The sequence below is a fragment of the Ursus arctos genome, unplaced genomic scaffold (genome assembly GCF_023065955.2).
Source record: "Ursus arctos isolate Adak ecotype North America unplaced genomic scaffold, UrsArc2.0 scaffold_16, whole genome shotgun sequence".
NCBI classification, from domain to species: Eukaryota; Metazoa; Chordata; class Mammalia; order Carnivora; family Ursidae; genus Ursus; species Ursus arctos.
Window position 1 is genome coordinate 1,098,101 of NW_026622830.1, and position 110,221 is coordinate 1,208,321.

Consider the following 110,221-nt stretch of genomic DNA (forward strand, 5'->3'; position numbering starts at 1 on the left):
GCTCTTGGCCATTCACTCCACAACAGCACACAGCACTACTCACCGTCCGTGAGCACGCAACAAAGCACGGACCATCTCTGTTCTCTCCTTGAAGGAACCTGGAGGGCAGAGACATGAAGCCACCTTGCCAGGGTCTCGTGCTGGAGGCAGGGTGACCCTTGTCTTTCGACTGAGTGGCAACCAAGCATCCTCCCCAGCTCCTGGGCCTCCAGGCATCTTCCCACCTAGGAGAAAGTCTGGGGTCCTGGCCTTCACCCCAGCAGCACCCCTGGATACACCAGGAGAAGGCTTGCAAGCCGCTGTGGGCACACAGCTTTTGTAGTTTTCGGTCCAAGAACATGGAGGAAAGTTAGCTAGCGGGGCCCTGGTAGCGCGTGGAGGCAGGCGTTAAGCCATTCCCTCTGTATTCTCCAAGCCTACCCAGGGTTGGAGGACAGAACCATGCCCTCAGCTCCTCGCCTGCCCCCGTTTGCACTGTTCCTGGGGTCTTTGAACCTGTGTTAGGAACTCCAGGGCTGCTCCACCCACTCAAACCTTCAGAGAGGTCTGGCGTTAGTCACCAACCCCTCTCCTCAGCCACTGGAACTCTCCCTGGCCGCCAGCTCCTCCCACTGAGGAAGCTGTGCCCGGTGACCACACAGCCCCCACCCCTTGTAGGCTGATGGAAGAACTGCAGAATCCCACACCACACATTCCACCTGGTGCCTCCACAGATGCTCGGCAGCACGTGGTCTGGGGATGCCACTGTGGGGGGGGGGCACAGGACAGACTTAGGACCCACCCCCGCCCCCAGTCTCTCACTGGCCATCCTCCCCAACTCCGCCCCGGAGCAACAGCCTAACAGCCTAGCAAGTAGAAAACCGGAGACTCCCCCTCTGCCCTTGGACAAGTGTGAGAAACCCTGGTGCCTGAAGCACCACAAAATTGAAACAAGAAGTTTATCCGAAACAAGAAGTTTTGTCCTCAAACTCCAATCCCTGCCTTAAATCACTACGACCTGGGGGAGCGTGGAAACCACTGCAGGACGCAGGTACCCTGGGAAAGTGGATGGCGGGGACGGGAGGCCCAGGGGGGTCCCCAATGGCGCCTCTGAGCCTGGCGGCCACAAGGCTGGCAGCCACAAGGCTGGCGGCCAGAGTGAGCGCTTTGTGGATTGGGTTGCCAACTGTGCTTCGGCTCCGCGAGGGCCCCCACTCGGGGCTGCACACCCAAGACCTCCGCAGAGCACCCCAGGCGTGCGCCGCACACATCCCCAGTCTGGCTGCGCACTCCCTGCTCCGACCCCTGCGCGTCGCCGGCTCCAGCTCCTGCCAGAGGAACGAAAGACAAGACGCACGAGGCAGGTGCCCACGTAAGGCGCGAGCATTCGGTGGTGGCAACCCCCGGGTGGCAGAGGGAGACAGCCGGTAACACCGCCGCCACCCCATCTCCACCCAGACCTCCAGCTCCCTCCATCCCAGCGGTCCCGCCACCCCGGCCGTCGGTCTGCGCCCCCTGTGGAGACAGGCTCCGAGAAGAGGCGGTCACCAAGTCCCTTCTGATTGGATGGCTGCAAAGTCCCAGCGGGCGCCCCCGCACCTTAAAACTGGAGCGGAGCGAGTGGGAGCTCGAGCCCGCCCCGGGGCCCAGCCCTGCACGCGGCAGCCAGGGGTGGGGGAGGAGAGGAGGAGGGAGAGAAGGGGGACGAGAAGGACGAGAAGGACGAGGACCCAGAGAAGAGGAGGAGGAAGTGCAGTCGGAGGAGGAGGAGGAGGCGACCCGGAGGCGTGGCCGAGGAGGCCGGAGAGGCCCGGCGCGCAGAGGCTCGGGACCGACCGACAGCCGGACCGACGCGCGAGCCCGGAGCTGCACGGCGGCGGCCGCGCGGCCATGGCCGAGCTCAAGTCGCTGTCGGGGGACGCGTACCTGGCGCTGAGCCACGGCTACGCGGCGGCGACGGCGGGCCTGGCCTACGGGGCGGCGCGGGGGCCCGAGGCGGCTCGCGGCTACGGCGCGCCGGGTCCGGGCGGCGACCTCCCCGCGGCGCCCGCGCCCCACGCCGCGGCCGTGGCGGAGAGCAGCGGCGAGCAGAGCGGCGACGAGGACGACGCCTTCGAGCAGCGGCGGCGGCGGCGGCGGGGGCCCGGGGGCGCGGCGGACGCGCGGCGGCGGCCCCGGGAGCAGCGCTCGCTGCGGCTGAGCATAAACGCGCGCGAGCGGCGGCGGATGCACGACCTGAACGACGCGCTGGACGGGCTGCGCGCCGTCATCCCTTACGCGCACAGCCCGTCGGTGCGCAAGCTCTCCAAGATCGCCACGCTGCTGCTCGCCAAGAACTACATCCTCATGCAGGCGCAGGCCCTGGACGAGATGCGGCGCCTCGTGGCCTACCTCAACCAGGGCCAGGGCCTGGCGGCGCCTGTGGCCGCTGCGCCCCTGACGCCCTTTGGCCAGGCCGCTGTATACCCCTTCTCCGCGGGCGCCCCGCTGCCCTGCCCTGACAAGTGCACCGCCTTCTCCGGGACGCCCTCGGCGCTTTGCAAACACTGTAACGAGAAGCCATGAAGGCCCCGGGCCGCCCCTCCTCCCGCACGCGTCCCGCATTTCACCTTGCCCCCAGGACTGTGTCACCCGTCCCGACTGAACCCCGCCCACCGGGAGAAGGCGGCGGGACGTCGCTTCCAGATCCTGCGAGCTGAACCGCGCGGGTAGGGCCGCGAGAAGCTCAGCGTGTCTGTGCACAGGATTGAGCCGGAGAGCGGGGGCACTGGCATCGGCGCCCCGGAGCCCGCGGAGCGCCCGATGGGCAAACTTCCGACGGATGACAAACCCTGGCTCGTCCGGACACCGCCACTCACCCTGAAAAAAAAAAAAAAAAAAAAACCAGGACTACAGCCCGAGCGGGGACCGGCGTGACTCCAGGGGAGTGGTCCTGCTGGGTGCCAGCCGGGTTCTCTCCGATTGCAGGGAGAGCACTTAGCTCGGTTTGGCCGCTCGGGACCCTCGCATTGGGCTCTCCCCAACCGCAGGGCCGGCTCCTGTGGGGACGTTCCCGACCACGCCGGTGCCCGCGCCGGGTACCTCCAGTCTCTGAGGCTCCACGACCTCGACGCCCCTGCAGCCCAGTGGCTCCCTGCGCCCTGAACTAGCCCGCAGCTGTCGTTTGCAAAGGAGCTGGACAGCCCATGACGCCGGAAAACCCCGGGCAGTAGCTTTTCGGCTCTCTCAAGTCAGAGTGTTATGTTTATTTTCTTGCCTGCCTAGAGGCACGAACCTCTAGAGGTGAGTGGACGCCAACACTGGCTGCCTCCAAGTCTGCGGAATTTGTCCCCTAAACAGTCCCTGGACTCCCCAGCCACCACCGCTCACGCCAGAAGGTCCTGCCAGGGTGTGGCCCCTGTGGAGTTGGATGGAAACCTGCCGGCTGCCCTCTGCTTACAGGCGGTTGTCCGAGGAGGGTCCCGCTTGGCCTGGGGTGTCAGGGAAGGGCCCGGTGTAGCCCCGCTGACCTCCACACCAACCCCCCACGCGTTTCCAGGGGAGGAGGCAGGGCCATGGGTGAGTAGGCTGGTGGGAGGGGCTGCTTCCTGACCTGTGGAAAGGCGATGGGTTTGTCTCTTGGTGTTGGGGTCTGTCTCCTGGATGTGGGTGCCTGGCGCAGAATTCTGCCACCATAGGGGTCCACACACTCTGCACAGCCGGCCAGCCACCCTGGGGACCAGGCTGTGCACGCCCGTTTGCACCCCAGCGGGTCTGCTGCAATATCCAGCTTTATTAACCCAATTTCCTCGGCTGTCGTTAACACTATGCTAATGAGGAGAGGACCTCCGCCCTACAAAGCGGCCTGTCTAAAGCATTTAACTTTAATTAATACATTTCAAAAGGCCCTTTTGTATTTGCAAAATGAAGTGTGTGATTAAGTCTTATTCATAAAGACATATGCTTAATACTGGGTTTTGCCAATTTCCATATTTATTTCTTCCCTGTCTTTTTCTCCCTAACACACTACTTTTATCAGTTTCGCATATTCAGAAAGCTGAGTGCGAGCGGCTCTGTTTCGAATCCCCTTCAGGTAAGGGAAGGCAGGACAGCCGGGAATTCCAACGTCCTTTGCTTCCAGGGTCATTGCAAAGTGATCCTGGATCAACTTTATAAATTCCTGGTCATCGTCTGAGGCAGAGCTGCTCTTTCTGGTTGAAACCAGACGTATCCAGTACATCATTGCTATTCAGAATGAAGTTATGATTCTGACTTATTTTTTAAAATAATATGATTAAATTTTAATATCAAATTAAACATGTTCATTTGTGACTGAACTCAGTTTCAATTTTCAGAGAGTTGTGTCAGCTTGGACCACATGCTTCTAAATCACGGAGTCTAAAAAGTCTGTGAGGCGCAGACCGCCGGTGTGTAAGAACCACTCAGCAAATGTATGAAATACTAAGAAAAAGGTGAAGGAAAAAAATCTCTCTGCCCCTTCTTAGATGAAAAACAACATTTTTTTTAAAGGACCATTTAACTAATCTTATGTTCTTCCAATTACTTGGTTTCAAAAAAATTAAATGTGTGGTTTTTTGGTTTTTGGTTTTGGTTTTTTTTATATTTTAGTTGTTCAGCTGTATGTCCCCACATGATCGACTGTTCAGGACCTCAGCCCACCTCTCGCTGGGGTGTGGTGGAGTCATTTCTTAACGTGAAATTAGGCTGGCTTTTCCACAAGGCTGACGCAGCAATCTGCTCTATCGGTACAAGTCATTTGGCCTCCCCGTTCTGAGAACTCCCAGCACAAAAGGTCTGATCCTCCACGGCCCCTGTGCCCAAAATACAGTGAAGCAGGCTCCCCGTTAGCAAGCCCTCCACTCTCTGGAAACATCCGACGGGGGCTCTGGTCATGGACTCCCAGAACTCCTGGTGCTTCTAGCCCCCGGAGCCGGCACTTCTCCAGCGCTGGGGACGAGTGAGATAGGAAAGGGCTTTGCTTACAACTGGTGTTGAAACAGCCTTTTTCCCAGATGCTCGTTTTCATTTAGAACCTGTCTCCGGGCAGGGAAACCTGTACCTGCTGGTACATCTAGACGACGTGTGAGGGAGGGTCCCTTTAAACCCGGCTGGCCACACAAAGAGACCGGGCCACACGTGAAATGGTAGCTTCCCTAGTAGCCACGTAAAAGAATAAACAGATGAAATTAATTGTAATGACTTTTGTTTATCCCAATGTATGCAAAATAGTATCATTTCAACATGCAGTCAGTATTTTTTAATTATCAGGGGGATATTTCACGTGTCTTTTTTTTGTACTGGGTCTTTGCACTTACAGCCCCTCTCCATTTGGACCAGCCCTGTTGCGAGTATCAGTGGCCACACGTGGCTCGTGACAGCCACAGCGGACCCTGCGGCTCGAGGCTGTGCCGAGGCAAAGGTGTGGGTGCCTTTGTTTCTTTCACCTTTGTCATAAGCAGGAAATGTACACCGATTCAAGGAATAAATTCTAGAGCTAGACACAGAGGACATGCCCCGTCCTTGTTCCTCTTTCCAGCCTGGCTCTCCAGGTCTAGCTGAGGCCAGGGCAGGGGGCAAGAAACGCCGTGGTCCGTTTTCTACCACGAAATGGTGGCACTTTGTCTGTAGAGTCACCAGTTCCAACTGCAGCCCAGCACTGGCCAGCCACGCCCAAGCCTGGGGAGCCAGCAGCACACGGACGCCCCAGCCGAGGGGATGTCTTGAAGCCAACACTGCCTTTCTCCTCTACTAACCACACAGCTGGGGGTCTCTGCCACGCTGGCCGCTGCTTGAGCCGCTCGCAGACCGAGGCTCATTAAACTCAGGTTATGAGCCGGTGGAGCCCGGCTCGTGGGCGCCTGGGGCAGGCTTCCCTGGGCTCAGTGGCTCCCCAGGGGTCCCTTGCTGGGGTCAGGAGAGGCAGGTTGCTGGGCTGGGGTCCTGTATCCTTGTCTGCATTCACAGACCTGTGCATCTGTGGCCGGTGTGGGTGTGAACACCCCCAGCTTGCCGAGTGGAGACAGAAAGCACACGGGTTAGAAAACAAAAGTGGGGGCGTCCTCACGGTTAAGCTAACGATTGAGCATTCCTGGACATACACCGCCTCCTTTTCCTTCCTTTCTTTCAAATGACCAACTGCATCCGTAGTTCTCCTTCTTTGGGTATTTTGATGGGAGCATTTTTACCTACTCAGTGAGACAGTGTGGCCCCAGCACTTTCTGTTCTCATGGTGCCCAGGATATTGGACACCCAAAGATCTTTGTTTTCCTCCAGGTAGGAAATTCACTTACCTAAAACAGCACCCCTGGTTTTCAGTCATAGGTACCAGCATCGGCACTCGGAGAGCAGCACTGCACCCTAACCTAGCTCTGCCCTCAGGGACCCACAGCGTGGACCAGCCCGGGCCGACCCGCCCACACGAGCTCATCCACAAGCCCTCGTGACCCAGGCACACTGGCTTCTGACTGTTTCATTTGCTCAATTTCATCCCAAACATGGGATTTTCTCTTCATTTGGGCAGATGTCCTTGAATCCTCAGGGAACTTTGTTTTACCGCACAAGTAAGCTAACGAGCGTCCCGGTGCAGACACCTGCTTTGCCAAAGATGCCTGTCTATTTCCCTTGCAGGTTGGGACGTGAAAGGAAGAGGCACGTCCTCCCAAAGGACTGTTTTCCTGAAAGGATGCGTGAAACGCACAAACCGCCATTCCGAGACCAGCACAGCCTGCCTCGCCTCGCCCTGGGCCATCTGAGTGGAGTCCGATTAGAACCACCGAGCAGAGGCCCCGGAGCCCGGGTTAATCCAGCGGACGGTGATTACAGCAATTTTATCCTGTGAATTTGCCTGCGATATGTCCTGAGTCTTTAATCGCTCTTCGCATCCCATTCTAAGGGATGGAAATAGAGGGATTTACAATGTATTAAATCATTTCTCCAACAATTAATTACCTCTTTGGATCATAACCCTGGATGTTATGTTCCATACCCCAACGAAAGTCAGTTCCATAAAATTAGAAAATTAATACACATTTGCAGATTTAACTCCAAAGGAGCAAAACCCACGTTACCGTAAATGCAAAAATCCTCCAGTAGTTACCAAAACCTTCTTTGACGCCAGTGTTTTCCCTGTGTTACAAAATGAGTTATGCTGGGTTTTCCCAGTCTGAAGCGCCGGAAGCATATGTATTGATACAAATGTATACAAGCTGTTTTTAAGCGAGGCTTTCTGAGCAGGAAGGCAGCCAGGTTATTCTGAAAGTCAGCGTGGAGGGGTAACTTGTAAACTGACGTTTCTGTCCCTCTGTGGCTGGCTCTGTGGGCTCTATGGGCTGTTGCCTGGTCAGGATGCAGAGGGACGTCGCTCCGTGGCTCCTGTGGCCGCTGTGGTCTGCGTTCCTGGGGGCACGGCCATCTGGAAGCAGAGCGGAGCTGTACGTGGGCCTGGCCGGTGGCCTCTGCCCCCATGGTGCTCAGGCCCTCAGGCCCTGACAGGGGCCGGGGTGCCACCTGGGACAGGATCCTAGCTCAAGGGTTTCTTAGGAGCGGCTCTAGCGCCTGCGTGCTGACGGGGAGAGCCTTCCCAACCAGCCTGGTTTCGCCTCCAAGCCCGTTTTGTCTAAAGTGATGAGGCCACTGTCAGTTGCCCTCCCGGGGGCCCTGATCCAGCCTGACAGGAGCCCAGCCTCCAGCTCCCAGTGGACAGCACTTGCTATGCTAATGAGGCCGCAGCCACGCTGGGAACTGGCCACAAACCCCAGACGCACATGGGACCTGCAGCGCTCTCTGATGGCCACAGGCATCTGACAGGACGCATTTCACTCTGCAACAGGCTGGCTTTGGCCTGGAGCCTGTGTCCGAGGCCCTCCCAGCCTGTCCCTGCTTTTTGGCCACAGAGGCACCGAAGTTACAAAATCCCTGGGAACAGTATCTAAGTCTCACTCACGGGCAAACACCCGGGGCAGAGTCCAGGCTCCGTCCCAGCCCACAGCTGCCCAGGGGGTTCCGGAGCCGGCCGGACAGAGCCGGGGCTCGTGGGACCCGGCCCGGCAGCTCATCGCAGTGCTGGCGGAAGCCAGGTGTGCCGAGGCCCCCGGAGGGCTCTGTGTGGCGCAGCCTGGATGCTGTCCACTGAATGCAATCTGGGGAGGGAGCCACTCATCACTCAGGGGCGCGTACACCCACGATTCTTGGTAACTGAGATTCAGAACCCCCACATCTGTGAGTCTGTTGATGCCAACGGGCCCCTGGCAGCCAGACGACTGTTGGAAAAAAGCGTCTGAACAAGATGATTCAGGTATAAAGATCCCTGTCCTTCTGAGCGTAGCACTAAGCAGCCTGACTGCCGGCAGCCTTCTGCGCGCAGGGGATCGCGAGATCCGTGCGGGCGGCACCTGCATTGCAGACATCACAGACAACTGGGAGGATGATCGTTTGATACTCGGGAATCTGGGATTCTAGAATAAACCAAAGCTTTCTCACTACAGAACACTGCTCTCTATCTACCCTCGAGTCTCCCCTCCGGGCTGTGGGGTCGACAGTGACGTTCAGGAGAGCACGCTCCTCCAGACTTCCTGTCCACTCCCTGCCCACCTTAGTGACATCGGGGCACCAGATGGCGTGAGAACTTCGCCCCAGAACGCCCAGGGGCTGCTTCCCGAAATGCCTGTGTTCAGGGAACAGAGCATGTCCCCAGGCCCCTGTCCTGGCACGCGCATCCTCACTCATTCTGTCTGTCTCTGGCCTGTTCTCTCCTGCAGCCGCTTCTCTGGGCAGCCCTGTTCTCCTAATGAGACACATGTTCCTTAAAATATTCCAAATGTAGTTTGGTGTCTCAAGACCCTGGTCACTACCTCGGGCGGCACCGACTGCGTCTGGCTTAGGGAAAGCCCGGCCGGTCTGGAAGGTAAAGGCCGACACAGAAGAGCCGCTGGCCGCCCTCAGCCTGGTGGACACTGGGTAAGAACAGGCTGGGGCCACCCCGTTATCCTCTGCCCGGGAGTGTGTCCTGAACTCACTTGTGCGGGTGTCATACTACGTACAGTTTCACCTCCCGTGTGGGTCCCCAGGTCCTCGGCTGTTGTCAGGATACGAACAGCGGCAGCACCGCGAGCCCCCACTCACAGCCTGTTTCTCCCGACGCCCCACCGCGCCCTGAGAGGTCTTTGCAACTCCCTGACTTTCCGCAGACGGTCTGGCCTTGAGTGTGCTTGACTGAGGTTAGCAGGGTGACCCTCTTGCCTGCTTGTCGGGACTGGGGTTTCCCTACACACGGTGAGCCGTTTTAAGCCCTGCAAAGTCCTGGGCCAAAGGCTGAGTTCGGCACCCAGGGCTTAGGTCCTCAGACCCTTTCTGAAAACAGAAGAGAGGGTCAGCCGCATAACTAAAAACACGGGCACGAGCCCCTGCTCTCCGCTCTCACACCTCCTGCTGCATCCTCAGTCTCCCCAGGGACACCCTTCCCTGCAGCCAACGCCAAACCATGCCCATGACCATGGCCTGGAGCAGACAGGGGTCAGCTCAGGTGGGGGGCCCACTGCTGCCCACGGGGCTGTTCAGGAAGTGGGGCGAGGCTGCTCGACGCAGACCATGGACAGCGCCCAAGGGAGAAGTGGTTTCCGTTTGGTGAGGGGACATCCTCACAGCAAGAGCTAGAGGGAGCAAGGTGAATGTGGTCACGGTCAGGCGCAACCCTGCAGAGAGGGCCGAGAACAGGACTGGGGAGGGGGCCCATTCCCCGGGCTGTGGCCATGTCCCGGAGCCTTGTTTCTCCCCCCAGGATGCCTGCACCCAGCCTGGCCGGCCCATCGGGCTTTAGGAGAAGGGGCGGGGCGGGGGTGCGGGCGCAGGAGCTGGCCAGGGAGGGGGGACAGCCAGTGGCCGCTGAGTGAAGCTGTCGGAACAGGGGAGCGGCCAGGCATCAGCGTCTCCTAATGAGCACGTCGTTGGGATGATTTTGCACTAATTTTTTGCTTAATAAGGCTGGTTTAAAACGCAATTTTGAGGAGCCGTGCCTCCCCCTCCCCTAAACCGGGTCGTTGCGGTGCGGGCCTCTCTCCGGCACTGCAGGGGACGTGGTGGTCCATTAATAGCACGTCGGAAGGTGTCTTTGCTGACAGATGAGGGACACGGACGGACTTTCAAGGATACGGACTTCATTAAGCAGCCTCATTACACTGCAGAGTGCTAAATATGTCATTTTAAAGGGAATGCTCGGCTTTCAGCAGCTCCCCCTCCTCGCCAACCACCGCCTAAGTGAACGACAAAATTTTCCAAAATAATTACAAATGAACAATCAAGGTCAGAGGCCCCTCCAGGCAGATTCCGGCAGGTGTTCACCCAGCGCCCGGGGCCAGAATGGCGGAGGGCTGCACCGAGCACCGCGGGCCGCCAGCCGGGGTGGGGGGTGGGGGCACTGGCTCGGCCCCCGTCTCCTCCTCTGTCGAGGGACAGTGCTGATGGAGCCACGGGCTCTGAGGACCAGGTAGGGGACCTGCACCAGGGGCTTCACTCTCCCCAGGCCCGCGTCGGGCCTCATCGCCAGCCACCTGGCCCCACGAGGTCCGCAGGCTGCGCTCCCACCAGCAGCCTCGGGGGTACTCAACACCAAACGTAGGGTTAACCGTGCTGACGTGTCCGGTTCGACGACAGGAAGGACGTTCCCAACGCTGTGTCACGGTCACCCCCGACTACTTCCATAACTCCGTCACCACCTGTACTTTGATTTGTTTTAAGTCAGGCTTACTAAGGTAGAATGAACACCCAGCAAAACGCACCTGCTTAGACGCACCCTCCGGAATGTGGGAAACACACGCGGCTGTGTAAACACTACCACGGTCAAGATGGAGAATCCCACCATCACCCCAAAAAGCCTTCCTGTGCTTGCTCACCCCTGACCACTGACGGGCTTTCTGGGCCTATAGTCTTGCCTTTCCCAAAACATCTCTTAGGGTGGAGTGAGGGATTGCTCACATGCGGCCTCTTTCACTCGGAATAGTGCACGTGAGGTTCACTGGGGTCCCTCTCTGTGCCTCAGTCTTACCATCTGTAAAGTGGGGTGATAATCTCAGTAGCACATGGGGTTTTGAGAGAGCTGTATGAGGTGTTTCCATAAATCTTAGCACCACACCTGCCCCACCTTGATTTTTGCAGAAGAAGCCCCGTGTAAGCCTCTGTGATATAAGAGACTTTTGGGGGGTGAAAGGAGCAGGCCAACCTTACTCTTCATGGGAAGGCCTGACTGGTGTGCATTGAGATTTCCAAAGATGGTTGCTGTCTGCGATTCCAGCAAGCAACACAGCGAGACCGGGTCCACGGCACCGTCAATGCTGACCGCTCTCGAAGGCATCCCGCCTGTCCCCCCTGTTTCTTCCCCTTCCCAAAGACACGTCTTCTGGGTTAAAACTCACATGGCACGCCTGGCTGCCAGTGGTGGTCTCTGTGACAGGGAAGAGTGGCCGAGAGCTCGGGCAAGGAGCTGCCGAGGTGGCCTGTGCTCAGGACGGGGAGACACAGCACGGCCGCCCCTGCCATATGCTCCTGCTTGTGAAGGGCCTGGGACAGGGGCCTGCAGTACCCACCCTTTAAGCACTGATGAAATAGGAAATGACCGTCGTGACCGGGAGGGAACCCTGGGGGGCACCGGGCAGGGAGTGCCCCCATGATATCACTTCCCACAAGCCCGCACCTCAAACCTGTCAGCTGGCGTTAGCCGGGGACACCCTGACCCTCCGGGAGCTCAGGAAGCAGTCGTGCAAAACCTCGTCATGAGGCAGGACACGCTTGCAGCGAATGAGCAGTTACAGAAACAGCCCGGACAGCGGATGCAATGGGGCAGCGCTGGGGAGATGCCCTGCCAAGCCCATGTGAGGGCCTTCCTCCTCCCCAGACCTCATGCCAACCTCCTCTGTTGGACTTTTTTGACAGAGAAAAACATGGAAAGGTCTTTAATGAGCAAAGTACGGGTCGTCAGGGTGAGTCACCGATGTCACGTGGGGACTGGCCACGCATGACCCGAGCGTGGGTGGCTGCCCCCAGCAGGACTGCGTGCCACGCTTCCGGCTGGACCGCCGCATGAGCGGCCACAGACGTCAGCGGGGAGCTATCCTCACGGACAGGAGGCTTTCATAATCCCCCACGCGGCAGCTCAGTTATCTGTCCAGTGGCGAGCGAATGTCAGGCGTGAGGCTGTCATTACATTTCAGCATGTGGCGACCCTAAATAAATCTTTGCAATTTTCATTTCACGGAGATTTAATATAGATCGGTGCCCTGTTGTTGCCTCCCACTTTAATCCAAAGTCACTCATTAGATGGAGACTGGCAGACGTCGGTGGGCCAGGCCTGTGGGCTGAGCTGCGGGCTGGACACACCAGTGCCCGCTCCAGATGGACGGCTGCTGCCCTCGTTCCGTGATGGGCACTAATCTGAAACCTTGACCTGCTTCTCTGCACATTACACATATTAAATGCAACCTGGACACCCAGGGACGGAAGGCTGTGTGGCCACCGCCAGGAACCAGGGACAGGCACATTCACGGACACGGATGGATAGTTTCCAAGATTTACCAAGTAAAACAGTGACCAGAAGCACTGTTTGCAACAGGCTATGATTCCTGTTTTCAAGGAAGGAAAACTTACACAGCTATGAATGTCTCTGGAAGGAGACGCGACGCGACCCACTGGGGGCTTCTGGGGAAAAGGCTCGGGGTCCGGCAGGCAAGACGAGAGGGAGCAAGGCCCCCAGCAGCAGCTCTGCACTGAGTCGTCTCCCCACACCATGAATATCTTCTATTAAGACCAGAAAGTAGGGCACCTGGGTGGCTCTGGATTTCGGCTCAGGTCACGATCCCATGGGTCATGGGCTCGAGTCTTGCGATGTCCTGCTCAGCAAAGTCTGCTAGAGAGTCTCCCTCTCCCTCTGCTCCTCCCCCCACTCGAGCTCTCTCTCTCTTTCTAAAATAAATAAATAAATCTTAAAAGAAAAAAAACAAACAGAAAAACAAAACCAAAAGCAGGAAGCAGCAGCTGTGGGCTGAGCGGTGGCTCCAGTCCTGACCCCTGGACCTTGTGGTAAAACTGCGTGATTAAGTAAAGGATCTTGAGAAGAGGTGGTTCTCCTGGATTCGCCGGCTGGGCCCCAGTGCCCTTCCCTGCGTCCATGTGCGCAGGGGCAGAGGGAGTCCAGGGAAGCGGACCGGGGAGGCCGTAAGCCTGGATGGCCGGCCAGCCCCGGGGAGGAGGAGGCCCGAGGGTCCTGCCGCAGCCTCAGGAGGGAGCACGGCTCTGCCGACGCGCGCTCTCAGCTTCGGCCCCACAGCGGCGAGAGAACACGTTTGTGCTGTTCAAGCTCCCAGTCTGTGGGGCTCAGTGGGGTGGAGAGGTCTACACTCGGTGGATACTAAGTGTCCAAGTGCGCCCACCTGAGCCTCCATGGCAGATTCCTGTTCCTCCCGTGACTTTCTCTGGGATGCCGCCTGGCTGCTCCAGGCCCCTTGCCACGTGCACGCACCCAACCCCCTGCACACACGCAGCACAAATGCCCCGTTTTACAGACAAGCCAGCGGGATCCCCGGACACTGAGCAGCGGAGGCACTTAGACTCGTCCTGCCCAGGAGCCCTCATCGGGGGGCCGTTGGAGGGTGAGGCGGACTCAGGTACTGACAACTGAGCGCAGTGGGGGCTCTCACGCGACACACTTGGCGGACATCACGGTGTGACCTCGCGTGGTGTTGTCAGTCCCGACTGGCAGGTGGTGTGAGCGATGGAGAGGACGGAGGGGCCGGTCTCAGTCACTCAAGGAGGGGGGTGGGGGGGTGGAGGAGCCAGAACGGGGGTGGGGTCTCGGGCTCATTTCTGCCCTGCCTTCAGCAAGCACCGCCGGTCCTGGGACGCAGGTGACATCCCTCTGCGGGGACTCGGCAGGGGTCCCGAGCCCTCCAAAGGGCAGGTGGGACCAGCCTGAGCCCCTGACCAGTGGGGCACAGGAGACCACTCCAGCTGGTGGTGAAGATACTTCACAATAAAGGAGCCGGCTGGCGACATGGGGCGAGGAGCTCACCCACCTACCGTGTTCCTCCCACCTGGATACCTGACTCCGTCCTTCCCGGGGGCATTAAGGGTCTATTGCCGTGTCACAAACTAGTCCCAAACACTGCAGCCTAAAACAGCAAATACTTCGCAGTTCTGAGGGTCAGAACTCAGGAGTGGCTCAGCTGGGTTGTTCCGGTCAGGGACTCTGCTGAGGCTGCAGGAGGGCCATGGGCCGAGGCTCTGGTCACCTGAAGGGGCTGGAGGGTCCGCTTCCAGGGAGGCACCCTCACGTGGCCCGTGGCACCAGGCCTCAGGTCCTCGCCGTGTGGACACTCCCCGGGGCTGTGTGGGCGTCCTCAGCACGTGTCGGCTGGTCCCGCAGGGCGAGCTGTGACTCAGACCCTCGTCTGGGGACTCACGGCTCCGTCCCCCCACACTGTTCAGAGGAGCACACCCCTGAGTCCGGCTCGCACTCAAGAAGACGGAATTAAAGCCTCCTTCTGAGGGGATGGTCTTCCCAGAACGCGGCCGCACGTTAGACCACACACGCGGATAGTTCACTCAGAGGGACCTGAAGAAAAGACCCCTTCCTACATATAAAAATGTCCCCCCGAATGAGCACAGGGCCTGAATTCCACCTTCGGACGTCCACTTCTCTGAGTTAGGCTTGATAAGCTCCGGGGTGGGGGTGTGTCCCCAGGGGCCACAGGTGAGGAAGCTCTTTTCTGGACCCTTTCCCAGAGCACGTCGCTATCCGCTGTCGAGGGGTCCTTGCTGACCGTCCTGGCAGACAGTGACCTGTGTCCCCTGGGCCCCAACTTCAGCGCCTGAGTCATGCTCGGGTGTAGGGCACCGGATAAGCGGATGGGCCGCTCTTCTGGCGTTCCGCAGGAAGCCTCCCCTCTGACCCCACTGGGTCCCCCAGTCTCCCCGAGTCCCTCTGTCCCCCAACGTGGCACCTCAGTGATGGCCGGCCGGGGGGAGACACGCACATACACAGGCTCTATCAATCCCCTGATATTATCTTTTATTGGCAGTAATAAATGCCCGTGCTAATTAACAGAACGGGTTTAACAGCAGTAACGACTGTCTCACAGGAGTGGTCCTTCTGGGCCTTACATAAAACCCTCAATGATAAAATTTCCTCTGCGGCATTTTCATCAAGTTTCCATTGTTCTGAAATGAAGCAGAGTTATGCTAGAACATTCTCAAGGGGCTCCTGGAGCCCCACACCTGTGCTCCGCTGGGGAAATAGGGGGTGGGGGCGGGTGTTGCACACAGATCCTGGGAGCTGGAATGTGCCCTCAGCACCATCCCTCCCTCCCCGCCGCGGTGGCTGGCTGGAAGTGGGGGAGGGCTACGAATGGACGTTGGCACCCCTGACAACCCGCTGGTTCAACCAGGACAACCTGCGCCTCAGTGTCCTGGTCTGTGGGGGGACGTGAAGACTCTCCAGGCTTGGGGGGAGGTGCGTGCCTGTCCCCCTTGGGCCCAGCAGACAGACCGGCAGACGCCCAGGCATGGTGCCCTCTTACAAACGACCGGCTTGGGGTCCTTGCGCAGCACGTGGGGAATGGGGTCCCCGGAAACCAACTTGTGCAGCTGACACATTTTCTTTCCCGTGTGGATCATCTGGGACCTTCGCTTGGTCACCAGCGCCCAGGCTAACTGCCCGCTGACCCCTCGCAGCCAGCAGGGAGGAGCCATGGGCAGCCACGTTTCCCAGATGTAGGGACAGGGATCCTTCCACCCAAGGAGAGTGTGAGGAAGCCCTAAACTAGAGCCCATCCCGAGCGCAGGCTGGGCCCTCTCTCTGCAGGGGGAGGTGCTCCTGACCTGGAGGTCGACAGGGTTGAAAGCTGACCGGGGCACGGACAGGGACACAGGGGATACTGGTTTCCACCATCGCTGCAACCACAGACCAGAAGAGGACAGACAGGTACCTTGTCAGCAAATCCAAGTGTCCCAAGGACCGTCACCACCTCCGTCCCCCAGACCCACACACACGGCACCACTGGGAGACCGGGGTTGGCAATCAAGCCCCTGGATTGACAGAAAATGAGTTCAGGCTTCCTGCTAATTCTGACAGTTCTGCCTGGTTGTTCTCAGTTGATATACCTCTCCCTGGGCCTCCCGCCCCCACCCCAGCCTTCTGTCCCCCATTCAGCCTCTCATCCCCACCCATCCCCCACCCAGCCTCCCATCCCTCACCCATCCCCCACCCCAGTCTCCCATCCCCCACTCCCAGAGTCCCATCCCCCCCGGCCTGTCCTCTCCCTTCTTCTCAGTATGGGGAGAAATCTGTCCTCACGTGAGGTCTGGCCCAATCTGTCCCTCCACCCCGGAGCAGACTGTGACCTCTGTGGGTCCCCGTCTGTCCCTTGGATGCTTGCACAGACTTGGGAGGCAGAGTTCGCCAGAAAGCAGTTACTCTGTGTCACCCAGAGCCAAGAGCCGGGCCACAGAGCAACGTCCGCCCCATGCCACCGCTGTCCTTTCTGTAAACCGCCAGGCCCAGCCCCAGCTCTGGTGCTCCCAGGGCCACCAGCAGGCCCAGCCATGAATATTGATGGCACTGCCTTTGTGACGAGGGTCCCGCTCGGACCACTGCAGAGCGGCTGCAGCCGCGATCTACCCGGCTTTGTTGTGTGTCAGGACACGCGGCGGAGACAGATGGACACTCTCCTCCAAACCTCAGTGCGCCCAGGCACTGCACAAAGGAGCCCAGGATGTTTTCAATATCACACACTTGCCTCGGGGCCTGTTTTCAATCCCATTTACCAAGGGCTGGGGCTTTTTTTTTATCAGTCAAATGCCTTAAGCACTTTGTCAACTTGGACATCTGGCCGCACGTCTAAATTTTTTTATTTGCTAAAATATTTAATAGTGTGATAGTGTGGCAGGGGTTTTGCTGGAGACCTGGGCTGCCGTGGCACCAGCCGGCACCCGACGTCTCTGGCCAAGAACCACAGGTCCCATCGCGGCGGGCGTGGCTCTTCCCGCTGGAGGAATGAGAATTCACTTTCCTCGCAGCCTGGGGGACGCTCTGTGGTTTAGCCTCCTTCTGTGCTGTGAGGATCTGCGAAGTTCAAAGACAGTTGAAATGGGCTCCAATCAATCCTGGACACGCATGTCTGTGGCGGCACCATCACCACGCGGTCTGGTGCTGTTCGGGACCAAAACGTACCCAATGGTGGAATCAGCCCAGGCCCCCCTCCGCCGATGAAGCATAAACGGAATGAGGTCTGTCTAGACAATGGTACATTCCTCACCATAATAAGGATGGAGTTCTGACACGCGCCTGTGTGGAAGGGCCCTGAGAACATGGCACTGAGCCAAGAGGCCAGTCACAAAAGGCCACAGAGCGTGTGACTCCAGTTACACCAAGTGTCCACAAGAGGCAAACCCGCAAGACAGAAGACAGTTGCGTGGCTGCCAGGAGCTGGGGGTGGCGGGGCGGGGAGGGGACAGGCGTGCGCTGGCTTTCAGGGGAGGTGAGAAGGTTCTGGAACCAGATAGCAAGGACTGCGCAACATTAAAAATGCTTAAGGGGCTCTGGGGTGGCTCAGTCAGTGAAGCGTCTGCCTTCAGCTCAGGTCATGATCCCGGGGTCCTGGGATCGAGTCCCGTGTCGGGCTCCCTACTCAGCGGGGAGTCTGCTTCTCCCTCTCCCTGCTGCTCCCCGTGCTTGTGCTCTCTCTGTCAAATAAATAAATAAAATCTTTAAAGAGAAATAAATAAAAAATAAAAATGCTTAAAATGGTGAATTTGTCAAAGACAGTCACAGAGATGAGATGATGCTGGGATTGATTGTAATGGCCTTACATCATCAGAGGTCATTCAGGATCAAGGTCATCCCCTGAGTGTCCAGCACTGCTGTCTGCTGAGGCCACATTAATGAGGAAGACCAGATGGTTTTGGTGCTGGAAGAACCCACAGTCAAGAGCAGGCATGGACAGCAACCAGAGAAGTCAGCCTGATATGAAGGAAGGCTTCCTGGAGGAGGTGGTGTTGGGCTGAGCTCAGGACAATGGGGAGGGGGTCCAGGCAAGGGACCAGCAAGTATGGGGAGGCCCTGAGGCGAGGAGATGAGAGGATGATGGGGTGGGGAACAAAGAGGTTGGGAGGGTGGTGCCAGGTACCCTTTCCTGTCCCAGAACAGGGGGTCACCCATGTAGAAAGAAGGTGGAGACCAGGGCAGTCTGCATGCCCCCATGGGCCCTTGCCTGAGCCCCTCCCACATGCTGGGCCTGGTGAAGCTCTTCTCTCATGGCCCCCACACTTCCCAGTGAAGGTCCTGGGCACAGAGAGGGTGGTCACTGTGAACCCCATGCACCTTCCAGGCAAGGCCTCAAGCCTGAGCCTGGGTCTGCAATGAGCCCCCTCCAAGTGCCAGCTCCAATGAGCACCCCAAGGGATAAAGACTCCTGAGAAGTCCCAAGAAACCAGCCTGAAGTCTACAGCCTGACCCCCGGGGAAGCCGAGGTCTCCAGTGTCATGCGGAGCTCTCAGCACTGGTGAGGACCCTTCTCCACCCCACACCCTCCCCTGGGCCATGTGAAGGGGCCACCACCAGTACACAAGTGCACCACGGCCTCGCAGGAGCGACCAAACGACCTGTGTGTGCTTCTGCCTCAGACTGGCCTCCTCTTGCTCGCCAGCAGAGAAGGGCCCCCGCCCCCCAGGGCCACACACAGTCTGAGGACGCTGTCCCCGAATGCCTGAGCATGGGGGCTGGCTCAGAGCAGAGAGTGGTGTCATCTGCACATGCCCATAGCTTTGAAAGTCCACACCCAGGGCCAGGCTAACAGAGACTCCACAAAGAGCGTGGTGTGGAGGGCCAGATCCTGGACGCCCAGGGGAAACAGCCCTCTCCAGCCTGGAGTGTCTGCCTGGCCTCAGAGGTGGGGGGAGGGGGCACAGTAGGGCACCTTCTGGGAAGATGGTCTGGGCCACTGAGGGTCACCAGCCCGTCCCCAGAGAGCCTGGCAGTCAGCGAGCAACGTTCCTGTACCAAGGGCCGCCCCCAGCTGGCCACGGATGGGCCTATCCCACCGTCTTCAGTCCCATTGCCCCTTCTCTAGGCCTGTCCCTCCCACTGTGCTCACTGCCCACTCCCCCATCTCCTGCCTGCCGGCACTGTCTGCAGGCACTTGGTGAGAGGACAGATAGACCCAATTGACCCCACAGCTGTTTGGCCAAGGCAGACTTTCTGGGAAGCTGGAGGAATGAGGAAGATTCCAGAGGCTTCCACACAGCCAAAATGCCCAACAACCACTCCCAGACCAGTTCCCTGAAATCACCCAGAGGGGTGTTGGCCTGCAGCCCTCTGCACCCTCCTGGCCTCTGCACCTTGTTCTCAGAGCCCTTAGTATCCTCCCTTCTCTTCCCCATCACCGTCCGGGGAACCCGCTCAGACTTCCCAGCCCAGGCCAGTGTGTGTCCCCATCCCTCCCTTCCCACAGGACGCTGGGCAGGACCCCACCGTGGATGCCTGGCGTCAGCACCTCGGACAGGGCCAGGCCTGGGGAGCCCAGCCCGGACCCTGGAAAGCGTTCCACCCCAACTCCAGAGGGCACAGCACCCAGGCAAGACTTCTCCGCGGAGAAGGGTAGCAGCAGGGGCTGCACCCACTCGACTGGCCCCGCGGGGAGGGGCCATCGCAGCCTGCACGCCCACGCCGCAGCCCACTCTAGATGCTGTGTCTTCCGCCAACTTCTTCAAACGGAGACATCGTTCTCCTCTCAAGGAGACCGGCTCCTTGGGACGAGCTTTCATGTCCCCAGAAAGGCACCAGTAGACATGAAATGTGCCCGCCGAGCCCACCCTCATGTGGCTGAGTGTCTCAGGCTGATGCTGGGTCACCTGCACTCCCCCCGCCCCGTCTGTCCCCCCCAGCTCTGTGGCTGCGTCCTCACGGGTCTGGGCCCCACAGCCCCCTCCGCCAGCAACACCAGGACCCCAGCCGGCTGGTTTGGGTTCTGCTGCTCCTCTTACCTTTAGATGTTCAGCGGCATGAATATTCTGATTTTTTATTTAAAACTAATTTGGAGTTCTCGCTCTCTAAGGGGCTTCTAATCACCCAAAATCGCCTACGGCAAGAGCTGACTGACAGGCCGACGCGGCTACTTCTGAAGAACAAAGTGGCCATTGGCAGAGCCACAGACAAAGGGAAGCGCCACGGGCCCCTTATTTATGAGCTATTAGGGAGAATGCGATTAGCATCTGCTTCCCACATGGGCAAAAACACCTGTCAGACATCAGGAGACCATAAAACAGCACACGTTTAATAGTTACTTTGTTTAAAAAGTCATTAAAATTGAATGTCAGCTAAAACTTAGGAAAACATTTATTCTTCAAACCCCTTTGAATCTTGCCAGTGAGCACAAGACGGGGCTCTTTCTGCCCAGGACAGAGACACGAGTTTGTCCACAGGCAGGCGAGTCCCCCAACGCGGCATCGGTGGCGGAGCAAGCAGGGCCCCTGATGAAGTCCCAGGGCCCGGCAGGCGGGGTGCCCACCCCCACTGCCTCGGGGCACAGCTGGCTGGACAGGACTGCCCTTCGTCAGGGCCCTCCGCTACTTCTGGAGAGCAGCCCACCCTGCAGGCCTGCCGCCCTGGCTGGTCCCACTCGCCCTCCTCCCCAGGCAGAGTCCTCGCTCCAGGCAGACCACAGATGAGGCAGGCTCTCGGGCCACAAGAAGGCAGGTGCAGGGTCCTCGCTGTCACCTCCACAAGAGCTGCCGAGAAGCCCCCAATTAGGGCCGATTCTGGAGATGGCTCCGGATGGGAGCTCATGGGCCCAAGGCCAGGATCGGGTCAGAGTGGCGCATGGGCTGGAGCGGTGCTCCTCAGGCGGCCAGAGCAGGCCCAGGCCAGCGCCGAGGGCGTCCCCGCATCGGAAGCCTGAGACAACTGCCCACTTCCCGAGTCTCACCGCTCGCAAACGATGGATGGTTCCTGGGACAGAAATTGGCCTGAGGCCCTTGCTGTCCACATTCACTACTCAATGTGGGTCAAATATTGAAGGTGAGCAAGAGGTTTGCATTGGGGGCGGCAGGGGCAGGAAACCCTATTCCAGGCGAAGCCCACCATCATCTCGACCCCAGGGGACAGAGGGGAAGGGAGACCAGGCTGGCTGGGGTCACGTCCCTGACTGTCACCGGACGGAGGGGAAGAATGAGGCCAGGGTATCAAACTCAGGTCAGGCACAAGCGGCTGAAGCAAGTGACCAGCTGGACTGCGGACTTTGGTCCAACTGTTTGGGCCCCAAGAAAGTTGTTCTTGCTCAGATTGTTGGCCCATCTTTCCCTGGAGCCTGCATGGTGCTCTTGGGCTTGGCTCAGGCCTTCAGCCTGCCCTGGACAATTGGACAAGGTGAACATAGAGACCGCAAGAGAGACCAGACGTTCTAGTTGGCCAGCTTTGTCCACATGGCCAATGCGGCAATGGACCAAGTAGCGAAGGCTTGTACGTTCTTCACCTACGTGAATTACCCTGGCGAAAGTCCTGTCAGCGGAAGAGACGTGGAAGTGCGCATGGTCACGGGGAACGATGACCAAGGACTTTGGCTGGCTCCCTGAGGAAACTCCAGGGAAGCCCGTCACATGATGGACACCATCCTGGGGTCAAGGGGGTTGGGGTCCTCTCGCGTGGCACCTTTGGATCCGTCTACACTCAGGCCACCCACTGGGGGCAAAAGTCCTGGGGGTAGGACAGGAATCTGAAGGGCGGAACGGCTCTCCTTCCCTGCAAAGCCATCATCCTGGGAGAAAAGAGCAGGATGATGATGTGGTGGGTCCATGGAGAACACACAGGAACCCCAAGGGCCCCGCCTGCCAAGCAGACCAGGGTTGCCCAGGGCTTGTCCCCAACCCCCTCACCCCAGCTCAGCCGCGGGGACTCGGGGACACAATGAGTGGTGAGCAGCATGGAGGGCCGGGTCTTCCTGTCTCTGTCCCTGTGCTAGGGGGGCCCAGCGAGGGGCTCCCCAGCCTCAAATTCCCAAATGACTTTCAGAAAAGCTTTTGGACCTTATACTGTTGAACAACACTCTAATCCCTGTAGGACAGGGCTGCTGTCCCACGGGGACAGAGGAAGGAGCACCGAGGGTTGGACGCCAGGGTGTGGCCAGCTGCAGCTGCCTGTTGGTGACCGTCCAGGGGCCAGGGACGGAGGTGTCGGTGAGGGACGCCAGCAACACAGTCACTGCCCTAGACAGGGGACCACATGGCCCCGCTGGGGGCAAAGTGTCCTCACAGAGGGCACAGAGGGTCCCACGCTGGACAGAGACTCGCACAGACTGTGGCTTGAAGCATTGTCAGCACGTGTTAGCGGCTTCTCTCGGGGTCCTTATCCCCATACGCTTGTATGGCCACTTTCCCAGCAAAGAGTATATCACTGCGTGAAGTCCGTCAGGGAAATATCCTCGAACTATGGAAGGGGAAGCAAGTGCGGCGTGGGGGGGCAATGGTGTTGCGCACACGGCTGTGCTGCCCGGGAGCTGAGTGACGGCAGGGCCTGCCTCCCTCGAAGGGGCTGGGCCCTCTCTCCCCACTTTCCAAGGAGGTTTGGCTGTTCTCAGATGCCAGGCAGGCCCTGTGACCGTCCACAGCCTCTGTCCGTCCAGACCCGAGGAGGGAGGCTTGCGTGGGACACCTGCCCGGCCACGTGCCCAGGTGTGGGGGGCAGGAGGGACAGAGCACACCTGTGCCCCCGACATTTGTAGCTGAGGGAAAATTCTGGGACATTGAATCAGCCAGTGAACAGCCCAGGGGCAGCGAGCACATTCACACTGCTGAGTAGCCACCACCTCTCTCGCTCCAGAACATTCCATTACCCCAAAGGATTACCCCGTAATGCGTAGCAGTCACTCCCTGCCCACCCCGACCCCTGGCAACCACTGATCCGTTTTCTGTCTCTGTGGATTTCCCCATAAATGGGCTCGTACGATACATGTCCTCTCATGTCCGGTGTCTCTCACTCCGCGTCGTGTTTCCAAGGCTCATCCACGCGGTAGCAAGCACCCCTCCTTCACCCCTTGCTGAGACAGAGTGATACCGCGTAGCAGGGGAGTTGCTGGGTCATTATGGTAACTCCACGTGTAACCTTCGGAGGAGCAGCCAGGCGGCTGTTCCCAGGCACTGCACCATTTAATGCCCCCGTGGCGTGTATGGTCTCCCACTCCCCCATGTGCTCGCCAACACTTCCCACGCGGCCTGGCGGGCGTGCGCGGGGCCCCACCCAGGTGGATTTGTGTGTCGGCGTTCAATGATGATGTGCGTCTTTCCACGGGCTGTTGTGTGCGCCAGGATTCATGGTCCACGGCGGCTTTTTGGTGAGCAGCACGGAGCTGTTCGTTTTCACTGGACGCGGGTCGCTGGGTCCTTGTCTCTGCCGGGTCTCCCAAGCCTGCTCCGGCCTCTCTCTTTCAGACAGTCTCCGACGTGGAGGACGTGGGTCTCTCCTGAGCCAGGAGAGGCTGCCTCAGAGACCCCTTGGGCTGGGCCCCCACAGACAAGGCCGGGATGGAGATGTGCTGCAGGAGGTCATGGGGGTCTAGGCACCACCCTGTGGGGAGGGACGGAGCAGGGGAGAATTTGGGGAGCATTGCACCCATGGCAGAGGTCTCCCTGACACCATGGGAAGCTCTGGGACCACAATGAGCCTCAAAGGGTCCAGCCGAGGCCGGGAGTGGGGCCTGTGCCCCTCATGCTGACAAGTCTTGGGAAGCAGGCTGACCCTGCGAAAGGGGCTCAGCCGTCAGCTGCCATCAGCTGCCCCCATCCTGAGTGGGGTCCGGATGACTCACGGCATTTACTACGGCCTTCAGGGCAGCCTCAGCTGGCCTCTACGGCCCCGGGTTCCAGGCAGGTGCAAGCAGAGAAGCCACGGTGTTGTGGGCTCATTTGTGTCCCCCCAATCCTATGGGGCCACTCTAACCCCCAGGATCTGGGAAATAGGGTCTTCACAGAGGTGATAAAGTCAAAACGAGGCCATCAGGCTGTGCCCTACTCCAGTCTGACATCAGGACACAGAGGCAGAGGGAGGAGGAGAGAGGCCTCAGGAGGAGCCAATGGTGGACACCTTGTCCTCGCGCCTGCAGCCTCCAGAGCCGCGGGAGAGGCCCGTCTGCAGCACTCTGTCCCCGAGCGAGCGCTGGGACTCGTATACACCAGCATCAGACCCTCCTGAGGGCACGGGGCTGGGGGTGTCTGATCCTGGGGACAAGAATCTTGCGAACAGGCAGGAGGAGGGACCAACAAAATACAAGTGTCCCGGCTGGAGCAGCAGGGGTTGGGGGGACGGTGCCGCACAGGCAGCGCGAAGTTTCCACCTGCTTGTATGTGGGGGGCCTGTCCCCCAGGCCTCCTCTTCAAGGGGGACAGGAGGACATAGGAAAACCCACTCCCAGCAAGAGCGCTGGCTGAAGGCTCTCCGAGTCGGAGGGAGAGGGAGGCGCAAACCGCTTGCAGGGCTCCAGGACGCAGTTAGCGCTAATGTGTTAAATAATTCAATCGGACAGGCTGTATTTCATGTCGCACGTCGCTGGCATTTTTAGTGGCGTCTCCGTTGGTCTGTCCTTGGCACGGACGCTTTCCTGGTTCTTTCCTAAAGCGGCTCCGGGGTCCTCTGCCCACCTGAGCAAAGGCAGGCGTTGCTTCTGTGAGGGGAGGGAAGTGGGCATGGGTCAAATTCTCTCTGAACAACCATCATGAGTGAAGAGCCGCTGGGGACCCTCCAAACGCGGCTGCTGACCAGAGCTGGGCGTCCCGCCGAGGGGCCCTCCTGCGGTCTCCCCAAGAGGACAAGCCCTCCTTCTCACACAAGCCCGTCCCAGGCCCAGCTCAAACGCATGTGGACACTCCAGCGCCCACCTGGACGGGCTCGCCCCCTCCTCCCTCCCAAGGGAATCCTAACCAATCACCCCAAACCCAGGCTACTTTCTGTCCACTGTTGTATTCTCCCCGGTGGCCTCTGTGCTTGGGCATTTGCGGGGGTCAGCTGGGCCATTCTGTCGGGTTTCCTCAGGCACTTAGCCAGAAGGCCTCCCCCATGCCGCCCTCGAGGCCTGACTGGACTTCTCCCAGCACGGCGGGGCTCCGAAGACCCAGTGTCCCAGGGGAGCCTTTCCTGACCTAATCCAGAAATCACCTTCTGGTCTTAGAGCCCATCTAGATTCAAGGTGCTCAAGGGGCCTGCATTTGAGATAGCAGACGGGGTTCTCGGGGCAGAGGGGTCTCCCTGCCCGGTGCTCACTTCCCCGAGGTGGGCACAAAGCTGCCGGATAGATGGGAAGGCAGCAGCCCCCAGGATTTCTGCCGCAGGGGTCCCAGCTCCTCCTGATGCCGGGTATTTCTGCCCGGCCGGACAGAGGGGAGGGCAGAGCACTCTGCACCTGGACCAGGCCCCCTGTGCCCCGCTTACACGGTGCCCTCCACCAAGGACGCCCCGGGCCAGGCCCCAGGCGGGGGCACGAAGGGGCATTGTTCATGAGCCCTGCTCCCCGAGCCCCTGTCTAGTGGAGACTCCCTGCCACACCGTGCTGTGTGTGTGCTTGCGTGTACACGTGTGTGTGTGTGTGTGTGTGTGTGTGTGTGTGCACGTCTGCTGGATGATGGCATGGGGGTGATCTAGGCAGGACAGAGGCCAGGCCAAGATCTCGAGGTGGGCAATACCGGCAGGCAAAGAATAGGTACATCTGAGCAACCCCAGGTGCCAGGTATGAAGGCTGGGGGGACACGCGGGGCCTGGAGCCTCGGGGACTGAAGCAGGAGCCTCCCCACCCCACCCCCGGCCACCTGGCCCAGACCCAGCATATGAGCTGTCTCTGTGACCTCGGCAAGAGTCATTCAGGAGGTGGTCAGGGTGACGGGCACAGAACAGTCTGAGGGACAGAGGCAGAAACAGAGAGAGCAGGACAGGGGTGTGGGTCCCAAGGTGGCCGTTTCCATCTTTGTTGGCAGGAGGGGACCCTGAGGTCTCTGCAGGTGACAGCTGCTGGTGGGCTTGGGATCTGCCTGCTGGGCTCCGTCAGGTGAGAGGAAATGCCCTCCTGGTGCACAGGGTGTTAGGAGCAGGCCAAGCGCCCCCCCCCCCCCCCCGCCCAGTGCCAGGCACAGTTGTGGGTGGGCGTCGGCCTGAGCCTTCCCGCCGCCCGCTCAGGACAGGCAGACTGCAGAGCCCGGCGACAGCGGACGGCGCAGGGTTAGCACCGGCCTGAGGCGTCTCCACCCAGCTTCCAGCCACCTCGGGCTCAGGAAGGGTGCCAGCTGGACTCCGAGGAAGATCAGCCGGGGCCACTGCCCCAGGAGGGGCTGGATGGCAAAGGGATCCAACACAGGAGGAGGCGGCACCCCTGCCCCCTGCACCTGCTTCCCCAACGGCTTCTTCCAAAGTTGGGAGTGTCTTTTGTATTCCAAAGGCCGGAAGGGCCACGCTTGCTTTTAATTAAAATGCACGTCCTCTAATTAAAGGCCCCATAACACATGAAGGGCATCCACTGAAATAGGACGTGTGACACAGTCATTTCCCTGCTGTTAATTACTAATTAATGAAGCTATTTCAATTAATAGCTTCCCCACCTCTCTCCCCCTTTGACAGGCCCCGTGCTGGGGCGCGTCCCGGAGTCAGACACCAGCTCCTGCTCCCGCAGCCACGGTGCTGAATATTCATGCCACGACCTCAAAGCTTTTCAATTAAACATAATAAAATAAATCCCAGTCAAAGTGCACCCCAACATGTAGCTCATGTCTCCTTCCTCGGGCGCGGGAAGAGGGTGACAGGATGGCCCACCGCAGATGGTCGGGACAGAACGCCGCCCGGGGAGGCCGCGGCATATCCCACTGGTTCTGAGGGACGACCCGCTGGGGGGATGCCTGTCCAGGGGTCCCTGCGGGTCAAGTGGGGACCCCCAGGGCACTGTAGTCCTATCACCGAAGGACAAAGCCAGAGATGGAGGTCAGAGGAGGGCAGCCCAGAGGGTGGGGGGCTGTTCACATGTTAATTACGAATCTGAAGTGGCCATTCAAGGTCCTGCTTTAAAGATGTGAGGGAGGGGCGCCCGGGAGCCCGGGGGTTGAGCGTCAGACTCTTGATTGTGGCTCAGGTCCGGATCTTAGGGCCACGCCTCGGGCTCGCTCTGGGCATGGAGCCTGCTTGGGGTTCTCCCTCTTCCTCTGCCTCTCCCCCTACACCCCCTCCAACTCGTACTCTCTTTCCCTGTCTAAAAAAAAGCGGGGGGGGGAGTGCCTGGGTGGCTCAGATGGTTAAGCATCTGCCTTAGGCTTGGGTCGTGATCTCAGGGTCCTGGAATCGAGCCCCATGTCAGCTCCCAGCTCAGCAAGGAGTCTGCTTCTCCCTCTGCCCCTCCCCCCTGCTCCTGCGTTCTCTCTCTCTCACAAATGAATAAAAAAAATCTTTAAAAAAATAAATAAGTAAAAATAAAAAAAGAAAGAAATGAGGGGAAAGTGTCCCTTACGGTGATCAGGAGAGGACCGTCCTGCACGTGAATGGGAGATGAAGGGAGGGCGCCGGCAAGCTGGTCCAGGCTGCGTGGACATCAGGTAGGGGCCACTGTTCCCACAGTCCCTGCTGCCTACTTGCTCAGGTGGGAGGACAGCCCCACCTCAAGGAGCCCTGCGTCCCTGAGGACCCAGGATCTCCCGGCCTGGGGAAGGGGTGAAGGGGACGAGCCCTGGAGCTGCACTCTGTGGCCAGTTAACACCGCTGGCGAAAATCCGTGTGCAAGAGTCGCCTGGCCCCTTCCCGGACCCCAGCCCCCAGCCCTCTTCCCCCCACCCCCACCCCCACCCCCCCGCCGCTGAGGTGGCCAGCTTCGCCCTCGCGGCAAGGTCCCTACACCCGGAACATCCTTTCGACAGTTCCAGCCAACGGATCCGAGAGCTAGGAGCACTGCCTGACTCGGGCACTGAGCAGCCAGAGCGGAGGGTCCTGACCCGGCGCTTTAGGACCACTGCGCTGGACCGGCCGGCTGGATGCAGCCCTGTCGGATGGCGCCCTCTGTTGGCCAGCAGCGGGCGGCAGCAGCCTGGGCCTCCCGAGGCGCCTCCAGGTGCACAGATGCCCGCCCGCTCCCGCACCACGGTGGCCGGAGCCCCTCCTTTGGGCAGTGGCCGGTGAGCTCGGGTTGGTGTGGGCTGAAGGAGGCAGGTGGAGCCCTACGCTCTTGGCCCTGCTGCTTCTGCCCGTATGGCCGCCAGACCCCGTCCCCGTCCACCAGTGAGACCTGCTGGAGCTGTTCACAGGGCAGGGACGTGTCCGAGCCCGCGTGCTGCAGCTAACACACCGCCCGCCTAGGGCTGCCCTGCCTGAGCACCCTGCCTGCGACCAGCACCCTCCCTGCCAGCAGCCATGTCCCCCAGACTCTGTGGAGCCCTGACCAAGGCCCAACATTGGCCTTGGGCAGGGGTAGGGGGAGTGCACCCAACCCCAGGATGGCATTCCAGACCAGGAATGCAGTGATGAGAGGAGGCTGGGCCCCTCTGCTTGGCACCAAGCCCATGTCCCCCAAATCCCACGGGTCAGCCTCCCTCCACCGACTTTGAGGAAATGACCGAAAGGGGATGTGATGTGGCATCCCGGAGGCCTGGGGCCTTGGTTTACACACGTGTGTCTTAGGCTCCCCTTCTGAGCAGACCCACCATCACCACCTGGGTCCCACATTCTTTCAGGGGCTCAGGGTCCGAGACCCTGGAAGGCTGAGTCACCACGGAAAGGGCCATCTCCTCGCTTGTGCTCTCAGAGAGCTTACGGCTCGCGGGTTAGAGGCACCCATGTTCGCAGCAGCATTATTCCCGACAGCCGAGGTGGAAACAACACAAGTGTCCATCCACGGAGGAACAGATGCACAAAGTGTGGCCCATCCACCCAGTGGAGTTCGGCTCAGCCAGAAGGAGGGGAATTCTGATACCTGCTACCACGCGGACACCCTTGGAGGACATGACGCTCGTGAAACAGGCCAGTCACTGAAGGACGAAGACTGCATGAGTCCAGCTCTGTGATGGTCCCAGAGCCGTCGCATCCACAGAGCGTGGATGGTGGGCGCTGGCGGCTGCGGGCGGCGCAGGGGAATGTCGCAGCATGGATGAGCCAGCCTGGACACACGCAGGCAGCGGCCACAAGGGCGGAGCTCAGCTCGTGTGTCCCAGGACCTGACCGTGCTTGGTGCCGCGGGATGTCAGCCGCGGGGAGTCTCCTGGGCTGGGCTCCTCCGCCATCGCCAGGGTCGCTCAGGGAAACCACCAGCCCAGCGGATACGAGGGCCTCCGCGGTAAAGTAACACTCCTGGCATGCCTACGTGAACGATTGGGCCAAATCCACGGAGGCCAGACCCAAGATCAGTGATGAGGAATCTTTCTTCCAGGTTCTTTCTGATCTGAAGTGGGGACACCGGAGAGAGAGACAGGGAAAGCTGCCCACCGTCCTTGCAGAGTGCACCCGGGGTCCCTGAGGGCGAAGCAGCACGCCTGCCCCGCCCCCACGCCCCCTGCCCCGTCGCCTCCACCATCTGCAACCCCTGCCAGCTTCCTAGGCAGCGAGCCCAACAAATCTTTGCTACATGTTATTCTTTTTAAAAAAGAAAGAGTAATAAAGTAATAGTCTTCCTTTTCCAGTTTAATAGCCATCATTTAAATAAGTCTGGGGTGGTTTTACCACATTCTTATTTTCTTTTTTCTACATATACATCTTGTAAGATCTGTTACTAATTCCCGAGATGACCAGCTCCTCTGTTAGGAGAGAGAGGGACGATGCAGGAGGGCTCCCTGGTCCCGGGAGCACGCTGGGCAGGAGAGGGACCCACAGTCCCCTTACTGCTGGCATCCGCGGGCGCCAGGGAGGCAGAACACGTCGCCAGTGCCAAGGGACCCACAGGGGATGCCAGGGGGTCCCCAAAGACGGGCGAGGGCATCTAGCGCACAGCCCACTGAGCTAGGGTCTCAGCCCGGCTTCTTGGAGAAGCAGAAATGCCACAGGCCCCTAACAGCCTTCATGAGAGCTGTGGTTCCCACCCAGGGGCAGTTCCCCTGGGGACACATGGTGATGCCGGAGCCAATGTTGGTTGCCATGACTGGGGGCGGTCACCTAGTAGGTGGGGGCCAGGGATTCAGCCACAGTGCAGAGGACAGCCCCCCTCACCCCACGAAGAATGATCTGGCCCCACGGGCCAAGAATCAAAGCAGAGCAGGTCTCAGGGGAAGTCCAGCCCGGCAGTGCCCCAGCCCCTGCAGTGACGGGCAATGCTCCCAGCGTGGTGACCACAGGGGTACGTGGATCTACGTGGAACAGACTGTGTGTGTGTAATGATGCAGCCGCGACTAGAAATACTAACTCCACTCACCCCTGACAGTCCACGAACCCTGAGGGGAGGGCACGATCACCTCACTGGAGAAACTGAGGCCCACCCAGGGCTGCCCGGCTCGGCTAGGGCTCGCCCTCCCTCTGTTCACACATCTGGAGTCAGGAGTGGGAGGCTCTCCAACAGAGCCCATCACCCCAAGGCAGACAGCACTGAAGGAACGGTCGGCTGGGGCAGCTAGAGGTCCTCGTGGGTGGGGCTCAGGTCCACTCGCTGGGCCTCTCCAAACAGCAGGAAGGTGCACAGCCCCAGGCTGCTGACGGCAGCCACCAGGTTGAACATGGATGTCCAGGAGCCTGTGGTCTCGATGAGGTAGCCGCCCAGGCACACGCCCACGACACCTGCAGCAGATGGGGCAGGCGGGCCGAGCGCTCCAGGGCAGTCTAAGGACAGTGCCGAGGAGGGGAGCTGGCAGTGGGGTTCCAGGAGGGGAGGCCAGGGATGGCCTAAGGGACAGAAGCTGAACTCAGGGGTCCAAACCGCCGGGCCAAGGGAGGGCTGACATCAGAGGGTCTCAGAGGGCCAGAGACCTCATGGGCTGCCCAGGAAATTGCCCCTCACAGGTCCCTCTGCACCCCTCACAGGGAATGAGCCCCATCATTGTCATCCAGGCACTCAACCCCAGGAACCCTGGACCTCGAGGATTTGACTCACATCTGTGGGTCAAGTGGGGGCTGGGGTACCCACCATCAGAAAAGTGAACACCGTGGAAAGTGGTTGGGTTCTTGCCCTGGGCCAGCTCCGCGAGCTGCACTCCCCCCTCCCCACTGGTCTGTCACTGTGGGACCTTCGATACACCTCCATGCCCCGCCCTGCAGGTGGGGGTGCACGAGGGCGGGGGAAGACTCAGGGGCGGGGCCACCAGGAGGCACCCCCACTCGCATCTCACCTGCCAAGGCCCCAGCTGTGTTGGCCACACCTGTGAACAGGACAGAGGAAGAGAACAAGGACGGGTCACAGGAGGCCCCCCCTACCCGGGGGCAGCCCCTCGGGCCCAAGGAGGGGGCGAGGCTGGGTGAGCAATGCCTGGGGGGGGGAACAGCCACTTCCTATTCGAGCAGAAGCCAGTGGTCTCACCAAACAGAAAGCCGGCACAGGATGGGGCCAGGTCCTGGATGTTGACTGAAATGCCGCTGTGGGAAAGAGGAAAGAGTGACCCGCAGGTGGCTGCCACCCCCCTGAGCCCAAGGCTGGTCCTCTGAGCGCCTGGATCCTAGAAACTGCCAAGTGGGTTCTCAGAACCCAGCCCAGCCAAGGCCTGCCCATCACGCCAGGGCACCCGCCACGCCGGGGCTTGAGACCACACCAGGGTGCACAGCCCCAACAGGCCACCTGCACCCACCCGGCTGTCCCATCCGCACCACGACGCAGTGCAGGAACCCACTCCCAGGATGAAACAAACAGGAAGTCAAGCTTGTTCAAATGCACACTCAGGGCGCCTGGGGGGCTCAGTTAGGCGTCTGACGCTTGGTTTCCGCTCAGGGCATGATCTCAGGGTCAGGGGATGGAGCTCCGCGTCGGGCTCCGCACTGAGCTTGAAGTCAGCTTGATGTCCTCTCTCCCTCTCCCTCTGCCCGCCCCAAATGCACCCACGCCACACTCTCTCTCTCAAATAAATAAATAAATCCTTAAAAAAATGCACACTCATTTGCTGTCTACTAACTGGAAAAACATTAAGCGACCGATTCCTAAAACAATTTCCAGTGGTTTTCTTCGTTGAATGCTAGTGCTGCTGAGCAGCTCAGGGTGACCACTGAACAAGAGGAAAGAGGCCAGAGCGCGCTCCTCGGCGGAGCTCAGCATCTCCCCCCAGCCCTTCCCCAGGCACAAATTCAGTTTTACAAATGTCGCAGGTCCACGCCAGCTTGATACCTGGAAAAACTTCGGCCCCCGTGGCTTGCTCACGGGTGAGCCCTGAGCCAAGTGGCTTCTCCCACGCACCCAGGATGCAGGGTGCTGAGGGCGCCCGTGGGCAGCATGGGGCAGCCCAGTGGGAGGGGCGCCGCCCTTACCTGTGGTTGAAGGTCTGCAGGCCAATGGACGCTGATGCAAAGACCACAGACTTGCAGAAGCTCGAGGTGTGGCCCAAACACAGGGCAAAAACGCTGGACAGCCCGAGGCCCATCACCTGTGGGAGAAAGGGTGGGTGGCAGGGCACGGGCTGTGGTGCCCCCCTGGGGTGCCCGAGCAAAGTCAGGGGAGAAGCCCCTCCCAGGCCTGCCCCGGGGATGCGGGACACGAGCTTCATGAAAGCCGGCCCCACTAGTCGTACTGAGAGGGGAATGGGAGCAACCCAGGCCCAGACACATGTGCCAGGGCTCACGGGCACAGAGAACCCACAAACACAGCCGGGAGAAGTGCCTCAGGTCAGCCAGGCCGGCTCCCAGCACTGACCCAAAGCACCCTCCAAATGCTTTCTAGGTTGGGTGACTGGAGGTCACGCCTCTTGGGTCCCAGGAACCAAACAGGGGTGTCCAGAGAGGCCCATCCCACCACCTCCCTACCTGCATGAACTTCCGCACAGCGATGGTCCTGTAACCTGGACAGAGGGAGACGGGGAGACGGTCCCATTGGCCCATTTGTGCTGAGCCCCTGGTGGGATCAGCCGGCAGGGCTGCAGAGAGGGAACACGGAGGGGAGGGACAGGCCCTGGGCTCAAGGTGGTGTGTCCTGTGTCACGCAAGAGGCGTGTGTACACGCATGTGAACATGAGCGTGTGTGTGTGAGAGTATGTACACGTGTGAGCACGTACCTGCCCCTGGTGTCCTGTGTCCTGGGTGCGTGTGAGCGTGTGTGAGTGCCGCGTGCATGCATGTGCACACATGTGAGCGTGTGTGTGAGCGTGTCTATCCCGCACCGGGCATGCACCTAGAGGACCCTCTAGGACACGGTCAAGCAGACACGCAGAAGGAAGGCTGCTGGGATGGTTACAAATGTGCTTTCTTCACGTTTCTCCAAATCCTCTCCTTCTCCCCCCTCGAGTGGGTAGCACCTTTGTAACTAGAAAGGACTAACGTCTAAGTGTGCGTGGCTGTGAGCTCCTCGTCCTCGGGGTGTTCACTGGGTCCTGGGCTCACACACTCAGCCCACCCGGACCTATGACCTCTGACCCCACCAAATGCCCTTTCCTCCTCCAAAGACGGTTCAGCCCCCGGGGAGGAACTCCACGGTCACAGGACTCGGATCCTCTCATGGTACCCAAACCCCTCAGGGAAACAGGCTGGGGGAGGCCAGCTCTGAAGGGATGGGGTCCCACGCTGACAGGAGGTCCTCAGGGGGCAAGGCCCCTTCCCATCCCTGTAGAATCGCCCAGGAGGGGTGCCTCCCACCCCCCGAGGGTGGCCAAGCCGGGCTGGTTCCCAGCGGTCCCTCCCCTGGGGCTCACCCTGATTGATAAGATGGTCAGAGAGAAACCCGCTGAACAGACTGGCGGGAATCGCCACCAGCCAGGGCACCACGTTGAAGACCCAACCCTGCAGGGAGGAGGGAGGCCTCAGAGGGGACAGTTTGCACAGGCCCAGTGGCTGCCCAAGGCCGCCGATGCCCAGGAAGGCTCTCCTCGCCCACAGGCTGGGTTCCCGGGCTCAGGGGCCTACCTGGCCCTAACTGTCCCCCACCCCGGATGAGCTCCAGGTCCACCAGCGCTGTCTCCCTGCAGGCCGAGTCTCCCTCGTGGCTCCCCACACCGTGACCGGGCTGAGCTGGGGGTGCAGGCCCACCCTGGGGATTTGCTGCTTAGGGGGTCCTGGTCACCAGACGGGGAGGGTGGCCAGGCATCTGGGGTGACATGAGCCAAGCTGATGGGCAGGGGACACCCCTGCCCATGTCATGACCCCCACCTGGCCCATGCTCAGAAACGACCATCCACAGACTGGCCCCTGAGCTATAGGGGCAGCCGCACGCGGTCCATCCAGGGAGCGAATGTCGCGGCGGCGGTAGGAAGCCGCCCTGTCCTTTGCCAGCACATGCCAGGCCAGAGGTGCCAACCGTGAGCTTGGGTGGGGTCCTCTCAGGGCCATGAGCCCGTGTGGCCGGAACTCACACACGATCCAGGTGGAACCAACGGCCCCCGTGCATGCCAGGCACTGGCTCGCTGGCCCTCCCTCACCCCGTGAGTGCCAGGGCGGCCCACCCACCTTGGAGCTGGGGAATGTCTCCTTAAAGAAGGTGGGCAGCCAGGAGAGGAGGATGAAGAAGGAGCACGCGGACGACAGCTGGGAGGAGATGGCCGCCCTGCGGGACAGGCGCCAGGCTCGGGGTCTGCATGCCCTGGGCTGCACACGGGGCCCCTGTGAACACTGCCCCCCCCGCCCCCAGGGCCCGAGGGCGTGGAGCTCAGGAGCCAAGGGTGGACCCACGCCCGTGTAGGCTCTGGGGGCATCTACGCCAGGGAACACCCGAGATCCGCCAGGCTTCACCCCATCCTGCCGCACCCCTCACCCCCCATCACACCGTGGTCCCAAGACACCGGCTCACCAGACGGAGGGCTTTCGGAAAAGCTGTCTCCAGGGAACTTTGGTGTGCCTGGACACCGGCAGGCCTTGCGCCAAGACGCCCAAGGCCAGGATGAGATCTGAGGGGAGCAAGGTGTTTCTACGTGAAAGCTACTCAGAACCGGGGACAGCATTGCTTGTAGCCGACCGGCTGGGGTGGGGGGAGGCAGCTCCTGGGGGGCCGGCGCCCTGACAACCCTGTGGCCCTGCCCGGCTGTGTGTGGGTCCCATCGTGTCATCCTCCCGGCGAGCATCTTGGGTTATCGGCATTTACCTTTGAGGGTCAACGCCTGTGTTGAGTCTGAACAACATTTCTCAGTCCTTCCCCTGCCCTTGGATCCCCCAAGCCCTTCTGCCTGCCCTCCTCAGACCAGCTGGCCCCCCAGGCGGCCAGTGCCCGGCAGGCAGCTGTCCCTGCGTGCCTGCGTCTGCCCAGGCACAGCTCTCAGGCCAGAACCTGGCCAGAGCTGGCACTTTCCTCAGCCTCCAGACGGAGCAAAGCCACAGCTCAGGGTCCTGCGTTCGGCGGCTGATGGGTGGCTGCTGGAGGGGACGGGCACCAGGCCCTGGCCCCTCCCTGGGCAGCTGCGTTTGCCGGCAGTCGCCCACCGGGCCACGGTTACCTTTTTCACTCAGCAGGTACCTGTACACGTAACACACCCACAGCAGGGTGAGCCCGCCGGAGAAGTAGAAGACGCTCGGCCAGCCGTACCAGTCCAGGAGCAGGGAGCCCATGGCCCCTGTCACCAGTGTCCTGGAGGACAGACAGCAGCGTGGCCGTGACCCCGGGCTGCCCCCAGGCAAGGCGACGCCTCTGAGAACCCCCACCCCCCGAGGGCACAGCCACACGGCTGCCACGTGGCACGAGGGCCGTGTTGCTTTAAATTCTTGCTTCCAGGCCTTCAGTCGGCCTCCCATTGTTGTGTGGCTCCTGCGAAACTAAAAAAGGTGGCAAACAAGCAGGGATGGTGTTGGGAACTCAGACAAAACCTCCACGCTGCCCAGCCGCACGGGGCGGACAGGCTGAAAGTCTCAGACTTCTACAAGCACAACGCCAGGACGCCCGGACGCCCGGTGGCTCCCGGGGTCCCAGACACCCCCGTGGGGCCTCCCTTCCCGCACGCCCGGCCGTCTGCGGAGCTCCAGCCAGGACGGAGGAAGGAGAGCGGGGCCAGCAGCCCCGGGGGCGCCTTCCCCTCAGAGCCTCTGTGGGCAGAGTCTCTCCCTGTGTGTCCCAGGCCCAGGGCACCGGCCGAGGCAGGATTTCAGGAAAACAGCACATCTTTCTTTGTGCAAGTTTGCCCCACGAAGCTTATCCAGAATTCCCATTCCACAGGGCGCCCCCGGTTTTCATTTGGGCTGCTCCTGGCCCTCCCCAGGCACCCCGACCCTCCGACTTCTTGCCCACATGCTGGTGGCAGTGACGCCCAGGGCCTGAGCCCAGGGGCAGCGAGGCCCCTTCAGCACAGCAACATGGCCCTTGTCCCCACGACAGGCCTCCATGCGGGAGCACGGGAATCACGTCTGGACCATGCCCAGTGCCCCCCAGAGCAGCACGGTCGCCTCCCCCAGGGGACGGCACCCCCTCGGGCTCCCCCAGTGCAGATAAAAGGGGACTTGGTGGAACGGCCACTGCCCCGGCCCACGTTCTGCACCCCAAAGCCACACCAGCTGCCCAGGGCCCGGGGACGGCTCAGGGGCAGAGAAGCACTTCGCCCAGGGACGGCGGGTCTCCCGCAGCACAGAACCAGCCGCTCCCCATCATCCCGAGCCGCAAATGCGCCCACGTGGCCTGTCCGGGCCCAGACCCCACGGGTGCACCCTCTATGCCCTGGGCCCCCTGGGCCGGGACTTACCCGAACTGGGAGCCAGCCCCCACAGCACTGTAGGTGAAGGCTCGCTCGCTCTCTCGTACCTTCTGGGACAGCAGGCTGGTCAGCGCCGGGAAGTACACGCCTGAAACAAGCGGAGAGCTGTGTGTCCACACCAGTCACCCAGGCCCAGCGAGGGAGGCCCGCTAGGGCTGGGAGCCAGGCTGGGAAGCTCCCCCGGGGTCCCTCCATGATGACTCAAGTGTGGGGTGTCCTTCTTGCTCACCTGACCCCCACGGGACCAGCAGGACTCAGCTAAACACTCTCCGTGGGGGGGACAGCTATGCTCACGGTCAGGCCACCAGCGTGAGCTGTGGGAACAACTTTGGGTCCCAGCTGGCGGTCCTACCGCCATCACCCTGACGCTGGCCTCGGGGACCCCCGGCTCCAGTGTCCTGGCGCTGACACCCACACTCCGCCCATGCTCACCCATGCTCGCCCACGCTCCTACCACGGCGCACCTACGGCCCTGTGCAGCCGCAGGGCTCCATGTGACCGCGCTCTGCGCGCCCCCAGCGGTTGCCGTGGGGGGCAGGGAAGGGAGCTTGGCCCCTCCCTGCAGGTTTCCTTACAACTTCCTGTGAGCCTACAATGATATCAAAATCTGATTGTGATTTTGATTTTCAAAATCTGATTTTGTGGCTCCCTTTTCTATGCTTTTCTCTAAAAGCACCAGGAAACACTAAGAGGCCATGGCAGTGAGACGGGGCTTGGCTTTCTCATTAGGGCCCTGTCCCCCAGCCCACGCCAAGTGCCACCAGTCACCCAGAGTGATGGCTGCCCCTCGAGCCCCGTACTGGGCCACAGACTGGCCTCCCAGGAAGATGGGGATGTGGCCTGAGCTGAGGGCCACCTGGCTGGGCGCCCAGAGAGCCGGCTTCTGCCCAGAAAACCCCTCCGGCATCTGACAGCCCAGCCACAGGACCGGCCACAGGCCACATGTGCAGTGCGTGGAGTGAACTTGCAGGAGCCAACTGCGCATGAGCCAGACTGCTAGGGCCGGTCAGCGACCGGGGGCCTTGGCCCGGGGACAGCTCTGCCCAGCAACACGCAGACACAGCACATCCCCGCCGCGCCGGGAGCCAGTGGCGCTAACAGCTGCCACAGGCCAAGCTGGATGCCACCAAGTCTCTGGGGCAGACTCTTTGGCAGAGGAGGGCGTCCAACATCAGAACGTGCCAGACTGGGAAGTGTTTCTAGAGAAGGCACAGTGCTCCAGCGTCCAACCAGCCCACGAGAGCAGCGGAGAGCAGGCAGCCGCCAGCCGGCTCTGTGCTCCTACCGCCCCGCCCAGGGCCGCACTGCCAGGCCTGACGTCCGCGACCTTATCAGCGGCCACACAGAGAGGCTGATAGGCCTTCTCTGATCTAAGGCACACCATATGCGGGAGCACACGCGAGGACATGTATGTGCCCGCACGTGCGTACACGCGTGTGTGGACAACACGTGTGCACCCGCCTTGCTCTCCCACGGCTGAGACCGGGGAGGGAAGCTACGAGGCAGCCCTACCTTGGAGCAAGCCCGTGAGGATGCGAGAGAAGGTCATGAAGACCAGGTGGGCGCTGCTGAGGTGCGCGAGCAGCGGGGTGGCAGCCGTGATGAAGCCCCAGGCGGAGGCGGACAGCACGATGACCTTCTCACCACCGATCCTGGACAGGACAGGGGGACAGCAGGACAGTGACGGGAGCTGTGCAGCCAGGCGGACCGGCAGGCCGTGAAGATCTGCTCAGAGCAGCCCCCGGGTGGGCGCTGCTGCCCCCGTCCTCCTCTGCAGAAGAGGCGACGGTAGGAGTGCAGGTGCAGCCTGTCTGTCCCAATGAGCACCCCCTGGGCTGCCGGGGGCTCCTCCAGGGGGAGCTGTGCACCTGTGCCTGCCCCCGACCGCCTCCTCGCGGAGCTCCGGAGCTCCGGTCTCCCAGGGATGTCTTGCTCTGGGCGGGGCCCTTCTCGCACTCCTCCTGCCCAAGGGCAGCCCCAGCCCTGCGCGGGGAGCAGCGCGGCTCACCGGTCCCCTAGGTGGCCGCCCACCACCTGCGTCAGGCAGTAGCCCCAGAAGAAGCTGCTGAGCACGATGCCGGCCTCCTTCTTGTTCCAGCCGAAGTCCTGGCTCATGGAGACGGTGCACACGGGCATGCTGACGCGGGCACAGTACAGCAGGCACGTGCCCAGCAGCAGCGTCCCTGTCCACGCCTGGCACTCGGGCCTGCAGGAGAGAAGGGGCTGCGTCAGGCCCGGGGGCAGCGTGGCCGCCGTGAAACCCCTCCATCCTCCCGTCTGTGGCTCCGAGAGCACAGGCCGGTACCGGAAACGAGCCACTCACAGCAGCAGAGGCTGGGAACAGCGGGCCGGCCGGCAGAAGGGCTGGTGAAACCAACCGCAGCTGGAGGGTTGTACCCTCTGGGACCGGCCGTCAGGATCCAAGCGTCCAGGTCCCACGTGGCCGACAGCTCTGTAACCCGCCCAGGGGGCCCCGAGGCTGAGGCCAAAAGGGAGGGCCTCCCACAGGGTGGGAGCAGGACACTGGGTCCCCAGAGGGTCCCAGGAAGCGGTGTCTGCCCAGCAGAGGACTTCAGGGCAGGCGGTGCCGGGTGGCCAACAGGGGGACACAGCACCGCTGGGACGGTCAGCTCTGGGAGAACCTGGGCAGGAGTGAAGCTGCGTGGGGAAGTGGCCAGGCAGGTGTCCATAGAGGGACGGTCCTCGAAACTCCTGGCTAGTGCTCCGTGACTGTCCGTGAGACCAGGGAAGTCAGAAACTGCCCGGGGAGGGGATGACAACCCCATGCATGTGGGACCCTGAATGGGGTCCGGGGCATCAAAACAAACGGCAGAAAGCTCAACAAACGACGGGCTTCGGCTCCGAGTGCCTCGTGGACATTCGCGGACGGGACAAAGGCAGGACACGGACAGCTGTGGCGGGAGGTGCGTGGGGCACAGGGGACCCTGGACCCCTCAGGGTGACTCTGGAAATCAAGGCTATCCTCAGAGACAAAGCTGACTTTTCAACGATGAGAGAGGGAGGAGCTGTGGGCGCCATTCGTGTGGGTGGGGATGGGGGGGCGCCGCGGGGGGCTTGCGATATCTCAGGCAGTGGGCGTGACGCCGAGGGGCGGGTGGGGAGGACAGCGGAGAGGTCCCGAAGCAGACTGGCAGGGAGCTCAGGGGTCCCACCCGCCCTGGACAGGCCCAGTGGGCACAGGAGCAGGCAGCTGGCCCCTCCCTGGGGAAGGATGATCTCCAAGGCCTGAGGGCACCTTCTGGCCAGCGGGTGGTGCCCACGGCCGGATCAATGGGCCTGATAAGATGTGCCTGTTACCCCACAGACAGGCCCCAGACTGGCACAGGGCCCGCCTCGCTGGGGGGAGAACTGGCCAGCGTCATGTCAGCAGGGTGGACGGCTGACCGTAAGAGCCGTCCTGGGGACTCATCATGGGAGCACGGGTTTGCACCTGCCGTCCGTGGCCCACTGCCACCCTGGGGCAGCCGTAGCAGCCACGGCTAGCCCGTGCACGGCTCTGGTTGGGGCTGTGGACCAGCCTCTTCAAGCCTGTCTCCTCATCAAGGAAGGTCTCAGGCCCTATGACATCTGCCTCTTCATGGGTCAGTAAACAGCAGAGTGACCATCAGTTCCCGATATCCCAACAAGGAGCCATTGTGACGGCCCAGGAAGGAGGCAAGGCAACCGTGTCCACGTCCTCCGGCCGGCATGGCCACGTGGGTCCACGTCCCCTTGCAAACCACCGTGTACTTTTCCATAGTCAGGGAGGAGGAGGCACTCTGTCTGGCCAGGCCTGTGACGGGGCCATCCCTCCTTGGCTGCTGCCCTCTGAAGCCAAGGAGCCACTGCCCTTGAAGAGGCCGCAGTCCCCCCAGCAGACACAGCTGATGCGAGGTTCGACACCATCACTCGGGGGTTTTGGGGTGAATGACCAAGTTCCAACAGCCCAGCCTTCTGTCCCCCAGCAGACCTGTATCCGTAGGCCAGGCCCCATCTGGGGTTTGGGAATTCCGGGTCCAGCGTGCCAGCCAGCTCTCAATGGGGCCCGTGGCGTGGCGCAGTAGAGAGCTCTGCAGGCGGAGAGGCTGGGGCGCTGTCTGGGCGCACCCCTGGGCCACCATTCCTCCACCTGCACGGTGAAGAGGTGGGACCACGGATTTCAAGCCTGGTCTCTGAGTGTCTGAGGGGTGCCATGGGTGGGATTCCGGGGCACCCTCTGCTGCTCTCTGCGCTTACCTATGAGTCCAGTGGGAAATAGGGTCCTGTGCTAAAAATACACCCAGTCCTGTAATTCCAGAAACCGGACACCAGACCCTGCTTTGGCTGAGGCTGGGGGAGGGCGCTCCACTAGGAAACTGCCCGGTGACCCCTCGTCATCATGCCCCCCCCCACTTCCTGGTTCTTAAAATGTTCCCGGAATGATTCAGAAGCCCAGACAATGGGGCAGACCCGACAGGTCTCAGTGGCCTCCCCAGCTGAAGACGCCAGCATGGAGGGGCGGACCCACAGGGCAGCTCACCAGCTCTCCCTCTGGGCTAGTTTTCCATCCAGAACCAAAGACCACAAGGCGGTGGCAGGGCAGGGACGTGGGGGGTGGGCATCTGCACTTGCTCAGTGCCCATCGGACATGGACGCGGGACCCCTGGGCGTTGAGACCACTGCAGGTTCCGGGATTCCAAACCTGAAGATGACCAAGCTGCCCCGTGAGCACCTCACCCCGGGTGTCCCTCCCGAGGGCAGCAGTCCTGTCGGAGATGTTGCTCCTTCAAGCAAACGCCCCTGCGGGCCTTACCAGGGAAGGACAGACCAACACAGTCAGGCCAGCTGCCGGCCTGAACCCAGCTGGCTGCAGCCCGTGGAGCCCCTGGGGGTGTGCCTGCCCTGCAGCATTGCCATGGCCCCCAGATGCCCCATCCCGGGACACCCACAGGGGCCCACAGTGCTCCTGTGCCCCTTGCTGGGGTCCCCTGCAAGCGTCACTGTGCCCTGCCTGAGGGCGCTAGAATGGCAGGGCGTGGGAGCAAAGACAGCCACAGCCCAAAGGTGCCTTGCAAAGGAGCTTTATTCCTTTCTGTGCTCGGAGCCGTGGAGGGTCACCTGCACCCAGCAAGCCCACCTGGCCCTCAGGAGCCTCTCACTGGTGACCCCGAGAGCCTGGCTGTGTTTGCTCTCTGGGTGGTACGTCCAGTTAGAAACACCGGAAGGCCAGCTGAGGCTGACCTGTTCTGGAAGGTTGGCCGGTACCTAGAATACAGTGCTGCCCCTTGGCCTCCTTATGACCACAGGACGCCAAGAAAGGCCCCTCAGCATGCAGGCAAGCAGTGTGCTCCGAGCCTGTGTGGGGCCAGGTGCTGTGTGCTTCCTCCCTGGGCCCCAGAGGCCCCCCAGGCCCTGAGCTGGCGGGCAGTGCCAGCTAGGCAACAAAGTGACTTCCTCTATAGCTGGTGGGAACACAGAACAAGGAAGTCTGGCTGGAGGCGGCGACCCGCCACGGACAGCTGCCCGAGGGCTGGTTAGCACACCAGACCCAGACTCTTGAGCCTGCGGAGGGCTGTTTGGGAACAAGAGGCTACGGCAGGATGGGCCAGGAAAGCTTCATCCTGCTCACTTTGACCGGTCCTGAGCCTCAGGTCCGTGCCTCCAGCTCATCGGAATGCTTCCTGTGAACCTTCTAGAACCTTCTGCTTCCTGCCAACAGCCCCTGTGCCTGAGAAGCATCCATGGCTGAGTAAATGCGTGGTCACGTGGCACCTCGATTCAGAAAAGGGCAATGTGCCGGCGCCGCAGGCCAGGAGAGAACACACAGGCCCAAGGCTGCCCCCACCCCAGGGATGTGGCTGAGGAGTGGCGGCCCTGCCTCCCGGAGCCACGAGAGCAGACGTGTGGTTGTCGATGCAGAGGCCATGCCGTGCTGGCTGCAATAAACAGCCACGCTTACTGTGACTGATGGGATTGTCCACTCGGGTGGGGACCGCCTTGTCCCAGCTGAGCCCGGCTCCACCCAGGACCCCACAGACCCCTCCAGAACTTGCCAGGTGCCTCGCCTGCCAAGGGCCTGGGGAGCTGCAGCTGCTCCTTCCTGAGCCAGGCACAGAGGGAAGACGTTAAGGCAGGGCCAGCCAGAGCCACTGAAACAGAACCTGAGAGGGAAGTTTGCAGAACATTCTACAGCCCTGGGCCACAACCCTCTCTGCCCACAAGGCCGTGAAGCCCGGCCTGCCACCTGCATCAGCACCTCAATAACCGGGACGGCAGGGAGGGAAGACGAGAGCGAGGCAGGCCTCAGGGCGCTCCTGGACCCGGCCATACCCCAGGGTGCAGCCCCCTGTCCCAGTGGACGCCTGGCGGGGAGACTGGGCCCTTCTCTGCCCCGCTGTCCACACCCTTTCCTACAGGAAACTTCCGGCTTCACAATGTCAGCCTTTCTCCATCGTCCCCACTAGCTTTGCCCTCATCTTGCCCCAGCATCAGTGGGGCGGGGGTGGCTGCCCCTTAGAGGCTTCCTGCAAGCCTGTCCCGGGGACGCAGGGGCAGGAACCAGCCATCGCCCTACAGGGAACAGGCTCCCTGGGCACTCGGAGCTGGAGGTGGACTGGCATTAGGATCCCAGGGCCCGACTTTGGACCCAGGGTCCAGCTGGCTTGTCTGAGGGGCCATGGACCACAGAACCAGAGCAAGGGCTGAGGCACGGTGGTCTGGGACTCCTCAGAGAGTCCCCACCTCATTCTTGGTTGCTGTGTGTCCCTGGGGACTCCTGAACCTGGCAGTGGTGTGGACACAGATATAGAAAGGAGTGGGCCCAGGCCCATGGAGATCTGTCCACAGCACACAGCTGCCGGGTGGGGCAGGACTCAGCCACCCCCCCTGACAGGCTCCCCGGCTGCCTGTGAGTGACCCTCTATTGCTCTTCCTTGCCCTCAGGCCTGGAAATGCCTGTGGTCCTTCCTGGCAAGGTCAGTTCCAGGACTCAGCTATGCCTGTGAGCTCCCTCTCCACCATCCGGGATGATGCCTCCTGCCCCCAGGCAGGCCTCCTGGGATACCTCCTGCCTGCACAACCACCGGGACCCTGGCACTCGCAGGGAGGAGGGTCCTGGGTTGGGTCTGGGTACTGGTATGCGGACAGCCAGGAAGTGCGCGACCCCAGGTGGAAGGAGAGTGGCCTCGCCCCCTCCCCAACCCGCGCCCGCCCCGCTCCCACACCTTGACCCCACCTGGACCACTGGGCGTCCTCGGCCCCGTCCCTGCGGGCCTCCTCTGGCGGCAACGGCTGCATGGGGGGGCGGCCGTCCGCGGGCGCAGCGCGTCCAGGTCCGGCTCCGGCCTGGCTGACCCACACGGGGCAGCACCGCCCAAGGCCACGTGTCAGTCCCAGCGGCGCTTCCGTCTGGCGCTCCTAGGACGTGTCGCCCCCAGATGGCTACCGCGGAGGGCGGGTGGGGCGGGGCACACCACTTGGTCCCCGCCCCCGCGCTCCGCAGGCGGCTGTCAGGGTCCACCTCCCTGCTGCTCCTGGGGGCACCCGCGCAGGCAGGGAGGGCGCCGGGTTACCTGCCGCGGGCTGCACAGATTGGGCTGTGGAGGGGTTGTGGAGGGGCCTAGCTGGGTGGTCCTGGCCCCGGGGCGTTTGGACTTTGACCTTGGACACATGCCTGCGAATTGGGGGATGGTAGTGGTCCTCTTCCCCACCCCAGCCCCGCCCGTCACAAGGCTGTGCACACTGGCACTGGGGACAAATTCAGAGTGCAAGAACAGTAAGAGTCAAGGGTAGCCAATTCTTAAGATGGCTCTTTGGAGGTGGGCTCCAGCTGTCACCCTGAGCCAGCCTGCAGTGGGCAGCTGACTGGGCAGTGTTCACGCAACAGGCCGCTGCAGAAGGGGTCAGAGTTCCCCACAAAGGTGTACCGAACATGCAGGCTCTGCCAGGCCCCAAGCCGGCCCCTGGGGTCTTCACTCTTGGGGGGCTTCACATGTCCACGTGAAGGACACAGCCAGCACTGAGAGCAGTGTGCATGCTGGGACTCAATGGCAAGGAGTGGCCTCCTGGACACACTGTGCTTCCCTGCGCTGCAGCCTCCTCGCCCCCCCTCCCCGCCCCCGCCTCAGTCCACCAATCTCGCAGTAGCCTGGCCAACGTTCCCAAGGCTTCGCACTGCCCTTACAACAACGAGACCAGACTGGGAACACCCCCACAGCACAGGGCCCGCCTTCCCCACCCCCAGCCTGCAGAGCCAGCCCCACTGCATGGAGCGGTCGGGCTGGGTCTCCCCGGTGCCCCCTCCCCCATGTGCGCAGGATGGAGAGGCACGGATCCATCTTTTGAGCATCTAATGGTAGAAGGAAACAAGGTCACTGTATGATTTCACTGGGAACCAGAAAGATGAACTTTACGATAATAAATGAATTTAATGCAATATAAGTTCTACGTGTGGAATTGAGGGTCCTGAACAGTTCGTCCTTTTCAAAGTGCTGGTGAGTCTTGAAAACACTGCTGTCCAACATCTGTTTCACACAAAACACCCTGAACGCCCAGAGATGAAGGGCTCCCTGGGCCGGAGTCTGGAGCCGAGCAGGGACCAGCACTGCCCCCTCACCCTGGGTCTGTGTGCTCCTGCAGCCCGCCCCCACCCCCAGTCCCCGGGGCGCCTGCCGCCCAACCGGGAGTCCTCGTGATCCTCAGGCTTGCTTCACTTTCAAAAGCCAGTAGGAGAATCCCAGTCGTGTGACTCCGCAGTCAGGGGGTCTGCGGCAGAGGACGCCCCACCGGCACGAGCAGTCTGTCGCCGCACGGCAGGGAGAGAAGTCACAGCCAGGCAGCGCTCCGACACCTGAGTCCAGCAGTCCCTGCAGCGGTGGACAGCGGCAGCCTCGCCTCCCCATCCCCAGATGGGAGGCAGAGGTCCACACCACGCAGCAGAGCACACACGCCGGCCTGCGTTGCGTCCACAGCTGGGCAGGGGGCTTGCAACGTGACTTGCTTCCAAGTGCAGCCAGGGGGGAAGGTATGTGCAGATAAATCCACTGCCCCCGTTCTCACTCCTTCTGCCAATGATTCTGGCTGGAATCAGCATAGAGGAGTCTGACAGACGGTCTTCCGGGCCACGGTCAAACTGGCCTTCCAGCTGGGAGACTTCCCAACTGTGCAGATGAGTCCTGGCCCCACCACGTGCTCCCTGCAACGAGAAAGACTTCTACCCCGCAGGTGCGGGGGACGATGACCAGTTCACCCAGACTGCCCCTCCCTGCCCCCGGCGAGGACCTCAGGCCCCTAAAGAGGTAGACAGCTCAGGACAACCCCCACTGCAGAGCCTGCACAGCCACAGACGCCAAAGGCCCACTCAAGCCCTGTCTTTACATCCACGAAGTAAATCACGACGGGGACGGAAAAGCCCCTCAATGGCATCTCGGAATTAAGGCACAACATCCAAGACAGGCAGACCTCACGCCAGGGACTGCAGTCCAAGCTAAACACCTCAGATGGTGTTGAGTGCAAACCCACGTGCCCAGGGCTCTGCGTGGAGCCATCACCAGGAACCAGTGCACTGCCCCTTACAAGGAGGGACACGATGGCAGGAAGAGGGCTTAGATTTCATCGCCACCTGGGGCAGAGTGACAGGGGAGGCCTCCTTTCCCCTCTCCAATGTCCATAAGCCCATGGGGCCTACAGCTGGAGATGTCGCTGCTCCAGCATGACGCACCCTCACTTCTGCACTCACGAGAAGGCACTGGAAAGCTGTCACTCCAAGTTTCTGTCAAGTGTCCCACAAGTGCCTTTGACACGAGGCGCTAACGGCCCCAGCTGGCCGTGGCACAAGCCCTACGGGGAGAAGGGCCCCAGGCGCTCACTGCAGCAGCCCCTCTACTTTGAATGTCTGGAAATATTCATAAGTATTAAAAAACATAACTTTTCAGGTTAAAATCATGCGGTAGGTGGCCCCAATCTATTTCCTTCACAAAAATGAAAGTTCAGGGCCGCAGCTCCAGAGAAGAGATGGCAGATCTCAGACGGCGCTGGTGAGAGGGAACGAACAGCCAGCAGAGCATAAAGATGCACGAGACCAAAGTTTCCTTCCACCAGTTCTCACAGACGGACTTCCAACGGAATGTGTATTGTATTGAATTCTTTATTCTTATTAAAATATCTTTACGGGGAAAAATACAGAAGACCTTCCAGATAAGCCCTCTGAGAAAAACTAAAGTTTTACTACGAAATTAAAAACAAGCAGCAAAAGCAACCTACTCCGCGTTTTCCAGAAGATGCTGTGGCGGGCACACACGCCCTCAGGAGCAAAATGGACTCGGAACTGGGGTACACAGAGGCTCGTGGCGGGCCGCAGCTGGGCACGAAAATCACATGACCGACGCGGACAATACCATTTACTCTTAAGTTTGAAAAGGCAACACATTTCTGAAATGGAAACATACCCGCTGTAAAAACGAAGTGCGTGGTGTTAGAGTAACAACATATCAAAGTGCCGCCCGATAGGGCTTCTGTCCTACGTGCATGGCTCGGAGTCTCTGGCTGGCAGGCAAGCCGGCCTGATGGTTTTGGGCTGGCTTCCTGTTCATGCTGGGACTCCACAGTAACTCCCAGAAGTGGGTCCTGCCCCATTACCCCAAAGACACCATTGTCTTTAACACAAAATGTGTACGGTTCTTTCTGAACCCCCGGCTCCACCCCTCCCCCAAACTAACACTGTCCAAGGAGACACACTTCACACTGCCTAACAGAGACTGTCCTCGGGAGGCATCCTGACTGCAGGGAAGGGCCACCTCCTTGTCCCCGAGGCCTCACACACACAGTCTTCAGTCTGTCTCAAAAACCAGTCCCAAAACACATTTGCCTTTTCTAGAATCTGGAAACCTTAATTCAAATGGCAAAATATATTAGCTCTCACTGGATTTGCAATAATCCCTATGCCTCATAAAGCTTCCAAACTAGAAGTTATTCCTCACACAACTTCATGATATCAGGAACATAGAGTACCAGAATATTCTCAAATTTTATTTATTTCAAGGCACTTTCCACAAGAAAACGTAAAAAGAATAAACTATGTAAAACGTTACGTTTTAATAAACACAACGGCAAGATCCAAAGGAAACCAAAAATATCAAATTATACTTAATGTTCATTATCTCAAATGGCTTAATTTAGTTTGCCTGCTGAAGACACGGGGACTGCAAAACGGTGGCGACCAGGAGAAGTCCGTAAAAGCACTCCTGTCGGAGGTCCCCAACGAGGGACAGTGCAGGAGCAAACCCGGGCCGCAGACAGGAGCGAGGACAACAGGAGCACAGCTGAGGGTCCCCATCGCACCACAACTGGCTCGCACTGGCGGCAGCGCCCACTCGTGACGTCGCTCACGGACGTCGCTCACGGCCCCAACAGGTGAACACACACCAGCACTCCGTCCGACAGCTGCTCCCTAGCACTTCCTGCGCATGACAAACCCCGCCTGGGCCCTGATGGTTCACGGGTGGCTCCCGCATACAGAACTTCCCATCACTACGCATCTCACACCCTCTAAGGTGAAGAACGTGTCAGGGTGATTATATATTAATTATGCACGTAAATGATCTTACATACACGACTGATAAAAGCTGATTAGAAACATGCTGAACTTGGGTGCTTTCCAAGTGTGTAGGTTTACCCACACCTCTCTGCTGCTATTTCTCCTCCAGTTTCTACTTTGCGTGACAATTAATTACCCGAAGATTAAAACCTTCTGCTCTAACTTATTACCCTCAAGCCTCAGAGGAAATGGCCCCAAAGAAAGGTCACACTTGGCGAGGACTGCTGAGACGGCCAGTGCAGAAACACGTCCGCTCTCGGGCGTCAAGAAGAAGACCCCCCCCCCCTTCACCCTCACAAAACCTCAAGGGCAGCAGAAGGGCAGTCAGAGGCCAGGACAGCGCCCAGAACCCATGCCGCTTTGCCTCCGCATCGGTGAGCACCCAGGGCAGCCGACCCTGCCCAAGGCTCCTGCCCGCTGGAGAAAACCCTGCTCTCAGAGTGCAGGTGGAAAGCAGACAGGGAGCAGAACTGACACGACAGCACTTCACGACGACACCCAGGTCTGCAGGCATGCGGGGGACCGGGCCCCAGCAAGCAGACGCACACCACCTGACCTACGGGAGTAGCCACAAGCCTGCCTAACCTCGCCTGACACGGGAACATGCTCCCTGCAATTCACCTGCCGTTGGCATCTCCCTCCATGAAGCCCCAGTGCCGGACCCTGTCCCGGCACCGGGATCCACCAGGGAGGACAGAGTGTTAGCCGCCGCAGGAGCTGCAAGCTCCCACCAGAGGACGTGCGCTCGTGGGCACCGTCCCCACCACCTCCACGAGACTCGGCTCTGTAACGATCGCCCTACGGAACCCGCACCCAGAGCCCCTGCAGTGAGTCCACACACGTCTTCGCACTCCAAGTCACAAGGGCACCGCTGTCCCAGCACCTGCACTGGTGGCGGAACTTGGGAGAGCACAGAATCGGGTGGGAGAGCGCAGAATCGGGACGTCTGGAAACTCACAAACACCACGAGACAGTGAGCACACACCGACTTGCTCCGGAGGCAAGCACGTGCTCCCAGCCAGGGAAGCCTGAGGCCAAGGCACACCGGGCAGCACGGGCGCTCCCTCCCTGCCGCGTCTGCTCCCAAGCACACGGACCACACCGGGCAAAGTGGCCCTCCGGCCGCAGGGACGAGCTGATGCCACGGCCACATCACCACCAGGACGTAAGCCCCAAAAGCAAAAGGCTTGTTTGAGATGATTGAAACTTTTTAGAGGCCATTTTGGTCATTCTTGAGATCAAAGAGAAACCTTTATTTTCAACAAAACTGCCTAGAAGAGAAGGTTCATTGATCCACTAGGAAAGTCTCTCACCACAACCAGCACCAAAATATATATTTAAAAAATTAAAAAACACACAGCCCCACCCCTCACGCACACATCTCCCCAAAAGCCACACAACCCAGACCAAAAGGAAAAACAAATCAAACTCAATGCCCTCACATAAGTCTTCGAATTAGGATTTACAAATTTATATAGTCTTTCCTATGAAAAAACAAAAACAAAAACCAACAGGTAAGAAAAAAACTTTTGCACAAAGGCCTGACGAGTCTTAGGAGATCTGAGAAAACATACGTTCTGCCTACAAGCTAACAGCAAAATAATGATCAGTGCTTTTCGTAGATTTGAGTGGGGAAGGCCTCAGTTTAACAATATTCCCTCGTAACCGAGCACTCCGTGACGGGTGCGATCCCCCAGGAGCCAAACAGCAGGAGCGCTGCAGGAGCGCCCCGTGGCCCGTCCACACCTTCAGAACGCGCCCCGCGAGCAGAGTCTGCACCATACTTCCAAAGAGACAGCGTCATTCACTGCAAGTTTTCCAGCGCTTAAAAGGGCCATTTTTCCCTTTAAAAAAGATGCCAGGTAAAAAACAAAAAACAAAAAACAAACGGGGGAGGAGAGAGTTCTCTACTGCAGTAACAATCTCTCAGTCACAGACAGCTGCTCTGAGGAGTCGGTGCCGGGGAAGTGCGGGGCGGCACAGACTCTACTTGGGCTCCTCGATCACACCTTTGCTGAGGTCTGTCATTTTGGGATATTTTACTTTCTTCTGGTCCAGCTCATTCTGAGCCCAAAGGAGGAGTTTCAGTAATTTTGCCAGCTTGGGTGTTGACTCACGATTTTCATAATCTAGGACAGCCTGGTTCACCTCGCTCCACACCTAGAAAATAAACACATCGATAAAAACCACCACGCGCCGCACCAGCAAGAGGTCTGTTATCACGTGCTCCTTATACTTCTCGGAAGCCGTTTTTACGTGACAAGCTTCGTATTGATTTAAACGAACGTGAAGCCCGTCACCAGCACTCCTCGCCCAGAAGGAGCACGTAGTTTGGTCAGCAATGATTACATCTGGCCTGGAGAGCAGTGAAATGCCACGAGCCAGGCTCAGGGGGCTGAAGAGAGAGAAGACCAGGGTGGGGGTGACCCGAGTTCCATCGGAACGAGCCTCGAGGGACACCTGCAGCAGGCCTGCAGAGCGACATTTCCTCAGTAGGAAAGGGCACTGCCTCTGGGGGAGTCACAGGCTGTCACAGGGACTACAGCGCACAAGTACCAGCAAGGATGTGAACAGGTTCATATGCAAATATGGGATTTGAAATAAAAATGTTCAGGACACCTGTTTCTAAGAGTCTCCAAACAAAGAGAAAGATCAAGATACAGAAGAAGCTGACAAAGAGGTCTGAATATCATATAAGTCACAACGCTCCGTTCCAGGCTTCACACAGTGAAAGATTACACATCAGGGAAGAATCGATGCTGTTGTGACCGAGTGTCACACGCCCACAGAGGGGAAGGAGGACCCCCTCAGCGGTCGTACCTTCTGCCTCTGCATCATATGAAGAAGGTCTCCAAAAGGTGACTCCTCGGGGTTATCAAAGGCCAGCAGGGCTAGGGTGCGCTCCATCTCCGTCAGGCACTCCCTGCTCTCCTCGCCTTGCTCCGCCAGCTGGGTCTGCGCGAACTCCAGTGCCGCCTCGGTCTCACGCTGACGGATCAGCTCTATGAGGTGCTGTTGCTGGTCACCGGCAAAGGCAGACAGGCTTACACACCATGCCCAGGCACGCAAAGCCCGGTGGCACGGCACTAGCTTCTACTCAAAGGACAACCTCCTAGCATCCGTGAATTACTAAAACAGCGTTTTTTTTTTTAATTTATTTGAGAGAGAGACAGAAAACACACAAACGAGGAGAGGGGCAGAGGAAGAGAGAAGCAAGCAGAGCCCAACCTCACAACCCCGAGGTCGTGTCCTGAGCTAAATCAAGGGTCGGGTGCCTAACCGACTGAGCAACCCAGGTGCCCCTAAATTAGCATTTTTAAAACAAAAAACAGCTTCTGAACTATGAAAGACAGCAGCTAACTGAAACCCCTCCCCCATGCAAACTAAACCAAAACTCTATTAATGCAAATCAGCCTTGTGACTCCTAAAATCACCACGTGTAACCATACGAAGCATCCACAAAGCAGCGACCTCTCCACAGAAACTCACTTGCAGGTGGAAGTAAAGATACCGGTTTGTGTCCAGGAGCTCGGGGTGGAGACTGTTGATCAGCGCAATCGCTTCCTGGATCTGGCCCTTTAGGATCATCTCACGGATCTTGATCCGCTCATCAAGTGTTTCTAGATCCACACTCGGTTCAATCCCAGATTCCATCCGAAACTTCTCTGCTGCTTCCTTAAAGCCCTCTGAAAATGACAGCCAGCTTCAGTGCTCGGAAGCTCGCAAGACACGAACGGAAAGCACTTTTATCACTAGAAAGCCCATTCACCTCAGATAAATAACCTTCGACACGACCTGCACTTTCTTAGGGGTTTGGTATTAACGTCTCTGTGACTTACTAGTTACACCCCATGAAGAAAACGAAAAGAATGTATTTCACTCTTTCCCATCCCATCCAAAAAAGTGCTCACCTACCAGCTAGGGATGAAAATGAATGCCATGAAGCCCAGTACATCACGGGCTCCTTGAAGAGGGCTGCGCCCCAGGCCCAGATGCGGGGAAGCTGCAGGTGTGCTCCAGGCGCATCTGGACACACTGGCTATGCCTTCACAGCCCGCAGGGGCCTGACCGCTCCTGCCTCGTAGTGAGCCCACAGTTTCCTCAACATCCAAGCAGCAGGTGTACATGGTAATCCACGAATTTATTAAATTAGCATGGTGTTTTTTACAATGCCCAACACAACAACTTCACTGAGGAACTCTGACGGTAGAATTGTGATTGCGTGTACAAAGAGGCCACGTCACGTTCAACAAGCAGCACCCTTGCTGTGAGCCTTACCCGTGACCAGGTAGTTCATGATGAGGCGGTTCATGTCCGCCCGCTGCACATGCAGGTTATTAAGTTTCTCCATCCACTCATCTTTCGTGATTTCATCGGGTTTCTCTGCATAACTCATTCTGACTTATTTCTACAAGAAAAAAATATTTCACAGATTAGTGAAGATCATGGGAATGAAAGGTACAGGGTAGGAAATACACTCTGGCACTGCAACAGGGCTGGACGGTGACAGAGGGCAGCTACGCTTGTGAGCACAGCGCCACCCAGACAGTTGTCAAATCCTGACACTGCACACAAGAAACTCACTGAACACTGGGTCTTGACGCTACCTCAGTTAAAAAGAAGAAAGAACTTTTAAGAATTCTGTGACAACTATGATCGTTTCAGAGGAAAACACAGCGACGCGGGATGAAGAGAGAGTGGGAAGATCCTTTAAATCTGGAGAACAGCGAGTGCAAAAGGCCTGACGCCAAAGGCAGCTTAGTGACCAGAAAGAAAGCTTGGATGTTAGGAGACAGGATGTGTGCAAGGAAGAGCCAAGAGCCTCCGAACTGCAGGTCAAGAGGTGGGGCGTGTCATAGTGAGTAAGGCCTTCCAGGGAGGGAGGAGTTTAGATCAATTCTCTTCTAGGCACAAAGGGCAGCCGCGAGGGGCAGGAGCTAAGGAGCACGCCCTCTGACACAATGCCACGAGAAGTCTGACGCCAGACGCTCACCAGACCGAGCAACACTAAGGTCTGACAATACCGAGTGTCAACAAAGACGGGGAGCCCCGCTGAAGTCTCCCACGCGGCTGTCAGGGCAGACTGGAACTGCTCCTGTTATTCGGCCCTCTCTGCAGAGCTGACACGTGCTCCTCATAGCACAGAAATCCTACCACAAGACCGAGACTCTCAACACTCACCCCTGAGCACCAGACATGCACAAGCCCACTCACAGAGACACTGCTCAAAACGGCAAAAACGTGGGAGCCCCCCAACCCAGATGTTCATTCAATAGCAGCATGGACAGACTGGGGTTCACAGAACCACAATCCCAGGCCCAAAACCCTTGGGCAGGTATGTTTCAGAATTAAAAATTTTGCAGACTATATAAAGCCTTCATGGCACAGCTTACCTACATCACATGACATCCTCACGTTAAACATTACTTCTTTGGGGAAAACTCTGAGTACCCACACTGAGTGAAATAGAACTTAAAAGCTTTTACCACATCAGATTTTTGCTATCAAATAGTTTAAAAAAACCCACAAAATAAAACACAAACTTTTGGTTTTCAGAGCTATTTGGATTTTAGAATTGCTGAGAAAGAATTAAGATCATGCAGTCACATAAGAGAATTTACTGAAACAGTTAAAATACGAGCACGGCGGCACGGACGACTCTTACGAACCAGCGGGATGAATAAAGTGAGTTGCAGCAGAGGCCCGAGTGTGGCAGAGTTTTGTAAAGAACAGAAGTAGCAGCAATAAATTAGAACGTGCAGCGTGCTTTTGTTTTAAGTAAAGACATAATCCTCAGGAGGTGGTTACCATGGGAAGGCAGGGCGGACAGGTGCAGCCCCTGTGAGCACCAGTTGGGCTCTCAAGATACGGTGGTGAGTCCCCCACTACCCACTACTTCCCATTCTTCACAAGTAAGCTCTACGCTGCGGATAGTACTTCATGCCAGGAAAGTACAAGTGAAATTGCTTCTCTAAATTAGAAACTTCAACGGTGGAAGTGGGGTGGCGAGCGCCGAGCAGGAAAGCCAGCAAGGAGTCACCCAACGAGAGCAGTGCCAGGAAAGTCAGAGACACAGCAGGTGAAGTTCTGTGGATGTTAAGTCAACAGCCTCGGTGCTAGAATGAACGTAGAGGGATAAAAACAAAAACAAACAAGCAAAACGGGAGCCCTTGAGGCCAACCAAAGCTTTCAAGCTTGAGACCTCGGAGGATGGGCCCACCGTCGAAGAGGAAGGATCCAACAGAGGAACAGGTTTGAGGAGTAGGGCAAGTTTGGGCTGACTCTCAGACACGCAGCTGGAGAAGTCAAGGAGGCACCTGGATTACAGGTCCCCAGCTCAGCGCTGGAAACATTAATTAGGGAGACATCCACCAAACAGGGATACTGAAGGCCCAGAGTTGGGCCAAGATCGCCCAGAAGAGAGAGCATGGGTAGGGAAGCAAGGACACAAGACAAAGCCCTCAACTGCTCGAAGGGAGACAACAGACACCCAGCAGCAAAAGAGGAAGCCAGCAGGTGACAGACCGAGAGATGTTATTCTTCCCACAAATGCCCATGTCTTGTTGCTTCAGGCAAGTGCAGACTTCACTCAGACCACACTCCTGTTCCTAGACAAGTCAAGCTAACCTAGGGTAAACAAGGCACGTCTCCCTCGGTTTCCCCACAGCAATCCACCATCACAACAGGTCCACTGCCGGCAGCGAGAGCACTTTTGAAAGCAACGACCCGTTCTACTTCGTGCAGAACAACTCAGCACTTAAATACTCAACAGACATAAGCAAACCTCCCAAATCTGGCGGCGAGCATCACTTGCTTTCCCAGCAGCGGTGTAGGTCCTCACCAGTTCAGCGTCCGCTCCGACGCGGTTGTCATAAAAATGTTCTCTTCACAGGAGCACAAGTGCCGTGTTTCACGGAATTATCACTGCTCCGGTGGGCGACCACTTCTGAACGTCGGAGCCTTCGCTTCAAACCCTCTCCCTTGAAGAACACCGGATTACAACGCCCAGGCGCTCTGGGCTCAGGAGTCGACCCTGGCCAGGAGGAAACGGGCGGTCTGACGCGCAAACCCAGAAGGCCCCGGTTCTGCCACCTGCTCAGACCCCGCACCGCGTCAGACCCCCAGCGCCAGCCCCCTCCCGGGCCCCTCCGCGGCCCCCTCCTCGCGCTCCTTCCCGGGCTCCTCCCCGGCCTCCACCGGGCCCCCGCCCAGCCCCACCCCGGCTCGCCGCGCTCCCGCGGGGAAGCTCGGCCCGGCCGCCTGGGTCCGCCGCGGCCATCTTACCGTGCGGATCCCGCCTCCCGCGCTGCGCGGGATCCGCAGTCGCTCGGGGGGGCCGGGCGGAGCGGGGAGGGCGGTGAGGCGCGGGGGACGGGAGGCGGAGGCGAGAGCCGCGGCGGAGGCGGGGGCGGGGGCGGGGAACGGGAGGGCAGACGCACCGACGGCCGCCCCTTCAGGCACCTCCCGCGAGATCGCGAGAGCGCAGGCTCAGGAGCCGGTAGCCAATCAAGAGCTCCCGCGAGGGGGCGGGGCGCGGCGGCCTCCCGGAAGCGCGGGACTCCAGCTTCCGTCCTTGCGCAGAACTCCACTCGCGGCGCCCTCGCTCTACGGGTTGGCGCGAGAGTCAAAAGCCGTCGGCCGACCCTGGGCAAGATGGCCGCCGTCGAGGTGTCGTTGTGGGGGAACTTCGCGCCGCGATGGCGACATCTAGACTGAGTCGGGGGCGAAGGTCCCAGCTTCCTTTCCGTCATTTGTGTGAGCTCGGAGGGCGGGGGGGGGGGAGGCGCCGGTGCTGCGCGCCGCCCCGAGGCGGGGGGGAGTCCCTCCCCACCCGGCGCCTGCCTTCGCGCGGGCCTGGGAGGAGGCGTCCGGGCGCGCCCCGGCGGGAGCCCTCCGTACCGTCGTTTGAGGCGGGCTGCGAGGAGTGCTCGCCGCCTGATGAGTCAACAGAAACGGGCCTGCCCTCGGGGAGCCTGCCGCCCGGCGTGCGGTAGTCCGCCGGCCGCTCCAGGTCGGGCCGGGGCTGCGGGCGCGCGTGCGACGGCGGCCGGGCGGACGCGGGGGCAGGAGTGCAGCAGAGCGCCGGGTCGGCGTTCCCGGGGTGCGGGAGCGAGGCGTCGGGAAGCAAGTCCGACGTCATCCCGAATTAAAAGTCGGGGTTCGGTGGTGTCGTGGGGTTGCTCCCACGTGAACTGAAGACCGCGAGAGTGGGGTCGGACTTCCGCGGAGAGCAGTGAGATTCGGCGGGTGGGTGTGACGACCAGGACTGGTTGTGGCTCTTTCCCAGGCGAGAGCTGAGCCTGCGGGTCCAAAGTTCTGACACAAATCGGCCTCAGACGGGTAGGTACTGCGTGTCCATAATGACACCCTTTGCAACGACTTAATCCTATGTACCGTTCAGCTGTCAGCTCTATAGTGTGTGTGGGGGGGTGAGGATGTTTAAGTCTTTCCAAAGGTACACAAGCCAAAGGTCTAAGGAGATAGAATATTCCGGCCCAAAAAAACTTCCGCGGTGCCTTCTCCGTCCTGTGGGTCACAGGTGCACGGCCCCTCCCCCCAGCGGCCGGCAGATTCCTCGTCCTTATTTCTAGGTAGACGCTGGCTGCTTTTATCGTTCGCACCCCTCCCCCTCCCCCGAACATGGAGGCCACCCTCTCCGGGTCTGGGATTGCCCCTCCCAGGGGTCCTGACAGTGTTCTTCTGAAGCCCACTGAGCGGGCAGGGTGACCTCGCCTTGCGCCTGTCCTCTTCACAGCCTTCGGAGACGTCCTGATGGCCTGTGCGAAGTGAGCACAGCCAGAAAGCCTCCCCACCCCGGCCCCTTCCCTCCCCCACTCCAGCAGTCCTGCGGAGCCCACGAGGTTCCCCGTCTCACCGGGCTCTGCCTGGGCTCACTTCTCCCAGTGGAGGCTTTCCCTCAACAAAGCGGAATGGAGTGCTTCTTGTATCCTAAACGATCCTTTTGGAGCATTTAGCACAGCATTTTTTGTCACTGAGGCCTGATACCACAAACGTGTGGATTTCGCAGAAGCTGAGATCTCTAGTGCGCCGTAGAACTGAGTTGCGTCGGTATCTGTTGAGAATGGGAAGGAGTAAACGAGTGAGCGGTGATGAGGACCTTAATTATGAGCAGTTTCAGCAGAAGTGGACAAAGGAGAGAATATTCGCGGTGATTGAGCTCATGGATTGAATGGTGCTGGGATGTGTAGCCTGGTTGATGAGGTTGATGGTGGTGACACCAGCCGAGGAAGAGCCATTCTGCCGAGCAGTGGGCTGAGGGGGAGGAGAGATGGGGGAATTGCTGGTGCCTGTGGGACACGGCGAAAGCTCAAGGGAGTGACGAGGGCTGCAGGTGAAGCTTTTACGGTGACACCGTGTGACATTTGATAAACATATTTAGAGAAAGACTGTAGAGAGGAGGAGCAGAGAGTCCAGAATCCAGAAGGATGCCAATAAATGGCTATTATCCAGAGAGGTTGTTCATTAAGTCAGCAGAGAGGCTTGACAGGGACCAGGGGGTTTAGCAGGCTCGGCGGAAGCCACGGGGTGGGCAGTTTTAGAAGATGTAGACGCGCAGTGTCAAGTGCAGCAGAGCCACCCCATAGTCATACTTGACAGGTGTTGGTGACAGAGCAAGGAGCTCAGGGACACAGCGGGAATGGAAACCGTTAGATGGCAGTGAGTTGAGAGGTGAATAGGGTGAGGGGGACACAGATGTGTGTTTAACACTTTGAGAAGCAGCGGTTGTGGAGAGCAGGCAGCAGGTGAAGTCGGATCTCATTAGACACTAAAGCAACAGGATTTGGTGGCTGTGGGGGAGGGAGAATCTCCAGACTTCCGGCTGGTGTGTTTGGGTTTACAGGGTGGGACCAGCGCCCAATAGGGACACCAGGGAAAGGCCTGATTGGAGGAGAGGCTCAGAAGTCAAGAGCTCATTTTGCATACGTTAGGTTTGCGGTGCATTTGAGACACAAGTGGAGATGTTAGGGGTCCATCAAGTGAGTGGATGGACCCAGATCTGGACAGAGGTAAAGGTAAGCACAGCCAGGAGGGCATGAGGTCCCGTGTGGACAGTGTATGGAAGGAAGGTAGAAGGCAGCCTGGGCCAGAGCCCTGAACACCCCATGCTGCTGGGGATGTGGGGGGCACGAAGGATGTGGGCCACTTTGGTCACCGCATGGGGCAGTGACCAGGTTGATAGGAAAGAGGCAGGTCTGTGGAGGGGGAGCTGCCAGGTGGCCAGAGACTCCACTGTTCTCCAAGCCCCGGTGAAGAGTTTTGTTTTAATAGATGAGCAGTTCTTCACAGAGAAGCGTTAAATGTTTACTAGTCTTAAAAGAGCTTTAAAGCATTTTTAAAAAGGGGAAAGTATTTTAGGAATAAAACACACAGTGCTCCCTTTACTCAAATCCTAGACTGCTCAATAAGCAGGCCCCAGGCCATGTTTTACAGAACAGCATTTCAAGATGCTTTTATCTTATTCTCAAAACCCAGAAGCATAAAATCAAGGCCCCATGCACTGGAGCCCCTGCTTCCAAAGAGATTTGCCTAAAACAAGCCTGATTCTTCCGGATAATGCATAAACTGATCGGTTGTTGCTGCTCGGTCATTGGCACACAAGGCGGTCAGCACCAAGAGGTCACCTGCCATAGCTTTAGCTTTTCTCCGTGTGTTCTGTGTCTTCATGAAGATGTTGAGAGCATCAGGAAGAATGTTGTGATTGTTTAGTTCTGCTGCACACATTCAGGTGACATGTGTCTTAGCTGAATTCTGAGACCCAGTCAAGCATGTTTAATGGGGTTTTTGGTGTGGTCCCTCCCTCTCCCTCCTCGCTTGATTGTATTTCTCTTTCAAGACTACCATTAAATCAGAAAGCACTGGTTCTAAATTTCTTTGCGTGGGGAAAAGCAAGAGTAGGTATTTCCTGATTCTGTAACTCCAGTTGTGATGGTATAGACTGTGTGCAGCGTGGTGCTTCCTGAGATGGGTGGGCTGTGGGGGCCACGCAGTCTTGCCTGCTGCACACCAGCAGAGCACAGGCCGCACGCCTGAGGGGCGGTTACATAGTTTGCCCGTCAAGGCGCTGTTCAGGCACCATTTCATACAGAATTTGACTATACTCTTCAGACCTAACTGGTCAAGAAGTTGATATACCCATGTTGGCTTGAGATTTGGCCTTTTTTTTTTTATTATTAAAAATGAAAGCATGTAGATAGCACACACACATACGTGCACAAACATATACACTACTTAATGTGCGTAGTTACGTCTGTATACGCTCTGAGGATTCCTGCCCCCTCTGCCACACATGCAGCCATATGACCATGATCAGGTGTCTGATTGTGTGGCAGAAGTGCTGAATGAAGAGATTTTTCCAATTGATATCCACATTTTCTTTTTTTAAAACACGTGTAAAATTTTGTTTTTTGTTTTTTTTACTTTAAAATTCTTATATTCTTCAAATGCCTGCTTTCTGTTGGCACGAGACGAACTTTTGTATGTCTGACAGACCCCCAAATTCTTAATTTCTCTGTACATCCGTAACAGGCAACACCCTGGCCTCCCACCTCCATAGACAGATTTGGGAGATGTTCCTTCTCTTTGAATCTCTTACATTTTAGCCTCAGCTGGTTGGATTTGGAACTCAAAAATAGTTGTGGTGTTGGAAAGGTAATTTATGTGTATTGATGGGGAAGTTGAGAATAAAACTCTGGGTGTACTTTTGAAATCTCTGATGGCTCAGTCTCTGTGACTCTTGTTGGCTTTTCCTCCGAATGCTCTTGCTCACCGTCAGCACTTTGGTTTCATGAGCCATTTGAGAGGAGGAATTAATTTATACAGTACTTCTGTTCTGCACAAATCCAGAAAGCCACCGTTAGACCTGAGTTTAAGCGGTCTCTTTCGCTTTTTAAGTACTTTTCATTTTGGAAACAAATCTCGTCAATTATAGCCTGTACACCTACAGGCAGAGCCCTGCTCCTGGAGGGCCCCCAGGCCAGGGGTAATGCAACAGACTGGAGCCTTGAGCTTGCTGGTGGTGAGGGGAGGCCCCCTTCTCCTCTGTTACACACTGTGTGTGATGATTACCCTATCAGCCTATGTAGGCACAACTGCTTTACTCTTCAACTGCTTTTCTGTCGAAATCTGTGGCAGGCACTGCCTTGTCTGGCTTTTTTATTGGATGGATTCCTTTAGAGACTTACGAGATGAAAGCATCCAGAAAGGAAATACAGTTCTCATGCTTCCCACTGATTAAAACACTGGTTTGTTCTGAAGTTGAGTTTTTTCCCTGAACTCCCAGCGCTGCCTCCGTAGCAGGGTCCGTTCTGGAAGGGAGGCGTAATGAGCACTGTTGTACAGGACTCCCAGCGCTGCGCTCAGTCTCCTGAGGGCAGCAGAGCTAGGACTTCATCATAGCAGAGGAGGTAAAGTACTTGAACTTCTCGGTCTGAGGACCTCTGCACAAGGACAGAAGGACTGAGGAGAGCACGTCTGCACCAACGCCCCGTGTAGCATACTCTTCTTTGTACCTGGATTTAGATAATTGACCCAGGTCCCTGTCCTTGTACCCATTATCCCTACACGCACCCACCTGACGCCGGGCCCGGGAGTTCATCTCACCTTGCAGAGACATTGCTGCTGGTTTTTCTTCCTTTAAAGATCCTCATCGGGGTTCTCCCAGTTCAGCTTCTGATCTGGGAGGCCTCCTGTGATCCTCCCCCCCCCCCCCCATTTTACAGACAGCCTGCCCAGGGTCACACTGCTTGTTCCAGCTGCTTTCCCCTCACAACTGCCCGGCCTCTAAACTCCCCGCTCCGTGTCCGGGGCAAAGTTGCAGACAAAGCCCTCCTGATGGAGGAGTGGAGGCCCCATCCCGCCAGATTCCGGGACGGTGGTTCTAACGGAATCACACCAGCAGAAACAAACGGCGTTGTATTCCTTGGGAGAAAACAGACAGGCTCTGTCCGAAACTAGCAGGTCTTGTGAGCTCTGGAGGTGTTCATTAGAAAGTACCGCTGCCCGCGGGGCCCCTGCTTGTCGCGCAGGGCAGCATTGGGGGTGCCCCTGCAGGGTCAGCTGCGCAGCGGTGCTGCACACAGCGCACCTTCCCGCTTTTTGACCAGAGCCAAGGCATTCCTGCTTGTGGGACCCGTTCAAGCAGCGGGCTGTAGAGGCACCTACGTAATGGGGGCTAAGGCCCGCCGCCCGGGAGTTCCTGCCCTCGGGGCAGAGGCGTGCGGTGTGCACAGTGCCCCCGCGGCGGCAGGTGCTTCCCCTCCGCGGTCTGTCTGTGGAGTATCTGGGGACGGGCCGGTGTTAGCGCACCGAGGGAAGAACCTCCAGGTGGAGGGCTGCGCCTCGGCCAGACCCCCTTTTCCTTTTCTGGTCAGTGACCGTCTCCCCTTTCCTCGCAGGCCCCGAGAGGCGGTCGTGCATGCGGGGAGGAGACTGGGACGGGGGGCGGCGGGCTGCGCTCCGAGTCCAGCAGAAACTCGAGAGCGCGGCTGGCGGCGGAGGAGTGCCGCGCCGGCCGCTTTATCCTCGTCCCCGCCCCCTCGCCACAATGCCGGCGCAGGCCGGCGAGCGCTCCGGGGGAGGGCCGATCCGTCTGCGACTCACGGCGGCCTGGGATCCCCGCGGCGCGGGGCGCGGGGCGCGGGGCTCGGGGCACAGGGCGCAGGCGCGCGGGCGGGGCGGGGGCCTCCTCCCTCCGCGCGGGGGCGCTGCTCAGGGCGCGGCCGGCCCTTCTAGCCCCGCGTCTCGGTGGCCGGCGCCGACCCCGCCCTCCCGCCCACTCCGCGGAGCTCCGAGGAAATGGCTGCGGGACCCCAGAGGCCTGCGACCTGCGGTGAGTGGCGTCCCGGCCGCCGGGTAGGAGGGGCCGGCCGCCGCGGGGCCGCACTCGGAGGCGGGCGGGGGTCGGCGGCGGTGGTGCGGGAGCCCGGCCCGCCGAGAGCCGCCGCGTCCGTGCCGGTCCTCGCTGCGCTCCCGCCGAGGAGAGAAGATGGCGGCGGCCGCGGGGATGGCGGGAGGGCGGGGAGGAGAGGGACCGGGCGGTGGGGGAAGGAAAGAGAGGGGGGCGGCGAGGGGACGGAGGAGGGGGGCCGCCGAGGGAGGGGAGGGGAAGGGGCCGCGCGCGCGGGGGGGGGGGGGTCACCTCTCCCGGCGACTCCGAGGGCCCGAGGGCGCGTGGGCGCGTGCCTGGGGCTGTATCTGCCCGAGGAGCGTGTTTGCTCGGTGGCCTGGTCACGATTTGAACGGACTGGAGGAATAATAGCAACATTTGTCCGTTGATCCAGATCAGCGGTGCAGGAGGCAGGATAGCCCGAGAGAAGGGAAGCTGCTTTTTCCTTAAAGTTCCGAGTCTGGCTGGCTTACGCACAGAAACGATTCTATTTCAAGAAAGTGTAACTGCTGGGAGTGAATTTTCTGTTGTTTTTTTCTCGGTTAGTTCCTCTAGATGCCCTTTAAGGATGTGAAGTTTCATTCTGGGATCTTTTTTTAGAGTGTGGGTACTGTTGACTTTCATTTAAAGGACGAGTTTGATTTTTAGCCAACTACTCTCAAAAAGGATGACATTAGGATAGATGTGTGATATTTGGTGCTGTAGGAAGCAAGGAAGGATTTCGGAAAATCAGTTTCATTTAAAAAGAGTATTTGCCTAGGTATAAAACACTGATTTTTAGTTTTTTGTTGAGTTGTTTTGTCATTTTGACGTATATTGGCTATATTTGTGTCACATCTGGTCATATTGAAAGTAGAAAGGGTCAACTTTCAGCCTCTAACGGAGGTGTGCCCCTAGTGGTCCCTTTTGTGTCTCTCATGCCTTGGGCACTCAGATCCCCATTTGTTTTCTCCCGTGTTCCGTATCTGCTGTCCCCTGGCCAGACAGCCTACTTAGCAGTAAGCTCCGAGCTCCTGGACAGGTTCTTCCTTGTGCTTCAGTTCCCTGGAGGTTAGAACCGCCCCGGAAGCACCTTATTCAGATGAGTTAACTGCTAGTAAACTGCCCAGAACAGAGTCCGCCTTGGTGCAGTGCACATTACGAACTGTCATTGATGCCAAATGGAGACTCGACTTCCCCAGCACTAACCTACAGGTACTACCGGGGCCCTCCTCATATTTACCCAAAACATCTTAAAGTCCATCTTTTTGCTGCCTCCACAGTACCTGTGAGACAGCGGAGCTCAGGGCCAGGTTTTTGGCTTTGAATCTAGCATCTCAGTAAATGAGCTTGGAGTTGGGGCCATGGGTCACAACACATGTGAGTTAAGTTGAAGATACTCGTGAAGTCATGCCTTGGCTGTAGATCTATATCCGTGTCCTTTGTACACTGAAGGAATGAGGTCTGAGCCTGATGTACTCAGGCATTCTGTGCTGATTCTGACCTCCAGGAAGCTGAAGCACAAGGAAGGGACTTGCCCAGGAGCTCGGAGCTTGTTTCTCAGTGGGCTGTGTGGCCCACCCCAGACCCATGTTCCACAGCTTCCAGAGCCACATGGACCCTGGCCGAAATACGCTTCCAGGAAAGGTGCTTTAGCCATGCATTTTAAGGAAATAAGATCTGTGACCTTTAGAATGATTCCTCGGTTTATTCTGCAAGTATTTATTGCCTCCTGTGCGCTAAGCACCCTGGCTGTGGCAGCGACCTGAAAGGCTTTCCCGGTTCTGGAGACAAGTGCAGCGGAGACTTGAGAGGACATCCCGGCTCCTTCATTGAAATCGGGTCGGTGTGTACACATACACGTCTCTGTGACTAGTCCATGGTATTTCTGATTTAAACACAGCATAGGCATCTCAGAAGTGTTACCTGGGAAGATCCAGCCCGATGCATGTTGTAGGCACTCTGTTTTCCTATTTGTGTTCTTGCAGACTTTAACAAAAAATTTAGGAATAATGCATATCTTCTGATTTTTCCACCAAGAGCTGTCCCTTGTTAGTATCTGATTAAATACAGGTTATTTCAAGCAAAGTAAGTTCTGTACTGATAAGGAAAAAAGGGCACGAATAAAAAGCTGTATAATTGGTTGCTCCTTTCTGCTCCTTACTGTCTGCTGGTGCCCACGGTGACTGATTTCTGTCCTGTCAAACAGTGAGGCTCACAGCGTGTATGCATGTGGGAGCGTCACAATGGCTTGTTGAGGAAATGTGTCGCAGGGGCTTGGAGGTGGGTCCACTCAGGGTTTCAGGTGGGCCTTGTGGTGGAGGGGGCTTGGGGGGGCTGGAGTAGGGACTTCGGCTCCCATTTTCTTACCGCGGTGGAGTTTTCAGGTCCTGCTGTTGACGCTGTAAGTCCTCCTCCCATAGGGTATCTATCTCACAAGGATTCCGTTCCAAAGCAGTTCAGGGACTGGTTTATTTTCTGGTTTGGTGTCTGTTTGCAAGTGTTCAAGGTTCTGGTTGTTGTCTATTTTTGTTGACATGGTACATTTTATCTTTCTACACTTGTCTAGTGATACTGGATGATTTCTGTTTAGCTCTTGGAGAGCATAGATGGGACGTATTTACGGGTTAGGCCAGATCACTGCTGTCCTTGGGTCCCTGCGGTGGTGCACGGTTTGTCATACAGGCCTGATTCTTACATACTCGGCAGACTCAGGAAGTCCCATTGAGAAGGGTGTTTTCCTAAATGGAGTTTCTCACCTGTGTTTCTTTGTATTTACATGGTAGGGTCCCTTAGAGTGGATATCTGATATTCCCCTCTTCACGGTTAGTATCAGATAATGGGTGCTAACTCCACTGCAAAGGCTCTGTGGTTTATAGTTGATAGAAACACACTAATTGGGAAAGAGGGGTCAAAATAAGGTCTGATTTGAGCTTACTTGCTCTAGGTGCCCACACTACTGGAAAAGAGTTTCTCTTGCTTAGACTTTATTTTATAGTTCGAGTAGTGATTTTTAGGGCAAGTTGTTACATGAAATTGAATGGGTAATGGTACGTATTTTAGTAAGAATTTTTGTAGCCAAGACTATAGAACATGCTTAATCAGGTGGTGATTATCCTGTTATTTGTAAAGCAGATATATCTTTGGGTATCATTCTTAGATGCTGTGGTTTTGTTTTTCATATGCTGATACAGCCTTTAAATGGGGTTTAATACACTTTTATAAGAACGTGAATGAGCCCCCCCCCCCACCGCATAAGATAGCTTTACTGTGTGTTGGGTTACAAATATACATACAGAAAATAAAGGCAATACAAGATAAGCAGCAGACACACCAGAAATGGTCCCATTCAGAAGCCCACGTTACAGCTCCTCCCCTGTTCGTGAACATGGGTGTGTGTGTGTGTGGCAGGATGTATTTAGGGAGTGTGGCCACTGTGCAGGGCTGGCTTATGACCCGCGCTCATCACTCATGCGGGGCTCTTTCCATGGCAGTTGCTCTGTGGTTCATCATCCTTTAATTGCGGTCTTAATTCCACCATGTGGATGTTTCTTGATTTTGTTCCCCCAAACCAGTGTCCTGGTGATGGACATTGGTTTGTGTCCCTTTGTTTAAAAAACAGAACAAAAAAACGAAAGTGTGGCTGGGGGCACCTTTATAAACGCACCTGCCCTTTCCAAGCACTCTCAGCCAGGTCACAGTGAGGCCTGTCACCCCTGGTCCACGGGAACAGGAATGTTGCCTGCTCTGCCCCGTGCCAAGTACATGAGGGGGTCTTGGTAAATACTTGTCAGACTCTCGTAAGAGGGCTTGCTTTCCCCACAGGCTCACCAACATGGATTGTCGTTTTAATAGATGACATCTGCCGCTTGCTGCTTGCTTGCCCTGGGCCAGCGCTGACTGTAGCTTGACACGGTGCAGTCTCACATAGCCTTTTAGCAAGCTGGGAGCTCACGGTTGTCCCCGTCTCGCAGGCAGGAAAGCACAGCCCAAAGGGAGGCGTGCTCGTTCAGCCTGTCTGCCTGTTTGGTTTGTAGCCCAGGGAGTCCTGACATGAAGCCTGTGTTCTCGTCAGTCATCTTCTGTGCTGCTCCTGGAGCCTCCCAACGCGATCTGCTCATCAGAAGAACTACCCCACTTGTACCTGGGGCGGGGGTCACTGCTGGCTGCCGTGGGCAGGACTGGGACACTGCACCAGATGTCCCAGCACCCCATGGAACAACAGGGCTAGTAGACACTGGTTGTAGACTCTGGGTTTGTTAGATTGTGCTTTAGACCGTCTTCCTTTTCACAGCATGGGTTCTTTTAGTAGTTAGAGACCCTTCTTCTGCCCTTCTCACACGTGCAGCAGTGAGAGTCTGACATTGCAGGACGTACAGGCTTCACTGTTAAATTCTGCTCTGCGTGAATCTGGAAAATGATACAGAAAGTCCTTTTATTCTATAACTTCTTTATTTAACCTTGGACTTTTTCTACTCCTGCCCAAAACAAAACTAGACATTGGCCTCTGCTAATCTGAGGGAAAGCAAGGAAGACTCCAGGTGAAACACAGTGACTTCTTGACTTGAGGTCATCAGTCATGATTCTTGGGTCTTGGCCAGCCTGTGGCTTGCAGTTCTGACAGCAGCACTCAGGAAGCAGGTGCTTGGAGACAAGGCCTCTGTGTCTTCTCCAAACCATGCTGTCTCTGAATTCAGGTAGCAGTCACTATGCCATGCTATCATTTCGTCATTGGAAATAAGCGCCTTCTCTGTAATCACTTGAAACTGTGGTTCAGGAAGGGCAGGGGCAGGGTGTGAGGTACTGCCCCGTCTTGGTCTTACTGACTGGGAAAGGCCCAGAACCGCTTTTTGCCTTTCGAGAGCAGTCCTGTCAGGTTACCTGGGAACTCAAGATCCTCTTCCACACCTGGGGTTACTGGGGACACCACAGAGCTTTTGTTTATGTCGTTACGTCTGTTGGTATTTACTGGGCTTGGCGTGAGGACGGAGGCATGTAAACTTACTCGTTTTTAAATAATAAAACCTTGTACGTTAACACGAGCAATACCGTACAGAAACTATTTTCTAAGAAACAGTAAGAGAGGTAGCTTGTTTTGTTTTATGGTTGTTGTTTTTTTAATTAATCTCTTTGACTTCTGGCTTAACACATCTGCCCGAAGACTGTGATAACATCACTGTCATTTAGCTTCTGGAAAGCTCTACAGTACACTCCTGCGAGTGCCAGTGAGAGAGGCATACAATGTCTCGTGTGTTTGTGCAGATACTTTGACCTCATGGACCTCCTGAAAGGCCTGTGGACCACATTTTGAGAACTTCTGCTCTAATTATGATTAGAGTTGCTCCTGTTAAGAAATGAGAACTTTAGGGGCGCCTGGGTGGCACAGCTGTTAAGCTTCTGCCTTCGGCTCAGGGCGTGATCCCGGCATTATGGGATCGAGCCCCACATCAGGCTCCTCCGCTATGAGCCTGCTTCTTCCTCTCCCACTCCCCCTGCTTGTGTTCCCTCTCTCGCTGGCTGTCTCTATCTTTGTTGAATAAATAAAATATTTTAAAAAAAAGAAATGAGAACTTTACAAAATAGTTGACTCTAAACTTTAACACTTATGGAAATGGGTTACTTCTAGGAAGATAGACAATGTCTTTGAATTTTTTTATTGGCTCAGTTATGTGTTTGCTTTTTGCCAAGATCGTGGAATAAGGGTGATTTGTAGTTCCAGTGCACACTTCTCCCTCCAGTAGACCACCTGTGAGGAAGCAAGAGGCCCAGAGCATAGCCAGGGTGCTGTCTGGGTGGGAGGGCCCTGAGACCTCTTTTGGCCTTAGGTCATGTGGCCTGACTGCAGTCTGAGCATGTAAGTGGCCCTTTGCATTGATTGTAGGATGTCCTTTCATTATACACAGCCTTTCACTGGATCCTTAATTCCTGCTGCAGGGAAAATGGGGGGTGAGCGTGGCCTATATTGACTGGAATGATCTGGTCTCCTATGGTGTGAACCCAGGAAACCATAGCAGGGTGGGGGGTTTTGCAGCAGTGCTCGCATTGGTGTCGGAAGGGAGTGCCAGTCAGCCACCCACACAGACAGCTGTGGATATAAAAGCAGTAGGGTGGCCAGTTGGGCAGGGGTCTTCCCTGGAAGATCAGGATTCTTAAGTAACAGCTACAGGACCTAGAAACTCACTCTGAGGGGAAATAGCCCCCAAAGTGCTTAGCAGGGATGACTGGCACTTCGATGTCATAGTGAACTGGGAAGTAACTTGGTGCCCTCATCCCATCTGTGAGTGTCCACCTCTCTCTGTTGGGGAAGGAGGGGAGGGGACTCTGTCTGGGAACTCATCCCAGTGTCATTCCTGGCTATTTAGCAGTAGCCAAACTTGTCCCATAGGGCAGATTTTTTAATGAGCCCAAGAACCTGTGCAGTTCAAAGGATCACCAAGTGCCAGGCGGAGCACCAGTCCCCCAAGATGTAGGATTCCTACAGTCCCTTGCAGTGTTTGAAACCATGTTTTTGTTCAGAGACACGAGGGGAGCTGGCTCAGTTTGCTTGGGCTGCTTTAACAAAAAACCATGGCCTGGGGCTGATAGAAAACACATTTATTTCTTACAGCTCTGGGGGCCCAAGATCAGGGTGTAGCATGGTCAGGTCCTAGTGAGATGTCTTCAGGGTTGCAGGGGGCAAGGGAGCTCTCGGGGGCTCTTTTTAAGGGCACTGATCCCATTCAGGAGGGTTCTGACTTAAAGACCTAAGCCCCTCCCAAAGGCCCCATCTCATAATAGTGCCGTCACCTCGGGACTAGGTTTGTTTTTTTTCTTTTCTTTTCTTTTCTTTTCTTTTCTTTTCTTTTCTTTTCTTTTCGCTTTTCTTTTTGCTTTTCTTTTCTCTTCTTTTTTCTTTTCTTAAGATTTTATTTATTTATTTGACAGAGATAGACAGCCAGCGAGAGAGGGAACACAAGCAGGGGGAGTGGGAGAGGAAGAAGCAGGCTCCCAGCAGAGCAGGGACCCCGATGTGGGACTCGATCCCAGAACCCTGGGATCACCCCCTGAGCCAAAGGTAGACGCTTAACGACTGAGCCATCCAGGCGCCCCCGGGACTAGGTTTCGACATCAGTTTCAGGGGCTGGGGCACATAGTGGAGACCATGGCAGAAGCCAGTCCAAAGTAGCAGGTGAGGAGACCGTCCGCACCATGAAACAGAGAACAGTGCAAGCCTCCTTTCCTGCTCCTTAACCGTGGTAGATGTAATGTGGCTATTCTGGCTCCTGGCGCCCATGTAGAGTTGCCCACCAAGTCACGAGCCTGTGTTCTGCGACAGAAACTGGACAGAGAGAAACCAGGGCCCGTAGCTCACCCATGCTGAGCTGAAGGCCTCGCTTTACACCAGGGCCTGGCTGGGCCTTAGTCCCCAAGAGGCTTTCAGGTAGCAGCTTTTGCTTTTCGTCTCCACATACGTGTAAAAGCAACGTACTAAGAAATTTTAAACTGGATTGTTTCTGGATGTCTCTTTATATTCATCTCCTGAGAAACTGTGTTGGGGACACCTTCACTTGATCAGAATGATTTTAATTATGACAGTGGTTTTTGGTAGCAGCAAAACTTTGAATTAGCTATAAAAGATTTAAATGTAATTAACACAGTCAAGTCCGGTTCTGTGTAGATGTTCAAATAAGCAAAAATTGGACTTCTTAGTTTACTTCGTGGGCCCAAACCTCTCTTCTCTCTGTGGTCAGAGCACAGGTGGGGTGTTTGCTGCTGGAGACCTTCAGGGTCCGTGAGGAGAGGGACAGCTCGACCTGGCCGCGGGTGCTGCTGGCGATTGGACAGCTTTGGTGCTCTCAGGGCCTGTTGTGTCGTCCAAAACTGTGGGCAGATGCTCGTTAGGGACGGTTCTGGTAATGAGGAGTGAATTATGAAAGGGTTTTCAGTGCAGAAGTCTTTTTTAGTAGTGTGAAGAGTTTTGCATCTGCTCAGCCTTCATCATCCACAGGGAGGATCAGTTGTGAGACACGCGACCCTCAGTACGAAATACAAACCTTGGCCTGGTCTGTCGGCATTTCAAATTCTCAGGTAAGAGAGGCAGAAATAATGAGGCTGTGTTGTAGCATTTGTATATAATTTCTGGTGGCAGGTTGAAATTGTTCTTTTTGAGTACTGGGGCTGGGGGTTACCGTCTTGAGAAGCAGCCCTGCTGTGGAAACAGGAGCGTCGTCGTGGCTGCGCAGCCTCGCGTCCTAGACAAGCTGCTCTCAAATCTCTAGAACCAGAGATCTTTGGGCACCTCGCCGTCATCTCTGGTGCGCATGCGTCCTGGAAGTTGCGCCTTCAGATTTTCAAGGATTTAGAGTCCTGCATCACTGACACTTACAGCAGGTTTTTGAGGTTTTGTTTTTAAGTAGTGTATTATATTTTGGGAGGGTATTTTGGGCTTTGTTTTTAAGAGACCACATCTGACAGCTTGATAAAGTTGGGAGAATCTGAAGGGAGAATTTAGTAATTTTAGAACAATTTTGTGGAAGGAAATGCTTGGCCCCTTCTCATACTGAAGCACAGAGATGTGTTGTTGCTTTGCACGTATCCAGGGTGTGCTTAACTAATAGCAGCGTAATGAAGTTCTCACAACGTGCTTCCTGGATCCCTGGGGCTGTCACAGCTCTGCGCGGTAACAGTGGTGTTGCCAGCCTTCCCAGGGAGGGGGCATCTGCGGTGGCTCGCAGAAGCCAGTCCAGACAGTGGCATTTCCCTGTACGGTGTGCTGTCCGCTGCTGAGCACCAGTCGGTGGTGTAAAGTGTACCGTTTCCCCCGAGAATGTCCTTGGAGAGACAGCAAAGACTCTTAGTGCCCTTGAACCTCATCACTTCAGCGTCCCGTCCCATCGCTTTAAATTCCCTGTTGCAATGAAATGGCAAGTACCTATAAAGCATTTCTGTACCCAAAGCAGGTGGCTCTCCAGGAGGAGCCCTGTGCCACACCCTCTCATGGAACACCCCTCATGCTGGAAAGAATGGACAGGCTCCAGTTTTCAGACCCAGTATTTGGCAGGCATTTTCTCAGAGATGAGAAAACGTGAGTTTCAAGGAAAGCAACTGACGATGTTTGCTGCTAATGATAAAATTTGAGCTTGTTCAAGTAAAAATTACAGTTTTGAAAAGCTTATATCTGCTGGCATGAGCTTGATGGCTTCCCAGTAATTAAAGACATTTGAGGGGCTCCCCAGTGGCTCCATCGGTTAAGTGTCTATCTTCAGCTCAGGTCGTGATCCCGCTTCTTCCATTCCCTTGGCCCCTCCCCCCACTCGTCTCTCTCACTTGGTCTCTCTCTGAAATAAATAAAATCTTTTAGAAAGGAAAATAAGGACATTTGAGGAGGTGGGTGCCGATATTAACTGCGCATCTTCTGTGTTTGTGGTGAAGTGTGCTGACCTGTGGACCCTGCGTAAGTCGGTAAAGTGGGGTTTTCCACGTGACCACCATGCACAGGGGAAACGGTGCGTCTGGAGTGTGCGCAGGACAGACCGTGGCTTCCCCATCAGAAAGCGCGGGCAGTTTGCTGGCACGGTGTCAGGGCTCAGGCTCCACACTGCGGCTGTCCTTAAGAAACTACTGTTTGTTGAATTTCGGCCTGGTGTCAAAGAACATGCAGAATTACCTGGAAACTTTCTCAGTTTTAATTTTGTAAATACTGATACATGCCACATAAACAGAAGCTTTTTGGAGCCCTCCATTTTTAAGAGCGTAAAGGAGCCCTGAGAGCAGAACATTTGAAAAGCTGCCTGTTCCTAAATTGCTGGCCGGCCATTTGCTTGTGCTGTGAGAGAGCAGCTGGGAGGCTCTGGCTTGTGTACAAGTGCTTCTATGCATGTGAGCTTCCCCAGTGTTCGTCCAGCGTCACGTTAGTGGGAAACGGAGCACTTCGCAGCCGAGAAAAAATACTGCACTGAGAAATGTGGAAAGATAGTTGTACGTTATTTCAGTGCACTCCGTGCCCGTGGATTGTTCTCGTGTTCCCGGTTTCAGGGATGACCACCTTCCTTTTCCTTCCTGAGGAAAGCGCTTCTTACCACAGTGTGATTGCAGCTTCCTGACCGTATCCTTCCTGCCACACACTGTGTGCCGAAACCGCACACCACATCCAAGTTGTACTAGGGACTCAGCATGGCTTTTTGTTCTTTTGTCTTGATACACACGCTTTTGTTTCATGTGCTGAAATTTTTATTAGGATTTCTGTGTTGAAGAAATTATCAAAACATTAGTTTTGCAAAGCTAAAGTTGAGATAAATGAATCAGATGATCTGAAATGATTTGATTATTCTGAATATACTGTATGTCATCCCACTCACAGAAATAACTAGATTTTTCCGTTTTCCTTTTTTAATTGATTATTCAAAACTCAAATCCAGAAATGTGTTTTTCAGGTTAATGTGTATTTAATTTTTCATTTCTAAGTACGTTTTAATTTCCTTGCTTTTATAAATGCTCAGTGTTATGAAATATAAAAGTAAAGTTTATTTTTACTTTCTTCTGAGAAGTAAAGGCATCTGAACGTTGAAGTCTCGATTTGAGATGCATTTACCACATTTGAGAGATTTGGTGGCCATGGTGGTGGATTTGGCTAATCAGAGTGGAATGAACACTGTCTCTTTAAGAGGAGCCGCCTCAGAATGTTTGTCTTTGTTCTGGGGTCGCTAAGGAGACCACAGCTCTGTACCTACCTGTAGTACCCACCTGGAGGGCAAGGGCAGTGGCGGTGGAGGTGAGGGCTCAGCTTGGGAGGGACTTGGGAGGGGCACTGGGGGCCAGAGTGTGAAATGTGTGAAAAGATCAGTATGGAGGATTTATCCAGGAACAGAGGCCTGTTCCGTGTGCGTTTCAACTTGGAATGGTTTTTTGCGGGACTGTAATCTAGGAGAACTGCTTTTTAAATTCATGTAGATGAAATGTAGCACATGGATGTTAAGTGATTATTAGTCTTCTAAAATTTTGGGGGGGCTTTTAACTAAATGGTGGCATATCTTCAGTATTAAGAATTTTTAAATACTTCTCTTCATGGATGATTTTGTTCAGCCTTTTCATGTTTGGTGTTTCTCTCTGTGTTCGGCTTTATCAAGCTGACCCCATCTCAAAATTTGAGTAGGATCATAATTGGAAAGCAGCTGATAACCAGCGACTGGTTTTGAAACCGCCGGGCTGCTGAGGCCTCTTCACTGTTACCGGCAGCTTTCTCCCTGCCACCCCTCTGTGGCCCGGCCCAGCCACCTTCTGTCAGAGTGCGGTCACAGTGCCCTCCCTTCTGCAGAAGTCCTTAAAGAAGGGAACTGTGTTTTTCCTTTTCTTCCTCTTCTTTTTCTTCTCTCCCCCCGCCTCCGGACTCTGTGAGTGGGTCACATGATAACTTATGCTCAAATAATAGATTACTTGGAAAGTTTGATGCTTTTTTTATGTGGTTTTAGTTATAGTTACTTGAATCTATAAATGATTTTCTTATTTTCTTTTAGGAGCTTACTCCATGGGAACGGTCTTGAGATGATCTTTATTGTTACCTGTGAGCAGTGACTGACAGCAGCAGTGTTTGAGGCCAGGCCGTGTGTGCGGACCAAGTGATCCTGTCCATCGGGCGTTTGGGCCTCTGGAAAACGTGCCCGAGCTTTTGGTGTCGGGGCAGGTAACGCAGCACCAGTGGCAACATCAGCAACACAATTTTCTCTTAATGGGTTTGAAATTGTGTGTCCTGTTTCTGAAGTGGCATTTTATGTGAGGAAACATGCAGTGTAACATTCATGTTTGTTCATTTGAACTTTAGCCCTAAGGGTTTAGACAGATGTTCAGCCACGTGCTGAGAATTTGACCCCGGGCACTCTTTTATTTTTCCATTGGCATTTTATTGGTGCACGTACTTGACGTTGTATACTCTCTTTGGTGAGAGATGTGTTTTGTTGAGGAGAGTTCTTCCTGCACGAAGTCTCAGGACCGGAAAAGTGGTGTGGTTCTTGCTGGCACACGTGCCGATGTCACAGCCACTCCCGTAAGGTGCTGGGTGGCCTGGGCACGTGCTGGCCGGGCTCTAGAGTGAAGGGTCTGTAGAGCCAGCAGGAAGATGGGAGCAGTGTGTCATGGGAAGTTAAAAAAAAAAAAAAAAATCTGGTTGCTTGTGGTTTTGAATTTTGCGTATTTTGTATTTTGAAGGTTTTCATCCCATTACAGTCCTTCCCCTACGATGGAATGTGGCGTAAGGGCTGAGTCAGCATTAACTTTTCAATGTGATTGAAGCCTGGACAGCTTGGAAAAAAATTTCGAAGGTATATACTGTCTTTTTCAGGTTTTCTCATTTGAAACAAGAGTTTTCACAAGCATGATCCTTTAATAGTCTGTCAAAGTGAGCAAGAATAAATGCACATAAAGCTGTTCCCCCATCATTATTTTCTAAAGTGGCCAGGGTACCTGTTGCTGCATAACAGCTAAGCCCAGAGTCAGGGCTCAGGAATCTGGGCAAGGCTTAGCCAGGTGGCCCTTACCTGCACGAGGTGTCCATGGGGGACACTCACACTCGGCTTGCAGCAGGGCTGGGGTGCGGGGTGCCCTTTTCTCTAGCAGGGTGGTCAGACCACTTATATAGCAGCCCAGGGCTCCGCAGCCCAGGATGGAAGCAAGCAAGTCCTCTTGCAACCTAGGCCTCGAGCCAGCGTGGTACTTCGTCCTCTGTGCCCAGGGTGTTGGGGGGTGGGGACGGGGCAAGGCGCCTCCCGGCACTGCGGCCCTGCTCTGCTCACGCTCTTGCGCTGCTTACGCTGTTCATCTTTGGATGGGGCTTCCCTGCCACCTGTTGGGTGGAGCCCTGTGCTGAGCAGCTAAGTGTTGGCGGGATGGGTTTGAGTCGCTAGCTGCTGTTGTGTACAGAACGTTAGATGTGTGACTGTTGAGACTTCTGTCTGGAGTCCCCTCAGATCTGCTCCCGTGCTGCCTTCTAGGGAAGTTTGGTCAAGAGACCTCGTTTGAATAGACACCTTCACTTTGTGTAGGTAGAAAATTGTTGTTTCATCCATGGCTGTGCTCCCTTCTTTGTGTGAGTTAAAGGCTGTGTGTACTTGTAGCTCAGGGATTTGTTAGTTATTTGCCAAGAAATGTCGCCTTGTTAACATTGCTCGTGGTTTGGGTCCGTTTCACCGTTAGGTATGGATGAGAAAGGTGACCCAAGCAATGACGAAGTGCCCAAGGCCATCAAACCCACCAGCAAAGAATTCAGGAAAACGTGGGGCTTTCGAAGAACCACCATTGCCAAGCGAGAGGGCGCTGGGGATGCGGAATTAGACTCTCTGGAGCAGCAGCCCCAACAGCAGCAACAGAGCCTTTCCTTGCGACGTAGCGGGAGGCAGCCGAAGCGGACTGAGCGGGTGGAAGAATTTCTTACGACAGTCCGACGCAGAGGAAGGAAGAATGCACCCGTCTCCCTTGAGGATTCCAGTGAACCAGCGTCTTGTCCAGTCACGGATGTGGAGACGGCGTCTGAAGGGAGTGTGGAGAGCACCTCTGAGGGGAAGGGTGGGCCCACGTCAGGCTCCACGGGTGATAAAGAACGACCAGCTGCCTCAGCAAAGGCCAAAGGAGGGGAGGATGAGGACGACACCTCTGACAGTGACAGCGATGGGTTGACTTTGAAAGAACTTCAGAACCGCCTGCGAAGACAGCGGGAACAAGAGGCGGCCGACAGGCCCCCCAAGAGCCTCCAGAGCCGCCTGAGGAAGAAGCGCCGGGAGCAGGATCCCACGCAGACCGTGGACGTAGAGACGGGCAATGCCACGGAGAGCGTGCTGCCCCGCAAGCAGGAACCCGAGGCTGAGCAGGGCACAGTGTCCCAGGCTGAGAAGGATGGTGGAGACAGGGAACTGGAAGGGAAGGCAGCTCAGGGAATCGAAGGTGGAGACCCCGGGGATGTGGGCAGACAGAAGCCCGAGTGTGAGGCCTATGAGCCCAATGCTCTGTACTGCATATGTCGTCAGCCACACAACAACAGGTAGGCCATGGTATTGGGGGGGGGGTGGTGCCGGTGACCCCCAGCTTCCAGAGAGATCCAGGACATGAAAACAGCAGGGAGGTTTCTGTTCATTTTGAGGGGACACATTCCAGAGCTGGGCTGCATGAGTAACTTACTCAGTTGGAAAGGATGAACGGGGGGTTGATTAAAACAAACAAACAAACACAGAAGGGTAGGGGCTTCCTGTAGCCCCACGGGTTTCCCAGTGCCACCTCGGGGGGTGGGGGGCGTGAGAGCGCAGACTGAGGCGCTCCGCCATCCTCCATGTCTCCTGCGCGGCACCACTGGACGCTGTCCTGCAGGAGCACTCGTGAGCAGGCTGTGATCGGGCTGCAGTTGAAGCATCTAGAGCCTGCTGGGTGCTGGGTGGTGCTGCGGACCTGCCACCTGCGGTGTCCGGTGGGACAGAGGGGTGTGCTGGTCCGTGGAGACGAGTGCAGGGTCTCCAGGCTGGAATGCTGTGAAGCCTGCAGCTCACTCTCAGAATGCTCCCCTCAGAAAAGAGAAGACACAGACTTCTTTGAATGCTAATGAGGTCAAGAGAAGGGCATAGGAATGTTCTTTATTCTGTTCTCTCCTTTTTTGTATTTTGCTTTATTTCATAATGTGTTAAAACCAATTCAGCTTTGTAATACGCCTAAAATTGAGTGTTTATTGTTTTTCCATTCCTAATGCTGGTGTTTTACAATTTTAGGTTTATGATTTGCTGTGACCGATGTGAAGAATGGTTTCACGGCGATTGTGTGGGCATCTCTGAGGCCCGGGGACGGCTCCTGGAAAGGAACGGCGAAGATTACATCTGCCCAAACTGCACCATTCTGCAGGTGCAGGATGAGACGAACTCAGAAAGCACAGAGCAGCAGGAGGCCAAGTGCGGGCCCGCAGACGCGGACGGCACAGACTGTACAAGTATAGGAACAGTAGAGCAGAAGTCCAGCGAAGACCAAGGAATAAAGGGTAGAATTGAGAAAGCCGCGAACCCAAGTGGCAAGAAAAAGCTCAAGATATTCCAGCCTGTAAGTACCTGTCTGCGAGGCCAGTGATAGAGGGTGACTTCATAGATATCAGACTCCCATCAGCAGAAACATCAAGACTCGAAGAGTTGGTCTTTCTTTTGGAGCAGGTTAGGTTTTTCCCTCCAGATGGCATTGTGTCTGCTGCACGCTGAGCTCTGGGGTCAGGCAGTCCCTGCACAGTGGTTTCGTGGGCCTGCCACACACCGCACTCCTGCAGGATGCCACAAGGGACCTTTTTTTCTTTAAGTCTTATCTGCCTCCTACACTATTAGTATCGAGTTAATGTTTTCCTTAAACAGATTCATTTTTAAAAGTTAGTTTTTCTTTAAATATTTTTCTTGGAATGTCGATCTTCACATACACATATTAAAATTATTTTGAGTTCCTGAAGGAAACGTGCACCGGTTTGACCTGACCCCATCATCCTGAGAGAGGTGGTGGTCTTGCACCTGCCTCACTGTGAGACACCCAAGAGTGGTGCTGGTGATCTGAGCCCCCCGGGGCGGCGGGGACACACACACACACACACACACACACACACACACACACCACTTTTCCCTGGCATCCAGGGCATCTCCCACGGCTGCTGCTGGCATCACCCTCTGAAACAGTCTCAGGCAGTCTCTGGTACGGTCATGGTTCTTTGTCACATCTCTCCTGTGTCATCAGCTTCTGATGTTGAGGAATGCTGTCACAGGCTGTCAAGATCATGTTCCTGAGTCCTTAGGCAGCCTCGAATTGGAGGCCTGTCCTTTAGCAGGCATTGGGTGTGCAGAAGCTTTGAGGGCTGTGGGAGCGTCGAGGTGGAAGTGCTGTGAGGTCTGGACCATTTAAACAATCGCGTGGAGTTGTCAGGACGGGCTGAGTTGGGGATATGATGTTAACTGTTTGTATCGCCTTTGGTCATTAAGAAAAATTCATGGAAATGGGACAATGGGAAAAGTCATCTTAATTTCATTTCTTTATTTCCGATGTTTGAGGCTGCATAAGCTTAGATTTTATTCTTGGTCAAACTTGGATTCTATGGAAGAAAAACAGTCTCAGAATACCTAATTGGAGAAGTAAGATTTGGCTGAAGTCCATTTGGGGGCTAGGTTAGGTCTCATTAGATCTCTTGCTGGGTGACTAGTGAGCACAGTCTTAGCAGCCTCACACAACACAGACTTATTAGCTCAGTTTCCGTGGGTGAGAAGCCTGGGCCTGGCTTAGCCAGGCTTCTGCACGGGGCCTTAAGAGATGCACCCCGGTGCCAGTGTAGCTGGGGTCTCATCAGAGGCTCGGTTGGGAAGGACCCACGTCTGAAAGGCTCCAGTGGTTTCATGTCTAAATGTGTCCTGTGCCATGTCTGTGGCTCAGCAGTGCTAAAAGTCACTCATTGGTTGAGATTCGCATTGAATGGGTGTTCCTGGATTTCATTATGGGAGCCTCCCCCTGAGACCCTTGCCACCTGGGTCCCCTCACAAGGCCTTTTGCTTCTTCAAAACCAGCAGTGGAGTCTTGTCTCTACTGCAAGGCCCCGTCCCTCTTGTGACGTTTTCTGTTGATGAAGCAGACTTTCCATTGCTCAGAATCGTCTCATTTGGAACCTTAGTTACATCTGCAAAACTCCCTGTTTGCCTTGCAATGGAACCTAGTTGTGGGTGTGAACGCCCATTGTGTTGAACAGTCCCCAGAGCCAGTATGCCAGGGCAGAGTCCCAGGGCCACCTCCCAGTTCTGCCCGCCGCGGGTTGTGTGAAGTGTAGTTACTGTGAGTGCCATGCCATGGGATAGATCGGGTCAGGCGCTTTGAAGAAACAAAGGTACGTTTTTATTGGCATTCAGAATGCTGTTAGTGTCTCCATTAAAAATAGCGAGCTCAGTAGCGTAAGTAGGAGTTCCACGAAGTACCGTAACTACCAGAGTTGGTAAGTGCATTGTTTGAAGCCATGTGTTTTATCTGCAGGTTGTAGAGGCTCCCGGTGCCTCAAAATGTATTGGCCCCGGGTGCTCTAACGTGGCACAGCCTGACTCGGTTTATTGCAGCAGTGACTGTATTCTGAAACATGCCGCAGCTACGATGAAATTTCTAAGTTCGGGTAAAGAACAAAAACCAAAACCTAAAGAAAAGGCCAAGACGAAGCCAGAAAAGCTCATTCTCCCAAAATGTAGCGTTCAGGTAAGTTGATCAAGACCAGCTGTTCGAACCGTTGAAGTGAGACGTGTCTGCATGTTGGCAGGGCAGGGCAGGCACAGTTGACTGGTTTGTGGCACGTGGGGAACAGCGGGCACAGACGGAGCGCCACTTGTACCTGCTGACTCCTCTTCCAGCCTTCCGCGTGGGCCCTGTCAGTTACCCACCAGCGTCTGTTCTGATGTGCTCTTCCCGCTCTTAGGGAGGGAGTCGTTAGCCCTAACCACAGCGAAGCAGGCGTGGGAGCTGAGCCGTCCGTCCGGGAGCTGGCAGTCTTGGGAGAAGAGCTGGGGTTTGTCCGTCTCCGTGACATTTGGATTCACAGGCGGCCGAGGGTGGGAAGTGGGTCTCAGACAGCCGGGCTGTGTGCCTCACCTCAAGTCCTAGCTCTTGGGATTGTGTCTGTCCTGTGCTGCGTGTGACTTGGGAAGAGTCGGGGGTGCTTCAGGAGTCGCTTGCTTGACCCTCGAGGCCCTTGCCCAGAATTTTGCTCAGGTTGGTGTGGCTGTGTTGCAGCCCCCGTTGTATCTGTGAGGAGCAAGGCATAAGTAGTGCTGTTGGGAGTCCTCTCCGGGTTTTCAGTGCTTGCTTGGCCTTTAGGTGGCATAATTTTTAAGGCTGGTGATTCTGAGTCCCAGGACCCCCAGAGCAGCAGTTGCTGCTGTGCAGAGCACTGTGGCGGCCGTGCCGAGCGCCTGCAGACGAGCCAGGGTACCACGCTTCTCCAGTCTCCCAGTGTCCACAAGGCTTGCCTGGCACCCAGGTCCTTGCTTGTGTCCCTCCCTCCACATCGCTTGGATGTGTGAGTGTAGCCCAGCCCTGCTGCTGAGCAGGTGCAGAGCCCAAGGTCGGGGCGGTGAGGGGCTTCAAATGACCCCAACCAAAGAGTGTATCGTGACCTCTGTTGCAAAGCGGTGTGAGTGAAGGCTGCTCTCTCTGACTTCCTTAATGATTGGGGTTTTGTTGGTTATCCAGGCAGGCTTTAGAATCGCTGCTGTGCACAAGAGACCGGCTCCAGATAAGAAAGAGAACACTGTGAAGAAAGCAATGGTGGCCCCATCGAGGAGTGAGGTCCTCGTGAAGGAAGCGACTAGTGAAGGCACGCCGTCCTGGGCAAGCGACCACAATTACAATGCAGTAAAGCCAGAACAGACTGCTGCCCTCTGGCCGCCACTGTTGTATAAATGTATGTATCACCTAGGGGTAGCGTCTGGACCCTTCCTGGTCTTTCTGGACAGCCGTCACTCGGGTCTGTCCAGGATCACAAGCTCTAGCCATGTTTAATGCTGCACCTGCAAAGATGGAAGCAGATGCCTGAGCCCCACATGCCTCGAGCCCCATGCACCTTCTCGGTCTGTTGGCCCTTCCTGTCGGTACAAACCTCAAAAAGCTGTACCAACCTCATTGCTAATTGTCTCACCTGGCAACCGATGTCTTTAATCTCCTTAATTGTCGTTGTCGGGCTCTGGTAAGTATCTGTGTGGTCTTCGGCGAGGTCACACTGGGTAGACATGCTCCTGGCATCCAGACTCTGGCCGCGAGGCCCTTGCAGGCTTGTTGCGGCCGCACTGGCTTAGGAGTCTCTCCACCTGTCTGCTCTCCGCACAGGGAGGCCTCACTTTCCTCTTGTGGGAATCCACTTCTACAGATAGTGTCACAGCTGATACTCAACTCAAGTGTGATTTTTCAGGAGTTAAATTATTTTTGATCCAACGGAATTTTTTGTGTGTGCAACTCAGATGCTACGTGCACACACGCGCACACACACGCGCACACACACGCACACACGCATGTTCACGTTCTGAAGGCTCTTTGCTGCTCCATGTGTTCTAAGGTAAGTGAGTGTGATGTGCTGGCCCTTGGAGCAGGGCCCTTACTGAACGGAGAGTGCCAGCAGTAACCGGGATCTGACGCTGCCTGGGGCCCTGCTCTCTAGATCGTGCAGCTGGGTCTCTCCTCTCTGTTCTGGCTTCTCAGCCAAGCCCTCCAAAATTACATTTTGGAAATTTAAATAGTTCCATAAGATACATCTTATTCTATTATTAAGATTATTTTCACTGTTTTAATTTATGTTCTTTTATGTTCTGTGCCTTTTACAAGAGTACCAAAAACCTGCATAGCTTTAAATTCCAAGACCGTAGGCGTGGGCTGCACTGTCCTGCGGGAGGTGGGTGGGGGGGAGTTAAGAGGGAGCTATTCCATTACAGGATTAACTGCCTGATGTATTAAATGAGTCCCTGAGACACCTTAGGTGGTTTGAGGTACTTCATGCTAACAGCACGTCTCAGATCTTCCACAGAGCACTTTGACAGAGTCTCGCACATACCTGAAAGTGAGCGTTGCGGACCAGTGACCACGGGTGGGGAGCAGTGGCTTTGGGATACTGTGCTCTGGGGCTCTGAGTTGGTCATAGCCACATAACAGAATGAAACGGTGGGGGGAACCCAGAAGCCCCGGGTGGCTGGCTTCAGTACAGCTCCGTCTCTACCAGCCGGACTTGGAAAGCTGCCGTGAGGCTCCCAGTGTGCACGGGGAGGGTGGGAAATGAGGGTGGCTCCCGTCCCTGGGTTCTTCCCCCTCACTCCATCTTTGAGGGGAAGGGAGGCCAGGAGGAGGCCTGCTTCTCTGCTCCTTTTCACCCCTGCCTGCTCTCTCCGCACGTCAGCTCCTCACTGAAGCTCGTCCTGCTTCAGTTGACAGAAAGCTGGGACAGATCGATGACTGACGGCCCTTCTCAGCATGTTTACATCTCAAAATTAAAGCTGATGGATACCCAAAATGTGTAGCATGCATAAGGGACGTATTTATGAGCTAGTTGCTTCTGATCCTTTTTTGTTATCCCAGAAATGTCATCTTCCGGTCATTGATAAAATACCCAACTTCTGCCTCGGTGAGTAGCAGTTGTGTGTCTGCCTCTCCCCCATCACTTCACAGTTGGGGTATCAGGCAGCGTACACACACACACAGCAGAACCCTACCTCCCCACAAGGACTCCCACCTGCCTTTCTGGCTGGCTGCAGAGCATGTGTTTCTGGGTTGGGGTGGCTAGATTTGGGGTACAGCTGCTATTGGGGCCATTGTTAGAAGGAAGTGTTCCCACATTGACCTGCGTACATGTCAAGTCTGTGGGTATAGCCCCCATTCCGCCCATAGTGCCCTCTTTTGAGGGAGTGAGACACTGCCGAGGACGTGCCCTGGGCTTCCCTCTCCTTCCCAGGCCACGGCTGCTGCCCTTGGGTCGTGGGGTAGGGACAGCTGTCCATGAACAGGGTTTGAGGGGACCTCCCGTTAAACAGGGACTTGGAAGCTCTTTCTGCTTCTCCCCACAAAGGGGGATCGGCAGATGCTTTGTGTTCTCCAGGTGTTGCAATTCACAGATCGTGGTTTTTCTCACTAGTTTCTGTATGGCTATTTCACGTATGGAAGCCACTGCCGCTTTATTTACTACTTCCTTAAATCGTGATGTTTCTGTTCTTTTTCAATGTCGAGTCAGCCTCCCATTTTCAAGGCATGAAGAGGGCTGAAAACTTTTTTTCTAAAATGTCCCTAATTTAGTAGTGTTTGGAAGTGGAACTCTGATACTCGTAAGCACAATTCCTGGTATCTGCGACCCCCTGAGTGGCTCATTAGGGGACTTAAAACACTGGGATTCTGAATTTTGACTGGAAAATGAGATTTCTACAGTTTCATCTAGCTATGAGAATTAGAATGGAAAACCCTAACAACCTATACACCCATACTCAGATGATTTGGTAAAGCAATTTCACGCAGATAGAAACATTTCTCCTATAAGTTCATGGGCACGCCACACAGACGGTCCACCTGCTTGTGAAATGGAACAAGGAGAACACGGATTGTCGCAAGGAGAACTAGAGGCGTGGGCTCCAGAGGCACGCCTCCGAAGTCTTAAGTGGAAACCAGTTTCCTATAATAAATATGTGGGGGATACTAGGACCCAGGAATTTTTTGTAGAAATGTAAATCCTTGGGTGTGGGCAGTTAATGGGTTTTATCAGTTACGTGAGCCATTTTTAATGTATTCCAGAATTGTCATTGGCAATAAAACGTGGTTGGAGACAAATCAGACCTGGTACATGTGAACCAAGGTTCTACCCCCAGTTAGAGGGAAATCCAAAACTTGTACTGATAAGGATGTAGCTTGACAACTCTTGATGCTATCCATACAGCTGGAATTCCCTTGGCCCTCAGTGATACTCCTTTGGTATTTCAGACTTTTACTTTTTATAAGCTTAAAAAAAAAAACTGGTTAACTGCAGAAAATTAGGTCAGGGAAAGGTTTCACATCTACGTGGGCTTGAACGTTGGAGAGGAAACCGCCAGTAGTGCCAGTGCTGTCCCCTTAGTTGTGCTGCAGCCACTGGAAGTTCCCAGCAGGATTGGCCTCCCTCCACCTGTCCTCCAGTGAACTTCGTGTGACCTTGGGGAGCTGTGGATCTACTCTGATGTCTAAAGACGGATGCTTTAGGGAAGTCCCTTTGGTGGCATCTGTGTTCTAGAGTCCACAGTACCCTCCGACAATGCCACCGTAACCCCTCCAACATGGCACATGCCTTTCAGGGGCATTTGCATAAAGTCGTGGCGTTCCTGTTTTGAAGTGTGATGATGCACCCCGTGCACGTAGCTATATTCTTTGTTTCCGCAAACCAAAGAAGTGTTGCCGAAACGAAGGCTGGGCCCTCTCCTAGTGCCAAGAACCTGGACAAGTTCGGCCAGAAGCACGCAGAGGTAACTGCTGCAGAGCCCTGACTCTGGTCTGCACGGGGCCGGCGGCCTTGGGTTCTCTGTGGAGGGGGGTCCTTTGGGACAAGGGACGGATGGAAGGGTCAGTGGGCTCCCCTAACATGCCGCTAGCCCCCTAGGTGTGTGGGGTGAACTAGTAGATAATCTGGGTACGAGTGATACTGGTTAAAATCTCACCTTATTAAAACTACGGTCATGCCTCTTAACCAGTTTGAGAGAGCTCAGGAAAGCAGCAGCTCCACTCCCCAGTGAGTCGCAGGCCCGGCATCCAGTCCTGCACCAACAGGGCCACTCACGCGATCCCAGTCACGTAGTCGAGAGAGTGAGGCACCCGTCTCCCCACACGACCTCAATCCCATTTTGTCCGAGTGGTTCACGTGGAAGGACAATCTGACCCATTCTGTTACAGATTACCCGTCCAACCTGAATCAGGCTTTGGGTTCATTTTCAAAATACAGTGTGTGAAACTATTACAGTGGGGGAGGGTGACTTGCTTTCAGGTATATACTTGGTTTTATTTTGTTTTTTGCAAGTGGAGAGTTCTGTGCATCTCTCCATTAAGGTGCAAGTCACTCGAATATTGGACATCAGGAAGGAAAAAGCCTAGAAAAGCTTTGTGGAGCCCAAGCCATGACGTTTGCCTGGGGAGCTACACAAAGACACCCTTAAGATGATGTCTGAAGAGTATCAGGAGCATAGCTTATGCTTTCTTGAGTATTAATTTCAGGATTATACATGTTTTCTGATATAAAAGCAAATTATTACTTTATTATGCCTCCAGGGAAAAAAATGACCTTAAAATATTTAAGCAAAGGCGCAAAAAGCAAAATGGTTTTCTCTTGTGATTGTTAATTTGACTTTTCACACCAGGAGAAATCTTGACTGTCAGAATTGAAGTGGGAAACTCCGTTGTGCACGCGTCATGCTGAGCTAAGCATGGAAGTGCCGTCCCAGCCAGCAGAGTGCACAGCACAGCGCCCCACTGTGTGCCGTCTGAGCCCTGGCATTGCCGTTCCTGCGGTAGAGCCCGTGGGGCAGTGTCTGCCCTGCTCTCGGCTGCCCAGTGCATTTGGGACCTGGCAGGAGTGGGGGCACGTGGAGGTTCCTGGTGGTGGGAAGCAGGCTGAGTTTCGGAGCCAGTGGGGAGGGAACACGTGTGGCGTCTCAGTTGAGACCTTTGGGGACTCACCTGCACCGTGGAATGCACCCATACCTGAACCTCGTCACACCAGAAGCTCACTCTGTTCTGTTTTTGGCTTTTACAGCCAGCCAGTCACGCAGTGAGTCTGCCTGAGACCAGTGTGACTTTCATTTGGGGATTTTTAGGGTAAACTGGTACTGGTTTGGGCAGGACCAAAGCACAAAAGGTTTAAAGCAGTTTGCTGCTGCTCTGAGGGTTTCTCACCGGTGCCTGTAAAGGGCCGTCCCTAGACGTGGGTGTCTGGGACTGCTGGGCTGTGCCAGCCATAGCCTCACCTGGCAGCTGCCACTTCCTCCGGTGGAGACCTGCGCTTCCCGCTCCGCGGAGGCCCGCCACTGCCACCCAGTGGCCAGCGATGCCGCAGCACTGCGACGAGGCCCCAGTCTTTAGGAAGTTTGCCGATGAGAGTGTTGTGTGCACAAAGCTGCTGTGCTCTCGGTGAGGCGTCACCCAAACACTCTCCGTTACAGATGAGCGGCCAGGTACTGCAGAAACCGCTCCATGTGGGGCAGTGGCCCCACCCACAGGGGCAGCTTTTCCTCCTGCAGCTGCTGAGGTCCCAGCAAGCTAAGTGCTGCCTGGCCTGGTGCTCGGGCAACACTGCCCTTCCCTACAGGCAGGCCCCAGAGCGTGGGAGCTAACAGAGGCTTTGCTGCCGGAGGGGCATCGGCTCGGCAGGCTGTCCCAGCACACTGGGCAGGTGCTGGGGAGATTCAGGCACCTCCCCTCTGCTGACCAGAGCGCCCTGCAGTGCTTGGGGCCGTCGACCGTCTCCCGAAGATACTCTGTGTGCTTTTCTAGACGAAGACTTCTCCGGTTGGTTACACGATTATTCCCTTGCCCTTCTGTAAATGGATAACATGGCATGATAGGTTTAGTGAATTTAGGTGAAGGATTTGTAAACTTGGTTTTAGCTCTACTCAGAAATACTCGTGTTTCTCTCACTGTGTGGACATTGCAGCACTCTGCAGGTCAGGCACTCTGGCAGTGGGTAACGCATCTCTAGCTTGCAATGGGACCAAATGCAGCTGTGTCCATGGCACTTGACGTATCAGGCCTTTGGCACGTTTGAAACGTTCCAAAGTAGAAGAGGGTCATGTCCAACTTGCTGGTGGAGTCCATCAGTTTGAGAACATTGTACTAATTTGTTTACCTGATTATACCTAGTTAACATATTTCCCAAAGCACAGGTAAGGGATAACGAAAGTTGTAACTAATAACAACTAGCTGTATGAAATAGCAATGTGATGGTTAAGGAAGGCCATCCTGTACTTTCTAAATAGTTTATTTACCACTAAATCATTTTAATCACATGTATTGGGAATGTCCTAAAGATAACCTTGACTTGGCTTTTTGCTGCACGAGTGGGGAAATGCTGGTTAGACCAGGGGCAATATTGATCATAGGTTCTGACTGGGATATCTTGCAATAAGCGTTTTTAAAGTTAAGTTTTTCATCTGCAGCCACTTAAATGTCAGGTGTCCTGTGCATGACCAGCCTTACTGGGGTTTCTGGAAGTGCCTTAGGCCGGCTTTTTAAGTGTGCTCTTAAAATACACTCAGCAGAGTTGGTCTTCGGGAAGGGCAGGGACCGCACTTTTCACGGTGGCTGCTCCTTTTGTTCACGGCTGCTGGCGGGCAGCTGCCTCCCTCTGCTCGAGATCCATGTGCCGTGGGCCTTGCCATCCGGGCCCCTTGTCCTTGCTGTGCCACCCATCTCTCACCCCGGCTTCCTGCAAGAAAAGGGACCTCCGTCCGTTTGATTTAACCCCAAACTAGCAGTTCCCCGGGCAAGGTGGACCTTGCAGCCAAATCTGAGCTGGTAAAAATTGGTTTCTAAATGCTGGGCTACGGAACCGCCCGCAGTCTTAAGACACCTGATGTGGTGAGGTACTTCGCGGAGAAACCTGTTTACCGCTGTCCTTGCCTCGTGCCTGTTGTTTACTTTGGGAGACGCCATCGTTGCTTCATCACATGCTTTTTTTAAAACTCCAGTTCCCAGTGGCATAAGGCCTTTCGAGGTGTGGCTTCTGGTGACCATGGGCACAGGTGGTAGCGAGCAGGGTGGATGCGGCGTGGGAACCGGCTGCTTGGCGGGGAATGGCTGGACGGCTGAGGCCTGAGGCTGCTGGCAAGCCCCGGGTTCTGGTGGGCAGGCCATCTTGGGAGGGGGCAGGCAGGAAGCGTGAAGTTGGAGGGCTTTGGGAGGTGAAGATGCAGGATCGAGAGTCCAGATTGAAACCTGGTAGCCAGGTACTCAGAACACTGCCCTAGCTTTGGGTCCCTGTAGTAGTGCTGCTGTTGGCAGCTGTAGAATGAGGAAGTTGTTTCCTGCAGAGTGGGGAGAACTTGGGGTGCCAGGGCTTTTAGCTCCCATCGCAGCCCTGGCTCATCGTTTGTTGGAGGAAGGAAGTCCTTGACAGCAGTAGTTTCGGCCCCCTGCCAAGATGGCCAAGGATCCTTGGCGGCCTCGGGAGTGCTGTTCATTGGGTCAGGCTTCTCTGGGGGTAGGGTCACCTCTTTTCCCTCAGATTTAAGACTTTCTCCCTTGTTCGTTAGAACAGTGACTGGGGACTGAATCATTTTTAATCACTGGGTGAAACCGAGAGATGGCTGGAGCAGACGTTGAAGCCCCCTATCTTGGTGTTCGGGAGGCTTGCTGCGCACACAGCATTTGAGAGAAGCCCATACCTGGGGAGGCAGCTCGTCCGGGGGTCCCTCCAGGGACTTGACTACTGCCCTAGACAGCGTCCCCACGTGGTGTCCTGGCTTGCTTACTGGGCCCACTGTTGCGGCCATTCGGCTCCTCCAGACCCAACCGTCTGTGGCGTGCAGAGCAGCGGCCGTCTGTGGCCTTGCTGCACGTGCTGGAGCCACAGCTCCCTGACCGGCTCCGTCCCTGGAGGCCCGGCCGACCCTGGGACCGAGGGGCTGCAGCACTGGCTCAGAACCGTGGTCTTGTTCACGGGAGACCTTGATTGTGATGGTCTGATAACGTGTGGCTGGAATCAGTCATTTACATCCTCCCTCTATGGAGAAAAAGTACCGGCGTTGTAGAAAGGTCTTTGTGCAGCTTGAGGGGTTTTGACTTTTTTTGCTTCCAGCTGCAGTCCTTGTTTAGACCAAAAGCGCTAATTTATTTTCCTACCCAAAACGGGGTCCAAGCAGAGGGCTGTCTTTGTGGGCGGCGGTCACAGTGTCACTTGGTTTGTGTGTCAGGTGACTGACCTTCCCCATGCTGCAGACCCCCATCCACTGTCCCTCTTTGTCCGTGTCCTCATTTCCACTTGACTTTGATCGGGACGGTGAGCAGCTGCCTGCGGCCCCAGGCCCCACAGTCCGCCCTCCCGAAGCCCTGGGAGTGGACGGGGGGCAGCAGAACGTCCTTTGAATGGGAATGTGTGTGTCTGATTGTCTGACCTGCCCTGAGATGTCCTTAATTCATGTTCACAAACACTGACACTTGAGCTTCTTAAGCTGCTCTTCTACATTTGTCTTTATTAACACAGTTTGCCTTTCAGGTTTTAATTTCTGTTCATGATTTAAATTAAGCCTGTGGTAACTAGTCTTTGTTGCTTGAAGTAAAAGTAAAAGGTTTAACATAATAATACATAGCAAAGCATATTTTTCTGAAATAAGGTGTGGTCAAGGTCATCCATATTGCTGACAGCCCTTTATTGTAACACTTCTTTCCTGGATTTAATAGTTAATCATTTTAAGTTCCTCTCCCACAGTAACAGGGCCTTGCTAAGCATGCGGGTGTCTCTCTTGCAGCTGCGAAGGAGGACAGGCGGGTGGAGGAGAGGACCACAGCACCGAAGAAAATGGCTCCTGCGGGCCCCTCGGCCAGCGGCAGACAGCCTCCGCCCAGAAATCTCCTTTCAAAGAAGTCTCCGCCCTTCGCAAACGCAGCGGCAGCCAAAGTGGCCATCAAAAAGTCACCCTCGGGTTTCAAGGGCCCTGGACCCAAGCGGCCCTGGCTGTCAGCCACCCCCTCAGCCGGTGGTCCCGCCGCCAAGCAGGCAGCACTGGCGCCTGGGGCTGCCGCGGCTGCTTCAAAAAAGCTATCCAGCTCGGCCGCATTGGTGGGGGCCGTCAGGAAGCCAGCGGCGGCCTCTGTGTCCTTGACTTCTCCAGCCCCAGGACGCCTGGGGACCTCAAACCCTGCCCTGTCACAGCCAAATTCGCAAATTCGGCAAAATATAAGACGCTCCTTGAAGGAGATTTTGTGGAAAAGGTGGGCTGTTGTTGATTTCTTACTGTCAAAGTGGTTGGGTGCGGTCATTTTGTGACTGCCGCGCTTTAAGGACCCCGCGGGCACGGTGATCCATGCAGTCTGTTCTTGTTCCTTCTAGAGTCAACGACAGTGACGACTTGATCATGACAGAAAGCGAAGTAGGAAAAATCGCCCTGCACATTGAGAAGGAGATGTTTAACCTGTTCCAAGTCACAGATAACCGCTACAAGAGCAAGTACCGCAGCATCATGTTCAACCTCAAGGACCCCAAAAACCAGGTGTGTGCAGGCAGCCCAGAGCGGGGCGCGCCGGCGCTCGGGGTCTCCCAGCCGCACCTCACAGCGCTCATCTGGATGAGGCATCTGGAAGCGCTCGTCCTCGCAGCGCAAGCCAGAAGGCCACCGTCACACCTTCCCTGGGCTCTGGGTGGCAGTTCGCACATGCCCTCTCAGGCCCGGCCTGGTCTCACCAGCTGCTTCTCTTCTAAACATGGCTGTGAAGTTACCTTCTTAACATTTCACTGGCTCCAAAGTAGCGTTCAGATTCTTAATCTTAAGTGTATGGGTATCTTCATATTTGGGCTCCAGACCACCGTTTCAGCCTTATTATCATCCCCTCAGTCGAGCGAGTCTGCTGATGCGGGCTTCCTTAGAGCAACGATGAGCGGTCCTGAGCACGCCCTGCAGTGCTCCCCACTTGGGCAGGTGCTGTGCTTGGATGGGGAGGGGGCCCCGAGTCGTCCTAGTAGCCATGGGTGGGCAGTGTTCTTCCAGTGGGGTTGAAATGGGAGTTACTGGGAAAGCATTAGCCGCTTGCCTGGTGTGGTTCCCCGCGTCTTGCCCTCCAGGGCTTGCCGTCTTCAGGCCTCCTCTCCGATGGCCTCTTGAACTCTTACACATGCTGAGAAGCAGAGTCTGACTTCCCATCTCACCTTAGCAACCTCGTGGCAGAAGTGATTTCTTGCTACCTTTATTCCTAACTCAGTACCTTTTTGAGTTGATTTTGTTCTCTCTGAGGTCTTTTTAGCAGAGTCGGTGTAATGTGGTGCATGAGGGCAACTAGCCGATTCTTGCCTGTGTTGTCTGGTCCCTGCTGGGCTCGGTCCTGTGCTTCAGGCCTCCGTCCTGCTGCTGTTGGGCCTCTGGCGGGGGCCTCTGGCGGCGGCTTCTCATGCTGCTGTGTTTTTCTTGTATTCTCTCTAGTGTCTTAGAAGCAGAAATGGTTTTGAACAAGTGAATGAAAGATGTTTGTTTATAGGGGCTTTTCCATCGTGTTCTGCGTGAGGAAATTTCTTTGGCAAAACTTGTGAGAATGAAACCAGAAGAACTTGTGTCTAAAGAGCTGTCCACATGGAGGGAGCGGCCGACCAGACCCGTAAGTCCCATGTGGGGGGCCCGGGTGCCCGTGCTGGGCCTTCCTGAGGTCTGCAGGGGACTGGTTGATGAGCGAGTCCCCCTAGACCAGGTTTCAGGCTCTGTGTCCTTTTCATCTCAGGTGATGGAGTCCAGAAACAAGCTGCACAGTGAGAATAAGAAGACTGCCGCTAAGCAGGAGCCTGTGCCCGACATGGAGGACTCTCCACCTGTGTCCGACTCAGACGTAAGCCTTGGGGATTTCGGGAGCAAACGAGACTGGAGTGAATGTAATCTGTTCCCAGTGTGCTTAGGTCTCTCAGTCCTCGGGCAAGACCCTGAGCTTGTAACAAGCACTGTATGCAGTGGCTCTCCTCCTCGCCTTTGTGCCACTGGCTCTTGCTAGCACGAGTGGTTTCTGTGCTGTTGCCGTGGAGATGGAGGGAGCGTGACCTGCTCAGCTGTCCCCTCTTCACCCTGCAGGAGCAGCAGGAGTCGGTGCGGGCCGTGCCAGAGAAGAGCGCCGCACCCCTCCTGGACGTCTTCAGCAGCATGCTGAAGGACACCACGGGTCAGCACCGGGCTCACCTGTTTGACCTCAACTGTAAAATCTGCACAGGTGAGCCCAGTCGGCATGGGCCTTTGGAGCGGAGACTTCCTTTCCTTTTGCTTAAGTCACTGATCCTCCTAATTGTGATTATACTTTCTGAAGTTTATGGAGTTAGCCTCTTGTCTTTATAATGTTGCTTTTTGGGACGCCTGGGTGGCTGTTGGTGAAGCGTCTGCCTTCGGCTCAGGTCATAATCCCAGGGTCCTGGGATCGAGTCCCACATCGGGCTCCCTGCTCAGTGGGGAGCCTGCTTCTCCCTCTGCTGCCCCCCCTGCCTATGTTCTCTCTCTGTCTCTCAAGTAAATAAAAATCTTAAAATGTTGCTTTTTTTACTTCTAAAAAGAAATTATCTACTTGGGGGCAAGCTGTGCTCTTGAATGTGTGGGATTTCTCAGGAGGGCCTTCCTCATGTTCTTCAGGTCAGGTTCCCTCATCAGAAGATGAGCCGGCTCCAAAGAAACAGAAGCTGTCAGCCTCTAAGAAGGAAGAGTCAAAACCCAAGTGCGAGACCTCTCCCTCCGAGCCAGTTCTCAGCTCAGCTGATGAAGCTGTACCAGAAGCTCTCCCCGAGAATGCCTCTGAGCCAGACCTGGAAAGTGCTTCTCACGCACACTTGGAGAGAAAGTATTTCCCTGTGCCTCCAGGAGACAGCCGCCCGGAACCCTCTGCCCTGGAAGGCCCCTCCTGCCCGGCCACCTGTGGGGGAACAGTGCTCACCACGGTCACAGTGTCCGGCCGAGACCCCAGGACTGCTTCCAGCGGGTCGTGTACAGTCACAGCCCCTGCAGCAGCCCGCCCGGATGGTGCCCATCCAGTGGAACCCCGGCAAGACGTCCTGAAGCCCGCTGTGACCTCGGTGACTGCGCCCAAGTCCATACTAGCTAAGCCGTCCTCGTCCCCGGAGCCCAGATACCTCCTGCCGGTACCACCGCCTCCACGCGTCAGGTACCCTCTACACATAGCGTGAGCAAGCCGGGGCCCACTTCCCTTGGGTTAGCAGACGGAGCGAGGGGGAGTGGGCGTGATCCTGCAGTCCAGCTCAGATCCACCCAGAATCCAGCTTCACTCTGATAATCTGCACGGCCTTGAGAAAGCCTGGTTTTAGCATGTCTGGACCTTATTGTAAACATACAGATCGTGAAAACCGAAGTGTGGCCTTTTGGTCATTCGGGTTTGTTGCCTATTCAGTTTATTTTTTCTTGACCAGAAAGTCTATGGCATTATGGTTAAAGTAGCTGATTTTAAAAGCTACCAAAACTTGCAGGGACTTACTCTTGCGTTTATAATTCCTTAAAATTTCTATACTTTGGAAATCTTTTGAGCATAGAGAAGGATTGACCTGTTTTCTCTGTTTTTGTTTTACAGCCTCTCCGAGTCAAGGTCCCCTCCAGAAGGAGATACAACCCTCTTTTTGTCTCGACTCAGCACCATTTGGAAAGGATTTATTAACATGCAGAGTGTAGCGAAATTTGTCACTAAGGCGTATCCCGTGTCGGGGTGCTGTGACTATCTCAGTGAGGTTAGAACCGAGAGTGAGCTTGTGTGGGCGCACGTGTGTGCACGTGTGTCTTCTAGCTGTTCCTCCCAGTGCAGGGTCAGGTGTAAGGGTCCGGATGCATGAGCACCCGGAAGGCACAGGAGAGCCTGCTGGCATGAGTTCCGCAGGTTAAGTGGTTCAGACAGTAGTAGAAATTCGAATGAGAAGTGTCCCAACACTTACGAAAAAGCTGGGGTCGCTTTCCTCCTCCCTCTGTCCAGCGAGGGCGTTGTGCATTCCTGGCTGAAGGCGTGGCAAGGCACGTGTGGCTGTCTTGGTGTGAACACGCAACAGCTCTTTGCTTTCCCAAAATCAGCATGAACAGCACTAGTATTTACAACCTTAGCGAGCAGAAGTTAGTCGCTTCTGGATCGTGTCTGAGTCCTTGCTGTGCATACACGTTCACAACAGATGACCTAGAAATGTTCCGCAAAACACCCTCCCGTTTGGCAGAAGCCGTCATGCTGCAGTCCTGCTTGGCGACGCCTAATCCTAGGTGCTAACCAAGCTGCATTCAGTACTAGGCGTGACCCTTTTCTGTGGTGGAGTTGTGGACTTGCATCTCGGGTAGCTTGGTACCTTGAAATTATTACGTCAGTCTAAAGTGCTGAGGTTTTACTGGTCATTTACCCAAAGTACGTTTTGTTTAGGACCTGCCGGACACGATTCACATTGGTGGAAGGATCACACCCAGAACAGTTTGGGATTATGTCGGCAAACTCAAATCTTCTGTGTCTAAGGTACCTGCCATAGTCTAATCTCTGCACCCGTGGAGGAAGGCGTTTGTGTAAATGCAACTCTTTCTCTCGCTTTCCATCTTGATGGGTTAGTACTTGCAACGTCAGCCTATAAGTTATTAAGTATTGCCAGGTAAATGTTTAAAATTACATTTATAGCAGGATAACTGTGTGTGTTTGGGTAATACGGTGATGGCAGTTTTATTACAATTTACGTTAACGTGTGTGCAGTTGAGGGTTAGTGAGAAACACGGAGACTGTGAATCCCCATTGCTTCTGTGACTGAGGGAGCCGGCAGGTGCTGGAAGGCGTGGCTCCCACCAGGCCTGGGCCCTGGGCAGGCCTGGGAGCTGTGAGCCCCTGGACGCAGCCGCAGCTGGGCGCGCGTGCACAGGGAAGGGCTGTGGGTTTCCTCAGGCACACGCGGGGCTCAGACCCTCTGGTCTCGTTGAGCCTTTCCATTGTGGAGCCGTACTCGGCTCCTGTGTAGATCACACAGCCAGGTGACCGAGACCACGTCCTCAAAATCTGCGCCAGATGGGGCTCTAGGCCAGCGCCATGGCAGATGATGTGTCGGTCCAAGGACGCCATGAGAGGGGCTGTTTTGGGAACAGTGGGGCTAGGAGTAGAAGTGGCCTTGAGGAGATTTGAGTCCAACAGCCCGATGCTGGAGCCCCTGCTGTCCCTCCCACTCTGTCATCCTGACGTGCTGGACGGCAGGACCCTGGGGACCAGGCCAAGACGGCCTTTGAGGTTTAGCTAGAGGATGAGCGTGGACTCCTTCTCCGAGCAGCCACAGGCCAACGCGCTCTCGTCCTCTGTTTGTGCTGCAGGAGCTGTGTCTGATCCGCTTCCACCCCGCGACCGAGGAGGAGGAGGTGGCCTATATCTCTCTCTACTCCTATTTTAGCAGCCGTGGCCGCTTTGGCGTTGTCGCTAATAACAGCAGGCACGTCAAGGACCTCTACCTGATCCCACTGAGTGCTAAGGACCCCATTCCATCCAAACTCTTGCCCTTTGAGGGACCAGGTAAGCGCCAACTTTCTGAGTGGTAACTAGGCACACCTGACCCCACACGTCCCCCTCCTGCCAATACCACGTCCCGCCGAGCTTGCCGCGGGCAGATCTGCCACCTCACCCAGGCTGTGGCTTCCGTGGCTTTCTAGCAGCAGGAGCGAGGAGTGCAGATGGAGCCACCTTTAGCTGTAGAACTCGGCTGCTGGTGTTCCGGAGGGGGGCACTAGAAATGCCCTTACTGTTGGCATGAATTGTCTTAGAAAGGTGACGTGAAGAGGGGAAAAACCCACAGCGTCCAGCCAGCTGGTCATGGCCTTGGGTCAGTGGAGGCCAGAAAAGGGCCAAGGAGGAAGGTAATCCTTGCAGTGGGCTTTGGGGAGATGCTTGTGCTTGCCACGCAGCTCAGGGGTGAGCAGACGCCAGGCAGGAGATACAGGAAAGCTGTTGTATGTTCGTTCATTCCTTAGGAAGTGGTACTTTTAGAGGATTATTTACAAATTAGTTCTTAAAAAAAAAAAGCTCAGACTTGTCAAGGGGTTGAGGGTGATTCCAAGGGGGACCTGGTCTGTGAGGGCCAACTCCTGTTAACCCCTGAGAAGAAGTCCACGTGACTGAGTTACACGGTTGGCAGAAGATGCCCACATTGAAGTGTCTCCTTGGCCATGAAGTCCCCAAAGGATGGAGAACACCTGAGAGATGCCGTGTCTAACGCACGGTGAACGCTCTTGAAGTGCTTTGTTCTAGAGCCACGGCTGAGTGCCAGGCCATTGCTGGCTCTGCCTAGGCCTGGCACCTCTGTGTCCCTGGCCCTGTCACCAGTCCCGGCAAGTGTTTCTGCCGCAGCCGCTTGCCATACTCACTGCACCTAAGCCATAGCTGGTCCCAGCAGGGCTGCTCGGGCCAGAGCGCGCCACCCGCACGCACGTCCGGGTCCTGACTGGAGGGTGTTCTCAACGCTTGAGCTGGGCTCAGTTGGTCCCTGCGTGTCAGAAGTAGGCCTGCGGTAGTACGGGCAGGTGTCCGTAATTGGGGGGTAAATATCTTCCGGCACACTACATTAAGTTACCTTAATGCCAAATACATTTTAAAAGCCAAGTACTGGAGGGGGTCCTCTCCCAAGCCCTTGGGGTGAAGCGACGCCACCGAGTGGGCGTCAGGAAGGACCTCGCTGGAGGTTCTGGGTGAGCCGCTGTGTGAAGCGTGCTGGCCCGCTCCCTGGATGACCGTCCTGAGTTCCTGAGGTCAGTGAAGACGAAGAAGCTGGCCTCTCAGGCCCTGTGAAGAGCTCCGGTCAGTCACCAGCAGAGAGCTCGTGTGGAGGATGTAGCGTAAGCGTAGGGTTCCCTGGCAACACAGACCCCGGGTGTTCACGGAGCTGCAGGTGGGATTCGCAGCCTCCCTGAAGCCAGGCTGAAGCTCCTCCCGCTGCCTCAGCTGCGAGGTGCGCAGGGGGTGAGCCTCCCGGAGACGGCCCTGTCAGGGGAGCAGGTCAGAGGCCTGTGTGGAGGCCCCCCTGGGCAGGGCTGCAAGGAGCTGGGCTTGACACGGAGGCAGGCGCGCGCTCGCTGCAGCAGACAGGTGAGGAGACCCTCCGGTGGGGGCAGCCCAGCCGGCAGACAGGCGGGGGTCACATGGGACACTTCAGGGTGACACAGGGACAAGGAGGGTGGTGGGGTGGGGGGCACTCACCTGATCCGCTCAGCGTGATGGGCGCTGACCCCCCAGACACGCTCGGTGATCGGCCACCTGCACTCCGGAAGCCCTGCCAGCACGTGAAGGGGCACCCGAACCCCCCACAGACGTTCATCCACAGTGAATGCAGGCCAGGAGGGAGGGCTGTAGAAACCTAGTGATCAGTGAATTCTGCTCATAAGCTTTTAAAGATTTCTTTTTAATCTGAGGGCCTTCTAAATCTGACCCTATTTAGCATGTATTTTTTTACTCTTCTGATACCATTATTGCCATTAATACCTGTGTATACTTCATGCACTTCCCCAGCCAAACAGTCCTGAGCCCCGGCCAGGTTCTGTACCTGACCCGCTTCAGGTACCCATAGCGTGACTTGGCGTTCTCTAGATCCAAATGTTCGTGTGTCCTGGTTTCGTGGTGTGCGTGTGGTGTGTGCGTGCGCGTGCGTGTGGAAGGCTGGGCGCGTGTCCTGGTGTGTCGTGTGTGCACGCATCTGGAAGGCTGGGCGTGGGGCTGTTCTCCCATTGCAGAGGTCCCCGTCCTCACAGAGTTAGCCTCTGCGTGGCATCCCTTGAAAGTGCAGGCCTGGTCAGAGGGGGGCGGTGGCGTCCCACAGCAGAGCCGCCAGCGACCTTGAGCAGGCGCCCTCTGGCGAGCACTGCACACAGCCCGACAGGGGCGCCCTTGACTCCCACCGCAGCCCTTTCTCCCAGGGAGTGACCTGCACTGCCCACAGTTGTCACTTGCCTGAGGACGCACACCCAGTAATCGATTGTGCCGGGGTCTGCGCCTGGCCCCGTCTGTCCCGCTTAGTCTACACAGCAGTGCGCAGAGCACAGGCCTCGGGGACGCGGGGCTTGGGCTCTGGTGAACCACCCAGGGGCCTGCTGTGGAAGCAGGAGGTGAGGGTGGAGGTGGGGGCGGGTGTCGCAGAAGGGCGCGACCGGCTCTACCTGAAGCTCGGTTCCTGCAGAGCCCTTTCATACCTAGAGAAAAGCTACAGGTGCCCTCACCTCCTGGACTCCGGGGCCCCGTGGATGTCGTCCACATGGGATTCTCCCCAGACTCTTGCTGTGCACCCTTGAGAAGCAGGACACAGAAGGCACCTAACCTGGGGACTCTGCACGTGCCTGCCCCTCGGCCAGTGCCGTGTTTCTTTCCCGTCGTCGCGCTCCGTACAGTAAACACGGAGCGTGTGTCCACACGTGCCTGGTCCTCGGCCCACACACCCGGTGTCCACGCAGCGTGTCAGAACACACGCAGAGCACGCTCAGCTTCTCTGAGGACATTTTCTTCCGTGCGTATTTGTAGGATTTGCCCGTTAGAGATACCAGGTTGTCTTGTCCTGTCGCATGTGTCATTCTTAATAACCTGACGGCACAATTTCAGAAGACACCTGGACAGCCCGAGTTTCTGATCCAGCGGACGTTGGACGTTCATCTTAACGGTCCCTTGTGACCCCGACAGGCCTGGACTGAGGGACTCCGTAGGGTGCAGCCTCCGGCCTGGAGCGCCTGTCGGTGGCGCTGGGCTTCTAGGAAGCGCACGTGGGGGGTGGGGCAGGGACTCCGCCTGCCCGGGTGCTTAGTGCAGAGGGCCAGTGTCCGGGAAGCCTGTAGTCCCATGCTGCCGTCTGCATTCACATCTAACTGCTTTCTGAGTTAGCTGGACTCTCCTGTGAGGCGCAGTATTGTCAGGTAAGCGCTGCTCCGTTGCACTCGGTGTGTGTGTGAAAGAAACCGTGGCTGTGCACACGTCCTCAGAGTCAAGTACGGGACTGAATTCAATGTACCGCTCTTTCTCCTATGAAATCAATAAAAATATTTCATGGAAACTGGTCACTGTTTGTTTGAATTTGAACCATGTGGTAGCTCTTGGTACCTGTCACAGGTCCACTGGGATGGAGGACGAAAGTCTCCACCTTTACTTTTTATACCAACACGACCCCCTCTGGGCGTGCAGCCCGGACGAAGACAACACTCTCCATTTACCTGAACCGCGCTGAGCCCAGTGGCTTTTGTACGGGTGTTAGGGTTCAGAGTTGGAGAGGGAGAGGTGCGCGCGTGTGTGTGCGTGCGTGCGTGTGTGGAGGGTTGGGGGAGGTATAGTGTCTCCCCTGTATTTGCCAAGTCTCTCTTCTAGGCAGGTCCTGCTTCCAAACTATGGCCTGTGAACTCCCACAGTTTCTGTTTAGCAGGAGTGAAAATTTTGTTTTGATGGATTCAGACTATAAGAGTCATTTTAAAAAATGAATAGAGTACCAGATAGATTTGGGGGTAAAAGCATTATTTTGATAGTTTTGGGGTTAAGGAGTCAGCTTTCAGGTGGTTTAAAACGAAGTTTTGTCCCATGCTGTGTCAGGCTTGAGGTGCGTGGGGGCGGCCCAGGGCTGTGCTTCCAGCCCCTTCACTTCCCCCGGCCTCCCTGTCGCTCACACGCGGGAACAGAGATCCTGGTCTGGGTCTTGTGTCGGGAAGTCTTAGGGCACACGACTGTGCAGATGTCCCCGGTCCCTGGGTGTGCCCGCTTTTTCTGTATGGGTCTGATTCTAGCCACAGAGACAGGCTAGAGACCCTTCCACCGAGAAAACTCAGGGATGCCTACATGCAGCTGAAGAGGCTTGTGTGCCCCGCGCACGACACCCTGAAGACACGTTCGCTCTGGAGTTAGGAGCGGGTGGGTGCCGACGCCCTTGTTCCGAGGGATCGGCCCCCGGCGATGGAGGTGGCACACATAGCTGTACTCACGCAGCAGTCTCCCAGCCACCTAGCTGCTTATTTCCATCGGCTTTCCGAATGACGACCCTAGCACGCCTCAGAAGGGCAGTGCGATGTGAGCGTCTCTGCTGCTGCAGTGGACAGAGGGAGGAACTTTGCAAAAGCGGAGAAGCAGCCCTGTGCCCTGGGCTGGAGCCCTCGTTCTCCACGCCGCAGCCGGTGTGGTCTCTGCCGCTGCTGCACCCTCTCGGACAGCCTCTCCTCTCCAGGGGAGCACTCGGCAGTGGGCAGGCCTGCAGAGGGCCCTGGCTGGGAGTGGCATGTTCTGGAGGAAAGCCAGCCCTCTACTGCTACCCAGGTGTGGGCACCCATTTGCTCATGCCCGCGGTCACCCTGCCTGCCACCTGCCCTGTGGCAGCAGAAGGCCTGGTCAAGTCCAGGGCACACTTTCTTCTCAGTAAAGATGGATCCAAAGACCTGAGACAGACAGTGAATTTTATTGTTTGTTCCACAGATGTCAGTTACCGCCAAGGTGCTAGTTACACTTGAGATACTCACGCAACCATAACATGAACACAAAGCAGGTGACGAGATCTGACTCCTTCAAACAGACGTATGCGTCTTTGTGACCGCCCAGTCTCAATTCAAAACCTTGGCAGTGTTCAAAACGACCCCTGATGCAAGTTCAGAGCCTCGTTTGAGCCCTTAGAGATCTGTGCAGGTGAGGTAGTGGGGAGCTGGAAGCTACGTAAGGAGATGCCAGTGTCCAGAGAGCTCGCTGTTTGCAAAACACATGCAGATACTGGGTAGTCGAGGCACCATCTTGCCTGTGATGACTGGGACCACAGAGGTTGGAATGGACAGCCGAGGTGAGGTGAGGGTGTAGTGATTGTCTTAAACCGTCGGGGAGTTGTAGTTGGAAGGGCACGCTTCCCCAGAACCCGAGAGCAGCTCTTCCTGGGTTTAGCACAGTGACCTTCCTGTCACACATAGCTTTCTGACCCGAGACTTGACCCCGAGCCACAGCCCTGATGTTGGTGCGCCGGGACTTGGGCTTTTCCTTCGGAGGTGGCATGGCCCTCTGTGTTAAGTGCAGTTGTGGGGACTTCCCCTCCTCAACGGCTCCCCGGCCCTTGCTCACACCCGCCCACCCACGTGGCCGAGCACATTCCTTCACTTGGGCTCCCATGGCAGGTTGTTGAGGGAGAGCCAGGCTTCCAGAGCAGCCCATAGAGGGCAGCTTGCGGAGCAGGCAGCAGACATTGGGTCCGAATGGCCGTGAGAGGCGTTTTAGCAATTGATTATACCCAACACTGGATCTGAGTGAGCAATCAAGTGTTCGGTGATTTGCTGTTACAGTAAGAGCGATGCCGTCCTAAGTTAAAATATCCTTAACTCGTGTTAATTAGGAAACGAACTTGATAGATGACCCTTCGTGTCTGCTGAGCAGAAACTTTTGGCTGGGACACTCAGTGTGGGCTGCCTGACCTTCCAGTCTCTACACCCTCCTTTGCAGGGCTCTCCCTTTTCTAGATACACGGCTTTTATGGGGGCGGGGGGGCGGGGAGAGGGTGTTCTGGAAACTGGGTCTCTACTGAAGGTGGTGGTCAGGTCCTGGTGTGTTAGGAGTGGATGTCTTCCGTGGGCATCTCCACTAGGACATGTGAGCCTGTGAAGCAGGAGGCCCTTCCCACATGGGAGGGAGGGAGGGTAGCACTATGTTGTGTGCCCAGAGGCTCGGTCTCCCCAGCTCACTCTGGCATACCCGATTTTCCTTCTTGGGGGCTGGATGGGCCATCTACCACTGTCGTGTGCTCCCCCTGTCCACCCAGCTCGATGGGAATTTGGGAAGATTAACAGACATTCTAGAATTATATTGATGTCCAAAAACAACTATTTGAAGTGACTTGTGATCATCTTTAAAACCAAAAAGAAGGGGAAAACAGTACTGATTTTCAGTAAGTGAAAGGTGTATACATACAGCATAAATACCTATATACCACACTAATATTAACTTATCAGTTGAATTTATACAGTTTGATTTTAAGTATCTTATGCTACTTATATATCATTTCTCCCTAAAATACTGTTCTGTGACTTGGGTTTTTTGTTCCTCTTTCGGTGTTCTGGGTTTATTATGAGCGTGGGGTGGAGAATCATGATTGAAATATTAACATTTCTGATAAAATGTGCGATTGAGAGTGGAATAATCTTTTTTTATTTAAGAAACCATTATGTTTAAGAGATGTCCTGTGCCCGGAAACCCCAGTGTCTTCCGTGTGGCCTGGTGTCCACTGCCAGTTTTCTGAACACCCTGTGTTGTGTCTCTGCGCCGTCCCGTATTTACAGAGACCATGAGCATTGCTTAGCTCTTGATGATAACTGAGGGTCTTTCTAAAGCTAGAAGAACGTTTATTTTGGCCATGTCAGTCAGCACGGTTCTTCCCGTTCGCTGTGACGCAGACACCGGCAGCTAGTGAACTTACCTAGTGGCGAGTGCGGAGGTGAGCACCATAACCAAGTTGTAGGACGCGATCGAACCTCCGGCTTCGTTCCTGTAGCGCATGTCCTCAGTGAAGACGGGAGGGCTGCGGCCTTGCTGATGTGTTAGCAAGAGACAAATAAAAGAATACAGCTAAGATGTTGTTGAAAAGCCCCCCTAGAGCGTCGGTGCCTTACTCCCTGTAGGTTCCCAGATGCTGGCGTTTGCATAACGGCCTTCCCCACCACCTCTCTCATGCTGGTGCTTGAGCAGTCTATCTGACATTTAGGTCTATAACGTAAGTTCGGACAGTCGGGGTGAATCTACTCGTGAGCTGGGCCCTTGGCCATGGTCGTGACACAGGGTCTGGGCGGCGGGGTCTGTGCATCCGCGGTCTTCTGCAGTGAGCTCCTCAAACACTCGATTTTACTTTGCCAGTGAGTTTCTCACTTCTACCTGTTAAAACGTGCCTGCTACCACCCTTAGTAGGGTTTGCGCCTAAAGAACAAAGGCTTGAAGTTAGATTCTAAAATTTGCACAAATATTTTGTTTTTCAGGTCTCGAGTCACCACGTCCCAACATAATCCTTGGGTTAGTAATCTGTCAGAGAATAAAACGTCCTTCAAATTCTGGAGAATTAGATAAGGTAGAGGAGAAGCGGACCCGACCTCAGACCCAAGAAGAAACGGAGGTTTCGGTCTATCCCAAAGTGCCTGTGGCCCCGCAGTCTGAGAGGAAGCCCCCCAAGTTCCAGGTGGGCTCCGGGGACGTGACTGTCAGCACCACACCCCCGGGGACTCCTCCACCGCCGCCCCCCGCTGCCGGAGCCCCCAGCTGCGCCAGCTTCTTCATCCGTGTTGAAAATACTGTCCTCGCTCAAACCGGGAGCCGCGAGCACCGTCCCCACCGCGCCTGCAGCAACGGCCATGCCGGCAGCTGCTCCCTCCGCCAATTCCTCCACCTCAAAAACGGCCTCGCCCCTGGAGCACATCCTGCAGACGCTGTTCGGGAAGAAGAAGTCATTTGACCCCCCGGCCAGAGAGCCCGCGGAGTCCGCCCCAGCCTCCCAGCCAGAATCCAAAGCCAAGGCCGACGGCGGGCTGCCCGCAGCGCCCTTACTAGACCCAATTGTCCAGCAGTTCGGTCAGTTCTCAAAAGACAGAGCTCTGGAGGATGAGGAGGATGACAGACCTTACGACCCCGAAGAAGAGTACGGTCCCGAGAGAGCCTTCGACACTGAGTTGGAGCGTGGGAGGCGCCCTGATGTGGAGAAGGCCCCCGATGCCGCCGAGCGGGAGGAGGTGGCCTATGACCCAGAGGACGAGACCATTTTAGAAGAAGCCAAAGTGGCCATTGACGACCTGCCCAACAGAATGTGTGCAGACGGGAAGGGCGGCCCCACGGAGAGGCCTGGTGAGCCCGCGGCCCCCGGAGCGGCCCCCTCGCTGGTGGAGCAGCAGAAGATGATAGAAGAGCTCAACAAGCAGATCGAGGAGCAGAAGAGGCAGGTGGAGGAGCAGGAGGCGGCGCTGCGGCAGCAGAGGGCTGCCGTGGGGGCCTCCATGGCGCACTTCTCCGTGGCGGACGCGCTGATGTCACCGCCCCCAAAGTCCTCCCTGCCCCAGGCCGAGCTGTTTCCGCAAGAGCAGCAGGCCGCGCGCCCCGCTGCGCTCCCCGGTGCCCCTCCGGTGGCAGGCCCCAGCTGCGACCCGCGGCAGAGTCGGGACCCCCGGCAGGCCCGGCGGCTGGCCGTGGAGCACTGCGAGAGCGAAGCCAGCTCAAGGCCTCCCGCAGCCCGGGAAGAGGGTGCGGAGGCTGCCCTGCCAACCAAGCCGGACGGCCCCAAGCATGAGCGCTCCTCGAGCCCCGTGCCGCCGCCCGCAGATGGCGGCCCTCCCTCAGTGGGCTCCGGCAGCACGCCCAGACCTGCCCGCAAGGTGCTGCTGCCCACGCCCCCCAGCACCGCCTTCCAGCCTGGCTTCCCTTTGCAGAACGATGGGCAGAGTTTCCCCTCTCCTGGAGGGAGGGACCCTTTCTCAGGTGCAGCGTGTACCTCTCAGGAAAAACCGCTTGGCTCAACCCAGTACGAGGATCCGAGAAATGCTCCGTTTGCTGAAAAAGGTGACCACTCTGCTGTTGAACTTGAGGGAGACAGAGAGCCCCAGTGCAGAGCCGGTGAAGGGGCTGCCCCATTCCCCTCAGCTGGACAGAGAGGAGGGGCCCCTCCGCCCCCATCTCAGGGGCAGCGTGAGCCAGCACCACGCACTTTCGGGACATCGGGGCTCCATGGTCCCAATTTCCCAGGACCAAGGGGGCCAGTCCCTCCGTTTTCAGAAGAGAATATCGTTTCTAATAGCGACGGGCCGCGCGGGCCTCCGCCGGCCAGATTTGGGGCCCAGAAGGGCCCCATCCCTTCCTTGTTCTCAGGGCCGCATGGGCCCTCTCCCTATGGGGACAGCAGGGGTCCCTCCCCCTCCCACCTTGGGGGGCCCAGAGGAGCAGCACCACCCCAATTTGAAGAGCGAAAGGACCCCCACGGGGAGAAGAGGGAATTCCAGGACAGCCCATACGATGAGACGGCCGGCCCTGCCCCTCCATTTGAAGGACCAGAACAAGCCCAGTTCATGGGAAGTAGAGGCACGGCACCGTTCCAGTTTGGAGGCCAGAGAAGGCCTTTGCTGTCACAGTTTAAAGGGCCCCGAGGGGGTCCCACTCCCTCTCAGTTTGGCGGTCAGAGAGGGCCCCCGCCCGGCCACTTTGTGGGCCCAAGGGGGCCGCATCCCAGTCAGTTTGAAGGACCCAGAGGCCAAGCGCCAAATTTCATGCCAGGACCCAGGGGGATTCAGCCTCAGCAGTTCGAGGAGCAGAGAGTAAGCTCACCGCCCAGATTTGCCAACCCCCGGGCGCCAGCACCCCTTCCGTTTGGCGGACCGAGAGGGTCTGTGCCCTTTCCGGAGAAGAGTGAACCCACGCCCCCCCGCTTCCACTACCAGGGCCCACCGGCGCCCGGGCTGAAGCCAGCCCCCAGGCCACTGCTAGAGCTGCCCAGCCACCCGCCGCCACACAGGCCGGAGCGCTGGGACGAGGCGCCCACACAGGGCCCCGAGGCCGATTTCCGTGAGGGCAAGGGCCATGACTACAGAAGCCAGGCCTTCGAAGGGCGGCCGAGAGAGCGGTTTGAAGCCGGGCCCAAAGAAAAGCCTCTGGAGGAGCCTGAAGCCGCGCTGCCAGAGAACCGGCCGGGCAGGGCCCTGGAGGAGCGCCGGCGGGAGCGAGGGCGGCGTTGGAGCCGGGAGCGGGACTGGGAAAGGGGCCACGAGCGGGGCCGTCACCGCGACAAGGACTCCGGCCGCGAGTGGGACCGGAGTCGGGAGCGCGGTGCAGACAGGGACCGGGGGCGGGAGCCAGAGCGGACGGCCGAATGGGGCCGGAGCCGGGAGCGCAGCAGGAACCGGGAGCGAGAGCGCAGGCGGGAACGGGAGCGATCTCGCAGCAGGGAGCGCGGCCGTGACCGCACCCGCGAGCACGGCCGGGAGCGCAAGGACCGCAGCAAAAGCAAGGAGGGCGCCCGGGACCCCAAAGCTGAGGCCCCTCGGGCTGCCACGCCCGCCACGCAGACCTAGCAGCCTTGGCTGCACAAGACCCTGTGGCCGCTCTGGCCCAGGCCTCCCTGCGGCCGCCCTCTGGGAGAGCTGGCCCGTAAGTTGTGGCGAGCGAGTGGTTTTGCGAAGAGCTATGAACTTAGAGGCGGAATAGAATATTCTGGACTTCAAAAATTACTGTAATTTTGTGTATAGTGGTTTCTTACAAAATTTCACATCTTTACAATTCTGATGCTTTTTAAGAAAACTAAGAACTCAGTATTTCCATTTAAAATTACTGGAATGGGAAGGTGTGTACAGAAGCATATTGCTTTTTCAGATTATAAAGTTATCTTTTCCAATAACTTGACTACAGTACATTTTAAGGGAATTTTCGTGGACCTTGGAGCCATAGCTTTACTGACACGTGTATGTCTGTCTGTACAGCTGCAATCATGGGCTCTGCCTGCCCTGGGCCTGGGGAGAAAGCGGTCTGCTCCCCCTGGGATGTGCAGAAAGACAGCTTTACAAATGCGTTTTTCTTTTGTCACAAGGAAATTTGAATTACAAATTTCAACCAGGAAACAAAACATTTCTTAGTTTTGCTCAGTTTTTGTAGATCACCTTACACATTTTTTTCTCAAAAATAGGATTAAAAGCAACATTGGTCCGTGTAGAAACTTGCATTTTTTAAATAGCAATTTATTGAAAAAGGTGTAACCTTGACCAGCCTAAAGAAAGTGTGGAAAGAAGCCAATTAAGTGTGTACTTTAAAGCGGGGGTGGGGGGGACTTTGATTTGAATAATCAGGAGCATTTTTGTTTGTGAAACTCGACCGTCCCAGCAGTCCTTCCTGTGACCCGGGAAGTGCCCCCGCCCCAGGCTGTTACCCTGTCCGGTGATGCGTTTTAAAGTCTGTACTTGTGTGAAGTCTGACAGTGACGGTCGCTCCAGCTCAGAACAACAAACCGGGAGGCTGTCGACCCAACAGCCTCCCGTCCTCGCTGCGCATTTTCAAGTACTTCCGATGCGGGAATAGAAAAAACCTTGCTAATTTATTTGACTGTACAAATACACTTTGATAAGTTTTTTATATTTTCATAAACTTACTTTTGCAAGTGTAAAATTAGAGAATTTCATTCATTCTCTGGAGTCTTCTATTGTACATCACTACGGATTTTTCACTTTCTAGCACAAACGTTCAGATGGTAAGAACGAACACGGAGAACTTGGTGATCCGGCGTGGCTGGTTCCAGACCAAGCGTCGGTAGGTTAAATTGCATTGAAGTGTCAAGTTCCAACATCTAATATGATGTGAAGGGTTTTTTACATGTAAAACAAATTTTTCTAATTTAAATAGACAAATGTAAAAATCAAGTGTGTTTCTTTAGGTTTACTTGATAGAAATTTCTGTAAATTGTATTTTATATTGCAAAGTATGATATCACTGTACATTAAAACATGCAACTCCATAGGTTTTGTTACTTGAAGTAGAATAAACGTCTACAGAAGGTTTTCTGTCCCTCGTGTGCCGTCACTTTTCCCTGTTGGGACTTTGGGGCTGGACGGGGGGCCCCCCACCCGCCGTGTGTCCTCACTCGGCAGAGTCTCTATGCCCACGACCTCCGGCCTTGAGTCGGGTGACCGGCCCCACTGCTCCATCTGCTGGGCGTGCGCCTGTGCCTGGTGCTGCAGCGGCCGGCTGCTCGGAGAGCACATGGGGAGGTGGAGTGCGTGGCCGTGGCCGAGCCGGCAGGCTGACGCGGTGCCCGCAGGGCCGGGGAACCAACACGCGGCCACAGCTGAGGCAGAGGCGCCGCGTGGGCCCCGCCCGTGAACTGCCGCTAGTCACCACTACTCGTAACTGCCCTCATCTGGTGACCCCTTGCCCGAACTTCCCTTCCTCAACTTGTGCACCCCTAACTCCGCTGTGAGCAGAAGCGGAGAAGACATCTTTTCTGGCAGGACAGGCTTCCCTCCCCGCGGAGCATGCCGCCAACCCGGGGCCAGGGGGCGGGGGCAGCCCACAAAAGCCCGTGGGGCCTGCCGGTGTGGAGGACCGCTCTACAGAGAGCTGCTGGCCACCGAGGCCCTGCAGGTCAGAAGATCCCAGCTCCGCAGGACAGACGCTAAGGACTGCTGAGCACGCGCCTGGCTCCAAGACTCGTGAGCCCTCCGGCCTGCGGACCTCCATCAGAGGGGTTTCCCCAAAATGTCGGGAAAATGGGCCCCCTTTTAAAACCCTCAGTCATAGTCTACTCCTCAGATACTTGGCCTCCTTTGTGTTCATCCCAAAGCTTGTCTTTCATAGGCCCCACAAAACCCTCCGCTGCACCAGGCAGCACTGTCCTCACCCTGCCACCTGTCACCCCATCATCTCTCCAACCTGTGACCCCATTTAGCTGATGTCACCCACAATCCAGGGCGCACCGAGCTGCGTGTGGCTCTCCAGAAACCTGACTAGTGAGGCATCCGGCTTGAAGACGTGGCCAGGCAGGGCAGTCCCTGGGATTTGAGAGCTGCGGTGGTGCCTGGGGCGGGCGCTGCTGGGCTGTGAACCCCAATCCCGGTGCTTCGCCAGCCGGGCTGCACTGTGCAGAGGCAGCGTAGGGGAGCGTGAAAGGATCCCATCCACTGGAAAGCTGGAAGGGGCTAGGCACGCTCCCCAGCCCCACCCCACCCCTGCTAGTCCAGGGACCCGCCTAGAGGCAGTGCGGGGGGAGGGGGTGCCCCAGCAGGGACTGTGCTCTTGAAGGGGCTGGAGCGGGAGGTGGGGAGAAGCACGCGCCCCTGTGGACAAACTGACTGGGGCCCCTCGGAGGGGAGGCAGGGATGCCCCCCCCCCCCGCCCCGTGCTGGGTCTCCATGTGACAGCTTCAGTACGCTTGCCGGAGGACCTGGGGGAAAGACAGGAGCACTGAGACGCCCCGTGACTTCACGCCCAGCAGTAACTTGCCCGTAACATTTCTCTGTTTTCCCCGAATCTTCTTCCCCTCTGTTTTTCTTTCACAAAATTGGGATTCTATACATTCTTGTGTCTTTTTCTCGTTTGTTTTATCCTGGGCGATTCCCAAAGGCTTCAAGTATTCATCAAAAGCATTATTCGTGTTTTTCGCATTGTTCAAAAGGTTCATATCCTTCTAGTTTGTGGAGAATGAATGCTTCCTGTAGGTCTGTGCGGTCCTAAGCGTCCACCCAGGAGAACAGGAAATGAAAGCAGCGTATTAAGCAAACCAAGATTTCCCCCCCCCCCCCATCGCCGGGCAAAGGCGGTCATCCAGAAACAAGCATTCCTAACGGTATTTATGGCGCCTTTTTTCTGTGCTTGCATTGCTGATGCTCAGGGCTATATCACCAGGGAAATACATTTAGGAAATGCCCAATGAACAGAGATTCTAAACAGAGTTTTGTCTGCAGGTCTCACGCAGACCTAGAGGCAGGCAGTCCCAAGGGGCAGAGTGGCCTCAGTGTCACTGACCACCCGTCCTCAGCCTGTCACTTTGTCCTCATGGCTGCAAGAAGGCTGCCCTCGCAGACATCACATCATCCCTTCACTGTTCTAGGAGGAAGCCGGCAGGAGGGATAGAGCCTCGCAGGGCATACCTGCGCCATCCACTCCCCTGTTTGCAACTCTTGGTTAGATCTTGTTGGCGTGCTGTGTGTCACAGCCACCCCTAGCTGCAAGGGAGCCAATCCCAGACTGCTGGTAAAAACAGAGGAGGGACTGAGCCACCGTGGACGGTCAGCACGGCATGTCAGGATGCTGGCACCCTCACGCACCACCGGTAGGAAGGGCAGGTGCAACCACGCCCACCCCTGCAAGACTTGCCAGTTTCTGACCAGTGACTTCTCAAGTTAAATTCCAATCACCCAGCTAGACATCTGCCCCCAAAACACGCATTAGCAACAAGTCACCCGCGAGGGTGCCAGAGCTGGTTCTGGGGGTACAGATCTCAGCTGTTGCAATGGTGTGTGGCCCTCCAAAGGGCTCAGCACACACGTACACAAGCACACGCCCCCTCCCCACATGGCCCATTGGAGGCACTAACATGTCCTAGCAGAGGAAGGGAGTAGAGGAAAATAAGTCTGGAGGGATTTCTTCGGGAGTCACCAGTTTTCAAAGGTTGGGAAACAGCCCTAAACAGAGGAGAATGTGTGCACCACAGAAATCCGTAAGCAGGGACGCCTGGGTGACTCAGTCGGTTGGGTGACTGCTTTCGGCTCAGGTCATGATCCCAGGGTGCTGGGATCGAGTCCTGCATCAGGCTCCCTGCTCAGCGGGGAGGCTGCTTCTCCTTCTCCCTCTGCCTCTGCCCCCAGTTCATGCTCTCTCTCTCAATATAATATCTCTCAAATAAATAAATAAAATCTTTAAAAAAATAAAAACCATTACATTAAAAAAATATCTGTAAACAAATATTTATAGTGGCCAAAGCAGGAGCTCTCCCGAAGTCCCCTCAGTCCACGTGAGGCTCCGCTTCCCTCCGGCCTCCAGATCTCATGCAGACATCTGTGATCCCCTCAACCGGGAATATGCGGGAGGGGGCGTGCTAACCAAAGTGGCCCCGCAAGAGCCGCAGGTGTCCCGCTCCCCCAGCACGGCCCCCGGCACGGCCCCCGGCACACCTCCCAAGCCTTGCTCCCAACCACCCTTTAAACCATATTTTCTAAACAAAGACAACAACAAAGTCAGGCCCTTACCTAACGGAAAACCATCGTGAAAACACACCCGCTCCCGGGAGGAGACAGTCCCTCCTGGGTGTTCTCCGTGGGCTCACACTCTGAGCTGCAGCTCCGTGGCGGGGATAAGGTCAGCCACACCTGCCGTGGTCCTCATCTCCGCAGCTGGCCATGGGGCCTTCTTCACCATCGAGTCTGCACTCCCTG

General features: G+C 56.3%; 4 protein-coding genes across 23 annotated transcripts; 2 read left to right on the forward strand and 2 right to left on the reverse strand.

Moving 5' to 3' along the window:
- Positions 1–1,869: 1,869 nt before the first annotated feature.
- BHLHE23 (basic helix-loop-helix family member e23) lies at positions 1,870–2,651 on the forward strand. The gene has a single exon (XM_026502877.4). The coding sequence runs from the start codon at positions 1,870–1,872 to the stop codon at positions 2,542–2,544; it is 675 nt and encodes a 224-aa protein (XP_026358662.1). The 3' UTR covers positions 2,545–2,651.
- A 26,974-nt stretch (positions 2,652–29,625) lies between these two features.
- Positions 29,626–44,143, reverse strand: SLC17A9 (solute carrier family 17 member 9). Of its 15 annotated transcripts, none has more exons than XM_026503883.4 (13): positions 43,958–44,143; positions 38,753–38,950; positions 38,257–38,396; positions 36,733–36,832; positions 35,500–35,630; positions 34,860–34,956; positions 34,520–34,616; positions 33,769–33,856; positions 32,888–32,922; positions 32,396–32,511; positions 31,461–31,516; positions 31,273–31,302; positions 29,626–30,724 (listed from the first exon to the last, which is right to left on the reverse strand). In XM_026503883.4, exons 1-13 carry the CDS (start codon positions 44,017–44,019, stop codon positions 30,561–30,563), a joined length of 1,314 nt encoding a protein of 437 aa, XP_026359668.1. In that variant the 5' UTR covers positions 44,020–44,143; the 3' UTR covers positions 29,626–30,560. The 15 variants fall into 15 exon arrangements, with proteins under 15 accessions (XP_026359668.1, XP_026359667.1, XP_048078253.1 ...); XM_026503882.4 differs by having other exon boundaries at positions 29,626–30,766; XM_048222296.2 differs by lacking the exon at positions 34,520–34,616 and having other exon boundaries at positions 35,520–35,630.
- Positions 44,144–45,129: 986 nt separating this feature from the next.
- Positions 45,130–55,815, reverse strand: GID8 (GID complex subunit 8 homolog). Of its 6 annotated transcripts, none has more exons than XM_026503880.4 (6): positions 55,601–55,815; positions 55,158–55,349; positions 52,595–52,724; positions 51,806–52,002; positions 51,137–51,334; positions 45,130–50,476 (listed from the first exon to the last, which is right to left on the reverse strand). In XM_026503880.4, the coding sequence occupies exons 3-6, from the start codon at positions 52,710–52,712 to the stop codon at positions 50,303–50,305; spliced, it is 687 nt and encodes a 228-aa protein (XP_026359665.1). In that variant the 5' UTR covers positions 52,713–52,724; positions 55,158–55,349; positions 55,601–55,815; the 3' UTR covers positions 45,130–50,302. The 6 variants fall into 6 exon arrangements, with proteins under 6 accessions (XP_026359665.1, XP_044241857.1, XP_048078266.1 ...); XM_044385922.3 differs by having other exon boundaries at positions 55,756–55,808; XM_048222309.2 differs by having other exon boundaries at positions 55,101–55,349; positions 55,756–55,798.
- Positions 55,816–62,072: 6,257 nt separating this feature from the next.
- DIDO1 (death inducer-obliterator 1) lies at positions 62,073–106,821 on the forward strand. The gene is given in 18 exon segments (XM_026503874.4): positions 62,073–62,165; positions 73,694–73,860; positions 74,382–74,494; positions 75,366–76,206; positions 76,922–77,243; positions 79,188–79,400; positions 80,391–80,601; positions 89,150–89,612; positions 89,731–89,890; positions 90,870–90,986; positions 91,107–91,211; positions 91,448–91,583; positions 91,994–92,519; positions 92,940–93,093; positions 93,762–93,851; positions 94,682–94,877; positions 102,311–102,564; positions 102,566–106,821. Coding segments are annotated over 15 exon segments (6,597 nt in total). The 5' UTR covers positions 62,073–62,165; positions 73,694–73,860; positions 74,382–74,494; positions 75,366–75,367; the 3' UTR covers positions 105,377–106,821.
- The last annotated feature ends 3,400 nt before the right edge of the window (positions 106,822–110,221 follow it).

Excerpts from the sequence above, each read along its gene's own strand:
- BHLHE23 (XM_026502877.4), top strand. The coding sequence starts at position 1,870 with ATGGCCGAGCTCAAGTCGCTGTCGGGGGACGCGTACCTGGCGCTGAGC.
- SLC17A9 (XM_044385924.3), bottom strand. The coding sequence starts at position 44,019 with ATGCAGCCGTTGCCGCCAGAGGAGGCCCGCAGGGACGGGGCCGAGGAC. Across the intron at positions 36,833-38,256 it reads CCTCACGGGCTTGCTCCAAG|GCGTGTACTTCCCGGCGCTG; the intron begins GTAGGGCTGCCT and ends CGCTTGTTTCAG. Across the intron at positions 31,517-32,395 it reads CTGCAGACCTTCAACCACAG|CGGCATTTCAGTCAACATCC; the intron begins GTAAGGGCGGCG and ends TCTTTCCCACAG.
- GID8 (XM_026503880.4), bottom strand. The coding sequence starts at position 52,712 with ATGAGTTATGCAGAGAAACCCGATGAAATCACGAAAGATGAGTGGATG. Across the intron at positions 52,003-52,594 it reads CATGAACTACCTGGTCACGG|AGGGCTTTAAGGAAGCAGCA; the intron begins GTAAGGCTCACA and ends TGTCATTTTCAG. Across the intron at positions 51,335-51,805 it reads ATCTTTACTTCCACCTGCAA|CAACAGCACCTCATAGAGCT; the intron begins GTGAGTTTCTGT and ends GCCGGTGACCAG.